The following is a 144,179-nucleotide window of genomic DNA, read 5'->3' on the forward strand; positions in this document are numbered from 1 at the left end:
CGCTTCTTCCTTTGCGGCTGTGTCGAGCTGCAGTGCGACATCGGTCGCCTTGTTGAGGAGGCGAAGGAAGTTATCTCTCCTTTCGTTTGCGTCCTTGTGCCATTCGTACTTTTCATGCTCCTTGGCGGACTCGAAAAACAGGGCCGTAGCCAGGGGTTTCAACCCCCCCCCCCCCCACGAAATTTTTCAGTTTTGCTTGCGTATATATACACGCGCACATACAAACGCACGCACGAACATACATAAAGTATGGTTGAAACTCCCACCCCCCCCCCCCCCCCCCCCCCCGAAAAAAATTTCTGGCTACGCCCCTGTCCAAAAACCTTTTGTACTTGGTGAAAGCATGCAGCGAGGATAAAAGCTCCACTGGCGGCAGAGCGCAATACGCCAGCCGCGGATAATGCGATAGCCACGCTGGTCGAAATGGCTTGCTTCAGCTTTGCAGCATCCGCTTTGAAATGGTATGTGTATCTGGAGGCGTCCAGGGCTAGTCAGAAGTTTCCATTTTAAGTCTTCGTCTGCAACAAGGAAAATGGGAACAATACGTGTTACATTAGCTGATCTCGGTATGTAATCGCCGTATCAATGCCCGATGGTCGCTGCCTGCATTTGTATTTGCCACGTTTTAGAGCGCAGCTCTTAGGCGCCCGTTCCTGCGTTGAGCGGCGTCGCCGTTGTCGTCGGCGTTAACGATAGAGCGAACGAGGACGAAAGAGAGACTGCTCCAAGGCGTTTTCCACCATGACAGCCAGCAATCGAGACGCTGTGTTAGCGCCTGCCTCGTGCCTGCTCGCGCTTCTTGTGACAGCACAACGCATGTCTCTCGCGCACGGGCACGAGAAAGTGGGTTGAACTGCGAGGCTTGGGAGAAGACGTGCGTTGGTCGAAGGGACGTTTTGTGCGTGGAATGCTCCATCGGCCTCTTAAGGGCATTTTATAGTCCGGCGCAGCGTTCGCATCAGCCTGCGGCGGCGGAAGCTGGCGACACCAGGTTCACCACGTTACGTTGAAGCGAAAACCGAGCATGCTGTACTCCCTCCCACTCGCGCCGCGTCGCCTTGACGCATGCGAATTTGCTCAACTTATCGCAAAATCGAAACACCTAAACAGCTGCGCTTAGAATTCGCATTAGGCAGTATCGTAATCGTCAGTGAATTTTTACTTAAAATTGTTACTGTATGGATAAACGCCTGACATCCGTACATGGCGCAGATATTAAAGCAGCGTTTGAATACATGCATTTGGTACATGTTTACTGCTAGGTTAGTGACGCTCGATATGTCGCAATTAATCCAGGACCATCCATAAATTTAGCGAACGTTATTCAACCCAAATTGGTGGAAATATTTTATCAACCTTTTCTATGTGGTTGTCACCACACAATTCAATGCTAGATATGCCTTGTTGAAATTAGGTCCGTCAACAGATTTACAAATATGTTAAAGATATGAAATGGTACGCTCCTCTTTAGTGAACTAGTACAACAACTTCCATCCATCTTTGCTTTCGGACGCGACCTTGGGTGTTTGACAGAGACCGGGCGGAGCTCGTTTGGCCTGCATGATTTGAGACCCTCCATGGGGTATATTTTTTACTAAAGAGACTGTCATGAAAATGGTCGGCAATTTCGACGTTACCGAAAAAAAAAAGTTCTTTGTCGACTGGTATAAAAAGCAGAGTCAATTGGAAAGTTCTTCGATTACGTCTAATTATGACAAACTACCCGCATATCTTCGAAACTGAATACAGCGGTACTTGTCGCACCCCTTTGAATTCCCCGGTTAACTTATCATCCAATGACGATGCAGTATTATATGCGATGTGACGAATGGGCCTTCCTATACACGAACAAGGCCGCTATACCCAGAACTGACATTTGGGCGAGTTGGATTCCGATACTCCTACGGAACTCTTATTTTAAACTAAGACGGTGCAACCTGCATTTCCTTGTGATGCATTCTTCGTGAGTTCAACATCTGGCTTCCCGGTATAGGCCTGACAGGCCCATCTACGCAATGTTAAAATTAAAAGGCTAGCTTTTTATGAAGCTAGCCTAAATCTGGTTTACCAACTAAAGGGCCAAAGAGTAAGGCAAAAAAAAAAACAAGAAATCGGCAATGAATCAATGTCGAATGGTTTTTTTTTTTCCCCCGAACGGTCAGTGTGCCCCAAAGTACTGGAGCCGTACTATGTGCTGCAGGGGCGTAGCCAGAAATTTTTTTCGGGGGGCGGGGGGGGGGGGGGTCAACCATACTTTATGTATGTTCGTGCGTGCGTTTGTATGTGTGCGTGTAATATACGCAAGCAAAACTGAAAAATTCGGGGGGCGGGAGGGTTGAACCCTCCAAATCTCCCCCCCCCCCCCTCCCTGGCTACGCCCCTGATCTGCTGTGATGAATTCTTACCTGCGAGGGATGATTTGAGGGCGCAGCCGATGTTGAGAGGGTCCCTCTATGTTCGACGCTGCTCCGGTTCGGAGAGGTGGTCTAATATCTTCGGATGCGGGATCGCGGTCCAGCTCGGAAAGAGTTGTCTCTTCTTTATCAAACAGGGCGCAACATCAGTATCGGCTTTTCTTTTAAAGAAGCTTCTGATGTCCATCTTTGCTTTGCGGTGGCACTGTACAACAGTTCCACGGTGGTGATGGACGCGCGCTCACTTTGGCGCAGGAAGGTTGCGAGATGCCCTAGCCGCACTTTTCTCTTTTCCGTTCCGTTGGGTACAAGCTATTTTTTCACCGTGGCGGGTACACATTAATTGTAGCCGCGACTGGCTTAAGTGAGAAGGTTACTAGGGTAGAGCTTTCGAGAACTGACGCTTTTGCAAAAATCTGTAAGTTGGCTTTCTGCAAGAATATTTTCCACACGAATCCTCTCATTCACAGACTACTTTTCTTGTTCTAAGCACGTCCACCCCTCAAAATATTCCAGCGAAGGTGCGCGCGCGAACCACGAAGGCCTTTCAAAAATTACTGCGTTACTGAATGCGACAAAATACGAGGGTAGCGCGCGCACCTTTCCGAGCGCATCACAAGTAATGCGATGCGTTTTCTCCCCCCGCAGCTGCCGTGTGGTGTCGGAGGGGTGTGCTCGAAGCTAAGACCTTACTCTGTTATAAAAAGGTTCATTAGCAATAATTCGATGACGCCGAGGTTTCTAAATACCACAGGAAGTTTATTTTACATATTTACAACTGGGTCAGGGAGCTGAAGATCTTTCATCCTTCGTTGTTCGAATGTCACTCGTCTCTGCTCGGCCGCCGAGTGCCCCTGCGCCGTCCACTTTCCATCCTCCCCTCTTGTTGGCGGTGACGTCCGGTTCAGCAAGGGGCAGTACGAACCTGGCCATCATCCCGTGCACAGAAACATCACGCAGGTGTCCCAATCACCTAACCTTTCCCGTGGGAAGGCAGGTCTCGGCCAGAGACGCCGCGATGATTCGGGCGAAAGGGAAGATCATTAACCGGCCGTGCATTAGCACACTCGAAGCAGCGACGACGGAGGGCCGTCGTTAAAGCTGTATTCACACGACGGACGAAGTCGCGACTCGAGCCTGCGGATTGCGTACTACGTCACCATACGTCAGCCGTTCCCGCGTCCCCGCTTCGTGTCCCCGCCGGGGACCCCTAGCCGTTGGGTCCCCTCATTCTTGCGTACTTTTGGTCTCTCCCCGCTTTTCTTCTGTGCAGCCGCATTCAAGCAGAGTACAAACACAAGAGCTTCTGTACGCAAGCCGATTGGGGCCCCGACAGCTCTCTACTAAACTCGATGGTGTACAAAGAGAAAGGATCGAAAGGCAGGGTCGAGCGATGGTAAAAAATAAAATAGTTCGTTCTTCTGGTCTGTGGTCGAGGCTGTTCGTTAGGCTGTCATAAAGTCCCTAGATTTTTCGTTTTCCAGCCCCTTCGTCGAAGGAAGGGTGCCGTGGTGTTAGCATAGAAACTTCCTGACTTTTGGGGAATGGCGCCTCTGGTTTTTCTCGAACCTGTGGCAAAAAGGCACTTGTTGGGGTGGTGCAACTCCGGTGGGGGTGCGTACGCCGCGAAAGAATTCGGCTGCTTCGGGAGTCGACGTTGAACCAGGAAAAACGCGGTCATCGGTGTCGTCGCGCGTAGGCGGCGAGCGCGGAGTGTCCCGCGCAACGAATCGAGTCGGCTGGAAGACCGGGCGCCCTCGTCGTCTACCGAAGCTGGCGAGACCATCAGCGGCACCACGTCGACTCTCCTACGAGCACCACGAGCTGGCATGGTCCGTACGGGACTTTCTTTTTCTTACCGTTTTTTTAAATTATAACCAGCTTTAAAATTTCACTGTATTATAATGTGCGCTGCCTCGCACAAGAAGCTCCGAAGCGGGGGCAGGATATTTCTGATAATTTTTCTTTGTGTTTCTTTTAGTGTCCATCTTGTGGGGTTATTTTATAACCACACCGCGTCGTCTACACACACACACACACACACACACACACACACACACACACACACACACACACACACACACACACACACACACACACACACACACACACACACACACACACACACACACACACACACACACACATATATATATATATTAGGGGTGTGCGAATATCAAAATTTTCGAATACGAATCGAATACGAATATCCACTTTCGAATATCGAATCGAATATCGAATATCAAAGGAAAAATGCCTCCACAGTAACGATATTTTATTTAACATGTAGCTATTTGAAAAAAAGACTAACAGCCTGACTGGCATCAAAACATACACTGCTATCTCCAGAACACAATGTCCAGGCTAACACAATGCACATCACAACACAAGCAAATATCACGGCACAATGAAAGTAGTGACTAGATGTTATCATGAAGAAATATGAGTTGCTCCACATGATCAGGCAGCAGGCGCTCCCTTCTAACAGAGACACCCCCCCCCCCCCCTGCCACTGAAAAGGCACGTTCGCTTGGAACAGAAGTGGCTGGTATAGGGAGGTACAGGGGTGGTCAAAAGTTCCCAGGCCGCAACGCCCGGCCGCGGAGCAGCAGCTCGCTACTATCGGGGCGCTGCTATCGCAATCACGCCTTGGCGCACGCTGGCGTCCAGCGTGTGCGTGGAGGGAGGGGGGGTGCATCCCTCTCTCTTTGTTGTTGTATGTCATAAGAAGCTAGGTATGAACTACTAGTGTGCAGCGCTGCTTATTCCACTAAGGTGTTCCAACTAGCCCAAACACAAGCTCTTCTGAATAGCTTCGACCATGCTCGTATGCAGCGAATTGGCCTGCGCAGACGGCTGATAGAACCACCGCAGTGCCAATGGAAAGTTAAACGCAAGATATTGTTTTCCAGGCAGCCTAAAACCACGGTAATGTATATGGTGCCTAGCTAAATGTGGCCGCAATGATGATGCGTCAGTTTTCCGGAAGACTGCCGCCTCGCTACACGCTGCACAATAGTGAAACACCGAAGAGCGGACAGTGAGGGAACATGACGCACCAAGTTTATACGTCGCTTTCTTATCAAGGAGAGCAAGAAAGGGAGAGCGATGCACTCCCTCCTCCTCCCCCCCCCCCCCCCCAATTCACGCACACGCTCGACGCCAGCGTGCGCCAAGGAGTGATTGCGGTGATAGCGTCCCGATAGTAGCGAGCTGCTGCTGCTCGGCCGGGCGTTGCGGCCTGGGAACTTTTGACCACCCCTGTACATGGGGCAAAGCTTTGCCAGACTGGGTTATCTGAAGGTGCCAGTCCGCCACCAGTCACATGGGTCACTGTCTTTCTTCAGAAGTGGTCCCGCACAGTGAACGAGTGGTAGTGCCGCACGTTACGGCCGCATAATATTGAAAATGTATGGTTACATGATCGCCAACAGCGCTGCACGTCGGAGATGCACCAGCAATAAATCATACGTATTGGGGCGCTCGTCGCAGACAGATATCGTGCCTCCGTGTACTTACGATGTTTATCGCTCCTCTCGGCAACGTTTTATTGCGATAGCAATTATGTGGACAGTCTCGGCTGAATTTTGCCGTCGCCGTCGCCGTCATGCACCGTATATGTATAAGTATGTATATATATAAAATATCCGCAAAGAAAAGTAATTCAGAAAAATGCTTCCGAAGCGCGGAATCGAACCAGGGACCTCTTGCTCCGCAACGAGCGGCGCTAACCGCTACGCCACGAAACGTAGACTTCCACGTAGCTAACGGCGAGCGTTATATACACACCCTTTACCGCTGGACGGACTCGGAGACGGCCGGCGCTTATAAGCGTTCCTTCATTACCAGCGAGATGGCGCTAGGAGCACGACGGGCGCATTTAAAAGTCGTCGGCGAGCTCGCTCGCTTTTTCTCATTGCGCAGGGAGAACCTTGCCCTTCCGCTGTCTGCTCGCGCGGTTTTCTGGCGGTGAGGGGAAGAGGGTTGTTTCAAGCTTTCACCGTGGTGTCCGCGCTCATGTTACGGAGCGTACGAAAGTCACTCGAGCTGAAGGGACGCCGCTAAACGAACAAACAGACGATGAGTGCGAACTATCAAGTGTCACAGCTCGACACTTGAAGCACGCTAGTTTGCTTCGCTGCTTCGGCCGCCTTTGCAACAGGAGCGCTGTTCAAACTGAGAGTATCCATTGGCGAGCCTCACTTCGTATAGCATTAGTTTCTTGCTATCGCATTCATTGCTTCGCCCTTGCGGCGAAACTGTGACTTTTTAGCTATACGAACGCAGCAGAAATGTGGAAGACGAGTTATTTTATGCATGATAATCGAATCGCATATTCGAATTTTTCGAATATTCGAATTTATCGAATATTCGAAACTTTTCGAATACACGATTTTCGAATCGAATACGAATATTGCAAATGTAATATTCGACGAATATTCGAAACTTTCGAATATTCGCACACCCCTAATATATATATATATATATATATATATATATATATATATATATATATATATATTGACCTTTCACCTTTTCACAGGCGAGAAAAAACGCCGCCAGGCTGGGCTGCGCGCGGGAGTACAAAGGCTGACGTCACAGCCTCGGCAGTGCATTTATTGGGGGGACACGCCTATTTAGCGCAGTCCAAAGAGGATTATGGCGGCGCCCAAGGAGCCGTCTGTGAAAATGTCTATATATATATTGTACCTGTAGTTATTTTTTGAGTGTATAGCTTCTTGTGTCGTTCTTTTTTCATCGCGCATATTTTTGCTTCCTCTTGGTTGATCTTGTGTATCTCTTGCCGTTGCCCTTGTTTGTAATTAAACGCCTGTTTGTTCCTTATTAAAAGTTCTGTGTCCGCTCAATGGGTCCGTCAGTCATCCTGAACATCACAACACGTGCAACCCCGCACGGGTCGACCGGCCATCAAAAATGAGAAACGTACGTACCACTTCGAGGCCTTTCAGGCGTCGCAGGCCTAAGCGTAAAGTGGAAGCCTGCGAGTCTGCCGAGACGCTGTAGAGCGGCGGGCCCTTACCGAAGTGTGTGACATATTCTGGCGTCCGCGACAGGACTGGTCGACCACGTAGTGATGTCTGGGAGAATGACGTAAATCTGAGCGTGAGCGCACAGTGTGTAGCAGCTCGGTGATTGCTTTGTTGTTCGGCAGCTGCTTGTAGCTATGGAAGGCACGGACTTGGATAAGCTTATTGAACAGGGCAAGACCTTTGGTTTTAAAGGCAAAGAGTTGTATAACTTAATTCGCAGCAGCAGAACGACGGAAAGAGGAACGCGATGCTGAACGAATGTGGTACAGGGAACATGTGCAACGCGAGATGGAACGAGGATTAGAATGCACGAAGAAAAACAGCTTTTGAACTTGGGACAGCTCACTGCGCGGTCCAAAGCTCAGTCTGTAGAATGCCCAGTCGTGTGGATGACCTTGGCCCGAGCAAGTTGGTTCAAAGGTACCTTGGACATCTTAAAAGATTGGGCCAGAAAACTGAAAGCAGGCGGCGCGAGATCCAGGCATTGGAAGTAATGCACGTTATGTGCAAAGTGCCTGAATGCGCCGAACCGTCGGGAACCGGACAAAAGGATAGTCATAGGCGTGCGCAGGGTTCCCCCCCTCCCTATTAAGCCAATGTATGGGGCAGACTTTGCGCCCCCCTCTTAGGTGACTAGGGGGGGGCACCCCTTCCCCCGCTCTCCCCTCTGCGCACGCCTATGAGGATAGTACGTGTGATGCGAACAATCAGTTCATGACAGAACTAAATCCCACGAAACATGAAAGCTCTATGAAACGTATTTGAAGCGTTTAAAACCTCTATAAAACATTGAGATTTTGTGTTTCATGTGATGTGTTAGCTGCCGAAAGTGACGTGGTGACAATAGAGTCCACTGAAGGTCGCAGTAAAGCCGACGAGAGGCTGTGCCGGCAGAGTCCTGTTAATACAGAAATGCCATCTGTAATTGACTTGGCACAGTCAGCCTGTATGTGCGTCGCAACGGCAGCTAACAGTGAAGTTCGCAGTACTACCGGCCCGACAGGCGAGAACCCCTGTAGTGACAGTGGGTCAGAGCCGTGTGCTAAAGTTCATTGTGAACAGAACAACGCAGTCGCAAATAGTTCGTTCAGGTTAACGGCGCAGCCCTGAGGAAGACATTTGCATTGTTCCAAAGTCGGGTAAGCTTTCCGCCAGTCGAGGTGTCAATGATTGCAGTACAAATCATCCCGACATTGCGGAAAGTAGAGCAGAGACCGACGAGACTATAGCTCTGCACAGCAGCGGTGAGCAGATGTCTTGAAAGAGAACACAAGAAAATGTGCCAAAAGAAAAAGACGCCGCGCAGACAAGGAGGTAGCAAAGGGTTTAATACTCCTGTCAATCAAGCAAATGAGAGGCGCCAAACGACAGCGCAACGAAATCCTCATCGCCCTGTTCTGTTCGCAGAACGGAATGCACGAAGAAGAAGCGCACGAAGAAGAAGGGCGACTTGTTGTTGGGAGACCCGTTTGCGTGAAACGAGGTGGACATGAAGACATGCCACCAGGATGCAAATCGGCGGGAAAGAGGCGTAGTTGTAGCTACCGTCAAGTGTTTTGTGCTCCCTGGCAGGTTCGAACGGCTCCAAGAGAGCGACCACCTCGAGCGCGGGTCAAAGTTACGAGTCCGTAGTAAAGCAAACGGAACTATAAGGGACATGAGAAGTTTGCGAGAAACAATGTTTATATTTTTGTCTTATTTATTTTGGTGCCTTTTATAAGTTTCGTGACCACTCTGTCATTGGGCTGGTCGCGACTTTTTTATTTGTTTGTTTTGTATGAAATGATCCGCCGTTCAAAACTGATGTTGCGCTTATACTTCATGAAGCTTTGTTTTAGGCAGTGGCGTACCAACTCGTTCGCGTTCGCGAGTGGGGGGGGGGGGGGGGGCTGGCCGTCGCTCTCTGGCCGCCGTATATATATATATATATATATATATATATATATATATATATATATATATATATATATATATATATATATATAGTTGAAAAAAATCAAGCACGTAGGAAAAATTGTTCAGTAAAGGACTGACGTTTCGGCCACGGGACCGGCCTTCGTCGGAGTCACTCCGACGAAGGCCGGTCCCGCGGCCGAAACGTCAGTCCTTTACTGAACAATTTTTCCTACGTGCTTGATTTTTTTCAACTTTTACTTCCGGGTCCTTTGTTAGCATTTTATTGTTTTTATATATATATATATATATATATATGATTCAAAAGAAAGTTCTGAAGGTCCGGTGCACATGTAGTTGAAGAAATGAAGGAGCACACTTACGAAAATTGCATATTTTTACTCATTTACGTTTCGGCCGTGCCACGGCCGAAACGTAAATGAGTAAAAATATGCAATTTTCGTAAGTGTGCTCCTTCATTTCTTCAACTATATATATATATATATATATATATATATATGTATATATATATATATATATATATATATATATATATAGAGAGAGAGAGAGAGAGAGAGAGGGAGGGAGGGAGGGAGGGAACTACATTTTCTCTGAATTTGACGTGTTTTTTTTTATATTCACAGAGATGATTAGATGATTTGCTTTTCAAAACTGTTTGTTTTCAATCAATGAAGAATCTTCATAAACAGATTGTGCAGGCTAGGTCGTCCTAAACTGCGACAACACAGCACTGTTTAATAACATTTTGGAAATATTACCGTGAAGTTTAAAAAGTACAGCCACGTTTAACCTGTACTTCATCTGAGCATTCCATCTGCAAACTTCACAGTCTCAGTTTGGCGTTGCAAATACGATGAGTATGAAGAATCTGCTATGACTGTAGTACCTTAAATTCTCACTTATTAAACAAAACATGTGGCTGACAAAGCAAGGTACTTCGCAGAAGTCTCCAGGATAAGCCGAGTGCCAATTTCTTTACTCTTAGAGCCCTCTAATATAAAGTCTTTCTAAAGAAGAAGATCAAGTTCAGTTGATTAATATTTATGGAAACCACATTGAGCTGGTTGTGTATAGTTATGAGATTATGAATGACTACGAATTTATATACTAGATGTCGTTCCTTGCCCTCCTACTTTTCCCTGCTTGGACGGGGGGTGGACGGGAAAGCGGTGAAGTGGCCCCTTTACTGCTCCCCTCCGGCCCCTCCAAGTAGATAGCCTACGCAAACTGTGTAAGCTCAAATTTTCTTTGAAAAAATGTGGGTGATTATAAGGTTAAACTACCCCGCATTGTCTACTTCCGTATAGGTCGTTAGCTGTTAATGATAGCTCGAAATTTTCTGGGTCACGCTCACAGCACCTGCTCGTAACACAACGCAACAAATGACGCGCAAGTGATCCACCATACGCATGACTGCGTAAAGAAAAAAAAAAAACTATTTTCAATACGGTGTATTATTAGTCATTGGTTCTTTGCTATTCGTCAAAAATTTTCGGTGTGCCATAAGATCGCCTCCTTGTTAGGCGGCGTCACGAGTATGCGAAAACTCGCGGCGTTAAAATGAAGTCTGCACAGTGGGTAGCGCATTACTGTGCTGAACAATATTTTTTTCCGGAATAGCCACACAGTGTCTCTTTCTCAACGTAATTCAAGAAGGCTACCCGCCAATCACATTGGCAGCGGCTACTTATAGCAGCGGGCAAGACGGATTCATATGTGTATAATAGATACATTCAGTGGTAGTATAACGATGTTGAGCTGTTCTTGCGCATATACAACTTTCTGTGAAGTCATCGTTGCTGACAGAGAGGTAGAGAGAGAAATAAACATTATTAGGAACAGAGACAATCCTATGCAGGTGCCTTCTTAGTCCAGAAAACCGTGGACGCTGATCATCTCTCTGGTGAGGTAGATCAAGTTACGGGGCAAACTTGAAAGCTGGGCTTCCCAATGTGCTCGACTCCACAGCCTTCTTAAAAGCCGCCGCGACCGCTGCAGGCTACCATATGATAAGCAAGGTGAAGCAGGTTAATCGGAGTCTAAAGTGAGAATCTTGTTTTAGCTCTCCAGGCTAGGCACAACTAAAATACTCGACACTTCTGCACACTCATCAACTCACAGCAGCTTGGATATGGAGCAGTGGCGATGCTAATCGTTTTCAAGGAAAGAAACTAAATATCCTGAAAAAAAGAGAGCGTTTGATCGGGCTATAAAACGTTCACTGGTTCCCGCCCGTATTTGCGTCGCCAAATACGTAAATTTCAGGCCAGGCAGAACAAAATAAAATCATGACAGATTGCTGTAATATTATAGAGCCTCAGCTGAGCGGTAGACTCCTCTGCGATGCTCGAACGCAAGACGCGAAAGCGTGGAATAGGCAGTCCGCACCGCAGAGAGCCTACAGTGCGTGGTCATGATACACGGAGGACAGTCGACACAGCAGAATCGGAGGACAAATTTTATAATATATTCACGTTATTGCTGAGTTCAAGTAAAATTTGGCCTGACTTGTTAGTTTCCCAGTCTGCAGCCGACAATGACCACTGTCGAAAGTGGGGGCGCTCCACCCCCCTAACATTTCTCAGTGGGGGGGCTAGCGCCCCCCTTGCCCCCCCGGTAGATACGCCTATGGTTTTAGGGACATTATATTTATAAGTACATAAGCGTCTTTGAAAGAGACTGGTCATACGACGTTCGAGGCTTATTATGGCGCGATGTTTTTCAAAGATTGCCTTTCACAATGAAGCCCATGAGATGTATGGGACAAGTTGAGGAACTGCGTACAAGCAGTCATTCAGATTTGCTTTTCATATATTTTTTTAAAGGCGTGTCAACACATGTGATCTTTGTATACCGCTTAACACGTGTATGTGTGAACATTTTTCGGTAAGAATTCCCACCAAATAATGATTGTATTACTCACAATTGAAGTGTTATAATTTGTTGTACGTGTGTACAGGAATTTTTTACGGGGGGTGTTTTTGTGTATAACGGCTAACTTTGGCAACTAGTGGTCGCTACGAAGGCGTGAAAGTATTTTAGTGCCACCCGAAAAGTTAAAGCATGAAAAAATTTTGGGGGTGTCAACACCCCCCCCCCCCCCTTTAGTTACGGTCCTGCGGGTGCAGCCGTGACCTGGTGCGCAAGATATGTGGAGTGATGTGACTCTTGTGTTCTGTGCGATGTCGTCCAAATCAGTGAAAAATAAAAGGCATTCGTGAACGACCGGACACTGAAAACTGTTTCGAACACTGCGCGTTTGTTATTTTCTTGAACATTACGCAGTAATATTATTCAGGTGAAGGCTGTGTCACCAACGTCTGGAATTCTCGCGCGCGCGCCCCTTCGTCGAAGGAAGGGCGCGCCGTGGTGTCAGGATAGAAACTTCCCACAACTGACTTTGGGGGGATGGCGCCTCCGATTTTTCTCGCACCTGTGGCAAAAAGGCACTTGTTGGTGTGGTGCAACTCCGGGGGGGGGGGGGGGGGGTTCGTACGCCGCGAGAGAATTTTGCTGCTTCGGGAGTCGACGTTGAACCAGCGAAAAACGCGGTCATCGGTGTCGTCGCGCGTAGGCGGCGAGCGCGGAGTGTCCCGCGCAACGAATCGAGTCGGCTGTAACACCGGGCACCCTCGTCGTCTACCGAAGCTGGCGAGACCATCAGCGGCACCACGTCGACTCTCCTACGAGCACCACGAGCTGGCATGGTCCGTACGGGACTTGTTATTGTGATTTTTTTGTTACCGTTTCTTTTTTTATTATAACCAGCTTTAAAATTTCACTATACTGTGTGCGCTGCGTCGCACAAAAAGCCCCGAAGCGCGAGCAGGATATTTCTCATAATTTTTCTTTGTTTCTTTTAGTGTCCAAAAAATTGTAGTGCTATTCGTTCTGACTTCCAAAAAGATTTCATGCAGGACACTAAGCTTCAATAGATACGACGGTCAGGATTTACCAACAGTTCCAGCCGCTGCAGTGGCCTGTGGGATTTTGCTGGGAAAGCACGGTGACACACATGTTGACTTCAGCAAAAGTTAAAGAACCTGTCTAAATAAAATGCAAAGCCTTTCATCCTCGCAAAATTCGTGTAGCACGGCGTTGGAATTCGGACACAATATACAAAATATTTATTAAACCTTCTATTTTATTAACCGCCAACGAGCCAAAAGCGTAATGAGTCTGTTCATAAAGTGCATGCACTATACCATGCAACCAGAATGCATATTGAAAGCACATTCGTCATCGCAGTACTAGGTCTTTTCGATAGTAAAACGAATATGAGTGGAGAATGTACGCAGCTTAAGGTTGGGTGAGACTTCCTTTGGTCCAAAAATTCACTTTTGGGATTTTGCATTCACTTGATAGAGAATTTCTTTATCTTTCATAAAATATATCACATTTGGGCACTCGCGGTTTGAAAAAGAACTTTTGGCCCTTTTCTTTGACACGTTGACAGGAAACGCGCGTACCCCACGTTATATCTGCGTTTTTCTCAAAACAACATTTTTGAAGTTTTTGTACCTTTTTCTCGGGAACTATCAGGCGCAAGCAAACAAAATTTTCACCACGTGTTAACTAGTGGCATTTACATAACTGGTGCTAGAATCAGTAGTTTAGGTGCATTTGTATTTTTTTAGTATAAAAAAAACATTCATAAGTGGAAATTTTCATACATCGACAAACATTAAAAAAAAATCGTGTTTTTGTTGAACGCTCACAATTTTAGTTTCACTTCTGTAAACCATTAGTTGCTACCTTTTTGCAAAATTGCAACGCTCCGCAGATAGCAAATCTTATTTAAAAAAGTACATATGTAGGAACCCCCCCCCCCAAAAAAAAAACAGAAATAAAAATACTAAATTCAATTTGAAATTAATTTTCAGCTGTAATGCAACCTGCGTCTACCTTTAAAATACCTTCAGGGGTGCAACAGCCGCAATAGGATTTGGAACAATTTTTGGAGCAGAAAAATGTTGCTTTTGGAGCACAAAAATCCAAATTTGGAGCAGTATAACAAAGAACGCTTACTTTTAGAAAAGGAAATAAAAATACGTATACAAACCATTCAACATCAGCTAACTCGTGCACAGTGCACGTGAACACTGCTATTTCAATAAAAGCAGTGTGTTGAGCCACCCCGCAGTGCGAGCAATGACTAAATCCACATTATCATTTGCAGGGCCTGTCAAATAATGCGACAGGCACTGCAAATGCTAATGTGGACCTGCGAACCTGGCAACCTCGAAATTCGGGAGTTTCGTAAAGCAGGAGCAAGTGGGGGTGGCGAAAAAGTAAAACTGGCGTACGTTTTTGTCTACTTGTTTCTCAAGGCCGCAGAAACGCCATACACAGCAGCTCCAAATGATTGCCAATAATTTTTTAGACATCAGCGATCATACTAGGACTGGTAATTACACGGCGCGTGCACGAATGAGTAATTAAGGAACAAAATTTCCGGACAGCTAGTACTAATAGCCCCTTCTAAATCTCAATACGCTTTTCCACAGGAAAAGAAAACCAGTGTACTGCGGCAAAAGTGGCTTAGAAAGCGTTCTGCACGCAATAAAACAAGCATCAGGAAATTTGAGAACCACTGTCCTTTTTTATTGCGATAACTATATGGACACTCTCGACGAGTTTTTGCCGTCATGTCCCGTATAAAGTCAAAATAGATAACATCGCCCCGCGCATAGCATGTTCTACCGCGGGAAAAAGCGCGCGAGTGCCGGTGACGAACGCGGCTGAAGCAGAGATCAAACGAGCCAGCCCATCTCCCTCGCTCGGAGGGCGCATGCGATAACACCACTCCGCTCGGGAGGCCTGCCGTCGAAGCAGAGAGGAAACGCCCTGCTCGTCTTGAACGAGCATGAAAAGACGCGAGGGGGGGGGGGGGGCTGTCGCTCGAGCAGCAACTTTGAACTTTGATTCTAAGGGCGCGGTCACGATCGCTGACGCGCGTGCTATCTCGGCAGCCATCAGCGGGTGGCTCGTATATCCTGCTACGTGCTGCGCTCTCAATGCGAAGACACTGTGCACAAAGAGCATCTTTCCCTGGAGCGGCCGTATTTTCTTACACCAACGTTTTGTAGAGTTACGCGAGATCGAATACAAAAGAGTTTGCTGCCAGCCTCACTTCGTATAACATTACAATTTGTTGGTATCGCATATATTGCTTCGTCCTTGCGGTGAAACGGACTTTTTTCCTTTCTTTCGCTGGGGGGTTAGGGTTAGGGTCTGCACGTCTGTACTGGATGATGATGATGATGCCCACGCTGCAGATGACCAACGCAGCCTCCATTTCTCGCTAAAATTTGCGCAACTGAGAAAATTTTGAAACTGGTCGGGCATTTTGGCGCAGCGTGGCGCAATTTCAACAAATTTCACGGTTTTGGCTCAGCTTGGCGCAATATGGAATTGTATCAAATTGGCGCAATTAGCGCAATTGGCGCAGCTGTTGCATAACTGTAAAGTCCTTGCAAATTTTATAGCCATAGCTTTTATTACCACTGCTGTACAGCCAAACATTGAAACTCACTTTCAACGTCTCAACCCACCTAACAAATGAGAAGTGTATCGCAAGGAAATTTCGGGCGGCCTGATGTGAAGGATATGGAAATTTAAGCCTGTCCGCAGCAAACTTGGGAACAATTATCTAATTTCACCTTTTGGGATATTATACTTAAATACACAAGTATGCCTGTACATATTTATTACATATTTATTTTGTTAAACATGGTAAAACTACTCCTGTTAGCGACTTAAAAAGTTGTGTTCTAAAATTTGTGACAAGCAACTGCTCCAAAAGGCTGATTTGCTGCTACAAAGTGAGGCTTTAGCTGCTCCAGACGCAGCGACAGAGTGGTTTCACTCGATCACATCACTGCGGGGGATATATGTGCAAGCTTCGACCAATCATGTTTGGCAGCAACGTTCATTTGTTCATAGAATGGGCCCAAGATTACGGCCCATGTGACTGTTGGATTAATTGTGGTCACCCCATCCAAATTTGCTTCTAATGTCCGGAGCTTAAATTTTATAAGTTGTGGGAATCGAGCGCGCCCTCCCCTTTGGCGCCTCGTTCCCCAGCTAGCGCGCGTGTTGACCCCGCGCGGCTCGAGCGCCGGGAACCGCCGTTAATCGGCAGACCACGGCGGCAGCGCCAGGCCTCTTTGTCTGGTGCGAGCCATGCGTCAGCTTCCCGGCGCGCGGGCACGCGTCCGGGCATGCCTCGACATGCTCACATGCTCACGCCACCAAGCTAGTTTACGTCACTGCGCAACGCCTGTCTTCATTGGCCGCCAGTGACAATCCCCTTCCCCCTTGAGCTCGCTTCTGTCTCGCGCAGGCGTGCCCGCGCGAGATGCTCCCAGGCTAGCACGAGAGGTTGACGCGCTGCTCTAGCAGGCGGCTTCTCGTTCGTGTGCTCGACTGCTGCCCTTTGTGTGATAGTCGTAGCGCCGCTGGCAAGCGTACTCGATCGGTCTTGCGGAGTTCCCTTTACGGCCTGCAAGCCCGTGACTGTCGTACTGTGCTGCATCTTGGGTTAATAAACCCGTGTTGTTTGTTGACCTCCTGCCTCGAGTGCCTTTTCTGCGCCGTGCCGGAGAATCGACGAACCCGGCCGTAGTGTCTTTGTTCGCTGCGGCAGTGGAGAACGTCGCGTCCCTTGCCGGTCGCCTCGTAGGGTAAGCGTCTCGCAAACCTATCTCTACATAACTGGCGCCCAACGTGGGGCCCGAACCCACGACCCTGAGATTAAGAGTCTCATGCTCTACCGACTGAGCTAGCCGGCGCAAACCTATCTCCACAAAGTCTATTTATTGCCAAATAAGTATTATTCTGCAGTTGACAAACTTAGCTGCACAACGGCGCTCGTAGAGCTCTCTTAGCAGAATCCTGGAGTAAGGATGGCAGTTGCCTTTGCTATGCAAACTGTTTGGGAGCAGGGGATGGTGTACAAGGGCTAAAGACGGCCCTTACTGAAAGCAGCATTAGAACACAAGCACTGCCTAGTCAGTCAAGCGCTGTGTATTATTATTATTATTATTTGGTTTGAATACATAGAAAACACGAAGACACAGAGGAAATAGGGAGGGAACAGGCTGACAACTGCCACCTAAAGGGGCACAACGCCTGCCTGCTCATTTGGGAAAGGGGAAACATTGGGGAAAGGAAGATAGGGGGGAAAGAAAAAGGAAAGAAAATAGGTAAGAAAAAAAAACAAATAACACAGACGTAAACACGAATAAGTGGTCACAAGGAAAATTGTCTATACGCGCGAGGCCAAATCGGTGTTTTTTAAGAAAGTAAGTAGTGCTCGATGGGCCTGGTCACGCCGAGCAGCACAACCCCTCGGGAACAGGCAATCATCAAGGTTCGTACACTTGAGACCAATAAGTCCATATTCCTTGATGAGCAGTGCTCGCTGCATAACAAATGCGGGACACTCAAAAATTATGTGTTCTAGTGTCTCACAGGAGTCACACGACGTACATGATGGACTGTCTACACGACCTTGTCGGTATAAGCGCTCACGCACTAATACAGAGCCAACTCTTAGCTTATATAAGAGGGCTCTGTCACAACGAGGCAATCCACGACCACGAATACGGGGAGGGAACAACCCGCGGCTTGCGACACGTTGGTCAGGGTGCTGCTTTAAAAGATGTCGGCGGATCAACAGACGAGCGTTGTCTATCAGGCATGAAATTTCTTGGCAGTCGCACTCGTTGTGGGCACAACTGTGTAAAGAAAAGATACTGGTAAATACTCGCTAGAAGATTTAAGAGATTTTACTTACCGGACACTTCTTGCTGGCTACATGTGCCAAAAGCGAGATCATACTGCTACTGCTGCGTCTAATGCAGACAGGCCCCTTTCTCATGTTTCTCTCTCAGAGACGGCCCCCTCGCCCCCAAAAAATTTCCTTCTGCTCCCACCCCCCAAGAGCAAGCATATTCAAAACATAACGCAAAAGTTCTCTCCGTCCCCGTGAAGGAACTGATCACTTGTCGTGAGTGCCCCCCCCCCCCTCATAAAAATATCCTGGCACCTACCCTGTTCCCTCTGGACACGATACACCATCTAGCACTGCGGCTGCAAAGTCTGCACATCGCACTTCTCTGAGTATATGCTCACACAGCATTGTCGAAAGTATATGGTGTGGGTCATGAGACGCACAGGAGTAGTAGAGTAAGAGCAATAGGCGCTGCGCCGTGCTCCCGACCGGGCTGCAGAAATTAGGCGCCTTTTCCTCTTCAAACCACTACCACCACCACAAGAACTATCCACGCCGAATGAAGTGTGAACAGCGCACCGAACGCGCGGCCAATTCAGGCCGTCTGCTGCCGACATCTAAGATAGGCAAGCGCATCCGGTTACCGATAGTTTTGCTTTTCTTTCCTTTGGCATTACATATTTTGCTTGGCACTGGAGCGCCACGTTCATGCTTTCCACTGATCGCAACTGCCGCAGCGCAGTGTGTCTGGCAGCAGCGTGCGTGAAGCGAGCGCTCAAAGCTACCTTAGAGTTTTCATCTTGTTTCCACCTCCGCCGTGTTAGCGCCTAGCTGCGATGCGAACAGACGGCGGATAGAATAGCAGCTCCAGTGCACGTGCGTTCAAGTCACCCGAGAGGTGTTGCTGTTTCGAACTCAATCGGTCTGAGGTCGGAAAAACGAGCTCTCACTGCCACGACCTAGAGGAGGTCGTGCTCACTGCGCGGTCTCTTACAACGAGCGTCTCGAGTGCGCGCGCGCCTGCTCGGTAGCCCCGCGCTTGTGGCTGCTACAGTGACCAAATAATTTCAAAATTAACGTCTTGAGTGCCGGCGACACCTTTTTCGGTACCTGCTGGCCTTTTAATAAAAGGAAAGTCAATCCTGCCTGCATTTTATACACTTGCTGGGCAAGAAGTCGGAATTGCCAATCCTTGCCTAAGGGTCTCATTGGAGGGGTCGTAACTATTAGTGCAACGACATTATGCAACATGTTTTCAAAGATTGTGAAAGCTGATGTGGAGGAGAATAAGTGGACAAAGTTTAAGAAATATAAAAAATTGGTTTTTTTTTTTTAATTGTCGTCAGAAGTTCCCATTGTTCGGTGTTTTCTTGAAGTTAGCCCGATCATATCTCTTTACTGAAACGTTATATGAATATAAGATTTGGCAGTTTGGTAGATAAACATGCGAAGAACGTAATCCGGAATTTTCGTCGCTCTGCTACAAGGCTTTTTTGAGATAAAGACCTTCAAAGTAAAGAAAATAATGTTTCCTGGGCCAATTTTGAGTTTTTTTATAAAAACATCTACACTACACATAAAAACTAAAAATACCTGAGCAGAAGCAAAAGCATGCATATATTTAGTTAAAGAAATTTCAGCTACCTAACTTTAATATATTTTGTGCAATACATAACGAAAGTTGGAAAAAACGGCAGAGCGGATGAGCGCTCCACTCCACCTCTTCGTCATTATTGATTTCTTGTGTTTCGAAAAAATTTTTGGCGGCAAAACAAATTGCGGATCTCTTCATTCCACTCATCAGGCAATGACATATAAAAATTTGAAATAAATTTAAGAGGTCGACCAGCCATCGTTTGTTTGATCTTACGTGGAATCACCCTGTACTTAAATACTTTACACAATAAAGGACATTCTGTGATTGAATGTGGAGGGCAAGTGCACAAACTCTGAGGGAGTGCTATGAATTCATATGTGCAAATACATGAGAGTCAAGACTACCATGAAGAATACGATGCCTTGTTGTTCATTTGAATATTCAACAATTTTTTTCGTATCATAGCTGCACTTCCTGACCTTTGGAATGTACCCAAAGCTGCATGAAAGGGGCACTAAATGCAGATTAAGCAGGACTGAAACTTGTGGGATATTCTTTTTGAAACTATCTTTGATGGAAAGAGAGAAAGAAAGGTTGATGAGCAGAAAAAATTGAAAATTATTGTTGAAGAATTTCTCATTTCAGGTTCTTTGATGTCCATACAAAAAGCACCAATGGTATTACAGTGCGACATCACAATAGGTTGAATGCCTTTATCAATGGGACGTTGTTCAATGGAATAAGACTACTTAAAAGTTTCCTGCTCAAGTGTTTACCATTCCCCATTTGACACACAAAGCCATATAGAATTCACACAGCTTTTCACAAATAAAGCTTTGTAGATGAGAAAAATTTGATCCACGAGCCGTATTTGGAGATGATCACTTTCAGCGACAGTGCTGCTTATGTGACAAAGGATCTTGCGTGTCCAATAACTGAAGCGACTGCTCGTCCGTCATCAAGGGCGTCCGTAGAACTTTTTCCAGGGGGGTGCATCAGCAGAGGGTGGGGGAGTGGGAGGGGGGCATACAGCATAGCTAGCTCTTGTTTCATTGCCGTGACATGACCGGCAAGATTAGTCCAGAGCAGTATGTAACGTGCAAAGTTGGCTGGTAATCCTGAATGATGCTTCACGCGGATATGCGGGACTGGAGTGTGCTAATCAAGCTGTGTAGCTTATTGCTACTGCATAGAAAATTATTATACAAAATTCCAAGGGGGGGCAGCTGCCCCCCCTTGCACCCCCCTCCGGACGCCCATGTCCGTCATTCCTCAATGAGCATGCACCCAGAGATATTATGGTGATATCTTCAACTTGGAATACAGTCCCTGGTCAGGGATTCATGCCCAGGACAAGTTTTGTGTGCAGTCAATTTTAGCAATACATATAAATATAAATGTTCTTGGTGTTTATTCATAAAACATTTACATAACGTTGGCCAACATCTTGGTTGCCATTGTATTTATTAGCTGATAATGTGGGTCGGTCCAATTCAGTACCTTGGAAATAAAGGCAAAAAGTTCATGGAACACTGTCTTGCTTTTCTAAAATATATATTTTAATTGCATGGACAAGTAAAAAATCAATTAGTGTTAAAAAAGTGTCTGCATAAATTAATACAAATGCGTGTTAATATACTGGCCATAAATGAAACCTGAAAACTGGGCATTTTACAGTGACATCATAAAAGTTGGCAGGTATACATTTGGCTATTTTCATTCTGAGCTTGACTGCTTTTTTTGTTTTCTATTTCAAAATTTTGTGCCCACTTTTGGCCAGATTCATAGCAGTATTCTTGCCCTTTGTAAATTAGGCGCTTTTACTAAAGCTGCTATTAACCTCTCCAAGTAACCCTTCTCTGCGCAGCAGCTCATTCTCTTCTTCTGCCATTGAAGGTGGGAAAGAGTGAGCTAGGCATAAAGAAAAATGCGTAAGTAAAAACTTAAGCGCGAATAAACGACGCAGGACCACGACCTGCGACGTTTATTCACACTCAAAGTTTTTACTTAATCATGAGATACCAACTAGCCCACCTAGCTATATTGTTATAGAAAAATGCTGTTTAGGCAGTTGCTGCCAAAACGAAGAAAGAGTCTCCTTGTGAGAAAAATGGCTCCAGCAACATTTCTTGTTTGAAAACTTATCACTACAGCTGTCCTCTTTTTGTGTCAACCAAGTATATTTCTTTAGCTATTCCATTCTACTGTCCTTGCTCATTAGCAATGTATGCCATTAAATTAATTTGAACACTTGGCTGCAGGGATTTTGCATTTGACAATTTGTGGGATCACTAGCAAAGGTGTGCCTTTGCAGTCCTGTCCTTCCTGTAGCGGCATTGTCAACATGCATAACCACCATGGTGGCATCCTTAAGACATAGTTAAGCATACTTGTCTGACCATATATGAACTGCAGCAGCTAAGTAACGGTGCATCTTGTATCCCTAGCAGGGAAGCTCTTTAATACAGACATCCTTAAAGGGACTGAGAACCGATTTTTGTCGACCCAGTTCTTTACGGCGCAACGAAAAGCTCCTTCTTGGTAGGGGTTAAACCTGCAGCGGTTGATTCCAAAAGCACGTGGATATTTTGTAGGCAGAATTTTTTTATCTGAGAAGCCATTAAAAAAGTTCAAGTCCCTCCTCCAGCAACGCTGAGAAGTGATAGCAATGCTGATAGCCCCCTCGCATTACGCTCAACATTCTGCTTTCACAGGAGTGAATGAAACTGTAGTTAACCCCCTTCACTTCGATATTTTCAACAGTTTTTGAATATGAAAAGCAGGTGGAATGAGTTTTCCGAACGCTCATAGCCACGTAAAGTCTCTCTACGCCTCGCAAGCCAGGCACTCCTGGTACTTCTGCAACTCGTCAACAGGCGGCACTAGTCCCTCAGCTAACAACTTTCATGCTAATGCTCATGAGTATCGGATCATACATCAAGCGAGGTGGTGTCACTGTTCTGCTCAGTACAAACCAAGGCATGCGCACATTTTAAGTTAGAAAACTAATAAAAAAGTGTGCTGCATTTCAACACTAATATAGAGACAATTAACCCCGTACACCAGTAAAAGGTTACGTGACGGGGATCACATGCACCTTCACTTTTCTGCTGCGTGGGGTGCCAAAAGTAATTTTTCGCGATCCTAATGAAGAAACAAAAACAGAAATCTGCATTTTACGAGAAAAACAAGTTCGTTCTGGCCAATACAATAGACAATTTTTCTTTTAGTACGGTAATCTCAATCCATTTTCTGAGTGGTTGTCTGTCCCTTTAACATACACCTAAATAAAATTGCACAAAATTCCTGCCCTAAATTTTTCACATATACAGTTCCAATTTTGGTGTACACTTCCCTGGCAATATTTGGTGAAGACCAGCGCAATAAATCACTTCTTTGAGTTGTGCTACCTTGTTAATATTCCGAGAAAATAAATCATCCGAAAATTCTCTTTTGTATCCTTAGCAATGAACTGACATTTCACACTATCCTTTCATTCAGAGGTTCAACTCTTTGGTATTTCCAGATGCATGTATGAGCGCTTCATCATCCACAATTTCATTAGATATTGCAAGTAATCACTCCCTGCAAAATTTCATTTTATTTAGGTAGCTACCAGCAGAATAAGCGACTGGTCCACTATTTCGGAACTGTTAGCTACCAATATAACATCACTTATTCTACTTAGGAGGTAGGGGTGGGCTAGTCAGTTGCTCACGATCAATAAAACAGCCACGTAAATTTACAAGACAGAAATCACACACAAATTAGACGCTGATATGTTGTTTCAGCACCTGTGTTGTGCGATTCTGCTTGTCCCTGCCCCGTAAATTTGTGCTGCTGTTTAAGCACTCATTTTAACTTCATGGTTCTTCAACTTCTGTGGCTTTTTAGCGATCGCATCTACAATACATAGCAGCAATAGCGTATGTTTAATAATATAAACATCGATGTAGATGCTACAATACGGAGCATGACCAAATGGACCACACAAAGCAGCTTGGAGAAGTCTGAAATTATGCTCTTAAGGCCATTTTTAAACCAGAATATGCTTTGCCTAGTTCTAGCTCCATAAAAAACATACCTGCATACTTAAATCAAGAATTATTCGCCGCTGAAGTCTGTCCACAGCCACTGCACAATATAAAGAAATGCCTACACGTACCACGTCACCAATTAAGCTATATGTGTATACATCAAACACAACCCATATTTTGTGATGGCAAGTGACCATCTTGACACACAGTAGGCACTTGCACACACTTTGTTAAATAATTTTACGTGTGTGTATATGCATAGTCGTCGATGACAACAGGTTTGTTTAAGGTACAAACAGGATTTACGCTGTCCTGAATGTGGACTTAAGTGCAGCGATGCTCAAAGCATCCACTGCTTTATGTGGCGGGCTCCTCACATGACGTAGACCTTCTCGGCTTCCCGCAAATCGAAGGAGTCGCGAGATCGCGGACAGGTGACACGTCCGCGACGGGCGACCGCACGCAGCGCCTGCTCGCCGTACACGAAGCCGTTGGGCAGCACCAGCGGTTGGTTGTGCTCGTTGAGCGGCTGGCCAGAGATGCGACAGACGAGGCGCGACTGCGAACAATGCGCGTACGGCAGGCCCCGCGCAAGACAATTGAGCGCGCGGCTACACACTGGGCAGTCCGGGTTGCGCTGGTTCTCGTCGTAGCACTGCGGCGTCTTGAGCGCCGAAAGGCCGGCCTGCAGGGTCACGGTCAGCACCGAACAGCTGCTCAGCTGATATAGGCGCAGCTGCTCCTGACGGAATTGCTGCACGAGTAGGTCCCAACGACTGTCGGCCAGCAGCTCCCAGCGGCTGTCGCCCAACAGTTCCCAGCGGCCGTTCGGTGGACGCGCACCGGGCAGCGCCAACAGGCTCATCACACGCTGCACCTCGGCCAGTTGGGCCTCGTCTTCGAGCGCGCCGAAATGACGCCGGGCGTGCCGCACGGCCTCGAGGCGTCGGTCTCGACGCACGAGCTCGACGAACTCCTGCTGCCGCAACTGGAACTCGAGTGTGCTGCGCAACTTGCGCAGCTTCGACTTGTTGTCGTGACACCACGCGAGGCACTTGCTAGTGTCGCGGCTTGCGAGCGAATCCTCGACTTCCTTGGAGACGAGGAACAGGTCCATATTTGTCTGATCGCGCAGTCCACTGCGCTCAGCAAGTTTGGCTGCCGTGCCGTAATAACCGGCGCGGAGCAAGTGCTCCACGAGCATGCGGTCGAGACGCTGTCGCTTCCACTGCTCGCCGCCTGCCTCGAAGCCCTTGAGATGTTCGACACGTCGCTTGCACGCCGCCGCGGCTTCCAACTCCTCTGCGATGCTCTCTGCGCTCTTGCGCCGCAACAACTCCAGCTTCTCCAGCAAGCTGCCGAGTTGACTGCGCAGCTGACCAGCGGGCGCCTTCTCTCGTAGGCTTTTCTCCAGCTCGGCCGCCCCGCTCTGCACGTGCGACACTTCTCGATCCATGATCTTTTGGGCCGCGCGAAACTTCTTGTTCAGGATCTCGTACGGCACCTACAAACAGTAGCATTCGCTTAGCCTGCCAAGCAGAAGGGTGTCAAATACCCACCTTGAGAGTCGGGTGCTCCAGCGCCTTGATGTCCGACATTTCAGCTGATTCACGCCGAACGCTCTACGTCAACACGGCAGCGCCTTCGGCGCCGACACCGCTCACATGAAGCGCTGCACCGCGAGCAACGACCCGGGAAACCAAGCGCCGTGTTGCGTCGGCCAAATGGAGCCGACAGCTGAGCGACGCGTATTAATGCTGTGTGGAGCAATATTCCACCCAACTGAGGCTTGTTAGCGGCTAAAAACGTTGAAGCCTATTTCGTTTCAGCGCCGTTGCTCGTACACAGATCCATTGATTACGCAAAATGAACACAACGTTGCGAACGATCGCGACAAAAAAATGATTTAAAGACAGCAGCCCATTACTTAACACTATCTACAAGCACAAGAACGTCCAGTCTCGCAAACAAACCCCTCAGAACGAGATTACACGAGATCGCTTATCCGCCTCTCCCGTTGAAGGTTTTTGGCGTTCTTTCGCTACGTCATAGGCTCGTATATTCGTTTATTTTGGCTCTAGCTCGCGAGACTTGTGGCGGGTGGTAATAATTTCACTACTATTTTGCTAGGAACGTACAAGTAACGCGATCTAACGGCCATCTCTTGGATTTTGTTTTAGGCTTTACGGGTAGCTCCACTCGCTGCAGCAACGCATTACCGGCCATAGTCGTCAGCCTTTGTTTGCTAAGTGAGCTCCTCGACCTAAAAGGTAAGACTTGTCACTGGAAAGCTGTTGTGTGTGGCTGTTTTGTGAAGCCGTTGAACGATTTTCCTTCGAGTGTGATCGTATGGTGTGCTCCTGCCTGGTCCATAATCTCCCATGTGTGCATTTGTCGAAATGATAATTGGGGCTGAAAGGCTTAGTCAGACATTACTTGTTGACCGCTCCCCGAGATGAACTTGCCTAGCAGGTAAATAAGTAGGCTTGGGCGACAGCCTTGCATGCGCCGTGACCGTGAGAGACCGGAATTATGGCCGGAGCGTCTCTCCGGAGCGCGTGCGCATGGACCACCGTGGCGTGAACAAAGCACGCGGTGTTGGCGTATGAAGCATGTTTTGTGACTCGATTGGGTTTTCGCAGCACGAGCGCACGAGATATGTCGTAAGCGCTCGTGCTGCTGTTCTGAGACCTTTGGGTTGTTTACTTTTTTTGCTGGGTTTAAGCGGGCTCGATCGTTGCATTTGGTGGAGCCTTTCGCTGACCTACATTAGCGTGATCTTGCCGTCCCGGAAGTTTCAAGCGCCGTACGAATGCGCACGCTCTCTTTGTCCAAATTCACATTCCATGGCGGCAACGAGCCCGCGGCAACATTGATTAGGCTTATATTTTGTGCCAGTTAAATGCCGCCGCGTCATTTGGCTGCACCTTTCGTGTGCCACATGCCGCGGCAGCCATTCGGGGAGGGGTCTGTCGGCGGCTTGCTCGCGGCTGCGAGCCGGGGAGGGAGCCCATCGAGGCCGGCCGGCCAGCCGCCTCGGCGACGCCGTCGTAGCCCTCGAGATTTGGTTGTTTATTTCGTGTGTTGCGGCGCTGGCCGAGGAGCGCGCAACGTGCCGACGTGCTGTAACTGGGGGCGCCTGCGGCGCTTGACCTGTCGCAAGAAAAACATGGAGTTTCGGCGGGCTTTTCCCCGTCGTCTGCAGCGGGGAGCCGTGACGTCAGTCAGCTTAAACGCCCCGATTGGCTCGCGCGCGTGTCGCTTCGATGGCGCCCGCGGTTGGGCCTCTTTGTTTTGGTCCTGCGTTGTTGCGGCACGTGCCCATCTCTCTTTGGCATTTGCAGATCCCGCGAGAAATGCAGCATGTGGGCTTCTGCCGGTCCTGATTTGCAGAAGCCAAGCGGGCAGTTTTGAACTGGAACAGAGTGAGTACGCCTTCTCGGTCTGCTGCTACTGCAGTGGCGCTGACCTGTTGCGCCGCGTTGTCACCTTTGCATTTTGCGGGCTCTGCGCCGGGCTGCTCACGCGCGGAAGGCCGCGCGAGCAGCCCGGTCTGGCCGTTCGTGCACTGCGGCCGCTTGCACCGCTGCTGCTCTTTGTGTGCGTGTGTGTGTGTGTGTGTGTGCGCGCGCGCCCGTCTGGATCGCTGACTGCGCACCTCGTCGCACGCTCCGAGCGAAGCTTTGTTGATGCCCGGCGCCGTTCATTGATTGCGCGTCGTGTCGCCCGGCTTTCGCTGCAGTGCGCGCTTTGTGCCCCTCCCCGGAGCGCGCTTCTCCCACATTGTCTTGCGATACTGAGAAGGGGCTCGCCTCGGCGGCCTGTTTTCTCGCGCTGGCCATGTTAGTGTCGCCGATGTACTGTACCCCTCATACTATGTAGTGTCAAGTGCGTTGTATGAAAGGTTGACCTGAGTCATGTGTTCGTAACATTTCGCGCTTTGGAGCCATACGATATCTTTGAAGCATTTCATGGTTAAAGTGTGTCGCCTGGCAGCTTATATTCGGAGCGCATATCGGCGATTTGATGTTTAGCCATTTGTAGCCTACTTGAAATTGATTACAGTGGCCCTCAATGCTGGTTCATAAGCTTTTTTTTATTGGCGCTGGACAATCGGAAGAATGGGAAAAAATAAATATATAGGACACGTGTTTTGCGGATTTCATAAAAAAAAAATGCCGCGAACTGTGGTTAAATGCTTCCGTAAGTTTTTCGGCATAAGAATGCCGCGTTTCCACCTGAAGCCGATCGTTCTGCCTGTTCCGGCGCTGATACAGTTTCGTAAGGGGTTTCAACATCACCAGGTGGGAGATAACTGGGGATCGTAATAGTTCATTCCGACTATCTGGCATCCTGCCCGTACCATTGCTAGCGACACCAGTGTGAGAAATGCTTTTTAGTGCTCACGTGCGTTGTGCCACTTTCAGGCTTTAAATTATAGGCGCGTTTTTCGCGGTACACGCCGTCTCCGTATGCTCGTGTTCTACCTCCTCGTGTATGCTGCTTCTCATTCTGAACGTTATAGACCACTTCGCATATATGTCGTACATTGAGTAAGTGGTCTGTTTCTTTTCCCCATAACCATGTCATTTGTGAAAATGTCTGCAAGTTTCTTGTGCCTTGGCTAATACATTCGCTGCATTCCAGTGTGGTATGCGCTTAAATTGTGCACCATTCTTCCTGACAGTTTCAATTCAGTTAAAAAAGTAAAGTGATAGACTCGTTTTAATAAGATAAGAGCAAACTGAACACCGATGGTACTGTCTGGCTTACGCCTACCTGTACTGCGGGTGCGAGATTGAAAAGTGATGCGTCTGTTCCAATGTATGTGTGGGACCCTTGGTACTTAGTCATAAGCCAGAAGTACCATGAGTGGATACTGCAGGTTTACGGAGTTGTTAATGAAGCTACCTTGTTCTCAACCATTGCTTGTAGTACATATAGTGTTTATGGGAAGTTGCTGCTTGGGTCTTTCCTTCTCAGCTGCATCCCTTATGAACTGTGACATCACGTGTGAAGCTCAAATGTTTCATAATATCACTGAGTCATTTCATGTTTCGTTTTATTAGGATTAGATTTGAATTTGTTTCTATTTGACGTACATTAACCTTTGAATATGTGCATTTACTCTTTACACTAGCGGTGCTGGGAAGGTCTGTATTGGCACTTTAACCCTTTAAAACCCAGTGATTTTTTTAGGTCAGTTGGCAACCTTGTCGTAAAGAAAAAAAATTGTTCTTCCACTACAACTCTTATTAGCATCTGCCCTAGATATGCTGGGAGTGTGGTAGACTCAAGGGAGGCCATGTGTGAACGAATAACAGAATTGCATGCACATTTCCCACAATTCGCTGAGGTAGCGTCTTTCACCATGCAAAGGCAAAGCAATAATTTTTGTTTTCTCTCGAAAATTCGAACTTCGGCTATTGGGTACTATGCTATCCCCTGGAAATAAATTTTTGTGATAAGTTATTGAATAATAATAAAAATATTAAATTAGTTCGGTTGCCAATAAATTTTGAATGAAAAGTGTTAGCACAGATTTTTTCATTTTTTGGACTACCATGATCATGTGCATCTCAAAATGCGAATACCAGTTGCTTACATTGATCATAATTAAGTTTGGCCATAAAGAGTTAATTGGTAAGGTAAATTAGTGTCATTAGAAGGGCATTGCAGAAATCATGCGAGTTCGAAGGTTTTGTGAAAAGCAGCATTCATTTTTGGTCTAAACATCTGCTTTTTGCATGTGTAGGACAGTTTTGGTGATGTTCACATTATTTTAAATATAAAAGCTATGCAGAAATCAGGCTTGCATTGTTCATTTCGTGTGTTGCCTTTTGTGACACATGTACTGAGAATGAAATATATTACATTCAAAGCATATCTAAACTATTTGCTTCTGTTTCATTCATGCCCTACGTTTGTCATATATCTCAGTAGGTACTGGTAGAGAATGCTAAACTTGAAGCATCATTTTTGCCAAAAGCTTGCTCTTGTGCTTTTTATGTTCAATGGCTCTATTGGTGTGAACTTTCTACTTTGATTATTGGTGCACGACTTTACTTATTTAAACTCTCCATTTCCAATGGGAGTTGTGGAAAAGTTTGAAGGATACAAAATAAATCGAATACACAAGCTTTAGAAAATGAGCTTATCTTTATAAAAATGTGTAGTTGACACAACTAATATGAAGAAACTTAACCAGATGGCTATTATGTCAAGCAAATTTAAATTGTAGGTTACAAGTACATGAGCCTGTAGTATTGCAACAGGTTCAGTAACAGTGCCTAATAGTAGTCTGGCCATGTATGTCAGGAGGTTAGAGAGGGTTGAATTTTTTTAATTAGCAGGTGTTGGTCACAAGCATCAAATTGTTGTCAAGTACTGGCATTATTTTTGTTGCATTTGCACACATGCCATTTATAAAATTGCTGGTTATGAATTGCAGTGCAAAATCTGCCAATATTCTGTACTTCGCTGCCACCCCCTCTTCCGCTCAATTTTCTTGATTAGTCATTATTAGCAGTCTGACTTGGCTAAAATGCTGGTCTGTACTTGGCAGTTATGCATTGTGCTGCATAACTAGCTTTTGCATTTTGCTTGGTTACAAACTTGAATGAGGAAAGAAACCATATTGAAACTCCTCAGTTATTTGCAAGTTTCACTAGTGTGTTGAATAAAATATGCGTAATTAGATTACCTGTAGCCATGAACATGTAACAAAAACCTGTTTTGTGCTAGCTTGCATGTTTTTCATTTATATGTTTTCTTGAGCCCCTGCAAGGCTGTACAAGAGCAAGAATGGTTGCGTCTTTCTCTACGCCCATTTATTATTTTTAGAACAATGCAAGAGCTAATATTGGAGGCGGGGGGTGGTGGAATTCAGACTCGCAAGGCTTTGTTTTAGTGCATGCATTGCTCTTTTTTTTTTTTCCTTTAATGCTGCACCAAAGAAAGCAATGATGTGCTATTCATATTGCATCTTATTTCATATTAGTTATCTAGTAAGCAGTTTTGTTTTCTTGGTGAATATATAAGTGGCATTGCATACTGTGGTGTTGAAAATTTCTTGCTAACTTTAGTTCTTTATTTTCTAAGTACTAGTGTAAGCTAATCATTATCCTTGATAATTTGAGGAGCATTAATGTTGGAATAACGTGTTCTTTGCGTATGTCTCATTGCATTTGGAGAGAACACAATGTGCAAATGCTGTTAGTTCACTTTCTGTACTTTGTACAGCTTAAACCCACTGTGGTGGCAGAGTGGCAAGCTATGATTGCCTGCTGTGGTGGCCTCGTTTCAAAGAAAGCAAAAGTGTTTCTGTAGTTATATTTATGTCCACATTAAGAAGCTCCGGGCAGTCAGAATTGACCTGCACTGTCAGCTACATCTCTTACCTCCAGTATTGTTTTAACATACTTCACCCCACGAATGCAATGAATTAACACTGTGCCCAGCATGTGTTTAAAAATTTTGGATCTAGGTGTTTGAGTTGTATGTATTTAAGTGCATGCTTTGTTTTTTGATTAAATGTGTATTTATATAGTGGGCTAAACTTGCACTCTTTAGGAACACTGTAAGTGCTTCTTTATTTTTTTTGAAATATACATCATTTGTGAGAAGCTGGCACTGTTAGGGTGACAGGTGCCGTTTTTTACTTAAAACTGGGACATTTGCATGTGATAAACTTCTTTGTTGCATATTCCATTAATTTTTAAGTAATTGGAATGCATTTCAGGAAGCCTTGAGTAACAAAGGCCTGCTGATCTATCTACCTGCTGCAGAAATCTGTGTGGCGAATGCAGACACAGGTGATGGTGACTTGAGTAACATTGTTATTGATTGCCAAGAAAAGATTAAGGACTGAGGTGTGCAGAAGAATTTGCTGTGAATATCATGGTTTCATGCGGTATATGGGTGGTGATCAAATACAGAAGTGCACTTTCCTCTGTCACCAAAGTTTTGACGTTGCTTGCTGGAGCACCTAGATATAGTTCCAAGTACTATATATAAGTTAAAGTACCTCTTAGTGGCAATGGCTTGTGCAAGCAGACATTTTGTTTTGTAAATATTGGTATAGCTTTGTGGTGACTTGTTCTTATAAAAGTATGTAATTTTTACAAGATGGCAATCTTGTCTGGATGCCCTCTTGATTTGTTTTCGGGCATCGTAGTTCGTAGTTCATAGAGTTCTAAATTTCATATTTCTTTTGTGTGTTTGGAATGACACAGAAAGATAGGCCTGAAGGGAAAGATGGTTAGCCATTTTATATATGCACATATGCTTCAACAAGCATGGTCTCCGATTTTATTAGGTAATTGGCTGGGCACAGCAGATTTGATCTATATAGCCTTATTTACAAAGCAGTCTGCAAATGTTGGAGCCAATGAATGTTGTGGTGAGCTCCTTTGGTGACTTCAGGTCCACTTTCTTTGGCCTCAGTTGAATGTGCCTTGCATTGGCCTGAAGTCCTTGAGTAATTGAGTCGTAGGTGGGGTTGGTGTGCAGGCAAGAGCCCTCGGGTGAGAGCGCCAGCCGGTCAGTGGTGTCACACCTGTCATGGACAAGAAGAAGCCCCTGAAGCGGCCGCGCATGGACAACCCGCCACTGGGTGCACGAGGCCCTGTAGCCAATGGGCCATTGCATGCTCGGCCCCTGGTGGCACTGCTTGATGGCCGTGATTGTTCGGTGGAGATGCCCATCCTCAAGGACGTAGCCACAGTGGCCTTCTGCGATGCCCAGTCAACGCAGGAGATTCATGAGAAGGTGCTCAATGAGGCAGTGGGTGCTCTCATGTGGCACACCATCACACTCACCAAGGAGGACTTGGAAAAGTTCAAGGCCTTGCGCATCATTGTACGCATCGGTTCTGGTGTCGACAACATTGACACAAAGGCGGCTGGGGAGCTGGGTAAGCATTGCATGTGTGGCTGGTGCCGGGGCGGCACTTGATACTGTCTTGATGCAGGCATTGCTGTGTGCAATGTGCCGGGCTATGGTGTTGAGGAAGTGGCCGACACAACACTCTGCCTGATTCTCAACCTCTACCGGCGCACCTACTGGCTGGCCAACATGGTGCGTGAAGGAAAGAAGTTTCAGGGCCCGGAGCAAGTACGCGAAGCTGCCCAAGGCTGTGCCAGAATTCGAGGCGACACATTGGGCATTGTGGGCTTGGGTAAGTGAGCCAGTGCTCTGGCCCCTTGCCTGGTGTCTAAGTGAAGTGTGGTGTTGCAGGGCGTGTTGGGACTGCTGTAGCACTGCGTGCCCGGGTCTTCGGTTTCAACGTCATCTTCTATGACCCTTACCTGCCCGATGGGATAGAGAAGTCACTGGGGCTCAGCCGGGTGTATACGCTGCAGGACCTGTTGTTTCAGAGCGACTGTGTGTCGCTTCACTGCACGCTCAATGAGCACAACCACCACCTGATCAACGAGTACACAATGAAGCAGATGCGGCCCGGAGCATTCCTGGTCAACACTGCCCGAGGAGGACTCGTTGACGAAGCAGCACTGGCTGCTGCCCTCAAGGATGGCCGCATTCGGGCAGCAGCATTGGATGTGCATGAAAACGAACCATACAACACCCTCGCGGGTAAGTTTTTTGTTGCTACTATGAAGGCTTAATTTTGCATTGATACACAATAAGTATTGCTATAACCGTAAAATCCGGAACACCCCACCTCACAGTGAAAAATAATAATCAATATTTGGATGGGGGGTCCTTGTTCAGTCACGGATCAAAATTCAAGATGGCGGCAGAAGAGCCGCTAAGAATAAAAAATGCATACCCGTGCTTCCAATGAACACGCATGCATTCACTGTTATTTGCCTTCGTCGGGTGAATAAACGCAGTGAATGAAACAATAAAAATGACAGGAGGGGGGGGGGGTCATTGGCGCATATTTCAAATCTCCCAGAAAAAGGGAGGGGGGTGCTTGCTTGGGACTTTACAGTAACATATCCAACATGATGTTCGATCTGAATGGTCACGACACTGCACGCAATGCTGCTCTCTTGTTTGCTTCATGCCCATAGCGACAATATGAAATGCATATTAGAAGCTTTAAATGTCACGAATGCAATCTGAAATACTTTATGATAAAGAATTCAACCACATTCAAACGCAGATAAGCACTTTGTAATGCATTCCATGCGAACAGCTTAATTTTTGCAAACACAAACCAGTACCATCTTGTTGGTTAGATGACTCTAACAAAAACAAAAGATTTACAGTTACATCGGCTTTAGTCCAGTGTATGCAAGCCCCACTGTGACAACTCTCCACAGTGTGGGCCTTGTTATGCAAACGTCAAAATGACAACTGTCAGTGTTTACTCATGCTAAAAATCTGTTATACAGTTGATCCCGGATATATCGAACTCGAAGGGGACCGCGAAATAGTTCCGATATATCGAGAATTCGAAATACAAAATGTGCGTATTTAAGGCTTAAATTAAAGCACTGCAGCCCTTGACACATTTTTTGGAAATCGTAAAAAGCGCGAACATGCTGATTCGCTCAAGAACACTGTGACAACTTCTTTTGCAAGTTACCGCACTTTATTTCGCATGAAAATAGTCGGCAAACTTGTCTTCCTTGTTGCGCGCCATGAATTCAAGTTATCGTCAATATCATTGAAGCTTTCCAAATAGGCAAATTCAGCACCTTCGGCCACAACAGCGGTGATCGACGCTGAACGTTGATGCAAGCTCTAGCGCGGTAAATGGTTTAGCAGATGCAGCGGCGGCATTGGCATTTTCAAACCGCACGGGTCCATTTCCGCGGAGCACCGGCAACGTCAGCTACGACCTCGGCATCGATGCAGTCAGAAACAGCTGCGTCGTTATCTGCACCGATGGAATCGCTCGCTGTGCTCTCGTCCGATATGTCGCAAAATTCACTGATGCACCGTACGCCGTAGTCAGCGGTCATGATGCACCCAAAGCCATCACCTGGCACCAAGGCCCGCAAGGAAACGGTGCACGGCTGTGCTTTACTTGACGTCACTCCAAGCACCGGTCATCATTTTTATCGCTACGAGCGGGACAATGTTTAGTTCGACTCCCGAATGACGATTTAACAAGAACGAAGCGAGAAGTACACAAGTTCACATGCCGCAAGAGACAACGACAACGCTGCACAAAGAAACATTTCTCCACCGTCGACATGTTGGCGATAGCGATGGCACTTCTGGCTATGTAGAAGGCAGCCGTTGCTTTGGCGAAAAATACGAAAAAAAGCGTAGCCTCTGAGATGTGCTTTTTAAAACCGAAAACACTAAAAATACGTCGCGAGGTTGCGGATCTCGAAGACCATGCTTTTTGGGCCCACATGCCATCGTGCGCGAACAAACAAGGAAGGGAATGCAAACATTACTACGAGGCTGCCGAGTCACTTCGCATTCTCATTTTGAAAAACACTATGCCCACACGTTAAAACCTGCGGATCGCGCATCAAATGTACCGGTGCAGTGACAAGCGCTGCGCAACGAACTAGATCAACACAATGGTATAATACCGCCTTTTCGTCACCTGCGCGCGACAAGGGATCGGAACTAGTTGGAACGCGGTCGAAAAATGATCAATATTTGTTTGGAAAAGTGCACTTTCTGGGCTTCGGCGCAGTGCAGCGTTCGATATATATGCGCACCAGCCCCATACTTCTGCATGGGAAATTCAAGGGGATTTCGCAACTGTTCGATATAGCCAATAATTCAATATATCCGGGATCGACTGTATTCGCATGCATACTGTTGACTTGCTGTTTTATTCAGTATACACGCATCTTGCCAAAACTGTTAATGTAAAGTTTTTCTATGTTCATGCGCTACTAATCTGTGGTACTAAAAAGGTTTCTTTCAAAGTGTGAGTTATTTCTGTAGCTGAATTAATCACACAAACTTTGGTTTTAACAGCTTCTGAATCCAGAGCTTAAAAAATTTATCTCCAAACTGGAAATGTGCAATACAGTGGAACCTCAGTTATCTTCATAGAAATAATTTATTTAAAAAGCTAGATTATACAACATTTTGCACCGACCCCGTATCGTACAACTCTCGGGTACCTCCAAAAAACGAAAAAAAATCTTTTGCTTTTGAAGCTAATGCGCACCAAATTTTTATTCGTTCGAAATTAAAATATACCAAAGTGTAATGATACCAGGTTTTTAATATTAAACTGACATGCTCATATGTTCACGATTTGCCTGCTTGGAATGGAAAACTTACTGTCCTGGCGGTTCATTTTCTTGGACAACTCTCAGCGGAGGTAAACGATGTTTTTCTATGCTGTAATAACGTGGCCATGCCGCACGGTATTGGCCCCTTTCTCGAGGCAGGGCTAGAATTAGCGTAGTTTAAGCAGAATTGCATGCGTGCTTGACAGTGGCTGAGCATTTATGGCACAATAACAGTCATACTTTAGCACCATCAGCATCCATTCTTTGTATACTGGGAGCAAATATGTACAAATGGAAACATGAAGATAAGGTTCCATGCGCACACAAGAGGTAAAGACAACAGGTTTTAGTGTCAGTGTCAAAGTGCCTGTGTCGTAGAAAAAGTGGTGTAGGTGTTGATGGCATTGGTTGCGAGCGAAAAAGCGGTGTTGTCCCTGACTGTATCCCCATGAATGCTGAAAAATAGAAAGTCGGGGTTCAAGCCGGAATTGAACCTGACCTGGGCTCCAGATGTGACCAGTGGCAGGTGTGATTCGTTACTGCCACCCACCACCTTGTTGGTTATCCTGTGCTCTTGGGCACGATTCTGGTGATAGCGCAGATTTTCAGGACGTTGCCGTAAAATTTCGAGCAAGCACGCCAACTCGAGCCAGTGCCCTCTCCACTTTCACTGCTAATTTCAAATTTCCATGCCATTCCGGGATAATTGGCAAGGAGCAAGAAGTGTAACTATGAGGCACTCTATAATGACAGCAGTTGAGGTTTATGGACGTTGTAGCAGCCCTCTTGAGCAATTGCAGCTGACTAGTGAGTTCGGCAGGTTCCAGAATGGTGTCCTGTACCTGTGCACTTGCATCGTCTACTAGTGAAAACCAGATGAGGTAAATTTTGCCAAGTTTGCAGTTATGTTCATTATGCGTCCAAGACATGTTTATCTCCCTTCCTCTTGAATTCCAGCCCCGTAAGCAGCGCGGGTGTTATTTTAAAATAGCTTTTATTTTATTCAATTTCTCATCTGTGATACTATAAAGAACAGTGGTGGGATGCAAATAACGATGGTGATAAAGGTTTCAGTGCGGCAGGCAAGGCACCAATACCGTGAGAACTTGGAGAAACGTTAAAAAGTAGCAAGAAAATGCTGAAAGAAAGAAGAAGAGTGCACTTGTTTTGGAGCTTGTAATGCTAGGAGAAAAAAAACATTGAACTTTGTCAGAAAATCTGATAGTTTTTGTGAAGATGCCGAACGGAAAAATGACACCACTATTAGCCAAGGTGAACAGCTTTTGTAGGACAGCCAAAGAAAAGGAGATTGAAGTAGTGGCTGTAGTATGACATTGCAGATGACAGTGAGACTTGAGAATTTATAAAACACCTTTAAAATGTACGAATGAAGTTTGTTTTGCCCCTTCTTGAATTTTGGCCTTCAGAATCCTCGAAATCCCTTATGCACTGGCAGACTTAATGCTTAATTTAGCATGCGAGGGTTTATTGGGCGGCTGCCATCTCGTGCAAAGATCACGTACTGCGTGATGCCCTCTGGCAAAAAGCGTGCGCCTTTGGCTACAGGTGACGCTGGCTGCCACTCCCAGGGATTGCACTTACAGAAATTGCTCAATTGGTAGAGACTCTAACGTGTAATTAAAGGGTTGTGCGTTTGGATCCTGTCGACGGCAAGGGTGATTTTTCGTCCACTTTAATTCATTTAAATTTGTGATAACTACTACACTACAGTTATAAGACAATGTCCCCTATGCTTTCTTTGGCCTAATTGTCTGTTAGATTCATTGGGTTGTGCCTAATAAAGAAACTAGCCCCTCGAAAAAATATTTCCTTTCTGATTCATTTGTTCTTGAACTGTTAGTCAAATATTCTGTATGAAGTCTTAGAGGAGACTGCTCCCATGGGGGAAATGTGGAATGTGAAATATGACTACACCGAGTGTTTAGATATGCGTTGCCTTTAATACCATTTATGCACGTCTTCCCACAACACATCTACCGAGTAGCAGCAAAAGAAAGCCAAACGATCATCTGACTAAGCATACTGGAGATAATTTTGGTTTGTGGAGGTTGTTGTGTGACTGCGAGAAAATTGTAGTTTGTAGAAAATTGTAGAAAATTGCGAGAAAATTGTAGTCTCGAAAAGAACATTTTTGCTAGAGCTGTGCGAGTAGCAAAATTTTGGGTGTGAAGCGAAGTCGAATATTAAAGTTTGAGTACGAATCGAATATTTCTCGAATATTTTTCGAATACTTCCAAGTGAAATTACAGGAAAAAGTTGCAGAGGATCCCTGAGCTCTCATTGCGAGGGATGGGATAGAGAGTGAGGCTGGAGTCTGAGGTGGGACTGCAAAGACTCTTTATCTTGAACAACGCGGCCAAACCTCACACAGAATTCACACACTCAAAAATACATATAAAGTTCATCGCAAGAATTCTTTAGCTAAGCACAATCTCTAGCCTCAGCAATAGTCTGGCCACACTGGCCTCTCGGTCACGTCCATACAGAAGCGTCCTTGCTTGTACGACGGTCGGTGCGGCGTCAAAGTCGATCCCTCGTCGTCCATGTTGTGTCGTGCTCGCCGTCGATGCTCTCGCTCCGGTCCTGCGGTTGCCGTTGCTCCTCAGCAACTCGGCGAACCACTTGTTGCCCTTTTCCCGGTCGTCATCGTGGCCATCAGTGGAAGCAGACGGGTTACGCCTAGCTGCCTCTTCAGTCCCTTGTTCCATGTGAGTTTGCGGCTTAAGTTACGACGTGGCACCCCGGAGACTGTCTTGTAGGACCGAGCCATTCTGCCAACGAAGGTGGAGCATTGCAGGCGCTATGGGATCTGCTGTGAAGAGGATGCTGCAAGTCCTATGTCAGGACCTATGTCGACCTCGGTCATCGCCGAGGTCGACATAGACTCGTGGTGCTGCACCTCCGGACCTGGCACCTGCTGCTCTCTTCACCCGTGAGACGCTGGCTTCTTGATGCTGCTTCGAACGGTTCCCCACAGACAATTGTTCTCTCTTCCTGGGTTTTCACCATGGTTTGGGTCGCGTGCCTCGAGCCCTCCTCTGACCAATCACGAGCGTGGATGTGGCAATGGTGCATACCATCGAGGAATTTTCCGCTCCTCGCACACCATCGAAACAATACATCATTGGGCGCGTGTGTCGTGCCCCTTTACTCATGACATGAGCATATTCTTATGAGGTGGGAACATGAAAGCGTTTCCTATCCCAGTTGGTGTTAGGAGGGGTGCTGCAAAGGGGTGTACCTGAGTTGTGTTATAAAGAGATAATGCAGAGGCTGAATTGTGTTTATTCACATGATTTGGTGACAGCAAATTAGTGTCAACAACTCTTTATACATCCTCTCGTATTTCCTCGTCGAGGTACTAAAATCGCAACACCGATGAGTTCTGACGATGTATTAGGCTTAATGTCGAAATTGGCATTGTACTTATTGCAGTTACGTGTTGCAATATCTGTGTAGGCAGTGTTGCAGGCTGCTGCAGCACTGCCTCCACAGAAGTTGAAGGCTTAACTGATGTTGCGGTCAAGGGCGCGCTCCCTTTGAGTCGGGATTGCTTTCTGCTGCGGTTGTTAGCGCCAGGATTGGTTCATGTGGAAGAGGTCACTTGTCTTTCGCACACTTGCCCAAGTGATGTTTTCGCGTTAAAATGTAGTGCACAACATGGCCATAAATCAAACAATTTTTTTGCACAGGAACCCGTATACCTGGCAGCAGCGCACTGTTCGCCGTGTGCAACCGAAAGTGTGCTGATAGCTCTTGCGTAGTATGCAGGTGTCGTAATGTGCTGTATTGGCACGAGCCTGGATAACTTGATATTTCAGTTTGTAGGACGGTACTAACGAATTTTATATCGCAGGCCGATGTCATGTTAGCCAAGACATCATTCAGAAAGCGTATTTCGCAAAAGAAGTCGATCGAGTAGGAAACAGAAACCATGTTTGTGGCATTAGCAGCAACAGGCCGTTAGTGGCAGTTGTAGTGACATCGCCATGGCGACAGAATGCATTTTACAGCTACTCCACGCTGGCTCACTTCGTCGGGGTGCGTACAGGTCCTTGAAAACCCTTGATTTTGAAGAATGCGTTTTCAAGGCCCTTGAAAGTACTGGAATTTTTTCCCCGTCCTTGAAAATCCTCGAATTTCCTGAGCAGTGCACTCCATATTGATATTGCGACCTCCTTAATATGGTAGATAGGCGCGTCGACCTGACAAACTCCCAATTTCAGAAGCAGTAAACGGCGCGAGCGCACATGGTTTCGTTATGCAGAACCACACCGGGAAAAAAAAACTGTTTCTTGCCGAGGGCGAAGCAGTAAATGTGATAGGAAGAAATCAGAATTGCTCACGAAGAATGGCAAGCAACTCTATACTTCCAGCATGCCGCTCAAGCACAAAGGACACACGAAAAGAACACACAAAGGACGAGCGCGAGCGAACAACTGTCACAGCTTGACACTTGCAGCGCGCTGCATTAAAGGGACACTAAAGGCAAATATTAAGTCGACGTTGATTGTTGAAATAACAGTCCAGAAACCTCGTAGTGCTACTTTTGTGCCAAGGAAGTGCTTATTTTGAAATAAAATGGCATTTTAGTGGTCCGCATCGCGTTAACGCACTTCAAATCACCCGCCTGAAAGCATTGTTTCTCACTCACTGCTGCCATGCCTAACTTTGCCCGTCTTTACTGCGCGGCGACGTGCACTGGCGGCGTGCGCCATTCGGGCATCCCGCAACATCACATGGATGCGGCACTTTGTCGAACTTTCTGTCGGAGCGACTTTCACGAGCGCGCAAAACACGCGGCAGTACGCGATACCGAAACTACCACTGAAGCGCGACCGTGTGAGCAAAGCAGGGTGCCGGGCAAAGCGCAGTTTGGCGAAAACGGAACCTTTGAACCACGCGCACCGTTCCCCATGGCAACGCCAAAGAGGTTCTTTTTTCCATGAATCAAACAGAAACGAACAAGCAGCATTTTATTATGTGTCCTGATGCACGGAAGTTTTTTTTTTTTTTTTTTTTATTGCAGCTAGTTTGATTACGAGTGATTAATTGTAGTCGAACTCTTGTCACGTCATCGGGATCATTTCCAAAATGGGCCGCTCGTGGCGCTCATCGTGTGGTACATTTAGCTTAATTTCTCGGTAAGTAGGGCACTGCTGTTGATAATATTGTCGTTTTAGACTTTGTCATACATTGAGCTTTCACTCAGATATAAATTATTTGCTTTTAGTGTCTCTTTAAACGCAAAGAAGGACGCTTGAAAAGAACGCACAGGTATACACTGGACGAGTGTGAACTAACAACTGCCACAGTTGTTGCTTCTTTGTGTTTGAGCAATGCGCTGCAAGTGCGTGATATACACTGATATATACAGTCAAAGTGGGTGATATACAGGTGTATCTATACATATATACAGTAAAACCTCGGTGATACGAATCTCGCGGGGTTACCGAAAACATTCGTATCATCCGAAATTCGTATCACCAGAAAACATGGAAAATTAGTGTGCGACAAAAGAAAGTTGGCATACGTTTTGATTTAGTGTTTCTCAGGGCTGCAGCGACGTCATTAGCAGCTATGAATGGCTGCCAGTAAAGTTTTTAGACGTCAACGATCATACTTGCACTCGTAAGTATAGGGTGCATGCGCGTGTGTAATTATTGAACCAGATGTGTTGTGCCTAGTGACCGCTAGTAGCCCCTTCCTAATCTTTCTATGCTTTTCTGCAAGACACCAGAGTACTGTGGCGAAAGTGACTTAAAGGGACACTAAAGTCAAATAACAATTTATGTCAGAGTGAAAGCCCAATGTATGACAACTTCTAAAACGGCAATATTATCAACAGCAGTGCCCTACTTACCGAGAAATTAAGCTAAATGTATCACATGATGAGCGCCACGAGTGGGACATTTTCGAAGTGATCCCGATGACGTAGGGAAGTCGGCCTACAATAAATCACTAGTAATCAAACTAGCAGCAGTAAAAAAAGAACATTCCGAGCATCAAAAGACGTAATAAAATGCTGTTTGTTCGTTTCCGCTTGATTCATGGAAAACAAAACCTCCATGGCGTTGCCATGGGGAACGGCGCGCGTGGCTCAAAGGTTCCGTTTTCGCCGAGCTGTGCCTCGCCCGTCTCAGTGGTAGTTTCGGGATCGCGTACTGCCGTGCGTGTTTTGCGCGCTCGTGGAAGTCGCTCTGACAGAAAGTTCGACAAAATGCCGCATGCGTATGATATTGCCGGATGCCCGAATGGTGCAAAACGCCAGTGCTGCAGCAAGGAAACCAGTGTGTCTTCTCACTGGGTGCCGCGGAATGAACCCTTACGCTCGAAGTGGCTTGGTGTCATGCAATTGCGCCAGTGTGCTAAACAGTCAAAACCTCTGCGTGTGTGCTCGCTGCACTTTCGTACTGAGGATTACGAGACCAACCGCACCTTGGTGACGGCTTTGAATGTGCCCATCCGAGCAAGTCTTTGCCGCAGCGCCGTGGTTGCTTGCTACTGTGGGTCCCGCTACTTCCGCTCGGCTGCTACTAGTGTCGGCGGCCGCGCAGTGAAAGCGGGCAACGTTGGGCACGGCAGCAGTGACGTATGAGAGTCGTATTTTCAGGCGGGAGATTTGAAGCGCGCTAACGCGATGCGGACCACTAAAAACGTGAATTTATTTCAAAATAAGCACTTCCTTGGCACAAAAGCAGCGCTACGAGGTTTCTGGACCGCTATTTCAACAATCAACGTCGACTTAATATTTGCCTTTAGTGTCCCTTTAAGAAGCGCTTCGCACGCGATAGAGGCCAAGCTCCTTCACCAAGACCGTCCGCTTTGTCTCTTGTGGTCTTCGTCCACGTTTCGTGGCACTTCATGATGGACCCGCAGCCCAAGTTTCAGTCTTGTTTCATAGAATGTCTGATTGCGGGGACGTGGCTTGCATCGACGTGGCAGGCATGTGTTAACACAGTACAATGACGCTGCTGCCTCGAGCACAGGAGCGCGACGTCAACGTCATCTGTAATCTAAACGCGAAGGCGCATAAAGGCCTCCAAGATTCGCGCGCACTATGTCTGAGGCAACGATGCACCGTTGATGGTCGTGCGCGCCCGCGTGACTGGCCGCGTCTTCCGCGACAGTGCGGGCAGCACCTCTTCAGTGGTTCGTACCTGTGCGCTACCGTACGTTCGTATCAAACGTCGCGGGGTGCAAATCTGTTCGCAACAACCATACTCCAATACATTGCAGGCTAATGGGCCTTGGTTGGGACCATAGAAAAATTCGTATCACCCCGAAATTCGTCTGAGCCGTGATCGTATCACCGAGGTTTTACTGTATAGCATGGCGCTGGCTTGGATGAGGCGAGGACAAAATAGCTCCGTGCTACTATATTCTCTTCCGCTGACTTGAAAATGACAGCTTATTGTGTACTGCATTAATAATCGTGTTAGAAATCACACAAGAACATAGATGTGCGTTTAACACGGTCTTTGTACAGCGGTGTCATCGAAATGTCCTCTCAGTTATGCAGAAAGCCAGCACTGCATCTACGCAGTGCTGGTGTCATTGCGTACAGACAGACCTGTGGTGAAGCCAAAATCTGTGCTCACATGCTTTCCAGCCTCTCTAGCACAATGCTTCGCACTCTCCTGATGGCTTCCTGCGTTTCACTTCCAAACCACATTTAAAAAAAATCTTTAAGCGCGTGCTGCGAGTGCGTGGACCTGCAGAAGAGCTACCCTGCATACCTCCTATATATTTATCTTTGTACAAGTGAGATAACATTATGCTGAATGTTGTATGTTTGGTGAACTTCACCAGGCTTATACTGGAGAAATCTCAACCGCTCTTGTAATAGTTCATTGTGTGTGTTGTGATCTTGAAAAGTTATCAAGACTAGACGTTTTTGTTATAATTGAGATATGCATTTGTTATTGTAAGTGCAATAAAATTAGTCATTTTTGAAGATTCTAGAGTAAAAAATTTCCAACTTTTTATGCCACTTTGAGTCCTTGAAAAACCTGCGGTACAGGTCTTGGAAAATCCATGAATATCCTTGAATTTTTGTTTTGGAAACCGGTACGAACCCTGTTTCGTGCTCCACTGCGTTCTGCCTGTGTCAAACTTGTTCCCAGCGAAATGGAAATGGTGACACGCCCCTTTCATTATGAAAGCTTATATCAAAGGAAGGTTATTTCGCACGCCGAGGACAGCTATGATGAGTCTATTGTGTGCCCGAGACCTGTGTCGGTCAGTGGTGCAAACTAAGAAAGGAGGTCATCAGCTGCGTGTCAACAAAATAAAGTTTCTACCGGCCAAAAATGGAGAAATATTCGGACCTCGATGACAAGCTTACATTCTAAACAGCTCCGTGTAGACCGAGCTCGTCAAGGCAACGCCCTTGAAGCGGCACGCAATCGAGGCGCATCCAGAAGTTATTTCAAATACAGCAAAACTGGATCACTCAAGGAAAGGAGCTGCTCGCAGAATAAATTTCACGTTCCATGATGGTGCATTGTGCTTGCCTTTTTATTTCATGTCGTCAATGTTGGTATAGTTTTAAATTTTCATTTAGAAGCGCTGTGGTTTGATTTTTAACGAATGAAGCCATGTTGTTTTCTGGAAGTTCGAATACTTCAAGTAGTAAAGTTCCAGTGCGAATTGAATCGAATAGCAAACACTATTAGAAAAAATATTCGAAAGTTTGAATAGTTGCACACCCCTAATTTTTTGCCACTGTAGATATATACCGTATATACTCGCATAATGATCGCACTTTTTTTTTCAAAAAAATTGACGCCAACTTCGGGGTGCGATCATTACGCGGGGTAAATTTTCCGTGAAACAATATTCTGAGCACCGAAAACGCAAAGAAGTCTCTAATCTGAATTCTTACGATAGCTATCATGAACATAACCAAAAATAAAAGTAGAGTAAGGCTTACCTTTGTAATAAAATGCACGCATTACGCAGGAGCTACATGCGTGGAACGCTGCCCTTTTATTTTTGAACTCTCTGACCCCCTAACGTTCATTCTGAGTCCGAAGCGTCACTGGCGTCAGTGTCGTCGCCACACGATTCCCTGTCGGAATCGGCAGTGTCTTCACTGTCCCACAGACGGTCATCTTCTGTCCCGTCGAGCGCGTTGGAAATGCCAGTCTTCTTAAAGCTCTTGACGACCACCTCGTCGGAAATTGTACTCCACGCTTCGAAAATCCATGAGCAGAAGGACTTCCACGGAGGGTCTCCTGATTTTGCCACTTGGCGTGAAATCGTGGTCGCCCGCCACCATCCACTCTGCGTACAGCCTCCGGACGTTGTCCTTGAACGGTTTGTTCAGTGACACGTCCAGAGGCTGTAGCAGCGAAGTTAGACCCCCAGGGATCACTGCGATTTGCGTGCGCCGCTCCTTCAGCTCGGTACGGACACTGTCAACGAGATGGCCTCGAAAGCTGTCCAGCACAAGAAGTGAAGGAAGCAGAAGCGCTCCTGCTCTTCGCCCCCAAACCGTCTTGATCCAATCGACCATGAGGTCTGCCGTCATCCACCCTTTTGCTTGAGCGCGGATGTGGATGCCACGGGGAAAGTTTCCCTTCGGAATTGTTTTCCACTTCAGAATCACATACGGCGGCAGCTTCCGCCTGTCTGCCGTCACTGCGAGCATCACGGTGCACCGCTGCTTCTTCGCACCACACGTTTTCACGAGCACACTTCGAGCACCTTTCTCGTTCACAGTAGTGCTTCGAGGCATGTCAAACGTCAATGGCATTTGGTCGGCGTTGCCTATCTGTGACAGCAGGAAACCGTTCTTCTGGCGTATCCTTGTGACGAACCTGTGAAAATCGATCACTTTGTCTTCGTACGCGGATGGAAGTCGCTGGCACAACGACGTCCGCCGCCTCAGCGACAGTCCATTCCGCCGCATGAAGCGTGTCGTCCAGCCGGAACTGGCGCGGAAGTCCTTTGTGGCTATTCCCAGCCTCCGGGAAACTGTGCGTGCCTGCGTCCGTACCATGTCTAACGACACGGCACAACCGTCTTTGCGCATGTCCCTCACGTATTCGAGGACTGCCTTTTCGATGTCAGGGAACTTGCCCGTTTTGGGTCCGCGGAAAGCCCGGCGCGTGCTGTTCGTAGCCATGAGCTTCTCGCGCTGTTTTTTCCAATATCGGATCCGGATTTCGTCGACGCCGAAATGTCTGCCGGCAGCGTGGTTTCCGTGCTCTAGCGCGTAATCAAGCGCCTTCAGCTTGAACGCGGCAGTAAAGCTCGCATACCGCCCCATGGTGAAACGGCGCTTCAACAGACGATCACAAAGCACAGCCAAAAAAACGTGGTGTCAGGTGACGCCGTGACGGGCGGCTGGGATGGCGGCGACACGGCTTTTTCAGGAATTATGGGAATGCGTCGGCAGCTTGTTGCTGCGGGATGACAACATGGCGGCCCACAGAGCGAAGCGACCGCATTTTTTTTTTTTTTTTTTCTTTTCGTCAGTCACGGTGGTTGTGAGTACGTCACGCGCGTCAAAACAGTCTCTTCTGTCTAAATAAGGAATGCTTTCATTTAAATCAGTAAATTTACGGCATTAGCGTAGTGATGCCTGCTTTCAGATCACAGAAACAAAGATGGGCGCGTTCAGCTGCCACATACATAAAACACATGGCGGGCATTCAGTGAAAACTGCGGCATTTGCCTTTACTGCAATCCTAAATGGCACGTTTCCGCCAACGGTGGGCAAAAATTACGAATATGTTTGGTGCGTGCAGTTCACTTGGTGAGTTTGGAAGAGTTATTAACGCAACATTCGACAGATGATAAACGCGATGATCATCGGCTAGACTTGGCACAGTACATATCGATGCGGCAAGTTCGGGGTGCGATCATTACGCGGGGAAAAAGAAAAATCGAATTTAGACGACAAAATTTAGGGGTGCGATCATTACACGAGTAAATACGGTATTATCCTAGCACACATTGCAGCACAACAAATTGTGGCAAATGAAAGGCTTCTACCAGAAACTTATAGCAAGAAGAACATTTTATCGCGTAACAAAATTCAAATTGCCATGTTTGTGGCCACTCGCAGAACCAAACTAAAATGCATATAGAAAAATTCGCATTCAGAATATAAATTTCAAGAGAGTGCAAGAATTGCATCCGAAAAATAAATGCTCTTTACACAGACTTTCTCGAGATACAGAAACTACAGACCAGGATTTGCTTCATCACTCGTGCCTCATGGTGAAGCATTTCTTTGCTTTTGGGAATCTCAAATATTAGCAGATAAATGTGTGAGAAGAAGGAAGTCTACCTTTTCGGGGAACTTACCTTGCGTAAACACAGGGATAGCAGAACTGACAGCATAATTTGATCTTTGACTTGTAGGGAGTCTTCTGAACTTGGTTACCAGTGGCATGCTCTTCTCTCGAATGCTGCAGATAGTGACAGAGACTTCTTTTGCCAGAATGTATCAGTCAAAAAGTTAAAAAAAATCACAACTTCAGTGGGGCAGTAAAATCTGAACTGATTCTAAAAGCCAATTCCTGGACTAATCGCCTGGTGGCGTTAGATGCTCAAGAAGCATACTCAACATGTTGACATCATTGATTGAAGTTGTTGATCAATGGCCATGGTAATGAAAAAAAAACTTTTTTTACTCCTAGTTTAAATCTTACCTATTCAGCATTTATGCAAGTTGTGTAGGCTGATTGTCATTGACTGTTAACAAATATCAGCACTGTGTCCCCCTTATGTTGCATTATAACTGCAATGAACATATTTCTTTTGTATCAAGTGAATTTCCTGCAAATTACGTGTTCCCTGTATAAATTGGTAATCATTCAGATAAGAATAGAACAGTTGCACAAGTAGTTTTGTTCATGACGTTAGCCTGTGCCTGACATGAGCCACTGTACTCGTGGTTGGAGTCAATTTAGTTGCCAAGTGATTTGCAGTGATGGAAATGCTGCTACATGCTACTCCAAACTGTGATATTTGTTAGCATCTGCTCCAAAACTGCACTGAGAAAATAAATGTGAGGAACTTTGTGTGACCAACTGGCAAACTAAAAAAATCACAGCATATCCACGGGGTGAATGATGATGAGTGGGGCGAAGCTACGGAGGGAATCATCTGTAAACCCTGAATTTCTTCCGTGAAATGCGCCCAGTACATAACGTAAAGAGTGTGAAACATCATGTATATATTAAACATCAAACTTTTATTGTACTGTTGGTTTACGTGGTCCCTTCATTATCACTTGTGATCGGTGAAATGCAAGGAAGAAGTGTGCTCCCGAGCGAAAGAGCGCCAAGAGCGACCGCATTCCCCGCTCGCCCTGTGCGAATTAAAGGCAAGGCTAGAGGGAAGACAGGACGCGCGTTCCACGACGCGAGGTCGGTAGCATGCCCAACGAAAGCCAACGGAACGCGATCGTGCAAGTGCTCCGGCTTCGCATCGCCTCATGGTTCCATTTAGCGTCCCAAAACCAAATATATTGCTCAAGGTGTGCCTTGCGTTTTTCGCAGAAATAATTTCTTTATCATGTACATTAAGACGAAAAGTTGAAAGCTCACTAGAGTGTATCGCCCGCAAAGTATGTCTTTTAGTGTGATTTAACTCTCGTACGGCAGGGCCCTCGCGCCGTTGCCGGCCCACCTCGCCCGTTGACGATCGGGCGAGGTGGCTACATACAACTACTACTACTACACTTTAAGAAAAACATCTGGCGTTCTTTCGTTCTGCTTTTACAAAACATCTGGCGTCTTTCGTTGGTTTATTTCATCAATCAACGGCGTTTTGAACAAAATTTTTATTGTTTAATCACGCACAGGAGAAATCTCACCAGGCACTACCTTGGAGGTAAACAATGGCTGCTAATGGGAATGAGAGACAGAAGAAGTCGGCTTTTAGCTAACACTTACACTTCTACTTCTACTAACGTTTCCTACTGGAACATGCCAATGGCTGCTAATGGGGAATGAGAGACAGAAGAATTCGGCTTTTAGTTAACGCACAGGCTGCGAATTTTTTATTGTTCAACAACGCACAGGAGAAATCTCCCACCGGCACCACCTTGGAGGTCAAAGCGTAAGACTTGTTACGGACTACTAGATGACGACGAGGGACGAACGGGTGCCGCCTTAAGGAGCTTCGCCCCTAAAACAATCTGCATACTGCCAATTCGCCCCGCCGTATTTCGCACATACATAGTGTGCTTCAACTTGTGTATAGTCAATCTGTGATTGCCGACCTGCATGTGGAACCGTAAATTGTCCAATGTATGTTGCTTTCTCATTATGTAGTCGTTGGATTCTAGTAGCATAGCTTGAAGGCAGTAGCCATTTTATCCTGCAGTTCGTCTATTACATTTGTAGGGACAGAATGAGAAATGTTTGCGGTGCTGCCAAATAGTTGACGTGGTATGAGTGAAGTTGTTCAGCAAAGATAGTTTTAGTAGAACGGAATGCTGGGCGAGTTTGTAATCCACTACGACGAAACTGTGCAAAAAAATGAGGTCAAGGAAGGTACAGTACGAGCACAGACCAAAACTGCAGGGTTAAAAAAGGAAAGGTTGAAGCATGGAAAAGAGCCCAAACAACTAGTAATGTAATTTAGAACTGAATGCTGGGCGAGTTGTCTGCGTTTTGGTCAGCGCTCGTACATGTGCCTTTCCCATTTTTTTCACACATTTTCGTCGCTGTGGATTACACTCAAACCTCAATATAACAAACACGGATATAACGAGTTACCGGTTATAACGAAGTAACTGAAAAATAGTCTTGTCTAGATACAGTTTTATGAATGCACATTTATAATGAATTGTCTGATATAAGTTATTTTCCTGTCAGATATGACTTTGTTACGAGTTATCGGATATAACGAAGTAAATGAAAAATAGTCTTGTGTAGATACAGTGTTATGAATGCACGTTTGTAACGAATTGTCGGTTTTTCTTGTCAGATGTGACTGTTATATTGAGGTTATAGTGTACCAACTTGCCCAGTGTTCAGTTCTTCTAAATTAAAATACTAGTTGTTCGGGCTCTTTCCCGCGTTTTAACCTTCCCTTTTCTCACCCTGTAGTTTTGGTCTGCACTCGTGCGTATGCCTTCCTTGTTCTCCATTTTTCGCGCGGTTTCATCGTAGCAGTTTTAGTTTAGGTTAACACTTCGTGACCATGGGAAAAATCTGTTGTTTTTGGGCAGTCCAGGACTTTTTTTTTTTTTTTTTTTTTTTCCCCTGCCACAGAAAATTATTGACGCTGAAGTATAGGGTGTCAAATGATGCAGGAAGAATTGGTCGTTCCAAAAGTAATTTTAAAGAGATATATTACAAATATTATCAAAAACTTACCAAAACAAGAAAAAATGTTACTAAAAGAAAAAAAAAAGATCAAAATATCAGTGCTAGTCTGCACAAGGTAAACATTAAAAAAAATCGAAATATACACTGAATACAAGGCCCCTATGGAATAATACTGCAAATATAAGCTCTGTAAGTACAAAAGTTATTTATGTACATATAGAAATATAAGCACTAGGGCCTGTGATGCTACCAAGCAAAGCAGTTTCTCAACGGAGTGAAACAAAGGTTGGCTGCACATGTTTTGCAGAAAACCTTTGTTTTCTGCTGAGCTTTCCTTTCTTCGTAGCATACCAGTTCTGGTATTTTTCCATTTTCTGTGGTTGGTGCCAGGGACCCTGAGGCGCCTTCCTGTGTATATGTTGAAATGAACAGTCTACCCCATTTCCGAGTCTGCCAAAACCCATAATTTTTATCCACATTTGACCACTTTGTCTCTCATGTACTGCCGAATACCAGACCGACATTTAGATTTCACCATCCTCTCATACGCGGAAAGGTTTGGACGAGGTTGAAAAAATAGTGCGGATGAATCGTTCATGTCTTGCAGTATAGATGACACGCGGTGAAGCGTCCCATGGGATGCGATGGTCGCTTTCTCAGGATCAGAGGCACTCAAGAAGGCAAGCAATGCCTTGAGCCTTTTTCGTCACATAACTGATTGTGGAAGAAGGCCGAAGAACAGAACACGAGCTTGGGTCCCCTACGGCACCATCTCATCCAGTGTAGACAGAGAGGCAAACACTAGGAGTGGAGAAAAAAAAAAAAGCAAAGCGTAAGCGACAAAGGGATCAAAAATTGCGTTCGCGTTAGAATCTTCAGAGGGTTCAGATGTCATTGCTGTCACACAATGGCAACCGAGCACATTTTGTGGTCAGTTCACGTTGGTTCGCTTAGGTCCTGTGCGCATCATATCTGCTCCCAGTGAAGTGCAAATTGTGATGTGCCATTTTCATCATGAAAGCACACTTCAAAGGAAGGTTATTTTTGCGCACTGAATTTAGCTGCTTTGTGTCTTTTTAGTCTGAAAAGATTGTAATTACCTTCACTGCCCTTATCTTCGTTGTAATCTGATGTAACTAATGTACAGAGCTTTTGTTCAATTTCAACATTTTGTTCTCTTAATTATAAGACTACACCTGATGTCTGTGGATGATTACGAGGGATCTCTGAGATTCCTGGTAAACCATCCACAAGCACAGCACCACTGGCATGAGGTCTTAGGTGACCTGTTTGTTTACTTGTGTATGTGTAGTACAGGTTCACGAGTATTGGCTGCTAGCAAAGTGTATATTCGAGAACGTTTGTCCTTTTGTTGCATGCAGTCCTGGAAGGATAAGTTATCGAATCATTTATATTGTGGGGATTGAAGTTCCTGTCCTTGTGCCTCATCCCCCAACTCGCACATTGCGCTGGCCCAGAAGTAGCTCAGCCATCGGGAACCATGACCCAGTGGCATCATGGCAGGCATGGCTAGCAGGCCGGACTTGCTTTCCTGTGCAAACTGTACTTCTTGGCAGACTCGTCGATTTAGAATGGTGATCGTCGCCCTTGCCCCATGGCTGCTGGAGCATATAGCTCACTATACTGATATTACAGTTGGCGAAGAGGCTGTCATTGCTTTGACAATGTCCGAGTTTATGGCCACATTCGTAAGTAAGTGATTACCAAATGGCCCTCTAAAGTTGCAACACGGACCGCATCTCTATGCAGGCATACTCTGTCATAAAGGGTCACATCTCTCCGACTTCACCTTCTCATCTGGGTCCCAGCTCATGAATTCCTTAGTGGAAATGTGCAGGCACACATTCACGCCCGAGATTTCAAGTGCCGTGTGGAGTCCCTTATGCCCCACACTTCCCCTTCTCTGCCTTCAGATCTCCCCGAGGAACTAGCCCCCTTGGCTACTTACACAGACATTCTACAGCACAGTCGCCGACCGATTTTTGGGACCTGGCAGGGACTGAAAAATGGTCAAATATTTGAAATTGCTTGCGTGTAGGCTGGCTTAAAAAAGTCCCTTATGCTGCCTTGCCTCATATTACACCTGGAGGCAATAAGGCGATGTCCACCGACTGCTGTGGGCGGTCATCGTTGTCATCCTCTAAGCCGCTCCCTGGCTGCAGGACAACCTGGCGTAGAATTTCGTCTGTGGGCTCCACACACAAAACGATGTCGTCGTCCACACGAGCGAAGTCATGAAATGTTATTGTGACAGGTACGTGTACTCCACCATTTTGCAGGTCACGCATTAAGTCCTCCCTGCCATTGGTGCCGTTCATTGTGCTGTCCGGGACGCGTACGTCCGGGTCCTCCGCCTCGGGCTCTTCAATTCGCCGCGAGATCGGGCCATAGGTGGCAACACCGTCACCGCGTTTGTGTGGATAGGCAGTCGGCGGCGCGTATACAAATGTTCGCAGCGACGCTTCGCCGTATGCGGTTTAAGTCGATTGTTGTTGGGTAAAGCACGTTGACTGCAGCCTAATGGTGATGTATGTGCCCTTCATTGCCACATCAGTGCACGCAACCGTCCTAACGTACCTATTAGAGAAGTGCAATCTGCCAATCAATGGGGTACTGGCCTTCAGTCACATTCGTGTTTTGCCCCGCGCTCGATGTTTTTTCTTTGCTTTATTTGCACGTGTTTAATTGTTTTGCCTATACCACAATATAAACTGTGTTGCGCGACTGAGCCATTGAAGTATTTACTTCTTGCTCTAGCGACTACTAAGAAAGAGAACCTGTATTTCTGCGTAATTAGATGAAGTAGAACTTTGTGCACTCTGCTTTTCTGTTTGCATGAATATGCGTATTGCTGTAGAAATGCGTGGCTTCAGGTCTTTTTTACCGCTTACCATCCTCTGCAGACGATAGTTCATGCTTTGCGGTATCACCAGGATTTCCAAATCGCCAACACATCACGAGATGGTGTCACTAAATTCTGCATTCACACCTCGACATTTGGTACTTCTTTTTTCGTTTAGGACGCCGCTGAATGAACTATGTGACATGCTTGAACAAGAAAGCGGTACCCACATTGAAATGATTTTGGCGAATGGACGGTACGATGGTTAGACCTAGCGCCATACCGGCACGGGAGTGTACTTACTTTAATTGTGCATACAAGTCTCGTGAGGCGAAATGCTTATTTATATTGTGTAGGCATACGTACAAGCATTTGATACTGTGCTAGCACAACGGAATAAGCTGTTATCTGAGGACGCGCATCACGTACGCACACAAGCGAACGCGGTGTGGCTAGCAGACGACGCAATGAGCCATCCACACCGCGGGGTTTTGTCCTCGCCGCTAGGTGCCGACTTTGCTCGATCTCGCTGCCAATAGCACCTGCGTGCTTAAAACAATGCGCGATGGTCTCTTGCTTCACTGCCTTCCAAGCATCGGCTAACATGTATGGCTGCCAGGATGGCGACATTCTAGTTCTTCGCGCTGTTAAGGCATAAGACGGTGTGGCTGAGTAGGTGGGCACGGTAGTGTGCCTTGATATTTCGGATCACGCCCCAGTCCATTGGCTGCAGCACACATGTGGTGTTTGGTGGTCAAAACTCCAGCCAAATGGCCTCCAGGTTTGACATGTTACCGTGCGCTAAAGCTCTACACGGGCCGTGATTCTCGGCCTGGCCCAAGCCCAGTACTCATTGAAGTTTACCCGCTCGAACACTGCCCGGTGACTTAAAGCGAGACCTGCGCCCAGCCCGACAAGGGCCTGAGCCAATAATGTTGGTGTTGTTGTCCGAACATGGAATCGACAGGCCAATATCTACGTTTTGTTGGCGCATGCTACGCTAACAACTATGCTTTAATCTACGGTAATTCCTTGTACAAAAGGGTCTCGCTGTGGTAACAGTTGACCGGACATACTGGGTACGATGAAAGGTTATTCGGCAGTGGTAGGCTGTACCTATTTTGTTCTGCAAATACAGTGGGAATCCTCAATAGCGTTTGCTAGCAGATATTGTAGCAAGAAAAGTGATTTGCAGCATGGGTTCAGTTTCAACAGGGAGCACAATAAGAACAGAGGAGACAGAACAGACCGCTATCCTCACTTTGTTTTTGTTGAGCTCTCTATTGAAATTTAAACCATGCTCTACCATCAAATCCAATTGTGCACCCTTCTAGATATGTAGCACCTTTCTTCAGCATTGTAGCATCTTGCCACATCAAGAGAAATATAGGAAAAAAGCCAAATTTATTACCTTTGTTGTAAATGCACTAACCTAGATAAAAATTCTAATGAACTCCATGCAACGCGTGTACTTTTCAAAATACATGTAAAGACCCAAAAGGATGAAAAAAAACTTTGTTATAGTATTATTTACATACATCGCACCACTACTAGTATATACAGTCAATAAGCTTTTTGTGGCATAGTTTGCAGTTCATTTCTTCACATGTTAATGTGCTAAAAGTCAAATTATCAAGAGATTCCGGCTGTAAGCACATCATGCGCTGTTGCATCAGATATCCTGCCGCGCTTAAGTTTCTTGAGCTGCTTGTGCAGAGGCCCACAAAATTTGCCTTGTGAATTGTGAAGGCATCACCAGTCGTAGTTCTTAGACTTCTACCACTGGAGCAAATTTCGGACGTCTCTTCTGACTTCTGCAGAATGAGCATAGCTTTTCAGTGCATCCCTTTATTTCTCTTGTTCCCGAATGTCGTGCCACTCTTCAATGTAATTTATAAAACTCCTTTTTGAGGGCCTCTCCTTGCAGGTTTCATCAGTGTATGTTATGCACGGTTTGTACTGTGTTCTTCTTCCCCCCCCCCCCCCCCCCCATATTATAGTGGTGAATGCCTTGCTAATGATGTAGTACCAGTAGGAGGTAGCGATTAGAGTACACGGGTAGGACTGGCAGGAGGTGGATGAAGAGATTTTGATCTATTTTTGGGGTTTGTTCCAGTTTGGTAATAAAGGCGCGAAGAAGCTTCTGGACTCTTACTCGTTGTGTGAATGAAGGAAAGAAGATTACTTTTAAGGGCTCGTTTTCTTTGTTAGGCACAATATTAATGAGAACTAACAGGCAATAATGCCTGTTAATCGTTGTGTGAATATGGTTTGAAGTCAGGGGACATCACTTGGCAAGGTTTTCGTAAGTTTTATTTCAAGTCAGATATACCAAGGGAATATACTTTGTCCCACACCTTGTTTAGTGGACTTGTGATATTCCTGCACATTTCAGCTCTGTTGCGGCAGTATCATGTAGCTCTCGCACCATATAGCGGAACACTGTGAAAGCTCAAACATTAAAAATGTGGGCACACAAGGCAGGCTGTCCATGTCTCATCACATGACCACTGGACGCCGTGACGGAGCCACGGAAAGAGAATGTCTTTATAGACCCTGTGCAGGCCTTTCATTTTAGTGGACTGTGGGAACTGTCAAGAATGTTACCCTGCTTTGGAGCTGTTGTGATTGCTCTTCCTATGATAAGTTAGATATAAATTTAATTTATTACATTTATTACTATGATTACAAAATAATATTTCAGATATAAAGTAATAGCGAATGCAATTAATAAAGCACAGAATAGTGAGATGTTAACTGTATAAGTGCCTAGCCTATCAAATAGCCCCATATGCAAGAAGCAAAAGAAGTTCAGTACTTGTCCCTGATAAAACTTTTCATAATAGCTTGCCCCCTCATAAAAAAAAAAGTGCTTTTTTGAACTAAAGTGTGTGCAACATATTTGTATGCACAACGTATGGGGAACAATCTTAACCCTGAGAGGGTCAATTTTTTTGCGTAATCCAATCCAAAAAACGCCCGCAGATTGGTGGGGGTATCGCGTGAATGTTTGCATAATTGGGTATGGTTTGAGAATGCTTATTTACACGATGCGCACACCAAGTACGACTTGAATGGCTCCAGCGTGCACGAAGTTCCGGGTCCGCAGCTCGCTTCAAACGCTTGCGTTCAGCGTCGTATGCTCGTCTCTTTGCAGCCTTGACTTCTGCATTGCTTGTTGTTGTTGATGCCGACGACTGTTAGTGTGGGGTAACGTTGCCTTCAACGAGTGGTGGGACGCTGTTTGAAGGTACTGTTGCTTGCATCGCATCTACTCGAGTCAAGCAAAGCGTCAAGTCATACGGAAGCGAAGTAAAGGCGCCCTTGACTGAATTCCGAACGCGCGCTCCGCTGCTTATATACACACCGCCCGCGTTCGAGGGAGAGGAGGGAGTAGGAGAGGCTTGCTGCCGGCACAAGACTAGCCGAGCATGCGCAGGGGGGGAGGGGGGGTGGACGGCGCCGCCGACGCCGCAGGTGCGACTAAGAAATGCTCCGCATTTAATATGGGTAATTTTTTATTGCTGAACTAAATTCTTCAGACGATTTTATTTCAGAAAAGAATTGTCTAAAAAAAAATTTTCGTGACCGTAAAGTGACAAAAAAGTCATTTTTGTTGTTACAACATACACATGGTTTATTCGTAGCAAAATGAAGCAGAATCCTAAAAAAACTTCCACAGTTTCTTATAAATAAAAATTATGCATTGTATTAAATGTAGCTCACAGACATACAAAAATAAGCGCACCAGAGTACTTTTCCGGTTAAAAATGTTCGTGCTCTAACACTAAAAGCTTTTCACCTTGTGATAGTCTTCGAAGCATGGCTGGCCGCGCATGCTTTTCAGATGTTGCTCCTTGATCGTCATCGGAGTCTGAACTCGTCTAAAAGTCCTCGTTTGACAAACTGAAATACAATAAATCTGATTCGGCACTTGCGGAATAGTCCGCATCGGAAGAATCGCTGCTCCACTCACCGGCAGCAGAGCAAACGGCGCGCCCTTCCAGAGCGAGAGCGAACAGAGTCAGTGAGTGCACGGAAGAAAACTATGGTTGTGCACCCGTCCAGAAAGCGAAGCAAGCGAAAAAGCTACAGTAATCCTTCATCTTATCGCCAACAAGACGGCGTCGCCAATCACGGCGGCGGCGTTTGCATAATTTAGCGCTGCACGGAAACATGTAATCGTGCCCCGGGGAGCAATAAATGAGAGAGTAACAAGCGGTCACACTTTGAGAGATCAGAAACCAAACAGCCACCAGCTTTGCGAGCGCAAGAAGCGAAAACCACCTGAAGGAAGAAACCGAAACCAGCCGGACCGCATGCGTGCGTTCTGATGCGCAACTGAAAGCCGCCGTGCCGCTTTGGAAAGCAAAAAGAAAAAAAAAAAAGACAGACATCGGCGCATTAAGGGGGGACGTGGCAATGGGAAAGTTTAATTTTTCAATTAATTTTTTTCTGCAATCCTCAGACCATGCTTTACGTCATGGTGAAATATTAGACAAAAATAAGCAATAGAAGTTGAACAAAAAAAAAAGCATTTTACTAGTGTGCTGTCATCAAAAACGATGAGAAAATTGGGCTTTAGAAAATGAAAATCTGCTGTTTTCCCTTGACACAATGCCACCCTATTGGTGTCATCATAAAGGGGACAGATAGAGCTCAAAGTAGCCACAAAGCTGCATTTCTACAATGAAAAATAAAACCAGCTTCCTTCAGAGTTAAATTTTCTCAGCTTCTAGCTCCATTTTCTCAGCTTTCTTTTTTTGAACAGTTGCTATCAGTCATCCCTGTGCCATTTCTCAACAAATAAAAATATAACCATTCCGTTTTCTGCGCCTAGATCCTGAGACATTGGTGAGTGCCGTAAAGCTGTCCGTATTTGTCTGCACGCCATACACATTTTTATAATTGGCTTTTTGTAAAAGTTGTTAGTAAAACAATGAATACAGGAAATTTCAAAAATATTTTTTTGTGTTCATATTTGAATACTAAGAAATAAACCAATAGCTTTACGCCACAGAACGGGCCCTTGTGAATATGCTTATGCAAAAATCGTGACGAACTTATGTCTAATTCATTACTTAATTTTGGGATGACAATGAGAGTCTATCAAGTGTTGTAACTCAAAAACTACAATAGATAGCTCAAAACCGATTTCAGTTATGATATCAGCACTACATATCACATCTGCATGCAAAATTTCATCACTCTATCTCCATAAATAATCAAGATAATTTTCATTGCCAAGTCCCCCCTTAAAAAAAATGCCAAATGATCGAAAAAGGCACGTACTTTAAACCAGCTGCACTGCGAACGCACTTGGATGAACAAGCGATAGCTTTTGGGAAGGAAAAAAAAAATTACAGCGGAGAGACATCAGTGTATGAAAAAAAATCCACGTATTCGAGAAGTGTGGCAGCACAAGTCAAGTAAGAGAAAGGATCGAAAAAGGCGCGCATTTTAAGAATAAACGCTATGCCATACATGTACGACGAAAACCCTTTGGTACCAGGAAGCTTATGCCGTACATGGCCAGCGCTAACCCTCAAGTGTTTAAGAACTGTACCACAGGTAGTGCTGTTTCCATAATCCTCCAGCTCACAAGAACTTCTGACGGGCTGCCGTCCTATGGCGTATACAGTAAAAGCTCGTTAATTCGGATTTCTAGGGACCGGAAAAAATGTCCGAACTATCGAATGGTCGAAATAAACACAATAAATGCAAGAGTTTTTTCAACATACCTTTACTTTACAAGGTAATCGCGGATGCGTCTCTGTTTTCGAGCAGAAATTCGCGTGGACACAATTTTTCTGAGCCCTTCAAGGTGCTCAGCAGCTATTATGCTGTCTGGAGTGCCAAAACAAAATTCTTTGAGGACGACGAGGGCCTCCGCAGCTTCCTTCACAGTACGAGGGGGCCTGTGTGGCTCATAGTGTGGCTGCTCCTCTTCAGGCTCTTCGTTCTCGGATTCGTCGCCATGCATCACTTCCTTGATGATTTGCTCATCAGTCAGAGAGCCGGCAGTGGCAACGCCATCAATGCCGATATAATCGTCGAGTGTCACTGCATCAGGCATAACACTTCCGAAATCCTGCCCGTCATCGGCACCGTCGTTCGGCGACACTTCGGCCACAGCGGCATCGCTGGAGTCGGGTACAACAAAGCCACTGTGCCTGAAACAGTTGGCAATGGCGTGCGCAGGCGTGCTCTGCCACACATACGCGAAGAATGCTAACTGCGCTCAGGAGACTCACGTCCTATTGTTTGCCGACGTCATGGCACAGGAACTACTACTTACCGGGAGAGCCCATTTTTCAGGGCACGCAAAATTTCTACTTTGGTGGTGAAGTCCTTGGCCTCGTACTTGGGCCGCTTCGCCGGCGTTGCCATCGGCGGAGAGTGCGTTCACACGAGAAGTCAGCACAAAAGCACCAGCAACGATCAAGCTAAAGGAGCCGTAATGAATTGTTCCTCGATAAAACGGCGTTCAACGATGCAGCACACCAACGGGAACAAAGCAACAAAAATGACACCGCGCCAAACCACACGCTATCATGCGCGAAGAAAAGGCGTTCAATCAGTCTCAAGTCAAGCCAAGCCGATAATTGATGTCCATGGCGATGCTGTGTTTGAGCTTCACTTTTGTTCCGAATGGTTCTTTTTTCGTTTTCGAGCCTCGCCAGCGGCCCGAAAGTCGTTTGTAGCTCATCATTCATGTAAACAGTGCTAATATACTAGAAAGGGGCCTCACACTAACGTGCTAGGCAGGGGCGGTTTTGCAAGCTCCAGTCGACTCGCGGGCCGTAAATTGCGAGGGACCCCCCCCCCCACCGTCGTGCGAGGTCCGAGTGCACCTCTTGCGATATAACCAGATACCAAATCACAGCTGCGAGGGGTAGGAAACGAGGGCCTCTTGTGCAGTGATGGAAGTGCTGCTCCAAACTGCTCCAAAAGAGAAACGCTGCTCCAAACTGTAATTTTTGTTAGTAACTGCTTCGAACCTGCTTCGAGAGAGAGAGAGAGAATGGCTTTATTCAGAATATCCTGAGGAGGCCGACCCGGAGCCGTTAGGCCCCTAAGTCAGCTTGGAGGGTCCGCCCAGGATGGCGCTGGCAGCCGAAGGCTTGTAGCGATGTCCCGGGCCCTCTGGACCGCCTGCAGTTGCTGTTTGTAGTCGTTGCTCGTGAGGGCTTCCTGCCAAGCCTCTTGGGTGCTGAGTTGTGCTGCACTGTGGGTAGGGCACAGCCAGAGCATGTGTTCGAAGTTACAATAGGGATGCTCGCAAAGCGAGCATTTGGGAGGTGTGTCGGGGTCAGCTCTGTGTAATGTGGATGGTGTTATGTATGTGCGCGTTTGCAGTCTTCTAAGTGTTAGTGCTTGTGCTTGTAAGTTTTGGATGCGGCGCTGGGAAGGTGCGTCTTTGTCCCCGGTAATGTGAAGTGATTTCGTGGTATGTAAGCGTTTGATCTTTGCTTCTAAGATGCTCGTAGCACACGCCCCTGGAGGGGTCGTTGTCCGCGGTGCAGCGTGTGAGTTCACGCGCCAGACGGTTGACCTCCTCGTTGGGGTTGCAGTGGTCGAGTCCAGGTATCCGGCCCATGTGCACTGGGAACCAGGATATGTAGATTTGCGCGTTTTCTTCTTCAATGAGCGTTTCGTTATTGTCGTATTGCATTGACGGTGAGTTTAGCGGCGCTTCTGGCTACAAGGCCAGCCGTGAATGTTCGTGTCGCCGTCTTGGAGTCTATGTGAATTTTGGAATGGGCTCGGCAGCTCTGCAGGGCTAGCGCGATCGCCATTTTCTCTGCTTCGTGGGCATGTCGTGTTTTGACAGTTGCCGCGTTTATCAACTTTTCGTCTGTCAACGACTGCTACGGCAAACGCCTGCCTGCCGTGGTAGCGGGCGACATCTACGAATAGTGCGTGCATGTTGTGCTTTTTTGCTACGTTTATGAGCGCCCTCACTCTGTCCTTCGTTCGTTGAGCATTGGGTGAACGTTGCGGGGGATTTGCTCAACTTTAATGTGCTTCCTCACATCATTGGTGAGTTTAGTCTTTTCGTCTGGTTGAAAAATGGGACGAATGCCCGCGTCTCGGAGAATGAGATGGCCTGCCTGCCTTGTTCATAGGCGCGTAATCTGTGCTGTTCTCTGAGCTTCAAAGATCTCTTCAGCCGTGTTGTGTAGCCCAAGTTTCTCGAGCTTCTCGTTGCTCAAGCTGTTGGCAATCAGAGTGCCGTTTTTAGTCCATTGTGTAGCATGGCGTTGACCTTTTTTATTTCGACCTTGGTTAGTTTCAGGAAGGGAAAAGCGTATGCTACGCGACTCACAAGGAAGGTGTGATACGCTTTCATGATGTTGTCTTCTAGAAGGCCTGCTCTCTTGTTGGCGATTCTAGCTATGCCTCTTGCAAAGTTGTTCGTGCTTTTTTCTAGGCGTTTGAGCGCCCCCGTGTTGTGGCCCGCCTTGGCGCTTAATACAAGCCCCAGTACCTTGACTGTGTATACTTGCGGTATCGTTTGGTGGTTCTTAGCTCTGAGCAGTACTTGCTGCTTCTCTGTGCTCGAATTTGGTCGTGGGTCGAAGAGCGTTAGTGTAGATTTGGTGGGGGAAAATGTGAGTCCATTTGGCTGAAGAAATTCTTCTGTTGTATTCAGAGCTTGTTGTAGTATTCTTTCCATCGTGCCGTATGAGAGGCCACCTCGGACCCATATGGTAATATCGTCCGCGTATACGGTATGGTGCACAAAGGGATTTGATCCAACTTTTCAGATAACCTGTGCATCGCCACGTTAGATCAGTGGCGAGAGCACTGACCCCTGCGGGGTGCCAACATTTACGAGTCGTTCGGGTTAACCGCATTGCTGTCCTATGTGGATGGTGGCGGTTCTCTGCGCCAGAAAGGTTTTGGTGTAGTAGAATTTCTCGCCCAAGTTCATGTGCGAGATTTCTGTCAGTATGTGTCGTGCTTTACAGTGTCAAAGGCCTTGGCCAGGTCCAGGGCTAATATGGCTTTGGGTGTGTGCTGTAGTCCGTAGCTTATGTGTTTCTCTTAACATCAACATGGCGTCCTGTGTGGACAGTGCCATTCGGAAGCCTATAGCGTTGTGTCGAAAGCGTTCATTGCTTTCAATGTGGTCCATGATGCGGTTCAGTATTGCGTGCTCGGCTACCTTTCCGATGCACAATGTGAGTGGTATGGGCCTTAGGTTGTCGATGCTTAGCGGCTTGCCAGGTTTCGGGATGAGCGAGACTTTGGCAGAACGCCATTCATGTGGCACGGTACCCGTTTCTTATGCGTCGTTTATCTTCTTAGTGATAATTACGATTGCTTTGTCGTCTTAGATTTCGTAGCAGTTTACTGTCGATGCCGTCTGGGCCTGGCGCCGATCTGCCGTGGAGTTGCTGTAGCGTGTACCGTATTTCAGCATTGCTGAAGGGTTCGTCTAGCTTCTCTTGCGGCTGACCTCCGAAATGGCACTGGGAAGCTGAAAACAATGAACTTTAACCGTGTGATCATCCAGCGAGCCTAAACAAAACCAAAAACAAGCTGTATACTATCATCCTAGTACGCCGCATGTATACTAGCTGCATACTAGCATTGTCAATATATTTCATTTAGCAATATATTTGTACCTGATAAGCAGACTATTTTGGTGAAATGTGTGCGAGATTAGTTCAATATCATACTGATTAATAACTGCCGCTGTTACAAATGTGATGTGTGACTTACATTTATCACTTTGTTAGCTTTGACTTCATTTATGCCACAAAAACAGGCATTTTAAGTGCATAGCTAGCTCCTTGAGTTGCTTTTTTTTTTTAATTTTCAGTGCAGGCTATTTTGTTGAAGTATGAAAATAACAGATTGCTTTGATCTCGTACCATTTACAAACCTCTTCTTTGGTGATGGTCATAAGTGATTGTGGTTACTTTTATAATTTGGTGTTCAGCTTTATTGCTTTTATATAACTTCTGCCACAAGTACTGGCATTTTAAATATATAGCTCATCTCCTTAGTGTTCAGTGACCATCCACCTACTTAATTATGTTTCTTGAAATTAGCATTGACTATTGTATGTGCAATACGTTTTATAATAAATATTAATGTTTATGGAATGCTTCAATGATGCTTTAAACTCCAGGAGTGCACAGAATATTTTGCCACAAGCTCCAGAATCTGCTCCAAAAAGCAAAATGTTGCTTCCATCACTGCTTGTGGGGTTAATGCGCTACATGTAAACAGTGTCCCATTGCCTTTCCAAAACGCACTTGCAAATGTGATGTGCTATTGTCGTATTCATATAAGCTAGACTGATGATGACGATTAGAAAAGATTATGATTGCTGCTACGTAGGCCTTGATTGCATGCGAGTTAAGGATCTCTATCTCAACAGGATAGAAAGTTGGGCTAGTTGGTACAAATGCATTCTTGATGCAGCGCTAAAAGACTGAGACTAAGAAGGAACATTCAGCGTTCGTCCTGTGTGAATGTTCCTTCTTAGCCTTCTTAGTTCCGAAAATAAAAATCTAAGTCGAGACTCAACTGGAAATGTGTTAAAATTGCATCTAAAAAGCACAAGGTGGCTATTAATCTTGACAGAAAGTTTGACGTCTTCTAGCGCCTTGCGGCTGATAACATGCGGCCGCTCGCCATTGGGGATCTCATGAGATCTTCAAATAACCACGGTTTGCCGCGCTTTCTGAGCGCTGCGACTGGCTTTTAAATCGCGTGGTACGGATCGGGGACCGCCATTGGCTGCTGCATACCTTGTGTGTTGTGAAGCTTGCTTGCAGGGTCCGTGTTTCATCAAGCTGCGCAGCTGAACGTTTCTCTCGCGCATTTATTTTCATCATGGACGAAGAGAACCGTAGTAAGCTCAGTCACCGGCCAGTGAAGTATCGCTCGGTGAACAAATTTTAAGGACGGCAAGTGCGTCTACTGCCGCGAGGCCTAGCGACGGCAACGGCGATGATTCCGACTAGTTTGCCACGGTGTTCGTGTATGTCGGTGCCTCTCAAAGAGAAGATCGGACTCTTCGACGACTAAAAAAGATCACGGTGGAAAGTCTTCCTCGTTCGCTGACCTAACAGCATTGAACATCCTCGTGATCGGTGCAGTGTGTCCAACGTGTCACCGTTCGGGAATACGTACGCGTCCGGGAACCAGCTTACAAGCGCAAAGGCGTCGTTTCTGGAACTGCAGTGCGAGAACAGCGAGTGCCCTGAAAGTATTCTTTTCATGACGTATGCGTTGCAGCGAGTTGCTTCGAGCGAGGAGGTCAGTGTAAGCGCGGCGAATACCTACGCAAGCAGTACCTACGGCAGAGGGAGCTCGCGCAATAGCTACTCTGCTCGAAAGAGCTGTGAAAGAGAAACTTATGGCGCTGGCTCATTTTAGTGGAAGTGGCTACTAGAAGAACAATTTGCCTCTTTTGTGAGCAATTTTGATCGGATTTCGTTACCTCTTTCATGAATAAACATCCAATTTTAACCTTAAACTTCGTTTTTCTCAAAACACACTTTTTGGCAACTTTTTCAACGGGCCCTGTTGTTTTTGGTACTTCTGGTGCTCAGATCTGCATGAAATTTTGCCCACATTTTCTCTAATGTGTGAGGAGTGCAGTTATCTTCTCCAAATCTCAATATTATGTTATGCACATTAGAAAATTTGCAAGTAAACATTTACTGGGGTCTGTGTAATATGGACTTCCCATGTTTGAATTTTTCACATCTAGTAAATATTTTATATGCACTTTCTGGATAGTTTTCGGCACTCCACAGTTCATTTGAAGCAATATGAGCCAGCAATTGTCAAAATGTATAGAAGTTTAAGGATCGATATAGGGGGGCTACAAGGCCTATGTTTTACATATTTGTCATGGTACCATACCTGCCAAGTCTCCCGGATTACCCGGGAGACTCCCGGATTTTGAACGTTTCTCCCGGTTGTACGGGTCATAGAGAAATCTCCCGGAAATCCAGTTTTGCCCCGCGCGTCCAGTGCTTTGTCTGGCCACATAAGCGGTTGTCTGGCCACGTAGTAGAAAGGATTCTTCTTCTTTTTTAACGATGGTAGAAAGGTTCAACTCAGTTTCATTGCGCATGAAGTAGCTGTGCACTTTGCGCCGCAGTCCAGCACTTAAAAGGGTAGCCGATGTCTGTCGAGATAGCGCGTTCGCCAGCGCTCGCCACCGTCCCCGTCTCAACGGCGCCCCTTAAGCGGGGGACAGACGGTCCGATTTTCCATGCGATCCGACGGCCGGCGCGGCGGTGGGGGAGAGGGAATGGTGGCTGTACGATGCTATGAAAGGTCACCATTCCGGTTTCCCCTCCGCCGTGTCGGACGTCGAATCGCATGAAAAATCGTACCGTCTGTCTCGCCCTTTATGGTCCCTTGCCCGACGAAATAACTGGTAAGCAAGCGACGACAGGCCTCGCACGCGGAGCGATGTTATCGCATGTGCCCTTCGCGCGATGGTGACGGCCGGGTCGTTTCATCTCTGCTTCAACAGCGTTCGTCCCTAGCGCTAGCGCGCATTTACTCGCACGTGAAACAGACGATGCGTAAGCGAGGTTATCGGTTTGGACTCTCTACAGATCAGCGGCGACCGCAAAATCCCGCTGACAGTAGGCAGTTTTAGAATTGCGTACGCTAAGTTAGCGTTAGCGTTTGCGCCCCGCTATTTCCGTCACTTACCGGAAGCCCGCAAGCGCTTAGCGTACGACGCACGCGCAGGCGCAGTTGCGCTAAAAGCCAGCGCAAAGCTTTGCATACGCTGTTCTAAAACTGCCTAATGTACATATAATTGCTATCGCAGTACACCAGAACGCAGAAAACGCAGAAAAAAAAACATTATGGAAGTCATGTAGATGACTAAAGCAAGCAGTGCTTTAACATTTATATAACTAAGTATTTACCTCACACATTAGGAATCACAGCAGCAGCTCCGGTGTACATGTTTAAATTCATTATAGTATTTTTTTTTTCTTTTAACTTTTCGAGCAGCAAAGAAAATCGAAACCAATGATTAATTCATTCAATCATTTCTGGAGGGATATCAAGGCTGATACAGTTCATCAGTCACTGTCCGATCTTTATCTTTAGCAGCGAGATTGGGAGACCATCGAACATTTCGTTTAGAAAGGCAGTTTTGGTTGAGATTGTCACTGAGAAAACTAGATTGGCCTCTGAGTTTGATCTAGGCAGGACAGCTTTATTGCTCCCTATTCAAGATGTGCCATAGGGTTTCTGTTGGACGCACCTTTATAGTTGTTTCTTTGTCCCGAATTTTATAACTACTTTACAACGCTGATCCCTTCCACTTGTAGACACTGCAGCTCCCATTCCAGCTGGTGCTGCCCACATCAAAACTTTTGGATTCTTCGGATGAAAAGAAAGTGCGCGCTTTGGATTGATGATGATGCACATCCTTGAAAAGGTTTTAAGGGCTGTGATCGTTCAGTTGCCTAAATATTTGTTAAAGTTGCTGCATAATGTGAGCTACACATTTTTATCCAATTTGATAGGTCAGGTATTCCAAAAGTAGCCAATACAAAATTTTCCTACCAACAACCTGAAAAAGTAGCCAAATCACCAAATCTGGCAACCCTGGCCACTTCAGTATGGTTGGGTAGGCCCCTTATTCTGCAGCTCCATGGTGCAGGCCACCCTCTCAGCTCATTGAACCAATCATAGCTTATCCTCTAGGACCAAGCTGGACAGTAGTCCAGTTTGGACCTAAGGGATCAGCTGCGTAGCTGATCTAGCCTGCCATTGCCTCACTGAGGTTTCTGTATGGACCTTAATAGATTCTTCGGCTCTCCCTTAATATTCTAGTGTGGTTGGATAATTTGGATTTGGGGTGTTGGCCCTTATACTTGAGTGGTCATGTCAGTTCGGTATTTCGCCAAATCTCGAACTGCTTCGTCTGCAAGAAGATTCCTGTGACCTCTTTGTGCCCAGATTTTTGTCTGGGTGTAATCATTGGCATATTCTTTTGTAACTTTCGTAAGGATTTGATAAGCAGTTCAACTGATTTTGCCTTTCTGAAGGTATTTGCATGCACTTTGCAAATCTGTTATCGTTAGTGGTGCAGCTATCGGACCTAGACCTGAAGAATCAGCGAAGCCTGGTTCAACGGGCACGAGACATGGTGAAGGCCCGCGGCTACCTGGAATAAGGAGGCCGCCCGCACACAGTGCGCTTGCTCAAAATAAACGTTTATTCTCTCTCTCTCTCTCTTGCAATGATTAAGCTACTTGTGCTTCGAAAGGTAGTCTCCACAATACACTCACTCATAGCTATACTTTCTCGCCATGAGACGCACAGGAGGAGTAAAGAGCAAGGCGCAAGCACTATCGGCGTCGAATGAAGTGTGAACAGCGCACCGAACGCGCGGCCAGTTCAGGCCGTCTGCTGCCGACATCTCAGATAGGCAAGCGCATCCGGTTACCAATAGTTTTGCTTTCCTTTCCTTTGACATTCCATATTTTGCTTTGCCACTGGAGCGCTACGTTCATGCTTTCCACTGATCGCAACTAGCACATGCTGCCGTTTCTCTGGAAGCAGCGTGCGTGAAGTGAGCGCTCATAGATCCCTTGTAGAGGTTTCATCTTGCTTTCATCTCCGCCGTGTTATCAGCGCCTAGCTGCGATGTGAACAGAGGGCGGGTAGAATAGCAAAGCTCCAGTGCACGTGGGTTCAAGTCGCCCAAGAGGTGTTGCTGTTTCGAACTCAATCAGTCTGAGAACGCGAAAACAAGCTCTCACTGCGCCGTCTCTTACAGCGAGCATCTCGGGTGCGCGCGCGCCTGCTTGGTAGCCCCGCGCTCGTGGCTGCTCTTGTGATCAAATAATTACAAAATTAACGTCTTCAGTGCCGCCGACACCGTTTTCGGTACTGCTGGCCTTTTAATAAAAAGAAATTCAATCCTGCCTGCATTTTATACACTTGCTGGGCAAGAAGTCGGAATTGCCAGTCCTTGCCTAAGGGTCTCATTGGAGGGGCCGTAACTTAGTGCAACGAAATTATGCAACATGTTTTCAATGATTATGAAAGCTGATGTGGAGGAGAATAAGTGGACAAAGTTTAAGAAATAAAAAAAAAAATTTTTTTTTAATTGTCAGAAGTTTCTACTGTTCGGTGTTTTCTTGAACCCGATCATATCTCTTTACTGAAAAGTTATATAAATATAAGATTCAGCAGTTTGGTAGATAAGTATGCGAAGAACGTAACGCGGAACTTTTGTCGCTCTGCTACAAGGCATTTTTGTGATAAAGACCTTCAAAGTAAAGAAAATAACGTTTCCTGGGCCAATTTTGAGGTTTTTTATAAAAACATCTACACTACACATAAAAACTAAAAATACCTTAGCACAAGCAAAAGCATGCACATATTTAGTTGGAGAAATTTCAGCTACCTAACTTTAATATATTTTGTGCAATTCATAATGAAAGTTGGCCAAAACAGCATTATTGATTTCCTGTGCTTCGAAAAAATTTTTTTCGGCAAAACAAATTGCAGATCTCTTCTTTCCACTCATCAGGCAATAATATATAAAATTTTGAAATAAATTTGAGAGGTCGACCAGCCATCGTTCATCGGTTCGTCTCTCCTCTTGGTCGAGTGCTTCTCCTCGCCGTGGAGGAAGGGCAGTGAGTGCGTGTACCTGCAAGCTTGCAAATAGGTTCTTTTTGTGGATGACATGACCAGATGCGAGTGTTGATGTCACGTCCAACTTTGGTGATTACCAAAAGACCCGGAGAGGAAAGGGGATTGTTTCTTGGAATTTGTGGCTTTCCTGCGGCTCTTAGCGTTGCCACGTTTGGCATTGTTCATTGTGGCAGCGTTCTGATCTCAATGCATGCCTTTAGTTGAAATGTTGAAAAATTATCGGTGGTGGTTTGGGGGCCTTTAAGTAGCGAAGGCATATTCATATGTAGGTGCCAGGTGGTACCGAGCCAACAGGCAATTAATCATCCCAAAAGAAGCCCGAAAAAGTGGCGCCTCTTTTACAAATGAGCTCAGAAGAAGCAGAAGTTCAATAAATTTTGTTCTTGAAAGTATTTTTTTATTATAATAAAGTCACTCTGTGGGCTATCGAGAGGGCCCACGATGCGGCGGTCGGGCTTGGCCTGACTGTCCCGACATGGGAGCGGCCCGCCACACACTGAGTCGTGCACCTCAGGATTTTCAATACTATTTGCATCCATCCATCCATCATATACAAAGGGGAGGTGAAAAAATAACTATTTTGCACAGTGATATGCGTAACTATGAAAGAAAGAACATATTTGCGTTTTAAGTCTCCAGGGTAGTGTCCACTTCGTTGAACGCACGTTTACCAGTGAATAACATTACTTGATTTGCCCCGCGTATGTTTGACTTAAAAGACTCAACTACACAATGTCATCGACAAACATGCTATTGGTGAATGCGATAAGCACTAATGTTAACCATATTTGCAGGCGAAACTCAAATAAGCCCAACAAAGCATGTTAAGTGACTTAAATCTGCATATTATAAGCTGAACTGGCAAGTCTGCTGCCTTCCAACTTTAAATTGTTATGACCATCCTATCTGTGACAGTTCAGATGAGGGACTTCAGTTCACTAAGGAAATGGCAGAGGGCAACACTATTCATTCTCTGGATTTGTTGGATGTACAGGGGCTATGGAAAGAAACTCCTTTCTTTTCAAGCTGTTGTAGCCTAAATGGCAATAAAAAAAGCTGGAAGAGTCATCCATGATACAATCAAAGACCACTCTGGCATCTTTTTATTGCCACCAAGGTCAGAGCGCGATGAAAACAGCGTGCTGCACTGGTCGCGTTTCCGCTGCCCCTGTACAATCCCAGAACAAAGATATGTTTGTTGCCTTGTGACAGTGCGCATAGATAACTTGTCAGAACAAAGGTTGCCATGATTTGTTTGAAAGGATCGCTAGAAGATTCTGCCACCATGAAGTGCCAGTTGAACTAAAAGCAGCAAACCCTCTTCGCTCATTTTCAGTTTGCGTGTCCTCTTTGCCAAATATTGAATGCAGAGAAAAAAATTCCACAACTACAGGCTATGCTAGCCCTTCCGTACGTTCTCTGGATTTCGCATAATTTGAAGTAGTTTTGTAATACAATTTTAATATTGTGTTTTCGGCACCATGTAAACTTTCACAAATGTGCTCCCCAATGTCTAGACGAAGCTGCAAGTGTGAAAAGAAGCACTATTCAATCGTTCTGTAGAAGGTGCCCCTTAGTTCAGAATTCAGAAAACTTGTACATACGACAGACGGGAAGATGTTTCAGTGAGTGGGCAGGAGCATGCGCTATTGATTAAAAACACTGGAGGGCATTTGTCCAAACGTTGCTTTGCTAAAGGTGCTGGTCTATATTGGAATCTACGCAAATAGCTTCAAAGATCACAAGACGGTACAGAAAGGAAAATTGTTGAAGCCTTTCACATTTTAAAGTGTGAGTAGTGCATTTGCATGGCTTCAATAGAACTTTGATAGGGTAATTGTCATCATAGAGCATGTATAATGTACCATGTTTATTGACTCAATACCTTGCTGTTTAAGGGGACACTAAACATAAAGACTGTTTTTCTTGTATTAGTAAATTGTCCTTTCGAAATACCAAAAGCAGGACTCTCGCCACGAGAAGACTTCTTAATTAAGCGAGAAAATGCGCAAAAGGAAAAATGCAGGGTCCACCGCCACCTTGATGTTCCTGCAGCAGCCCACTGCGACGTCTGTAGCTTACATAATTTTGAATCGGCTATTATGGAGTACTTTGTCCTCTAAGGTGGCCAGAGACCTAACATACCAAGTTTTCGGAAATGTTGAGCCGATGTGGCAAAAATGCAAAACAAACTTTTAAATCCATGATGTTGCATTTACATTCATGTGCTGAGATTATGGCACGAAATTTAAAAGTACTTTAACATTCATGTTCTTTTATACTAGTGAAGCTATAATTGTGGAATTCACGACACTAAAGTACTCAAATAATTTATCAGTCTAAACCGATTCATGGTTTCACTTTTGTGTCCCTGTTTACTTCAGTGTCCCTGTTTCACTCTAGTGTCCCAACAGCACAGGAAGTTCATTCCTGTGTTGTTTTTTTTTGCCAGATACAATGCATTGTGATTTAAGTATTGTTGTTCTTCCCTTTACAGTATAGGTAGAACCCTTGTTTTCTTTTGTGGGTAGGTGTTGTCATTTTTTTTTTTTTTTTGTTCGCTCTCATGTTGCACTTTTTTTTTTTTTCAATTAATGTCAGATCTTCTATTTCTAGTGGCAGAATCGCCGATGCGAGTTGTCCAAAAGCCCCAGTTAAAGTAAAAAAAAATCAAGGGGGTGGAATGGGTTGATGATCATATATGATAGTGGGTATTAAGGGGTGTCGTCAACTAAAATAGTCCTATAATTTGAAATTAGTGTAAGCAGCAATTACATCTCGGAAACCCATCGGATCGGGCTTGTTGCAGCCCTTCACGGATCAGATCTCAACCCCGCACTGCTTTCTCGCTGGCTTGGGCACATGCGAAACACAGTTCACCTGTGGAATACACTCGATCACATGAACCCAGCGGGGTAAGGAGCCCGTACGTGCACTGCTCCTACTTCTCCAACAGTGTCTGTTCGCCTGCTTACCTCACCAGTTGCTCTTCTTGTGAGCTGTGGTGCAGTGAACTAGAACAGGGTTAGTGGGCTCGTTAGCTTCGAACGCTTGATGCCACCAATATCTATTTAGGCACTAAGGCACACAAACGCCAACAGGCGAATGCCACTGCCAGGACACCTACGTCAGTTATAGAAGTCTCCTCCCATTTTCCTTTCTCTCTCTTTTTTAATTTTAAAGGACTAAAGTTGGACATCTAGAGCATGTGGATCTGTCCAAAGCCTAAAAAGGACCTACTAATGGCACTGTCTGCACTTGACTTCGTCCAAATTTGAACTTGATCATCGGATTGTGCTGCAGGGATCCTGGCTGATTGTGATCTAGATGGGCCTAATCGCAATCATAAGGGACCGTGTTACACCAACATTGCTCTACCACGATTGGCTTTCTTTTGATCAAGTTCACATTGCGAGCAAAGGTTCAGTCACCCATGAAAAGCTTCTGCTACACGATTCATGCTGTAGTCCAGATGTCTTCGCTGCTTGCATTTTTATTGCATCGGTGTGGAGCCTTGGGGAGAGTTTCAAAGCACAATAAAAATGATGGTTGTTTTGGTGCCCTATTCACAACTCCAGAAAATGCTGCATTTTCTGGTAACACTGCTTAACTAAAGGTGGCTACAATATCCAGGGTCACGGCAGCTCTTTCGCTATACTTTCGCTTAGCAATGTGCTAAGTTCTGTGGATTGTGGTGTTGGATCAGGGTGTTCCACTGAGGCAAAAAGAAGGCACTTGCTGCCTATCAGTGGCATAGCCGGAAATATTTCTCGCAGTGTGTTATATCCACTAATAAAAAAAATAGAATCGATGAACTTTGTCTCTCCGACAAAGTGAAGCCCACCTGATGCTAGTGAAGTCTCGGAAGCTGTTGTGAACATTCGTTTTGAGTAGCGAACTACTTTAGATGTAATCAAGGGTAGACATTTCTGCAGTATATCAAGGAGATATTTCATATTATGTTATAAATGCATTAAAATCAGCCCTAGTCAGAATGTTTAAATGCTTATGTAGTTTCAAAAATCCTCCTTTGGATATTGTTGTTGGTGTTTTTTTTTTTTAGTGCTTAAAAAACCAGAGACAGGGCCTTGAATATCCTTGAATTTCGTTTATTGAAACCTGTACAAACCCTAGAGATGCATGCATATGTCTCTGTGGTGGTGGTTACTTTTTATTTCGGAAGCGTGAACAGTGGGATCCTGTTGGTAGCAGTACTGAGGTACTGCCTCAGCATCACTGAGCTTTGCTGGCTGGTGCAGACAGTGTGTTGTACGGCACAGTGCCTTGACTCGTCACCACGTTTCACATCCGTCAGTGCAGTGCGTTAGGAGTGCAGCTTCGGTGCAGCAATACCGTCACCTGGGTCATTGCCATCATACTCTGCTTCTTGATGGTCGCAGTTAATCACGCAGGTTAACAGATGTGTCCAGGCTTCTGCGTGCCTGATCTTGAATCAGGCACGCAGGGGCTCTATCAAAGCATAGGCTCTATCAAAGCATAGTGAATTTATATGTATTGCTGGTTGAAGGCATGGTAGTTCTTGTTCTGAATGGAAACTTTTCCAGAAACAAATTATTGCTCCCAATTGATCTTTTTCCCTGGTTCGAAAGCTACTCCAAAATGCTACAAGCACTTTCCATACTGGAACTGCAAAGATTTTTCAGGGTTTCTAGTAATGTAATATGTGGTACTCAATAAGGCATATAAATGGTGTGCCCCCATTTTTATGGACAGAGTACTTCTTACAGTTTTCAAACACTGAAAACCAGTAGGGAAATGGAGAATGTGCAAATGGGCACTAAAGGGCATGTCATACTCCAACAGGCAGCTTGTGTGTTGCCGCAACAGCTGTCACAAGTGCATAGATAGCCACACAGGGTGGTGTGAACTCCCACTCACCATTATTTTACACTCTGGGTACGATCAGGTGTTTAGCCAGTGTAGCCAGACATAAAATAGAACAGGAGCTACCAGACCTCTGTTATGTTTAATTAGGCTGGATAATGTGTGCTTGTGCTAGCTGCAATGGCATTGCTGAGCTTGATTTGCATATTTCATGCTCAAGCAGAACTTGTTCTTGAAGGGTCAATAAACGGGCCCCGACAGTTTTTTTACTCTTCTTAACAAACTCGCTCATTCTTAAAGAAGGTGCAGCCGTAACATTTTGCAAAGATCGCAACGCTGCATGCTGCAGAAATGCTCGCTTTGAAAAAACAATTCGCGCGCGCCTCTCTGGTGCCTGACCAGTCCTCTTGTCCGCAAAGTGACTTAAGGCCCAACCGCATGCACGCGATTTTCGAGCCACGGCGACAAGCGACAGCGATAAACGGGCTCCGTCGCGCTGTCGCGTCGCGACGGGAGCACCCACATGTTCGCGACAGTGTCACGGTTGCTCGATTGAAAACTATTCCGTGCACACAGTAAATGGCGAAAAAGAATTACAATGTAGATGAATTACAACATGCCAAATTTATAATTGTCTTGTGTGAGACAAGGAAGGCATAAAAGCGTTTCGTGACTCTTTTTTTCGCAATCCTATGTTTAACCGCGACAGTAGTACCTGCTGTGATCTCGAGGGGGCGCCCGGAAGCGTACGCTACCTAGCGTAATACGTCGCACTTTGCAAACTGCGTTATGTTAGGGTTAGTCCACGAGGCGCATCTCTAAAACGTTTCCTCTTGCTGTCGTGCAACGTTTAAGAAAAGCAGCAGCGCCTCACATCGCTGCCTCGCAAGGAGAAGGGCCACCTAACACGACGACGCTGAGATTGCAGCAAGCTACCACTGAAACATCGAAATGAACCGTCGATCAAAATTAACGGCAAAATAGGGCCGCTGCCTCGCTCTCCGAGTGAGATGGGGCTGTAAAGAAGGTAGGCTATCACTTGCATTCCTTGAAATACGCGTCGATTTGAAGGATCAAGATCAAATTGCAACCGAAGCGAGGATCAGCGATGCTGCCATGTTGCCGGAAATCGTCACGCTCACTTCCGGGCGACAAGCGGTTCTTTTTAGTTTCCCAGAAAGCTGCGACGCGACAAGCGACGGCGATGGATGGCCCTCCGCGACAGCAAATCATGTCGCTTGTCGTCGTCGCTCGAAAATCGCGTGCATGCGGTTGGGCCTTTAACGTTGCCCATGGGGAACCTTGCGTAGCGCCGTGCAGTTGTCACGCTTATTGCGTATTTGTTCACCTCGTCAGTGCCTCATATTGCACTTCATTAACACGCTGCCTACGAGTAACTGACAAGAGCAACACATGGAGGGAGACTTGCTCAGTCGTTGGCCTTAATGATGTAAGTTGCTGATGTTGTGCTACATTCTGAAGGGGCCATAGTCATGGGGAGCTGTGCCTACCCCTGCTGCAGCCAGGAAGGGATTGTCCTATCCCCTATAACCTCCTTTAACAGCACCTATTCGAAAAATTCTTGCGGCAGCAAATTGACATTGTACAAGTGCACAGTTAGCCCTTCATTACAGATTTTGCACCTCAGGGTTGTTTTCTGGCCCTATAAAGGGGCGCAACAGTTTTTAAAGGGACGGACAACTGCCCAGAATATGAAATGAGTTGACTCCACTGATGTAAAGATTGTCCGTTGCACTGACTCATACCAACCCTGTTTTTTTTCGTGAGAGGTGGATTTATATTTTTATTTCTTAATTGAAAGTCTCGAAAAATGACCTGTGGCGCCTCTGGCAGCAAAAACATGAATGATCCGATGAAAATGGCCATGTGACCGTTGATTGCTGTACGCGGTCGACGATTTTTTTGTTAGTATTGAAGTATTGTTCGTTTCTTTATATTAAAAGGTATTACTCCATAATAATGTACATGTAGGCCTGCGTTAGTAATATGCATTAAAGTGACGCTGCCTTCGCGTGACGTAATGATCCCGTGCTCGTCAGCGCGTCTTGAGGAACTTTTCAGCGTGCTCATACAACCGTGCACGCAGTTTCCAGGTCTCCAAGATTTTGGAGCGACATAGTTTTGCTACCTACACTTCGTCTCAGAAATGACGCGCGCTGCTACTCGGTGCGGCCGTGCATATGCACAGTTACGTTTTCGATTACTTGGCTTGGCTCGTGTATCGAGAGAGTAACGACACCGGGACAAGCCATCCATGACACAGGCGCAGGCAACCTTGTGCACCGGCGCACACAACGCTGCACAAATACCGGAAAGGTGTATAAAGCCACACATCTCATTGTAACAGCTTGCTATTTTCAAAAATGGTTGGAAAGCTCAAAATAAAGGTGGTTAAGCATAGTTACCGTAACTCCTGCGAAAGCAGAACAATGACAGCTTTCACAAGGGCTAGCAGCATCGCTATCAATTCTCAGCGTTGCTGGAGCAAGCCTCCATGCGTGTTTGGAGCCTTTCAGATCGAAAAATACTGCTTATAAAATAACTATGTGCTTTTCGGATAAACCACTGCAGCTACAAACGCTACAAAGGGTGAGCTTCCTGTCGCGCCGTAAAAAACTGGGTCGAGAAAAATCAGTTGTTGGTCCCTTTAAGCATAGTCGGTAAATTTTGCTGATCAGTACTCAAGGCTCCTATGAACATGTGAGCCAAATATTATAGCACTGCACACAGCAGGGAATGTACAAAGATTGCCTAAAATCACATGCTGTCCATTCAACAATCTACCTAAAAGGAAAAAAGGACACGGCCATTGGCTGATTTCGTGACTGTAAAGACATTCTCAGTACTACTTCTATAGTTTGTTTCAAGTGAAATAAAAAAAAAAAATTGTCTCCAATTTTAAAAATGTGGGGGTGGAAGTGCTGTGCTAATTGTGCCAAACTACTATTGCTGCACCAAAAAGGCATTTTAGTGCAATTATTCTCTAAATTTTGGTGATTCTTTTCGGGCAGCACATGGCACATGTATGCCGCTCGTTTATGCAGCTCATACCGGGAAGCACGGGCATTGAATTAGCGCCTACTCAGCCATGTGCTGTGGTTTTGCCCGCGCACTGGGAGGAAAGCTTGATGTAAATGACATTGTGTAGCGGCCATGCTGACTGGGCACAACTGTGGTTGTGTTATGATTATGTGGTGGGCATATTGTGTAGCAGTGGCGTGTATGTTCAGTCGGTCTCAAACCATACCGCGCTGTATTGCAAGTCAACAATATCTATTCTTTCTGCCCCGCATTTAGCTAAGCAGCATTCGCCCGCTGGCTGTTGTTGCAGCCAGAGGGTCTGAAGTAAAGTGCATGGAATATCCGTGCCGTGCATTCACGTCATGCACATCAGCTTGTATTATTTCCACTGCAGGCCAAAGGCCTCTGCTAATGCACTGCAGCCCACCCTGTCCTGCGCGAGATGATTCTATTTTGTGCCTATAAATTTAATTTCATCACTCCACCTAACCCTTTTCCATACTCGGCTGCACTTTCTGTCTCTTGCTATCCATTCTGGTGTTCTAATTGACCATCTGTTATCTGTCCTTCTCATGGCGTGACCTTTCAAGGTCTATGTTTGCCTGTTAATATCTACTAGGATGTCAGTTACCCCTGTTTGTTCTATGATCCACTGTGCTGTCTTCCCGCCTCTTAAAATTACGCCTGTTATGTTTTATTCCATTGCATGCTGGGTGGTCTTTAGCTTCCTCTCGAGTTCTGCTCTAAACATTAGAACTGGCAAAATACAGTGGTTCTACACTTTCTGCTTTAGTGACAGTGGTAATTCACAAGTCATAAGTTCAGAATGTCTAGCTTACGCACACCAACTTATCCTTATTCCTCAGTGTATTTATGTGAGTAGGCTACCCTATTAATATTTGGCTTGATAGACCTGCTGTTCTACTGATTCAAGGGTACAGGTGTCTATCATGTGCAGCGAATAAAGGATTTACAGTGCTCCGCATAATTATCTTAAGGTCCCATCTCATAACAAAACCACTGGTGCTACCGAATCTGCTGACGACCCAGGTGATCTTTAAGGGAGTGGCAATAAAAGACTCGGACCAGGTTCAGAGCAGGAACATTCTGCTTGGCAACATGAACTCTAAGCTGCCAGGCATGCTAGACCGAATCGAAGAAATTCATTTTATTCTTAAATCAGTGAAGATGTGAAGTCTTATATTTTTAGAAGTGTCAGCTTATGCTACGTTACTCTTTAGTCACCAGTAGTGCAACTACTGGCTTTTGCTATGTATTTTATGCCTGTTTTGCGCAACACGCATATTTTTATTGCTATTGTTTTGTTCTTTCGTCCTGAGTGCAGTTTCTTTTGCTTGGCCAGATGAGTATAGGATCTTCCACAGAAATTTTACCTTGGCACGTAAACTTCTCTCTCAGCATTTGCATTTGTTGAAAGCAATAGTAAATCAAAATGTGCCAAAATATGCATGTTGCACCAACAGTCATACCTACAAAATGGTAGGTAGGATTCAAACAGGACTTGGCAGGTACATAAAAGAGGAAAATAACCTGTGCATCTAACCTACACAATCACCACATCTCTATAAGCTAAGGTGTGTTGTTATAAAAAACTGATAAATTTGATATCTGGCAGGTTAGTTTCTAACACAATTGGCCACAGTACAAAAAGTTACAGCTCAAGATTTGCAGCTCATTTTCAGTCGTTCTGCTTGAATGCACAGTTCCATATATAAAGAAATCGCATGCAAAATTTTGTGTGAAAATATTTATTACAAGGAAAGTTGCCACTGTTTGCAACTGTAGGATGCAAAAAATCACCTTTGAGAAAAAAAATGGCTTTAAAGATTTGAACCGACTGTACATGTAATAAAGAAACATTCAATATGTCCAAAATTTACCAGGCTCTTAGAATGGGCCCTCCTCCAAAGACGCACATGCTCCTTTTGAGCGAGCTGAAGCGTGCTTTTTTATTATTATTTATTTTTATATATTTTTTTTTATTGCTTGTTCTTGCGTCTCCGGCGGACTCACATCTGCGTGCTCCACAATGGATCGACGCTTCCTTTTTGTCCTATACTTTACCATACTTCATGGAATGCTATAGGTTTCTCCTTGAAAGGCCAGAACTAAATCCGTGAGCTAAAAATTGCACATGAAAAAGCACACACAGCCAAACGCGAAACATAAGAGTGCTGCAGCGCTGTATACGAAATTTTTAAATAAATCTAAAACATCATATCCCAGAAGCTTAGAACGTGCTTAAACAACTTTGCATTACACAAAACGTATACGAAGAGCCATTTATGATGCGATAACAGGTGCTGTGGAGTCTGATACCTTCAGTTTCAATTTGGGATGCATGTAGGAGGGGTTGGAAATCTTGTCATAACTTTTGAATGCCTTAGGCTAACAACATAATTCTTATTGTTGAATATTTTTGACTAGACAGGGAGCTTGAAAATGTTACTTATAAGAAAAATTTTTATTTTTTTAAAAAATGTGTTGAAGGTGGTGGCCTACCTTCAATGTTGTAAGGATGGCGACCGCTCCAAAGCAGACATTTTCCTGCTCCCAGTCCTGCTCCGAAACATCGGGCCTAGTTCCAAACCCGTTCAAAAACACAAAAAAAGTATTTCATGTCGTTACTTCTGGTCTTAATCAACAGTTGGGGTGCGCACAGGTCCTTGAAAGCCCTTGAATTTTTTGAAAATTTCGTTTTCAAGGCTTTGAAAGTCCTGGAATTTCGTTCCGGTCCTTGAAAACCCTTGAATGTTGGGGATTTTCTCAAGGTCGGATTGCACGACTTGCAATTCACGGCAGCTGAGCGTGGTGCCGGGCAAACTTCATTGCTTATCGCGTTCCGGGACACCGCGATTGCGAAGTCGAAGTCTGACACGGTCAAACTGCCTGTGTTAGATTGACGAGATCGAGGCATGCACACTCCCGCACTGCTATTTTTTTAAATCTGCCTTGCTTTGGCTTCGGTTGGCCAGAAGCTATAAGCTAATGGCCACAGTGAGGCTACAGCATCTTGAGCTCTCTGGAAAAAAAAAGTTGCGCGAATGCGCTTATTGCAGTAGACTTTTGAAATGTTTTCTTTTGGCTTCAATTTTAGTGGTATCCGTCAGCCACCTCAGCAGCATCTGTTGGCCACATTGTGCGCTGTGTAGCTTGTCAGTGCTTGCTCGTGCTCCGGTGGTGTCTTGTTTTGCATGTGTCGGTTGCGGCGCACGTTGAATTTCGCATGATCGTGCATGCAGGTGGCATAATTTGGAGTCATGCCTGGGAAATGTAAGTTCCAGAGCCCTTGGCTCAGCAACGATTATACGCGTTGGATTGCGCCAGATACATCTGACCCCCACCGTGCAAAATGCACATGGTGCAAGAAGACCTTCGACATCGCTTCTATGGGCGAATCTGCTCTCAAGAGCCACGCAAAAAGTACAAAGCACTGTGGAATTATGCAAATGGCAGCTGGAAACTCAATGCAGACCTACCTGACAGCAAGCACAAGGGAGCGGCCCACTAGGTCGGCTCCATCCCAAGTGACCGATCTAAGCAGCGCCTGCAAGTCGCACGAGGTGGTTACCGATGCAGAAATTCTGTGGACAATGAAAGATTACTTCCCACTACTTGTACAGATCATCGGCACAAACCTGCGACTTGTTCAAGCGGATGTTTTCTGACAGCGAGGTGGCCAAATCATTTTCTTGCGGCGAGAAAAAAGTGTGCGTATGTTGCGTGCCATTTTTCTTGTCGTGCTTGCACGAAGAGATACAGAAGTTTGAAAATTACGTTGTGCTTTTTGACGAGTGAATGAACGACTTTCTACAAGAAAAGCAAATGGACGTGTATGTGCGGTATTGAGACTCCTCACACATGGTGGTCACTAGGTACTACATCTCCGCTTTCATGGGGCACTCCACGGCAGACGATATGCAGGAGGTACTTCTGAAGGCTTTGGAGCCTTTGCCACTTGGCAAGATTCTTCAGATCTCAATGGACGGGCTGAATGTGAACCTAAAGTTTTTCAGGAACACGCAAGCTCATTTTCAGGAGAACCATCAAGTCCAATGTGTCGACTTTGGGGACGTGTGGCCCCCATACTGTCCATAATGCCTACAAAGCAGGCGTTGCAGCCTCTAAGTGGGGCATCGACGTTCTACTGTCAAGCATGAGTACACTCTTCCATGACTCACCTGCATGAAGGGACGATTTTTGAACCGTGACTAATCAGAACAAATTTCCTCTGCCGTTTGTGTCCCATCAATGGGTGTAAAACACGATTGAGAGAGCTTTGCTTCTTTGGAATGATATGAAGAAATATGTGGAGTCCGCAAGAAGCAAGCAGGTGAGCTTACCGAAGTGTGCATCTTTTGAAAATGTGAATAGCTGTTGTCGCAACTCCTTGACACTAGCAAAACTGAACTTCGCCCTCTGTGTCGCATCGATTATTCAGCCGTTCTTGAAAGACTTTCAGTCTGACAAACCCATGATCTTCTTTCTTGGGAAAGACTTTGAAAGTATTGTGCAGAAGCTCCTTTCAAAATTCATGAAAGCCTCAGTGTTGTCGTCATTAGGAGGAGTTGGTGGTCTGCTGAGGGTGGAGATTGATAACCCCGTTAACCACACTCCACTTGAAAAAGTGGATATTGGTCCCAAGTGTGAAGAAGCACTGAAGGATTCAATAGCTAGTGCAAAGGATGCATTTCAATTCAGAATGGAGTGCAAACAATTTTTGGCAGCTGTGACCAAGAAAATACTGGAACGAAGTGCCCTGAAGTCATTTTTGGTTAGAAACCTGTCCTCTCTAGACCCGCGGCTCATGTGCTCAAAGCCGGATCAGTGCCTGGTGGGCCTAAGGAAGGTGCTAGGCACCTTGACCATGGCAGGAAGACTGAACGACAGCCGGCGGGAATGTGTACTTGCAGAGTATACCGAAATGCTGGAAGAGTTCAAGCATGAGCTTTGCCTCTTTGAGAGGAGCATTAGCAGGCTGGGCGAGTTCTTTCACGAACTCTTGAGCTTCCATCCCTCCTACAAAGAGCTATGGAAAACACTCAAACTCCTTCTTGTTCTTAGCCATGGATAAGCAAGTGTTGAACGGAGGTTTAGTGTCAACCGCCAAATATCTGTAGAGAACTTGAAGGGCTTGTCGTATATTTATTTCACAGCGTGTCATATGTGACTCAGTGGAGAGGGCAGGTGACATTTTAAATGTCGCCTTAACAAAAGAGCTCAGATCGGCTGTGTCCGCAGTGAGGCAGCACTGTGGTGCGCGCTTAGAATCGGAGAAGAAAAAGAGCCAAGAAAGTGCTTATCAAACAAAAAGGCGCATGATTATTGAGGAACTTGAATGTTTGCAGCTGAAGAGGAAGAAACTGGAAGCGGTTGTTGCTGATTTGATAACCTCTGCTAATGGCTTTGCCAAGAAGGCAGAAGCGACCAGGGACATCAGACATGTAGTGAAATCCAACAGCCTGCGAAAGACTGCAAAAGTTAAGACCGATGAACTTGACAGCATTAAGACACAAATAGAAAAAAAAAACTGAAATACCTGTCCTGAGACTCAGAGCTTCTAATGTAGTCAAACTGTGCAATAAGTGAAGTGAACATCCTTTGTGTTGTGCAATAAAATTTACCGTTAACTACAATCGTGCTCCTTAAATTTTTTTAAAGGTTCTTGAAGAGTCCTTGAATTTTTCTCTTGGAAGCCTGTACGAACCCGGACAGTCTTCTGATTCATGTTCACTTTTCTCTTCCAAGCATTTTTTGCCTGAGTTGGCCACTCATCTCAAACTGAACCTGCTACGGCTGTACTTTCCTATGCATATTGTCATCTCCTAAACCATATGTACACTTGACAAAACTAGCTAGCTCTCTTTTACACATCTCGTGAATTATACACCTAGGCAGACATTACTTCCTATTTAACTAATTAAAAAGTGCTTGAAAATGCAAAGTACGAATTTAGCTGAGAAGCGTGCAAGCACAGCAGCTGCACATCACTTCTTTGTCAAGTAGGTACTGTAGCTAATTTGGGGAGCCACCGTATGCCGGCACTGCACATATGTGAATGTTTAGTAGTGGCCAAGATGTTCAAAGAAAAAAAAAATGTGGAAAATTGTGAGCACCATGGTGTGTGGCGACACAACTTCTTGGCAGTGCATTGCCTCCTTGCTATCCTCTCCCATGTACCTTCCACTCGTGGCAAAAAAAAGTGTTTGGATTGGGCATTCATTCCTGTAATCGCATTTATACTTAACAGGTTTGAAAACTTCTTGCGAGAGTAGATTGGGGAGCCATCGCAGTCTGAGGGTCATTCTACAATTATACCTAGATATTGCAAGGCCCTTTTAAAGGTTAATATAAAGTGAAGCAATTGTGAGTGTCTGCAGCCACTGTAAACATGTAACATTGCAAGAAAAGGTTGCAACATGATTGCATAATTTTTCAAATATAAACCTACACCTACAAAAAAAAAAAAAGCCGCACATGCTGCTTTTTTAGACCATTGTTTTAAGTACTTTATTCTCAGTGTGAAGTGAGACGGTGCACAGGGTGATTTTCCATGTACATTTTGCTATCACAGTGGAGACATAGCAGACTTCTGGTCAGCAAGCGAAAACGCCAATGTCATGTGTCTTAGCTCTGTTTTGACGTATTTTCTGGCCACATTTTTTCACACAATCATCTGGATCCATGAACTTTTAAGTGAACCTTAAGTGACTGCGGTAGTGAAACTGCTGTGTGCATGTCAGAAGGATCATGCGAGCGAGTGATCGCAACGAGCCGAAACGTTCGAGCGTGTCATGCATTGCTGTATCGTCCTGTCGTACGTTCATGCTGTCTAACCTCCATTTCGAGACGCTGTGCATTTAGTATCGTAGATAAAAAAACAGTGTGGAGCTGTTAATGCCTGTCGGCAGCTCAAGCGCATGCTCAGTAACCTTTAACGGCACTAAACAAGGCAAACATTCGCTGGTACAAAAGTAGCATTTTTCTTTCTACAAGAACTGCTCAAAGCAGCTACTGGACCTTTTTCCACACTCTCATACCCCCTAACAACAGCTGGCTGAATAGTCCAGATGAAAACACCCCGGTTTCGTTACTGCCTGCTACTGCGATGTATTTGAATGGCTGTCATTACAGACATCACCATGATGAAGCCTTTTCTGCCTGTATTGGGTCAGCAATTAGTCTGCAAGCTTTCTCATTCCTTCCAATGTGGTCTAATGTTCTATCATGCTTAGAGGCTCCAGACATCTAATAAGTCGGCAGCTTCTTACTTCATTTCTAACTGGGACTGGCATTTTTTTTTAAGATCAATATTGCGGTTGCCGCAGCTCCGTTTGTGCTCAAATGTTAAAGAAAGGGCCTGTATTATTGTCACAACCCTTAGAAGTGGCACTTGGCATCATTACTTGCCTAGTTTCTGAAGAAAAATCAGGAAATTGTTCTGCGTCATTGCTTCACGAACACCACCAACCAGTTCCTGAACTCCAATCTTGAAGGAGATACTTCGCCTCGATACAGATAAACAAATCAGCGGGAAAATGTGAAAATTCGCATCGCATATGCATATTCTGGTTCTAATCCATCGTCATAACACTTAATAGAGCGAACTGTTTTCTTTGTAAAGACAAGGGCTGCTCAGTTACCTTTGTCTGTGATCGGTTCGCAGAGTTTGAGCGCTATGCCGAATTTGACGTTTGCATGTCAGCCTTTGGCATAGCAAACTTGTCAGCCATCTTCCTTGTGCTCCTGCCACAGGCTGAGGACTAAAATCTTCGTGAAGTGCTTGCCAGAGGTTCAGCAGTGTGCACGTTTGGATGTCCCAACCAATCGCTGCGGAAGATAGGCAAAACTTGTGGACACAAACGCTATTCCGCATGATGCCTTCACATGCCTATTGACATGTGGTTCATTCGAGATGACATGTGGTTGACATGTGGTTCATACAATTCATAACGAATTTTTTTGGTCATTAACATGACTGTGCGCACAGGCCCGTGGTGGCAAGAAAGCAGGCTCAAGGAGCACAGGCCTGCCTGCCCGCCTCGCGCACACCTACATGCGCGACGTAGCCGCTTCGTGCTCTCTTCGACAGGGTAACCGCAGAAGATGCATGCTGCTCATGCCTAAATGGATAAAATTCTGGGCAAAATCTCTAGGTTGTTGGTGGTGAAAATTCGTTATATTAAGGTTGTCTCCCACTGCCACTTTGTTACATAGAGGTCGCAAATACATGTGCTTCTATGGAGTAACGGTGGGGAATAGAAAAACTTCGTAATATTGAGGTATTTCTTGTAAGGAGGTTCGTTATAGGCAGGTTTAACTGTAATTTTCTAAACGCGTTAACGATGCGAGCAAACAAAACTGTAATCAGCCGCAAGCTGTGCGGAAGCCCTGCCTTCATAGCCTTCGCTCCACTGTCAAGATAAGTTGTCGCTGAGTATAGAGGCACATATGCTTAGATTTTGGTGCACGTTAAAGAACCCTGGGTGGTGGAAATTTCCGAATCCTCAACTACGGCGTCTCTCATAAACATACCATGGTTTTGGGACATTAAACCCTAACAATTACTATTATGTATATAAATAACGAGGACCCGTGGTCTTAGACGTTTTTACTGTACAAGGGCTAGCTCCGAATCCTACTTCCTTCTCTTCCCTCTCGCGCCTCTCCCCAAGCCCATGCCCCACTTCTTTATTTTCAACATCCTCCGAGGGGACGAGACGAACGTGACGTAGGTTGTTTCGTGTCTGACAACATGCACAACCTATGTACAGGGCTTCAGAACGTGGTCCGGTTCAAGGCGAACGAAACAAGGTCTCTCCCATCCAAAGTCGGCAATGCATGGCAGTGTAGCGATGTCACTCGATGGCAGAAGCGTTCTCTTCTTGCACCACTGCCGCGCCTCTCATGTAAATCTGCGATGAACATCGGTCCGGGACGCAGCGTGTCGATCTGGCATGGAAATGGTGTGCGCGTTTCCATCTCCGACGTTTCCATCCCGGCAAGACACTGCTGTTGTGCTCCGCATTCGGGTTCTCCTGCAGACACTTTTCCGCAGCGTATTGCCGTGGTGTTCTCCACGAAGTTCCTGTATGTCTGCAGCGCCCTTCGCGTCTGTGGCATGAACTATGCGTGATCACGAACTTGGAGACGGATGTCGAGATGGACGCATGTCCTTCCGATAGGTTCAACATATCAGGGGCGAGTCTCAGTACGTGGCTGTTCCTCTGCTCCCAAGGATTAAGCTCGTTGAAGTGCTCGGGTGCATGGATCGCGCTGTTTTGCTTCGGCGCCGCTTGCAGTGCACTGCACTTCACTTCCGGAGGCAGAAGCAGTGCTTTCTCTTCTTTGCCTAGGTGATCAACTTGTTTGGTCACAACCTTTTCTAGTTCCACGAAGCTGAGCGGAACAAAATTCTGACGTCTAGGCTGCGCATCCAACGATGAGGACACCCCAGGAAGGACAGCGGGACTGTTAGCTTCACCGACCAGCAGATGGGAGGAGTCATCATTGCGGGTGGGCAAGCTATCGGCAGGGATACGAGGCTCCGGAATCATGAAATGCTCTTGGTAACATCCAGCTTGTCTGCTCAGACAAGGCTCAAACATATCGAGTTCTTGTGTTTTCTTTGGCATCCGGTTCTCAATACCAATCGTGTCGAGGCGCCACAGCCGATTCGTCGCACTCGACACCAGCTGACATGAGGAGGGCACAAGTCGTTGTAGCCTCGTGAGGTGAACTTGTTCCCTGTACGGTCCACCCAAAAGACGTTTCCACCGCAGTGAGTTCCTCATTGAGGCGATCGATGCTTCCGGTGGCAACCTTCCAGTAAGCGTCTGAGCCAATCAAGATGCTGATGTCATCTGGGTGCCAAGTCTCTGGATCGAACAGATCCGCAGCATCGTGTTTCCTGGCGCACAACAGCTCGAGCACTTCAGTGTCCAGCAGTGGACTTGTCGCGGAGCATACCTCAGGTACCTCTAGTGCTTCCAACGTAACAGTGCTGTCGTTAAATCGTCCACGCAGCGTGACGGAAACGCGTTGACAGCGCAATTGATGCCGCTGCTTTGCATTTCCGAACGTCACCAATGATAGCTCTTCGATGCCAAGGGCTCTGCACCGCAATCTCTTTGCAACATCGGTGCGGATAAACGAACACTGGCTGCCGCTGTCCAGCATCACACGCACCAGGAGTCGTCGTGGTCCGCTCTCCGCCCAAACACGACCTGTCTGAAGCAGCACTGACTTGGCTCCCTTTTCACCAGTTGAGGCCGTGGTTACTGTCGGTGGAGTAGTGCTAGACGTAACCAGCTGCTCAGTCGTTCTTGGAGAAGCGGTCATAGCAACAGCGCGTGACAATTCGCAGAGAACCGTTAGGTGTCGGCGTCGGCACTTGTTACACGTGAGATTCCGGGAAACTCGGCAAAATTGTGCGACATGATTGCGCGTTCCGCACCTGTAGCAGCAACGAGAGTTGCGCAACCTGGCTTTTTTCTCTTCGACAGACATGTCAGCTGTGCATTCTGCGAGGCTGTGAGCTCTGCTGTTGCACAGTACGCAAGACAGAGTGTGCTGCTGTAGGGACTCCGTCGCAACCAGCGCAGATGCTGATGGAATGGCATGTGCAGATCTCGTCGGCGAATTCATGTCATCATGTACCATGGTCGAGTGGCAAGGATGCGATGACGGCGCTGCTTGCTTTCCTTCTTCGCGCACTTCGACCTGGATTTTCAAAAAAGACAAAATGTCGGTTGTGTGCTCAGGGGTTGTGTGCTCAGCTGATGCGTCACCATCCTGGGTGCTCTCCTCTTTCTTCTTTTGTCGGTACAATATAGCCAAGTCTTCTGGCAAGCACCTCATCAGGACGCGATTAAGCACCACAGTGTACTGATCAGGTGGTACACCCAGGCCTTCGAGCGCACTTACGCGGATACGCACGGCGTCATGCAACATCTGAAGCTTCTCCACTTCCTTGGAACTCCTTACCGGGGACAGTGCAAGAAGCTGGTCGATGTGCTCGTTCACTAGAAGTTCTTGTCGACCGAAGCGCTCTTTCAATGTCTTCACAGCAGTCGTAGTTGTTGTCGGCCAGCCTGATGCCTTCGATCGCTCGCTTGGCTGCTCCCCTCAGGTATGTCAGTAAATATTTGAATTTCTCGATCGGTGGCAGCTCGATATTATTGTGAATGGTGGCGCTGTAGTGGTCCCAGAATGCTTGCCACTGACGTAAATCGCCGGCATACGTCGGGACTTGAAGCGTCGGAAGTGTGACAGACCGGTAACGTGGCGTACTGACTGGTCCTTGCGGCGCCTCAGCAGATGCGATGTTGCTCTGGGTGGCTGCTACCCGGTCGCCATTGGGTCGACTCCTAGACGGTTCGCTGAGATGAGTCGACTGTTCTCGCTGAGACAAGAACTGCGCGTCAGCTAGCGCGTACAGAATCTTATCGTGGTAGTCGGTTGCACCCTCGACTTCGGCTTCAGTAGCTTCATCTTCCGTGAGGTCGAGAACGTCCTTGTCTAGCTGGCGGAGTTCAGTTTCCTTAGCCTTCAAAACGGCGACTTGCCTGTTGACCTCGCGCGCCTCGGTGTCGGGGTCCTGCAGTAGTCCTGTCAGGAGCGTAATATTTCGTGAGACGCTGGCCCTGACAGTCCCACGCACCTTCCGAAGACGCTCGGCCGATGTCATGGCAGTCCCGGAATGACCACTCCCGGGTTTCACGGCACCAAAAATATAAATAACGAGGACCCGTGGTCTTAGACGTTTTTACTGTTCAAGGGCTAGCCTGAATCCTACTTCCTTTTCTTCCCTCTCGCGCCTCTCCCCGAGCCCATGCCCCACTTCTTTATTTTCAACAATGTATATTCTGCGCTGTCTAAAGCACTGCCCAATGCAGTGTGCAGGACAGCAGCCATGGGAAATTTCAAGCTTTACATCTCAAAAGATTGTATTCTGCACAACACGGCCTGGTCCTAAAAACTCAGAAGTGCATTGTCATAGTTGAAGTCGTAAATTTTCTTGGCCATTGCGTTTCACCCCACTGCACCAAGTCACTGCACTCACATGCGGGCACTCGAGGACTTCCCCTCTCCAACCTCCTTCCGGAAGTTGCAGAAGTTGGTCGGGCTTATAAATTTTCATTGACATTTCATACAATCCTGTGCACTAGTTCAACTCCTTGCTGGCCTGCTGGGTCACGGCTCCCAAGAAACTGCCTACCTTCAACTTCTCCTCTGAGCATGAGTACTCCTTCCAGGAAGCCAAAACGGTTGACAACTGCAGTGCTGCTGATCCATCTGCTGCCAACATGCCCACTCACCTTATGGTAGATGCATTGACTGTGGCAGTAGGTACAGTTCTGCAGCAGCACGATGACGCAAACTGGAGGCGACTGGGCTTCTCAAAGCGCCTGAAACCTACAGAGGCTCACTACAGCACCTCAGAGAGAGACAGATGTTGACCATCTAGTGTGCTGTCAAGTTTTTTTTTTTTTTCCTCCAATGTGATTGCAGCATTGGAGCGGCACAGAGGGTTATTGCGGATCGCTTCGTTAGGACTGTGTTGTTCGAAAGTGGTCAAGAAACTGAAACTGTGGTAGTGGCCTGGCATATGTGCACAGCACTGCATTGTTCCGGCCACCAGAGCAGTTTCGTCCATATGCATTTAGATTAGGTTGAAAATGAGGGAAGGGTCTTATTCTGCGGCCTTTGTAAGTATCATAGCTATATGGGCATGCAGATGGGGACGGAAAAGATGAAAAGTGGAGATAAGGAGATCAGGAAGAATATCCCTCGCCCAAAACGTGATGAGTGGCCTCTACAGCTGGATGTCCAGGCCACTGTCTCCAAGGTAGCGCAGGACTGCTTTCGTGACCTTGCTGTGGTAGTGGGTTGGGCACTGCAGATCCCTTTGTGTGGCTCGGTGGGGTTGAATTTCGGGGCAGACACACAAGAGATGCGCCAGTGTTTCATCTGCTACGGGAAGACGGACCACTTCTTTCTGGGGAGCACCAGAAGGATGGCTGGCTTCAATTTGGCCAGTCATTGGTCAGGGTGAGCCTCGCACAATTTCATGCGACTATTGCATGGCTGGCTGCTCTGGTGTGCCTCCTGTGCCAGTTCTTCCATCTGCTAATTTCCTGGGATTTCCACATGTGATGGGACCCAGTTCAGGGTCGTGGCAAGGAGGGTGTGCAGCTTGGTGTCCAGGAGAGCAGCTCTCTTGTCGCATGCAGACCACAACGGGGCATACTGGAAGGTCATTTGCCAGTAGCTCCACCATGAGCTGTACACCTAGCAGCTCTGCTTTGTTAGAGCTGGCCACAAACGGAAGACAGTGCCAAGTTCTTTAACAATGCAGGCCACTGTAACAGCGAGGACTGAGGTGTCAATGTAAACTATCAGCCTCCTGGCCAGTTCCTCCAGTTTGGAGACAGCTGTCTGCTGCAGAGCGCAGATTGATGTGTGGCGCTTTGATTGTCGTGCCAGGTCACTGCCAGGGGCCTGTCAAGCAGATGGGTTGGACAAATGGCAAATGAGGGGGAAAGAGAGACGCAGGCTGCCATTTAAACCAGGAGCAGCTCCATCATTCTTGAATTCGGCCTGCTTTCAGTAACTAGTGGACGGGCGAGCCGGTCGATGTGGCGCAGGCAATGCTGCTGGAGAAGTATGGACAGTGGCCATGTTCCTGCCTTTGCCACAGTTCCTTCCACTTCTGAGTACCAGGCTAGGCCGAGGAGGGACTGGACAAACTCTTCATTGAAAAGCTTGAGCTGCCTCAGGCGCCGTGGAGGGAGGCACCACTAGCAGGAGGGCACAGAGCAGCTTGGATGTTGTGGCTGCCATGTGGAATTGGAGAGCCCAGGACGGTGAGCATCTGCATGAAGATGCTCTTCACCACTCTATGGACTTTTCTAATATGCACCATGTTGCCTTTGATGGCAGGAGCCCAAGACAACTGGTAGTGTATAAGCAGCCGGTCACTGTCTTCCCCGATCACTGTTGTTTTCTAGAAGTCACTGTTGTTCTTGTGAACAGTGAGTGGGGCTGCCTGGTCGCAAGTCCTTGCCCCTGGACGAACTAGGAGGGCCTTCCTCTTGGGTGTTGAGGCAGCCAGACCCCAGAGGTGATATATCTGACAACTGCATCATCAAGTGTCCTCTAGAGACTGGATTAGACAGCATGCAGGATCTTGGTGTTGGCCATGTTCCACACGGCATTGTCAGTGTATATGGAGCAGTGGGCCAGCGGGTGTGGCAGGTTCATGTTAAAAGGAAGGGGAAGCCCTGTGGCATCCCTGCTGTGTTGGCTGTGACATGCCCTGTGCTTGACGCACTCTCGCACGGAAATAGCAACTTGACAGGAAGGCGTGGAGGAAGTGCAGCTGCAGCCTTCCATTTGCAAAGATGTTGTAGGAAGTCAAATGTCCAGGTACGCTGCTCTCTTCGAGCTCCGAGATGATTACAGATGATTGCCGAGATGATTACAGTGTCTTGTGACCACATGAAACCAGCCTATCATGAACATTCGTGCCTTTCTCCTTTTGTCCCTAAGGCTTGGACATTCCATGGGGGGCTAGCTCTTTGTAGCAACCATGTGTGATACCTTTCTCTCTTCCCAGAGTCAAGTGCCCATCACCTGCGTCATGGCAGACCTGCGTTCGTGTAGCAATTTGTGGTGACATTTCTTCCCACTTTTCCGTGAACTGGTTCTTCAGCATTTGGGGCCAATGTGTTTCAACGCTTGTCGAGCTGCCTTTGTGGCGAGGCAACGACCCTAACGCTTAAATGCCTTTCTCGTCGCCACACTTGGCGAGACCTGTTTTTACTTGTGATTAAACGTCCAGTCTACTCTGCTCTCGAGCTGTCCGCACATGTATTTCTCTCACCCGCCACGGTGGTCTACGGATTATGGTGCTTGACTGCTGACCCGAAGGTCGCGGGATCTAATCCCAACCGCCGCCGCCGCATTTTTTATGGAGGCAAAATGCTTGAAGCTTGTGTACTTGGATTTTGGTGCACGTTAAAGAACCCCAGGTGATCAAAATTTCCAGAGCGCTCTACTACAGCGTCCCTCATCACCATATGGTGGTTTTGGGACATTAAACCTCAATAATTCTTATAATTACCGTATAAACGCGTGTAAGGGCCGCACCCCGTTTTTTTTTTTGAAGTGCATATTCTTAAAAAAAAAAAATCCGCGTAAGAGCCGCACCCACACTTTCCTCAACCAATACGTATTCAAAATGCGCGCGCGCGTAAGCTTCTAGGCGTAGTCGATAGATGGCGCAAGGAAACGCAACCATCATCATCGTCACCAGAGTATATAGATATATATTTTTGGATTTTATTCGTGTTATGTTCGTGAAGTGGGCTAAAAATTTTAACTTTTTATTAGTATTCATAGACCCGCCAACTAAAGGTTAAAGCAGGATTTCATCTTCAGCTTCTCACATCTCTATACAAACGCGCTATCCATATCGGCATTAGCATCACCAACTTTGGCATGGCGTTCGCGTTGTTCAGTTTTTGCAGTTCAGCCAGCCGTTTGCTGTAGTTTTCTGCACTGTTCGATGACCTTCGTGCTAGCTTGTTTTCTACTCGGCGTTCACGTTTTGGCAAGATGGGCAAGTACCTGAATAGCTACACTGCTGGCTATAAGTTGAAGGTGATCGAGTATGCTCTCGAGCATGGGAAACGTGCCGCCGGCAGAAAATTCGACGTTGACGAGAAGTGTGTTCGACGTTGGTGTGCTCAAAAAGAAGCCTTGCGAAACACCAACAGCACTAAGCGCGCTTTCCGAGGAGAGCAGTGCAAGTTTCCCGATTTGGAAGAAGACTTGCTCCGCTATGTGACTGAAGTGCGGAATGATGGTCTTGCACTCACAACGGACATGCTGCGTGTGAAGGGACTAGCCTTGGCGACTGTACTTAGGTGGATCCCATCTGCGTGGAGCTCGGTGTCGACGGACATTGTGTCCCGAAGTTTTATAGTCGCCGGGATATCTAACAGCTTGGATGGCACGGAAGATGACTGCTTGTGGTGTGACGGCGCTTCGCAGCACACCATCTCATCTCTGACTCCAAGTCTGAGGACTCGCCGAGTGACTACGATTGAGCACGTATGTCGCAAGAAATGTCGTATACTGCAATAAACACTCTTCGTTCGCTAACTGGTGCGTTTTTACTTTAAAAAAAAATATCGCATGTATGGGCCGCACCCTGAAAATTGGCCCTCATTTCTTGAAAAAAAAGTGCGGCCCTTACACGCGTTTAGACGGTACATGTGTGTGTCACCTCCGGTAAATCAAGCTCCCAGAACATCTGTATGGCATGACGTGTGTGTGCACAACCAGGCTGTTTGTCCTGGACATGTCCTAGGCTGTTCACCCGTGGCTTGTTTTGTGCATTTTTAGCAGTGCATTGTTGCAGTATACACCGTTGCCACATGGACATGCAAAACTTTTTTGCCTACGTGCAGGACCCCTCAAGGAGGCACCTAATCTGATCTGTACTCCACATGCGGCCTGGTACAGTGATGCCAGTTGTACTGAGTTACGTGAGATGGCCGCCTCAGAGATTCGTCGTGCGATAGTGGGGCGCATCCCGGACTCTCTGCGCAACTGCGTCAACAAGGAGTACTTCACAGGCTATGGGGATGGCATCAATGGCGGTGCCTACAACTACAACCCAATGGGCGTGCCACACTCGACGACAGCCCTGGAGCCCCTGGCGCCCGGCGTGCCCCATTCGACTTCGCACCTGCAGGACTCGGCCAACCATCTGGCCCCCAAGCCTGAGAGCTCGGAGGTGCACTGACATATCATTCCAGGGGCCCCTCCTCCTTCATTCCTCCTGTCTCGCCGTCTCCTGTGTTGTGTGCTTCCGTTTGACTCCCCCTCTCTCTAGCTAGGCTCTTTTAGTTGGCTGCTTTAGGCTTCCCCCTTCTGCTCGTTCATGTGTGCATTAACATTTGATGGGTGGCAGTCCCAAATAAAACTCGGCACCTTTTAACGTCCTGCTGTGTCTCGGTTCCTTCTGTGCCGCCATAGCAGGTGCCGCTCGGCGTCCTCTCCCCGCTGGGTAGCTGCTTGCGTCTCTTCAGGGTAGCCTTCCTCTTGGGCTGGTTCTTGTGCAGGTCTCATGGTGCCTGGGGAAGCTTCCCCATTGGTGCAGAGGGAGAAGAATCAATAGTATACTGTAGGACCACACGTGGCGTTTTGCTTGGCTCTTGCTCCCCTCTCTCCACCCTTGTTTTTTTGTGCTGCATTTCATTCTCTTAGTTGCTGTAGTCATCCACGTGGATAAGTGCTCTGTCCCAGGAATGTGTGTGACATCTTCCTGGCTCGCCCTGTGGTTGGGGGTTTGCACGGTCCATAGTTGCTTTTTGTGTTGATTCCGATTGGGTTTGTCAAATTGCCAAAACTTCTGTGCATTTCATTATACAAGTTTGCTTGTGTGAGTGTAGCTGCATTAAATTAAAGGTGCATCCTCATTACCCGTTCCACTAGTGGGTTAATCAAAATTGCACTTTTATTGGCTGCTCTCAACAGTTGTGTAGGTAGTGTTCTTTATTACCCCCCCCCCTCCTTTTTTTTCTTTTTTTAATGCGTAGTACTGAGGTTGCCTGGGCGTTTCTGAATGTCCTGCACCATCAGAGGTTGCACTGGAAAACAAAACCTTGCTAGTTGGAAAAGTGCAATTGTTTTATGTTAAAACAGGTAATATGTGCATGTCATTCCTGCCAGACACAGGACAAGGCTGGAAAACCTCATGCTCATTACTTGGGCCATATGCAGGCAGCTTGTGCCAAGGCTTTTCTTGCATTTTAAGATATTGTTTAAGGGAGGGCAATCTGCTTTTAACAAGTGCCTGCTCCAAGGTGGTGGTGGACAAGCTTTCTGTCACCTTGAAGCTGAAGTTGCTTTCAAATGGGTGATACCCAGTGATAGTTCCATCACCTCATGGCATTCCCTCAAAGCTGCGTTTTCAACTCCTTGTGTGGGGGTAAGCATGCCCACGTGTTGGCTCCCGGTAGTCGTTGCTCCATTGTCGAGGGTGACCTAGCTTTGTGTACAGTGGAATTATGCCAACCATTTCCTCAATAAAATGAGCATTGTTAATGCATTATGAAATTGGGTCACTCTTCATGTGGTTTTTTTCAGCCTTGGCCTGTCTGTGTGGCATAGAGAATCCTGGCTTTATCCAATTTGCTTTTGAATGCGGAATTGTGAAATTTGCATGGTAACACACCACTGATGTACATACAATACTCCTCACAAAAAAAAAAGCATAGTTCTTGTGTCTGGGCAAAATTGGGGTTTGCCTTGATTAGAACACTGAATGAATGGAAGTGCATTTTACCCCAAAACCTTGAACATTATATACATTATTTTGTGGTGCTGCTTGTCTTTTTTTGTGTGTGCGCGCGTGCATGTGTTGTAATCAACAGTTGCAAATATATCACCTCAAGAAAGAAAAAAGCCTTGTTTGCTTTCCACTATCCTCATGTTGCCTCCCTTCAGGCAGTGAACAATTTTCATTTTTCTTTGGATTTGATGACCACCTGGCTCCAAGTGAAATAAATGGTTGGAAAGCAACAGACTATGACCTCTCCCAGCTCCATTGCATGCTCTGCATGCATCTTAGATTCAGTGATTCCACTCCTGCGCCAACTGCGCCAAAGTGCGCCAAATTGTATTTACTGCGCCACCCTGATAATATCGACGAAAACTGCGCCAAACTGCGCCAAAGTCTCCGGGTTTGGGGGCGTCTATCACCGGCAATCATACCACCGGCGTGTCAGAACATGTGCAGTTTGATCTTGGGGCTGCCAAAGTCGCAACCATAGACCAAGAATTATTGCGCTGAATAAAATGCGTCCCGAGTAAGCCACGATGCCATGCACGGTGCCGACGTAGCTTATGTTCTGCAAGTCGCCTCGACAGCAAAACGCGCTCTCCGCAGAGGTTCGTGACGTCTAGGCCTATCGGTAGCGAGAAAACGCGACGGCGATTCATCGGCGGACGTCGTCTGTTCCAGAAACGCTGCTAATAGCTCGTTTCAAGCGTCACACGGCACGCAATGAAAGCAATGTTCAGTAATAACTACTTGCGTACCGCTGAAATGTCTGTCACTTCTGTTTCTGGACATCGCGGAATGAAATCTGCAGAGGATCGCTAGCAGTAGATATATGGAACAATATCGAATTTTCCTTGCTGAGCGTTTACGGAAGAGCACGCGAACGGTGGGAACGCGTTGACACTTTTCCTCAGATATACTTTATCTATGGATCTTCATCCAGAAGAGCCTTTTCGTAATTCCTTCCACCAGCACATCCGAGTTTGTAATCACTCTGCGGTAAATATCCCCTAAAAGGCCCTGCCCTTTCGAGTCACGTGCTAGGGTTCCAGTTCGAATTTTTGCTTGCTTTTTTAAAAATGTAATCTCATTAATAAAAGCATATCTCCTGGTTGGAGCAGCCGCAAATGCGCAGCTGTCAGTAGCGGGCCCGTCGCTGACGGCCCACAGTGAAGCGGCTGCGCGCCATGTTACACGTCCGCCCCTCGCTTTCGAGGGTCTATAGCTGACGGTTAAAAAAACTCAGTTTCGCTTAAGGGCGAAGCAATGAATGCGATACCAACAAATTGTATTGTTAAACGAAGTAAGGCTAGCAGCTAACTCTTCTGGATCCGATCTCGCGTAACTCAACAAAACGCTGGTTTAAGGGAATATGGCAGCTCCAGGAACCGGAGCTTTCGTGCTCTGAGCTCTCTAAACGCGAAGTAAGCGTTGAGAGCACAGCAAGTTTACGAACCGTCTCCTGATGTCTCAAGATGGCGCAAGCGACTGCGCCCTTCGAACGATGCGGTCCCCTTCGCTCCCCTGGCGTCCCTTCGTGCTCCTTATGAAAGACGGGCAGGGCGTTCCCTCTCTGTTTGGTGAGCAATCGACGGCAGGCCCGCACGCGGGAAGATGTTATCTCATGCGCTCTCCGTGCGACGGAGACAGACGGCCGCTTCAGCCGCGTTCGTAGCCAGCTAGCGCTCGCGAGCTTTTACCCGTGGCTAGAATGCGCGTGGTGATGTTAATAATTTATACTTTATACGGAAAATTACGCCAACGGAGACGGCAAAAATCCGCCGAGAGTGTCCACATAATTGCTATCACAATAAAAATAAAAATAAAAATTGTGAAGCCATTTCACTCTGTGAAGTGGATGATAAGCGAAGCTGTTTCGCGCACGGCACAGATGTGACGTGGTGGAGGACAGTTTGGTATGTAAGGCCAGGTTGTTAGCGGCCAGGCTGTTAACGTTCAATACGCAATATTAATGCGAAAGCATTAGATGCTTTATGAAATACGAAAATTGACCGTCGGCGGCGTCAATCGATGGATGCAAAAAATAATAATCATGTGATGGCGTCATCGCCACGTCATGGAGCGTCAAAACTTGTGACGTCATCATGGCGTCATATATCGTGATGTCACGTGATGACGTCCTCACATGACACCGTCGCTTACACTGCTTCCGTGATCGGTGCGTCGATCATGGAGGTAGCGCAAAACAAGGTGAGGTTCAGCAAGCTTGCAGAGAGGGAGGGGGAGGATCAGCTCGTCGATCGAGAACAAAAAGAACCTGGCTTTCGCCTTGGAGTTTTCTTTGGGGAATGCATTAGGGACAGTGCGGCTCTTTGGCATTGAGGCACTGCTGTACATAATGGCGTTTGTCTACCACGTCTGCTGATAACCACGTAGATGTATTTAGAGTGTTATTTCATAAAATGCAATTTTATTGATCTGGCATTCTGTTTATTTGTTAGTGTCGAAAATAGTATTACGGGGCTCGAATGTTAATGCGATATGCTTCTGTATTGCACTCCAGGATGTAAAATTTGCTGCTCCAGAGTGCTCCCAGATCCAAAATTATCTGCTCCAAAGTGCTCCAAGATGAAAACTTTGCTGCTCCAAAGTGCTCCAAAACGGAAATTTTGCTGCTCCAAAAATTGCTCCAAATCAGAAGTCCTCTGTAGCATCACTGATCTTAGATTGAATCAGCTGGAGCACTGGATCCTTTGTATGTACTCTTACATAAAATTTTCATGCAGTTCTGAAATAAAGCGTTGTAAAACAGGTAGAAGCTTGGCTTTTAAAAAGAGCTCAGTTAAATACCTCCCAAACATTTTTGTTCAGGGCTGGGCAGTATCTCGATAGTATCCCACAGATACTTTTGGATGTCTGTATTTCTCTATTGAAATACATTTGAAAAATGTATTTACCTCAATAGTTGAGTACTTTCACAATGTATCTTATATCGCAGTACTGTGCAGGGCACGGATATCTCATTACTTTTCTTGATCGGATATAAGATGCCAGATTTCCAAGGGGGAAAGGAAGACTTTTTTGTGCTTATCCGAGCAAAGGCGCTCCCGGCAACACGGGAAGGCTGGCGAAAGGTTCCCCACACGCACAGAATTGCTCAGGTGGTACAGCGCCCAACGCCACTTGCGGCAGAATCGCGGAAGCACTATTGTCTGCGCCTTCCTTTGGCAGTCTATGTCCCTCAAGGCCTCTGTGGCACCTCTTAATTTTTTATCGAATGGCCAGCCATTTCTCCCTCGCGAGTCCTGTGTTGAGGACTGTACAGCCTTACCGTATTTCCGTAATTTGTAGACTCTGATATCCCATTACGTTCTAGCCAAACGTATCTTGGTACCTGTATTTTAGGCTTCCAGCTCATTTGTTTAAATATCTGTATTCTGGAATACTTTTCTCAGTATCTCTGCCCAGCCCTGTTTTTGTTAGTTTGCTTTAAAATTTCATGTAGACATCTAGTGGTGTCTGAATAGTGAATTTTAGAACTGAATATGAATACAGATCAAATAGTTTTCAAAGTGGCACTAGAATTCCACAATGTTCTTTGAGACAATTGTACATAAAAAGGAACATTACAATCACTTTTGAATGACATAAATAAGCACAATTATGTAAACTTGGGTAAGCTCATATGCAGCAGTGACTAGAGCTTTCAAATAGATTTTGTAATTGTGGATTGAAATACAGTAGTGACTACAGTATTCAAGGCAGTACTTTGTCACCACCTTATAAATAAAATGGACAAAAATTAATGTTCAACCGAACACCACACATGGAGCTAAATATGTAATAAACAGTTGCTGCAGCATGGGCCTTGGCACTGAAAGCAGGTAAACATCAGTGTTGAGTACAGTATCTGGAAGCACAATTTGCACAGACTGCTGGTTATTCATGTAAACGTTTCTGAAGCCAAATGCAGCCATAATCCCAAACTTTTGGTTATTACAAGAAAGACTGGAACTGGCTGATGCAGTGCAGCTGCAGCGTAGTAAAAACTTTACACAACGAAGCCTAATGTAGTATCAAGAACACATAAATAAAATACGGGAATTACATGCAACTGCCTATTTTCAATCAACTTGCAAAGCAGAATAAGTTGAAGTATACCACCTACGTACAGATGCAGCGTCAAGAGGCTATTCAACAAAACCACCAATTTAAGGAGTTGCGACACAAAAATTTTACATCTTGTGTTTTTTTTTTTTTTTTTCCAATAAGTAGCTAGTAACCAGTTTATCATTGTTGGAAACTTCGTGTGCTCGAGCGGGTGATGGCTAATTTTTTGGAGATGATTTTATAGTGCCAAGCCGCAGTTATGGTTTCAAAGAGCACCTGGTAAGGCAGCACCCAGAATGGTTTTCATGTAAACATAGCTGGCTACGTGAACACTCAAAACTGCGTTCACATGAGCATCGCGTGGACAACTCTTTTTCAGGAAAGGCTCTTTAAGTGTTGCTGTAATCCACTCTGGGATGTTAATATACGTGAACCCCCAAAAATGCACTGCCAAGGCAAGGACTTCAGCCTCTCTAAGCCAGTGCAAGTCTGCCCCCTCTTTACGTTGAAAAGGTCTGCTAGCAGAGAGCACTTGCAAGGATCATGGCAGCCAACACAAACTTGTGATGCAGGTGGTGGATGGTTGTTTACACAAAAACCAAAGGTGCGTGCAGTGACGTGACATGCACTTTAAAGTTAATTTTAAATATGTTCTAGGCTATATTAACCGTTGATATTTCGTAGATGATGTATGTGTGTGCCCACGCAAATCTATTCCACAAGTTATCTTCAAAATTTTGTGTCAGTACTCCTTTAAAGGAGTACTGACACGATTTTGATACATCGCAAAAGGGACATTTTACGTTTTCGTGGTATGTAGTGTTAACGCTCACGCCTTGCCGGAGTCGGACAACACATATAAAGTATTTTACTTTGATTTTAAAGCTTTCGCCGATTAGCATCTTTAAGCCAACCACACCACAGTGGACATTATCCCGACGAGTCAGCACAGTTCCACTGAGTTTGTGAATTCTGCATCCTGCATTCAGCCTAAATCGCAGAAACGGTGGCCTAGGCAGGGGGTGGCACACCATGCTCGTGCCCCCCCCCTCCCCCACAAATTTTTTTGTCTCATGGGATACAGAGTACAGAATAACACTCAATTGCATTTACCTGCCCAAACACCATGCAGGATCAAGGGCATGCACCCCCCCCCCTTCCACCCGAAAAAAATTTCTGCCTACGCCACTGCACAGAAATCACTGTCTGGATAGGTAGACGACCATTTACTAATGGTTGTTTACGTGCACCACGAGCAGATCACAGTTCTGCCACTTGTACGTCGCGAGTTGCTGTCTCCCCGTGACGTCGCACTGCAGTGACATGTCACTGAAAAGCCGCCCTTTTAATATTGAAAACGAAAGCGTTTTTCTAAGGTGGTGGTATTAAAAATATATTCGATGCATTCCCAGGAACCACAACACTCTTTTTAGAGTTCTCGATACCAGTGTTTTTATTTAGCGCAACAATCCGAAAATATTTAAAATTCATCTCAGTGCTCTTAAGGTCTTAGTGGATTGATGACGCTTTGGCGACAGTAGAGTTTTAAGCAAAAACACCTTCATGCGGTGACCTATGTATCTTGGTCATTAAGTGATTCAAACAAAAATGACATCCCTTCCTGCTGCTGCAACATTTCATTCTTTTGAGGCTTTTCTGTCTGTGCTTATGCGAAAAATATTCTAAACATGTGCAGTATTTTGAAGATGTACTTATTAAACTCAAATACCGAATCTGTGAATTTCTTTCCCTAGATGATAAAACCTGAAAACATTACGCATTAATTTGGCCTCGTGAATTATGTACAAGGCCTCTTTCCAGTTTCATTTGTACTGCCTTCACTGTGAATATTTGAATTTCTGCTCTGTGCATCTTTGTGCATTGAGCAGTCTGGCGCCTTTGTACATCGGTTCAGTTCAAGTTCTGAGGGAACATTTTGGCATGTTCTTTTCCTCTTGTGGCTACATTATGCAACGTTTTATTCTTACTTGAATGAAATGCAAGTTGCACTTTGAATGTGTCGCTTATTGCGTGCTTAGTACAAAATTTGCCAAATGGCTCTGATACTTGCAGTGAGAGCTTTACATTGATAGTGATGACAATTGTTCCATGGAATGACTGCGAAACTTGGAAAGGATGTGCATATTCACACTGAAGCTGCACAATGAATTGTCACACAAAAGCACTTGACAACGCATTATAGAAATACCATTGTCAGACTTGCACTTTAAGATAATTTCTAGGAAAAGAAAACACTGCTCCTGGTAATGTCAAAATTCTCTTGTGGTTTCCAGCTTACAGAAATTAGCTACAAAGCGAACAAGATTTGCCTTTCAATAAGTAGCCAAAGTGGCACAGTCCAAAAGCAGTGTTTTGAGTTATGTGGCCTCCCATTAAAACAAAGCTGGATTTTTTAAATATAAGGACCATTTGCAATATTTTTGTGATTTTTTATAAATCAAGTGCAAAATTTTTTATGCAAGATTCTTAAACTTGGTTAAGCCACACTTGCGCTGTTGCTAGTGAAGCATGCTTCTTTTTCAGCCCTCCTAGAAAAGGTTGGTGTGTCACCTACGAGTGACGTACATTATATTTTGTGGACATAGCTATCTTAGTGTCAACAACATGCGAACCTGAAAGGCTTGCACTTAACAAAAAAAAAAAAATGTGGACATCACCTCTACAGACTTTTAATCGGGCATAATGCAGGAGGTCAAAAACGAGCGCTGTTTTACACATGATGGCAATGGCATTTTGCTGCATACGTGGTGTAGTTGTGTTTTCAACATTACTGTACTAAAGGATTTTTGAGGAAGCTTGACGAAGAGCCTGCCTTTGCAAACGAGCACATCATGACTAAGCAAAACTTGCGTTAATTAGACAAGGTATTATGCACATCTGTGCATTTTTCTTTACTTCTGCCTTTATTTTTTCGTGTTGAGTATTTGGTGCACAAGAAAAGGATTTTGAATTGTGTAGATAATATCTGTAGACAAGCAGATTTTCAGTTTTCACTTTATTACATGTCGCTAAATACTTCCTTGTTTTCAATGAGCAATGCTAGTGGTGGCACTCTGTGGTGACACCTGCATTGCTAAAGACCCCTACATTGTGTAGTGGTGGTCTTGAGGAAAACTAAGTAGGGCTCCTCTACACCAAACCTGGTTTTCAGGATAGGGACACTTGTGTTTGCCAGTGTCATACGTGTTTACACCTCCACCCCACTTCCATAGAATGTGAATGAATAGTATTAAGATTTTTCTGAATTATACACATTTTCTTGATAGAAGTGAGTTGGATGCCAGAATTTGGTTAAAATAATTGTTGTGTGTTAGAATAAATTTGCATGAATGCTTGAAGCGTAAAAATTCTGCAATTAAGAAAAAAAAATCAAGAGCTATTGTAAAAGTGCATGAGAACAGAAAATGTGTTTTCTCGTCAACCATTGCAAAAGTTTTAAAGAAGTTTTTTTGCATACACAAGTAAATGTTACTGTACCAACTGTATAGAATTATATGTACATGCACACACTCGTACAACCTCACGCAGACAATTTTACACACGTATGCATGCAGATATGAGCCGACGCCCCCAACATTGCAACACGCTGAAAAGTGGCGTCCGATTAGCAGCAACAGCAAACCACGAGTGTACCAGAGAGAAAAGAAGCATCATCGCATTAGCACTTTTGAAGGAGCATACTAGGTCAAATAGTGCCTAAACCCTGCTACTGAGGCACCCTGAAGCTGAATGGAATGCTGTTTCACAATGCACTTGCTGGAGAAAATTGTAGTGGGGTGCAACTTTTCGACTTGAAAGTTGATATTTTAGGCAAATATCGCCCTTGTCAGGTCTGAAAATCCTAAAGGAGTTGCTGAATAATACCTTGACTTGGGCAAGTTGTTTCATACTTGGAGAAATGCAGCACAACTTAGACAATTGTCAAAACAAAAAAAATTTTTGGATTGAGAACATCCTGGGCAGAAACGCCAAAACACTCTTTGGGTACTACAACAGCCAGTGGGGCAATATAGCTTGTTTTGGAAGGCTTGCTTTGTCTGTCAAGCTTTTTAACCCTCTCAAGCATGAATAAATATCAAGTGGTAGAAAAATTTTGGGGGGTTCAGATATTCATAAACATACTCAAAATTAGGTGAAACAAGTTTTTCTGCATTTGTAAAACCAATATTAACGGTAATCTGATGTGTCCTCATATGAGGTCAACATGCAGTTACACTATAAACTTGCTTAAAGCAGTCATATACCCTTCAAGAAATTGATCGTAAAACAATAAATCAAGTATAAACGCAAGGAGGCAATCACTGCAGCGCTCCTTCTTGCAGACAGGCAAAATGTCCTTTGCATGTAATTATAGTGAAAGAAAGAAACAGATAAGCACTACACATCACACGCAAAGAATTAGTGGCTCACTTGTGTATTTCAGATGACTTGCTCTTTTTCCTGACAAGATTCTGCTGCAGCGTTCCTTAATTCAAATTTCATGACTTCTTCGTTGCCAGAAGTTCCGGTCTGATGTAACAGAGCCTTGCATGCATGCACTATGCACATGGTTTCAATATTCGAACCTTGAATCAATGATTAATACCTCAAATTACATGCTTTTAGATCTCAAATTAATCAGTGTACCATGTATTGTGACACCCTTCAAGTTCAAATTCAAAAGTCAATTAACAGATTGCTGTTGAGGAGTCTTTTCAAAGTAGTTTCAGCAGTGGCACTGTATTTCCACCTCAGCATACTAGAACTTGTGTGCGAAGACGACAGGTGCCTCACTGTCATAGCATTTTTATTAAAAAAAAAAAAAAAAATCTGTATTGTCTGAAAACCACCCTGTAGAAGCCAGGCAAACCGCAAGTTTTGCCACTGAGAGTGTAAGCAGTCTGTCCCTCTCTTTGTCGTGCTTTTTTATATTTTTTTAGTGACGTGGACATCACAAACACAAAGTGAATCGGCAGCTTGTGTGCCTTGAGCCATCATTGAGAGTCACATAATTTTTGTGACAATTTTGAGCCGACGCCGGTTTTTCGCTCAAGGCCACCTTCACACGAGGTGCAAGGCTTTCGTCTTAGTAATTGTCATTTTGGAAATGGGAAGCCCCTTGATCTGGCCCGGTAAGTCGCTACAGCCAGTGGGCCCCTGGACGAGGGGCACCACCCACCATAGCCATAAACAACCTCAATATCAATAAACGTTTCTTCTCTCACTCTCTCTTTGTCATTTTGTATGTGGAACTCAATGAGTAGCTGTGCATATTGACACTCTAGCTGTGCACAACTCCTTTGACGATGCTCTGCAGGTTTTGTGGAAAAAAAAATGTTCTAAAACAACAAAATTTGTTTCACTTCAGTCTTTCTGAACATCACAATGAAGGAATGGGCTATTTAATTATGGCCATAATTCAGGGGTGGCGCCGGGATTTTTTTTACTGGGTGGGGGGGGCACCCACGACGAGTGTGTTCCTTCAGGGAGGGAGGCAGGGGTGATGGGAACTTATGCGCTATGTTTGAATATGTTTGCTCTTGAGGGGGCAAGGGGGGGGGGGGGGGCAGTCTGAAATTTTAGGGGGGCAGCTACCCCTGCCCTAATTACCTTTTTACCATACTATATACACAGGCAGGTCAACAATGAATACAAACAAGATCCTCTCTTTGTTCCTGTTATACTGCTTTCCACTCTGGCAGCCCTATGAACAATCGATGTACTTGCTTTACATTGAAAATAGATCTGGATAGGCAGGCAAAAGAATGTTTCGTTTTTTATCTTCCTTTCATTAGCTGTACAGTTATATTTGTGCCATCAGTGCTCTTGACCTTGCCTTTAAAGGGACACTAAAGAGAAAAGTGATTTCACTTTCATCAGTAAATGACCCCTCTACAATACCAAAGCACATCTCTTGCACAAGAGGATGGATGCTTGGTAGGACAAAAAGCATGCCAAAAGAAAATACAGGTGCCACGAATTTGCCATGACTTCATAGATTTTGATGGAGTCTGCTAGGGCCTACATAATTTTTTTATTGGTAAAAATGAATTGCAATGTGTTCTAAGTGAGCCATAGGAAATATTTCTAAGCAAACATGGCCCCCCAAAAAAATAAAAGATAAAGTCCATAATGTCACTCTGTCTTTCGGGTGCTGGGGTTTTGGTGTGAAATTCAGAAGTCTTACTTTGACCTCCATTGTCTCTTCCAAAAATAGAACCTATGACCAGGAAATTAATAGGTTTGTCTGAATCAGGCTAAGCTGGCTTGATTCTTTACTAATTTTCCTTTAGAAAAGATGCTGGACCTTTTACAGTACCATAATCTTAAAAAAGGTAATTCTTTTAACCTTATTTGCAATAACAAATCTAATTTAAACTTTATGGCTGTAGTTTTTTAAACTTTAATTAAAATAAAAAACCAAAGCCTGTAGCTATCCCTCATCACACTGCCTAACTCCTCTTAAGGACAGAGCAAAGATACTTCTCGTTTGAAGAGCCGTTGATTATATTTAAGAGCACAGTGGCATAACACCCTCCAGAAAGCAGGTTTTGAAGATATTTGTTCATCCATACATCTCAACTGCTTTGTCTTCATAGTAGTGATAACAAAACTGCCACTTACTGACTTTTTGCTGTTGGAAAGCAATTTCTGGCTCACCTACTTTTCTCATCACTTCCATCTTGTCTCTTCTTCTCTCTCTTTTTTAAGCGATGGCTCACGAGTTCCCCATTTGTTCTTCTCATGTCTCATGCACCTCGCATGTTGCCGAGTTGACAGGGGCCATGCGGGCAAGCTTTACCCACATTTCTGTTCCTCTGTTTTGCATGTACGCCACAAACAAATAAAGGTTATAGATTTCAAAACAGATAAAGGGGCATAGGAAAGGGCTAGCATGTATAGTTTGACAGTAGCTAGAAAGCGCATTTCTGGCATCTACGACGCACATATAAAACAGAAGTAAGGGCGTTTGCGTTCTAGCGCTGGCACTGGAGTTGGCGATCCCTGAAACCACAAGGCCACCTGTTCAGACTCCTTTTTACATAGCCAGGTGGCCGTTGGCGGGGCTTGCTGGCGCTGCATGCGCACAGTTGCTTATTGGTTCCTCAGGAACGCACTTCAAGAGGATTAATTGAGTCGGTGGGCGGCATTTCCACCATCGCCCACCATGAGGAGAACGCTGATTAACAGGCATCTTTTTCTTTCGGCACACCTCTCAGCCTTCCGGATACTTAATTATGAAAAAAATAAATATATATATAGCACGCATTCCAAATCACCGTGTACTCACACAGGCTGGAAGTCTGCGACATTATTTTCAGCCTCCATCCTTGTGTTGTAGGTAAAGCATGTTCTTACTTTGGAAGTATAAGTTTTGAGAAGCGCAGAATGTGTTGTTCTTAATTACCATAGCAGAAGTAATCACTTATTTGCAGATACCAAACGAGCTGCTATTGAGTAAAAATTTAGAAGTGTAATAGATTTATTGGCCCAAGTCTAGTTTAGTCTATAGCAAATTTACTGGTTTTGTAGCCTTAACGCTTTGGGAGGCACTATATTCAAGTGAAAAAATTTTTCTTAAAATCTGCAGTTAAAATGTTTGGCACCATTTTTAAGAAAGTCTGCAGAATAGATTCCGAGAAAAAAGTGGTACATATATGTACCACTGTCTTTATAGCGTGGGATAAAAAGTGGTACCGCTGTCCTCAGGCGGTACCAAACGAAAAAAAATTTTGAACAAGAACATTAGTTTCAAATTTAATGGAGCTGTTTACTTTTCGAATATTTTTAAGCATTAAATACACAGCGGAAGTTGGTATTTGCTGCACAGATAGCTACTGTGCATTTATGCCGAGCACACGTGAAGGCGAACTGCGACAGGAATACATCAGCCAACGTGATTTCGTGACTACAGTAATCAGCTGCACCTAAAGGGGACTGCAATTGATGCCACCTGTGCAAAAATGGAAATACTGCATGCAAGCAACAGTACCGGTGCTATATCTGCCATATTAGGGCTAAAACCATCAGCCAAAATCAAGCCCTAAAATGGTTCATTCAAGAAAACTGAATAATAAGGGCAGGTAAAAAAAATATCTTTCTGTGTTCCAAAAGAATCACTAGGTTCTGTTTAGCAAATGGGTAAAATGGGAAACTTGACAGGCATGTTGAAGCGATGTTTTGAAGGCGCTCATTTAGGCCACTGCAGTGGATAGCGAGCAATAATCAAGGCACGTGCAAAATCCACTTTGCTCTCCGCGCCACATGCCGTAGTGAAGTAAAAACTTAAAATAGCCTTCTTCTGTACTTTGGTAGGTGGTACCACCAGTTAGAGTGGCGCCAATTTTGACCATTTTTTTATTATGGGTGGTTGAAACGCAGTGAAAAAGTGGTACACATTTGTACCACTGTCCTACAAAGGGTTAATATCAGCGTTTAGTGCATCAAAACTATGTGTCCATTCCACTCCAACTCCATTCCAGAACACAAGCTTTCATTCCAACTCTCTGTCTCCCTGCCTCTCTTACTTTTTTTTTTTTTGACGCAATTTAAGCTGCCAGTCTTTTGGTGAAAGTTTCACTGGAATTTCCATGATAACACTATTAGTGAAAGTTTTTGGGCTGCCAAAACTCTCACATGTTTGTCGAAAAATATGGCTGCCCAAAGAAAAAGTTATGCAGGCCTTTTTTTTTTCTTTAGTGCGTAAGCATTAATATGCAGACTCAACAAGAAACTGTCTGTCAGTCTGTCCCCCTTCCACGTAAGATGATCATCGCTGCAAAGAAATATATGTATAAAACAAAATAAATTTTCTTGGCAGCACTTAGTTTGAATTTAGGTCCCCTCGCTCTAAAAGCAAGTGTCGTAAGCACTGACCTACACACCCATGCTTGCATGACATGAACCTTATGAATGTGTTGTACCTGCCGTGCAAAACAAATGTAAAAGGAGAACACTTTCTATGAAGGCTTCGCTAAAGTTCGTGGTAGTCGAATAAAGGCCCTCTCAACGACAACATGTAAAGCAACAACATGTATAATGTTTAGGTGGGTGTGTCATAATGAAACATCCATCACTACCTCCTCCAAGCCTGTATGGTCCTCCGTCCCTTGGAAGAAATTACATTAGCACTATTCAGTGTTATCTAGTTATCCTTCTGAAGGGCCTCATTCTCCAGTAGATTCAAAGTTCATTTCTTAACTGTACTTGTTAGCGATCTGCAGTGTCACCTCATCCACTCCAAAATCACAAAGTGCAAAAAGTTTATAGCTGAAGTAAGCAAATTTTTAATTACATTCAGTGTTTAATTGCATTCATTTCACTCTGATATATCACATCCGAAGAGTACAACATAGTTTGATACGTTGGTAATTCATTATCAGATAATTAAGGCACAGGTAGCAGTGCACTGCACTGCACGACTGCTGTTTGTACATTTTGGAAACCTTGGTATCGTAAAGACTTGCTACATGGGATGCTACTGTGCAACCTTGAAAAATCTCGGACAGGGTCTTGAAACTCTTAGAATACCCTTGAATTTTCGTCTCTGAAACCTGCACGAACCCTGTGTTGTCATCTTGGTGTGCCAAGTTACAGTCAAATTTAGAGTGTTCCACGGTGTTCCATGGTTTAGAGTGTTCTGCGCACCATGTTCCCTGCTCTCTTGTGGTTGACAGATACACGGGGGGGGAGACACGTGCGTCGTGTTCACACCTTGTCTGCTGAAACGTGGCATTGCCCCATAAATTTTCGAAGTTAGGAAGAACATGGCAGCAGACGATAGCTGCACATGAGAGGAGCTCGGGAGAGGAGGCACACATCGCCACTTAAACGAAAGGGAAAAATCTAGGGACCAAGATGAGCAAGGTCATCGTCGGTCTCCACAGCGATTAACATAATGCTGCTTGGTGTCAAAGTAGTGCAGTTGCCTGAAATGCTTAACACCATGGACTGTGGGTCATGGTCATGTGAATCAGTTGCTAGTTTGCAGGAAAAGGTCGCAAGCAACTCAAAGGTATTTGATAGCCTCGTGCTCCTGAAGGAAGTCCATGCTGAGTTTGATCTGCGTGAACACTCGGCTGATAAAGTAAATGAACCAACAAATGTGACCTCATAAATTTGCACTCAGTGGATTTGCTGATCAGTGTGAGAATTGCCACCTGCTTTACTGAGCTCAGGCCCTGGCCACAGAGGCATCTCCTTGTGAAGTGCAAAAGGCACATCTCCGCTCATAACTGAATAATCAGCACGAGTATTGAAAAGAGCGGTGGCTGTAACAGAAATGAGTATGTCGTCTGAAACATTATCATTGCTTTCAGAGGAATGTGTTGAAGGTAAGATGTCATAGTGCTCATCATCATCAAGTTGTAGCAGTGGAGGGTATTTCAAAGTGTGATGGACAGCGGCTACTCCGCTGGAGGTCGCCCCGCCACGGTGGTCTAGTGGTTATGGCGCTCGACTGCTGACCCGAAGGTCGCGGGATCGAATCCCGGCCGCGGCGGCTGCATTTTCGATGGAGGCGAAAATGTCGGAGGCCCGTGTACTTAGATTTAGGTGCACGTTAAAGAACCCCAGGTGGTCGAAATTTCCGGAGCCCTCCACTACGGCGTCTCTCATAATCATATCTTGGTTTTGGGACGTTAAACCCCAGATATTATTATTATAATCCGCTGGAGGTCGCTCTTATTAAGATTCCTCAACTTAATTTCGTGGACCGTTGCCAACGGAAGCGGAAAAGATAGGGTAGCAACTAAGTGACGTTGATTGGTCGAGAAGGTGGCGATCATGACTGCCACCACTGTGGAGATGGAGATCGGCTTGTTGGCTGGGGCTGTTCAAATGGTGAGAACTGTGCATATGGCAATGAATGCTGACTGGCCAGATATAGCTAGATTTCTCTCGGACATTCTCCCTGATGGATGAGCGCCGGGTTGAAATCTCTGGAATCCCATCTTTTGGTAATTGCAGTCACTGATGTGTTTAAATAGTCACTGATGTGTTTAAATATTCTTTTTTTCCGGTTGCCATTCGCGAATGGAACATGTTGGCCCCTCACATCACTAACACTGAGTCACTGTCTCAGTTTGAGTTAGAAATTGAAGCCAATTCTTAGCTTCTTTAAATACCCAATGACAATGGTAATGAAACCAGTATGTACTACTTGTATATTCTGTAAACAGCCATGTAAGCGGCCTTATTGTTAAACTTGCCATTTTGTATGCACTTGTATTTTGTTTGTTATGTTGTGTAAATATTGCTTATGTACAAAGTGCCAGGTTGATGTTACTTTTATGTTCTGTATTACAGTTTTTTTTTTTACTATGATGAGCAATCATAGCATCTGTACAGAGTGCCCACCTGCTATGGTCTTAGTAGAGACTGGCAGTATTGCAAATAAATAAATAAATAAATAAATATGGTACAGGTGACTCACTTCGCCACAGTAGAAGCAGACTGGCTGATTGTCATGTGTGTGCCGCACACTCAACTTTATTCATTTGGGGGCTGGTGGACCCCTATGTATTTGTACATGCAGCTTGTCCCTGGAATTGATGCTTCGGTTCTTCAGAGGAAGGACAGTGGTTCACAAGTAATCGCACTGCTTGCATGTAAGTCAGCAGAGGGACTTCAGGTCTTGTTTGCATGAAAGGCTTGCAGATAGAGTTCTTTGTGGACAGTGTCTGCAATGGATGTCACGGGTAGTTGAAATCGCACTCCTTGAAGTTGATTGAGCACCTCATGCACCACACTGTGCATAAGTCCTCAAAGTGCATCAATGCCACATGGCAATGCGAGAGAAAGTGCTGATCTTAGAGGGATTTGGCAATCCTACACCGAGGAGCATTGCTCGTTCCATTGTTGTCACCTCCCTGATGAACTCGGCTACTGTAGTTGGCAGCCTTTGCATCATTGCAGCAAACTATTGCTTCTTCACGCATCAGTAGGCAGATCTTCACCTGTCATACTGGGGTCAGCATGCTCAAAAAGTCATGACATGTACTCGATGAGCATGGTTGTGCTTCCGTTAGGTTTCTGAAACCTACTCAGAAGTAATTGCTCGGCTCACTCCTTTCTTTCAGCCCTGCTGTAGGTATCGTGTATCTGCTGCTAAATTCCTGCCGGGTGGTGATCAATGACTCATGGTTAGTGGGCCATGCTTGGACAAAGGGCGAAATGCATGTTCCTTTAACTTTTCTTTTTCATCCAAACAACTGAAATTGGCTACACGATTGAAGTCACCAAGCCATTCATCCACGTCTTCAAAATGACTGCCACGGAAGAACCGTGGTAAGCACAACGTGTGGAGAACCAGAGAGGCAGGAGCCTGTTCCATGCCGTATGTCTCCTTTGTCTAACTTGTTGTGGTAGACGACCTCGGCAGATCTTGCATGCCTATATTCCGGAATCAGCCCCTGGAGCTGTTGGCTTTTGTTTAGGCAGTCTGTGTCTGATAAACTTGCACCAGCGTCTTACAGTTCCTGGGAGTCGGAGAACACAGACACGTACTCACCACGCCCACCAGTTTATTATGGACAAATCGACAAGAGACTTCAGGTCAACACTACAGATCTTTATTTGATGCTGTTCTGACAGCTCCATCATCTTCTTCATCAAGTAACCAAATGCATAGCATACTTCTCCCAAGTTGCTGTCAGCTGTGTCAGGTTCATGGCAATATCATTTTTCAATGGCGGCCAGGGCACTGTGGCATCAGTGGTAGCGACATTGCTAATGATGCCACTTGGTAGACCCATGAGAGAACCCAGACAGGTCCCCTTATTACCTTATTAGTGAACCCTTATTAGTGAACATATTCCACAAGAGGCCTTTGTTTGCTTGCTCACACCAAGACACTTGTGGTCGTGGGAGGTGCGGCTCTTCAAACTGGACTGCGGAAGCAAAGTGGTGACCCTTAAGTCTTGACCAGGTCCGGCGAGCCACAATAGCCACTGGGGCTCCACTCACAGTAACCAGGGAGCCTTACTTTATTAAAGTTGTTTCTCTCTCACCCATGGCGCAATCTGGTTGTCTCAAGCTGTCATCTCCATAGACTGAATTAATCAATGGAGCTGCAAATTCCATTGCACCTCTTTCACTGTGACAACTTTACTGTGCCGCCTTTCGCTAGGAGTGGCTTTCACAAAAGCATACTCTTATTGGAATGTCAGACACTCACATCTGCGACTCATGCAAGTGTAAATAAATGATAGAACATGCATTGCATTTTTGTGATCATTTTAAAATTGAATGTAATGTGTTTTGGACCATGTTAAATGGACTAGGTCATAACCACATTTAGAGCAAGAAGTCCTTGGACCATGGCCTTACACATCACAAACTTGGAAAGCATAGCTGATACTGAAACATAATGAAATTGTAGACATAATGGACAGCCACATGTTTCGCACTGATAGCACCTCCCTCCCTCCTCCTTTTTTTTTTTCAATCCCTGAACTCTCTTCTCCTGTTTAGGGTAGCAACTGAACTCGCATCTAGCTAACCTACCCACATTTCCTTCCTTTCCCCCTCCTTGTGCCTTTCTTCAAAATTACAAACTGTATGAATGTTGCTGACAACCTCCAAAGGACGGATGTGCCGGCAATTTTTTTTTTTATCTCGGTGCACGGCACCTTTACCTAATACATTTGAGTGGTTGACCCTGCCAAGGCTTGAAATCTGACCTAAAAGACTGTGTGGGTCGCACAAGTCGAATCTGACACGCATCTAGGCCACACCAGAGCAAGCACACCAGAGCCATCTCTGAGCAGATGCAAGGAGTGGGCACAGAAGAAGCTTCTTGGCCTGACACTATGGCAGCAGTGGTACGATGAAAAGGTGGCAAAGGATGGTCACATGACTGTAACTTTGTCACATCTTAGAGGCATTGCTGCAGAAAATTCAGACCAGAGCAGAGCACTCCAAGACTGAGAAAGGCATTCGAAATAAAAGCTATTTGAATGTAACTGGGCCACCCAATCTTAGTCAATCAAATTTAGGGCACTCTAGTGCTCTTGAAAGTGACCAGTCAACTGTACTATAACTTGTACACATATTATCATAATATGTGTAAATTTTTCTACCACAGTACTGCATCAGCTGGCACAATATGGGGTGCATTCAAGTGACAACCAGAAGGTGCACAATCTAAAATCATTAATAGCACAGACTTCAGTACAGTTACCATAGTGTCAAAGCCATGAAGAAAGGAAAGAAACTGGTAGGGAGTGTCACAGGAAAACATTAAGGCTATTCAGAAAAAAATTAAGGCTCATGGGAAAAGAATGTCCTTTCCACATGACAGCCAAGCCAAGTTCTAGCCCCCTTGTGTACATGAGACATAAGTTTGGTCGAAAGCATAGCACAAACTAATTAATATGATGTGGGCTTTGCCAAGGGCTGCTACTAACCAAGCACTGCCTTGTAAGGTCCACCAACTCAGCAGGTCCTTTTCCCAGGAGCCAGCACACCAATTGGCCGCAAAAGAAGAGGGAATGGGAGCTGCGTAACTACATGACACTTTCTCCAAGTTTTTTTTATTTTTATTTTTGTTCACCGTATACAAAACATATGCACAATATGGCCCATTTTACCAGGTGCGATTACTCAAGGCAGTGAAAAATTCTTGCAGCATGACACCAATGCAATGGTAATTATTACTACTTTTTAAATATTTGCATTTGCTTTGGTTCTCGTAGTTATGAAGAATTGTGGCACTTGAATGCACCGCTTATTGTTCAGACTTCTGTAATAGAGCAGTAGAAAACCTTAAAAAGCTTATGTAGTTATTTATGCACACAAGTTGGCTTTTTCCTGTTGACGACAGTGCCCATTAACCGACGCCATAACAGATAATAGTGATGCTGAGCAGCGTAGTAAGCTGTAGCAGAGTCATATTGCAAGCAAAAAAAGATTATCAAAGGGCTCCATATCAGGTTTGAGGTCAAGGCTGCTTCAACAGCCCGTTAGTAACATTGAATTTTGGGGCTACACATGATCTGCAATTAGCAATAAGATGTGTCCCAAGTTTTCTGTGTGTTTCAATCAGATATAGTAGCATGTTGGTGCTTCATAGTTTTGTACTGCAGGCATTTCTAGTGCCACCTGATGAGTGTAACTTAAGACCTTTCATGTTCCTTCATACTGAAAGAATTGCTTTGTTGCTTCCTTTATAACTACACCCGGTTATCAACCTATTGATGAATACAAACAGCAATGTAATCAGTGCCTGCTCTGCATTACACTTCAATACAGCAGAGGCATATTTATGAAAAGGGGCTATAAAAATGCAAGAGTCGGTGCCTGGGTTTTATTGGTAAATCTTCCATCAATTTCAATATGGCCAATGCAACAGAAAAACTTTATTTCATTGCTAGAGAGTGATTAATTGGGCTAGTTGGTGGCTCCTTAATCTCATGATTTCTACTGTGCTCCCGTCTTTTTAAAGGGGTACTGACATTAATTTTTGAAACTGACTTTACTCTGCCATACAACCCTCCTGTATACAGAGACAGCTCTGAGCAAATGTGAGGCTCAGGAAATGCTTATAAAGTATTTTTTGACATTAAAGGGAATTTTCACATGGCACACCTGCTCATATCGACATTAACATGATCCGAGGTTCAGTTCTGGTGACTTCACGAACCAGTATGGCTAGTTGTGGAGACATCAGAAACCAAAAAATACAAAATGGCTGCTTGTGTGTCATGAACGGAGCCACAGAGCGGAGTGGCCATGGAAACATCATGGTATCTAGCACGAGCACGTGACAAGAAGCTCGTACTGTGCTGTGACGTCAGGGTACAGTAGGAACTGAAACTAACTTTTAAAAGCAGGTTGTAATTAATTTTTCAGGGCGCACTCACACTTACCAGTACATTTTCTAAGCTCTTGAGTGCTTGACTTTTCAATTGACGCAAAAAAAAATGACAAGTGAAAATTTTCGTGTCAGTACTCCTTTAAGTACACAGTGCAAGAAGAAAATATGATTCGTTCCTGTCTGTAATGGGCAGTGTAAACAAATTTTGGACAAAAAGCCAGGTTATACAGGCAAAGGGCAAAAATATTTTGTCTGTTAAGTTGTCTGTTAAGTCTTAACTCATACCCGTGCCACACGGGCACAGAAAATGGCATTTACCTCCTAATGCCTTCAGATTTAATGCCATTCGCGCGCTGCCACACGGACGAACGAAATGGCATTCGCCCAAATGCCATTCGTCACCTAATGCCGTCGCCAGAACTCATTCGACTGAGAAATGCATACTCTCGACGGCACAGCTGACCAAGTGCGATATACCTAAATTATATAAAACGACATCCTATTCAGCTGAAGATAAAGTTTTCACGTGTTTTATTTACACTAATCATTAAACAAGCTTGGAGACGCTGTATTTAGGATGAGACAGGCGCAAGTTTCTTTTCACGCTGTGGATCTGAGTAGCGTTGTCTTAGGTTGCCACGGTCGGCTGCAACGTCGTGAAACAAAGCAATGAACTAAAGCTTACGGCACCGTAATATGCTTATTTCTACATTTAATTATATCTCGGAGGTATTTGAAGCTTGTAAATGCATGTTTATTTTTTTATTACTACTCAACAACTGCTCACTACAGAAGATGCTGCGATCGACATCATCAAGTCAAATGTCATTTAGTATGGACGTGTAGCAGCTCCGCTGAAAAAAATGTCATTTGGGAACTGAATGCCTTCACTATCGAATGTCATTTTCTGTGCTCATGTGGCACGAGTATTATCACACTTGTATGGGTCTGTGAGCTGTTCGTCAGACAATCTTCACCAACTAGTTCATTGCTGTGGTCTGCCGCTTTTTTGCCAGTGTTTCCACACACTTAGAGGGACACTAAAGGCAAATAACATTTCATATCATAATGAAAGGTCAATGCTTAAGAATGGCCAAAACAATACTGTACACAGCATTGCTTTAGCAAACGAGAAATTAAGGTAAATGTAGGACACGACTTGCACCACCAGTGGGGCATTGTGGAATTAGTAAAATTTATCACAAGTACTCAAACTACCCTTGACAAAAAAATGAATACTTCAGAGCATTATAAGATGGAAACAAAATCTAACTTGTGCATTTCAGTCTGATTAATTAAAAAAAAGAACTACTTCACACCACCCTTGAGAGCGATGCAAGCTCCGGTTTGTCCGGGCTGTGCTCCACTGCGTCGGCTGTCGGGCAACAGAGGGTGGGCATGGCAAATGCTACGTCAGAAGGCTGTTCTCGGAGGCGAGCAGTTTGAATTCTGCTAACAGTATGCGGACCACTAAAATATGATTTTCTTTTAAACTAAACATTCCCTTGACACGAAACAAGCACGAGGTTTTTGGAACCTTATTTCAACAAAGCATGTCAACTTAATGTTTGCCTTTAGTGTCCCTTTAAGACATGAAGGATGGTGCAAAAGAAGGAGTAAACCGAAAGAAATGACTGCTAGATTTGACACCTAAAATACTGCACTCTTTCATAAGTTGAAATACAATGTCAGCTTTCTTGACTAGTTCTCAGAAGCCTTTGCTTCTGAACTGAAGCAAAGATTTTGTGGCAATAATCAACTAGTTTAGCACACATAAAAGTGATGCAAAATAGCTTCTTACTACATGGTCTGGAATACACAAACCGAAACTGGATACTGCAATATCCAGAATGCACTTCTTGCTACACCACTTCGCAAATGCATATAACAAAAAAATCAAAGATTGCTTTTACATGCATGTTTTCACAAAACCATATGGTTTTGTGAAATCTGGCTTTACCTGGTGAGCTGGCGAAAAGGAGATGTGCAGCCAGCTCACCAGGTAAAGTTCACCATTAAAATTGCTACTTTTAAATGCGTGACGACACAAGTCTCGCAAAATATTGACTTAAGTACAGCTCTTGTGGAATATGGAATATCAATAAAAATCATTTCTAGCTGACATAATTTTCACATTGACCTTGAAAATGGTAAGAAATGTGCACTTCTCTATGAGCACACAAGCTCTTAGTGCTTTTCAGCTTTTTCATTGAAAAAATTCATACAACACTGAAAGAACATCAGCATCCAAGAGAGCATACAAGACGAAATATGAAGGCTGCAGCAAACCACACTTTGTTCTGCTAAATGAATGATAATGTTAACAGTAGGAAAGGATGCAGCTACGAAATGTTGCGTAGGTGCAGTGAGAAGACAGTTAAGGCACGATCCACACAGCTGGGAGTGTAACTCCACACGATCCACGCAGCTGGAGTGTTACAGTAACCAATTAAATGTAAACATTGGAGCCATATCAACCTCCTAAGTAACCAATTTTAACAGCAGCCAGTGCAAAAAACAAGCTGCTAAATTTTGATCAGAACTAGGACATTATGAACACAAAGTCATGTGTGTCCTGTACAAAGCAACTTTGCTTACATTTTCATTGTACATGCATTGAAACTAGATGTTAAACCATACTAGAAGTACTTTTTACATATAACCACTGTGTATCACATATTTTATTTCAAGCATCCGCAAGTTAAATTCACGTTATCGGAATTATTTTGTGGCACAACACTAATATTTTTTTTTCCTCCATAAAAAACATGAATCCTGCTGAACCAGAGCACAACTTATTTTTGTAGCACACAGAAGTAGCTATCCTTGCAAAGTATGTGCAGCAGTTATCACCCCAAAGAACACCAAGTCGATTGAAATCTGCCCTTTAGCGGAGCACAAATGAAGGTTTCCGTGAAGAACGATGGTGTCGAGAATGAGAAGCAAACCGACCGCTACCCAAGTGGCTTTAAAATATCCAAAGCTACAAATCCCTGTGTTGCACGCGCAGACCTAGGGTGGCGGAGTCTGCTGCTGTTGCTCGTAGTTGAGCACGCGGCGGCGGCACTGGCGTAGGTACTGGTGCCGCTTGAGGTAGATCTTTGCGGCACCCTTGAGGGCGACAAAGGCTAGGCCGCCGAGCAGGCTACGCTGCGAGGGCGCCAGGCGGCCGAAAAAGAGCCGGCCTACAAGACTGGCCACTGTGGGCAGCAGCAAGGCGCCGCACAGCAGCCTGGTGGCTGACAACGGATCCTGCGGCGGTACCACAAGCAGCAACCTTTTGGCCAGCGGCGCCGATCGCCGCCACCACAGTCGCAGCAGGTAGTCCTCCCAGCGCACCATGCGCGCCAGCACCAGCACTACGGGGATGCTTGGCAGGCCGACGAGCAGGAAAAGCGGGTCAGCCTGCTCCATGACACTCAGGCCTTGCTTGTGGCCCAGCACTTGCATCACTGTCACGGCGCCGTACGTGACGGCCGTCCAGTACACCGATCCCATGAGGAGTCCCGCCGCCACAAAGGGGCACGCGCGGTACACGCTCCGATCCACCAGGTCCAACAGATAAACGGGACCCCCTGCGAGACAACAACAAGCTGAAAGATTATGTCGGCCGCGCACGATCGCGCATTCTCACCGAGACTGGGCAGCACCACCACGTATTCGCTGCTGCACTGCGGGCACGCCACTTTCGCCGCACTGTTACCCCCCTGCTTCTCGTCGATCCAGCGCTGCAGGCACGCCTGGTGCACCCATTTCGTAGTTCCACGGCATTTGCACGGCTGCACCCAAGCTGCGTCGCGCTCTTCGTCTTCCGATGCGAAGCACACCCAGCAGTAGCGCCTGTGGGACAAAGAGCATCATCACCTCCACCCAATGCGCTTGTGGCGGCACACTCACCGTTCGCAGGGGCCATCGGTACTTGCAGTGCTCATGTTAGCGGATGGCACCTACATAGCCACCTGGAAACTTCCAAGTGGGTCACGTCGTCACGTTGCTAACGGGTGCTGCTGCTCGTACCCTAACACTGTCACTCGACCTATGCTGCCCGAGGCGCACCACCGAAATATGTCAACTATGTCCGACCGAAACTTTCTGCCTCATCGACCTCGCAGATGTTCGCTATGCTACGAGCCACGCTTAACGACATCAAAACAACGCCACAATACGCACATTAATTCGCCTTGCTGGCCTTGACGTCGCGTCGCTGCGTTACAGCTTCCGAGTCGGGCACGGCAGGCACAGGCCAAGCTTGTACATTCTTGCGACATATGCATGCTAGGCTAAGTTCAAGAAAAACTTCAATGTTTTTAAAATAAAATTTTAATCTATATTTCATATATTTGCAGAATTTAGTATTGACAACGCAGTATATTGATTTTTTTGCATTTTGCTGCGGGGCAGTTGCGCGTTGCAGTGCCAACTGTAGCAGACGAATGTCGCTGATGTTTTTTTTCCTTTACACTGCATAATCGGGCTTTCTCACTCCTCAGTAATCTTGCATAAACCTTAAAAGTCGTAAGCAGTTTGGTGACACCTCACTTTATAGAGTAAACCTCCCGCCAAAGTAGGAAACGGTGACCTCGACGGCTATATACGGCATCAAAGTGTGCGTAGAGACCATAATTTAATGACCGAAGCGTGAGCCGCCATCTTTACAGCGAAACATTCTCCTTGGAAGGACAGTACGGCAGCTTCTTGACGAAACTGTCGTCTTAGTAAAGGGATAAATCGCTCATGTAATCTTGTTTTCGATGGCGCAAATGGTCGTCAGCAATGTTTACTCGCTAATGTGCGATTCCATATATGTCTACACCTGAATGCGCTAACAGTCCATCTAGCAGACGATGTTTTCATGTGATGGAAACAAGACGATGATTTGAGAAAATGATAAAGTTGTAATTGGAATCTGCTCACTATATTAATACAAAATTGTTTTATTGTGTTGTACATTATTTTGATTACACAGCGAGTCGGAAACACCATCGGCAACAGATGTCGCAGTAGTAGCAGAAACGGAACGCAGACGGCGTTTTCTGCTGCAGTGCGTCTGCGGTGTCGACGGTCGAGGAGACTTGGCCTGCACTGGCTGTAAAGACTCGGTGTTTTCGAACAGCCTTATGGGGGATTATACTTTCAGTGTATCCGCCAATGTGAGGGCCTTGTCTCCAGTCGAGTTCCAGCCCAATCAAGGTAACAGCGCCCTATTTTTTAGTCCCGATCAAATTGGCCACACGATGCAAGAGGACCTGCTGCTTGAGAAGAGCGCCGGCAAACAGGCCTCATCCCAGCTGTCGACTGCAAGTGTCGAGACTACATCCAACGGGGAACAAGCCCTGGAAGAGTATTCGTCGCGCAAGGGCAAAGGAGAAGACCCGGCAGTGAACTCGCTGCCCGAGAAGACGGAGAGCCCTGACGTAGTGCCTTCTCCGCTGCAAATGGGCTTCTCTTCGGAGGTGATCGCCACTTCGGGAGCCAACTTTTGGTCAGCTGTGGCGGCGGACGAAGCCTTTATCCAAGGCATCCCGACGGTTAACGGTACGCTGGCTTTTCCCAGCTTCCCGAGCCCCATGCTTGGTGCAGGCCATCCGCAGCGGCGGGCCATCACGGGCGCACACAATTTCGCTGCGCCGACTCGGGGCCCGCCGCCTCAGGGACCTCCCCTGTTCAAGGCCTACTCCAGCTGGAGCAGCCCGCAGCAGCCGAGCTGGTCGAGCCCGCCGTGGAGCGGTTTGACCCAGAAGCGCTCGGTTCCCAGCCTTGGGCCGCTCTCGCCTGCCGGCAAAGAGAGCCCCAAGTTCCGTCGGAGCACTTCGCTGCCCAAGCCGGACGAGGACGGCTTCCAGGTGAGCGGCCCCCGAGGGATGCTACTCCTGTTCGGGGGTGCTGCCCACCTCGCAGGGCGCGCATGCGCCAACATGGCGGCGCTCCGCGGAAGCGCCCGATCGTTGCCTGAGCGGTGGCGCACGCGGCCCCCCAGGTCGCCCAGGGTCCGCTGGACACGCTGCGGTTCCCGCTCGAGCAGCAACTGCTCGACATGGTGCGCCAGGATCCTCCTGAGGCGGCCCACTACTGCAAGCCTTGGGGTGGCGGCCTCGGTGCTGCGTCGACGCTCGGCGGATCGGCCTACCCGGCCACCACGGCCGAGTTCAGGCCCGACGAGGCTCGGCTTCAGGCGCGCGGAGGTAAGCCGGACGGCCAAGCGCGCGACCCGAACACGAGCGCGCGCGTGCACTACGCAGGACGTGGCGGCTTCTCGCGGAGGAAAGGGCGCGCGGGCGGCGGTGGCGGCGGCGGCGGGCCGTGGCTCTTGGCTGGCGCCAAGTCGCCGTTCTTCCTGGACGGCGACCTGGTGCTCGAGGAGCAGCGCTGCTCGCCCAAGGGCGGCGAGCCGGCGGCCGAGCGCTACTCGCGCAAGGTGTTCGTGGGCGGACTTCCGCCGGACATCGACGAGGAAGAGATCACCGCCAGCTTCCGGCGGTTCGGCCCACTGGTGGTGGACTGGCCGCACAAGGCGGAGAGCAAGTCGTACTTTCCGCCCAAGGGCTACGCGTTCCTGCTCTTCCAAGACGAGTGCTCGGTGCAGGCGCTGATGGACGCTTGCATCCAGGAGGAGGACAAGCTGTACCTGTGCGTGAGCAGCCCCACCATCAAGGACAAGCCGGTGCAGATCCGGCCCTGGCGGCTCGGCGACGCCGACTTCGTACTGGACGCGTCGCTGCCGTTGGACCCGCGCAAGACGGTCTTCGTGGGCGGCGTTCCGCGGCCGCTGAAGGCCGTCGAGCTGGCCATGATCATGGACCGGCTGTACGGCGGCGTCTGCTACGCGGGCATCGACACAGACCCCGAGCTCAAGTACCCCAAGGGCGCCGGCCGCGTGGCCTTCTCCAACCAGCAGAGCTACATCGCTGCTATCAGCGCGCGCTTCGTGCAGCTGCAGCATGGGGACATCGAGAAACGGGTAAGTGGCGACTATTGCCGTCGCGTAGGATGCCCTGATATCGTGTTATATGCGCAGGTCGAGGTCAAGCCGTACGTGCTCGACGACCAGATGTGCGACGAGTGCCAGGGCGCCCGGTGCGGCGGCAAGTTCGCGCCCTTCTTCTGCGCCAACGTGACCTGCCTGCAGTACTACTGCGAGCACTGCTGGGCCACCATCCACTCGCGGCCGGGTCGCGAGTTCCACAAGCCCCTGGTCAAGGAGGGCGCCGACCGGCCGCGGGCTGTGCCCTTCCGCTGGTGCTAGGCGCGTGTGATATAGCCTCTGCTTGAGTTCCCCTAGGGACAATCAGACGCCCGTAGACGGTCGACACGCATATATATATTTATCGACATATCCTTTCTAGTCAGGCAGCCGTAGCAAGCTCACAGACAGGGTTGTTGTGCCAAACTTGGTTGGCTTGGGTTGCCCCAGGGCGTCAGTGGGGGATTCGAGCCTGTAGTCAGCGCTGCTGAGTGTGTCGTTTGCCTCTCCCCGTTGATCTCAGGCGGCGGACGCCAGTGTGTTACTGTTAGGCGAGCAGTTCGTTGTTGCCGGGCCACTTCTTAGAGCAGCCCGGTGGCTCCGTCAAGCTAGCATGGTTCCAGCTGTTTTCTCTTCTGCATCGACGTGTCTTTTATATGCTACTCCATGTGATCAAAATTTTAGCCTCTGCTCGTTTCACTTTTGGACGTTTTTCGTTACTTTTTTTATGAGGTGTTGACTTTTTTAGGACAAGTGCAAAGAAGCACTTACTTTAGAAGTGCGCGAAAAGTGGAGCGCCAAGCGTGGGGTACTTTTTGCCGTCCGCTTCCACACTTTGCAACAATTGTGTGAACCGAGTGCAGGAGTTTTAAAGTTGCACTTTTTTTTACCTTCAACGAGTTTCGAAGCAATTGTTTGTGACATACTAGTCAGGCAGTGCCAGCAGATGTTTTTTGTACAGTACTGCACGGTCAGTTTACTACACACACTCGTGTCGAGCCCTGTGTACACGCTCACCCGAGCCCGTTTTGTTTTCCTAGAATCAGTCGTGCGCTTTACATTAGCGGCTTTACTTGGGTTATGTTGACCAGTTGAAGCTGTTTTATATACTGGCTCAGGGTTATGTGCAAATAAGAGGACCGCAGAAATGTTGTCATATGTTAGTGACCTTGCAATCACTTTGCATTAAATCTTTTTTTAGATGATACTGTGCCGCATCTACAATTCTGGCCACTGCCACATGCTGTGGGCACCAAACAGCATTCTTCTGAATGCACTCCAAGCAGGGGCTCCGGAACTGTAGCTTCAGTGTGGGGGCCAGAGCTCATTTCACCTTTTATTCTGTAACTGTGCTTAGTTTACTATATAATGGAGGACGTCAGCTTCCAGGGCTAGGAGTCCCCAGCAATAAAACTTGTGGAAGCATTTGTGCCCTCCCCCACCAAGTTCCAGGGCCCCTAATTTCAAGACACTTTCTTCTGGCATTATGGGATTGCACGATTACTTCCTACTAGATTATTTCTTTTCCAGTCCCGTTGCACAAACATGCACGTCATGCCATTCGTACATGACTAAGGGGAAAAGAAAAAGCCTGCCCTCATATCTTTTCTCACTTTGGCAGCATGGAACAGAAATCACACTGCTGAAATTTGCAGCCAACATGTTATAATCCTTTTCTGATATGCATGCTTGCGTACACATGTGTGCTAAAATATTTTATACATACTTGGAATTAATTCAATTCCTTGCCTTAGGAGGTGATTTCGATGGCATCCAACTTTGCCCTTGGATACCTTGCTTTACATTTTGCGGACGATATGTATATGATACAAGAATAGGTTTTTTGTACTAATAGTATTTAAATATTTCACCACTGCAAGGTGTTTCCACGTGCACCATCAACACACTAGTCATAGCCAGAAGATTTTGGTTTTCTTCAAGCTTCTATCGACAAAGCCAAATGATCAACATCTGCTGAACAGTGCTTGAAAATGGCAGTTACTATGTGCTTGTTGAAATGTCCTAGCCATAGCAGCTGTTATGCACCATTTGTTAGATTAGATGAATGTATAGATGAAGACCATGTCATTGTCGCAAGAGTGGATTATAAATGCTCAAATTTTTAGTTGCCTTTGTAGATAGATGGTACCAAAGTGCCATAAGACCTTATGCTTGCATTAGACCATGTTTAATACTTAGAGCAGTGAATGGCATTACTACATTCCTTTAGTAATGACATAATCCAAAGAAACAGTGCCATGCCTCTGTTTTTATGCTTTTATATTTCTCAGTATGTGGTAATGAACATTGCTATATTTGTTGCAAGGCTCCACATCATTTGTGCAATGGACTGTTCCTAATGGCTTAATGTAGCTTGTGCCTTTTCTTCCATTTCTAAGACATAGTTTAATTGACGGTACGATTGCAATACTAATAAACATTGTGACAGCTACAAGCTCATTTATGAGCTGTAGTGAAACCATTAGACTTACGTTAAACACTGTGACACCACTGACATTGTCAAGCCACTGTTGTTGCACAAAGGGCTTTGAGAAACGAGGAAAAAAGAAACAAATAAAAGAAAGTCTTGGCAGGTTAAACTCGATGAAGCCTGTCAATTCAATTTTGTTGTTTACAGACTGAGTAGCTGCAAAGTGATTGACAAACTAATTGCACTAGCTCCTTTTTATTTCTTTATGGTAGTCTAAGGGGAGAAAGAAAGGACAGAGCAGCAGTGGATAGACATAAATTTAGCCGTTTTTACCATGGGTCTTAGTACTGCTAATCACACACTGTGAGATGTATAGTATTGTATTATAACCACATATTTTTAAAAGTAGTTAATACTTTTAAATGTCTTATTATTCATTTAGTTTTTTAAAATATGTAATTATACATGCACAAAGAGCGGCTAAAAAAAACAGGTGGAAAACACATCTTGAATGGTCTATAATATTTCATATTGTAGTCAAGGAGAAAAAAAGGGACACTACAAATAAGCTTTATTTCCACCTAGCTGTGAGTATGCCTGTGCATAAATATTGAAAGTCATACCACACAACTACCCACCTTCCCCTATTCTAGAGATGAAAGCCAACTTGACTTCTGACCTTGAGAAATGCATGTTATTGGCTGGCACCACTAAGTGCACATGATTACTTGATTAACAGCAAAGCAAAATGTACTGGTCAGTTTCACTGAATCTGTTTCACTTATTGTTTTTCTTGAAGATTACCATATGGGCATATTCATAAGTTAGCATTTTACCTATGTTATGTCTTCTTTCGAGTTTGTTAGGTCATGTACTGTAACTAATTTAATTTAAAAGGTTCTGTTTTCCATGTTCAGTACTGAGACACGATGTGAACAAGATAGATATTCGTGTAAAGCCATAAAAAAATATCACATATGCTTTAGATGCATCTTAATTACAAACAACATAGTTTGGTGTGCATAACTAATTGCATTCTGTGTTGTGCTTAATTAATGCAGGGCAACTGCTTTTGCAGTGCATGTAGCTTTGTCTCTGCTAGGCTAGACTGGCTGAAAGGCACATAAGCTAGGGACTGTAACCATACTGCTGTTATTGCACTATTTTGTGCAATGTAACGTAATATCACAGTGCTTGAATAGCCCCTTCAGTCACGGCGTACAAAATTGTGTACGCGAACTTTGGAGGCGCGTCACACACTGCGCCTTTCTTCAAATTGCCTGAAACTCAGTGTGCATATTCGTGCAGGCTTCCTGAGTGGACAACTAGCGGTCACTTAACTTCATTATGCTGTGTATTGCTGGAGAGGGTCACTTTGCTGGACACACTACCATGTTAGACGATCGTTCGACGAGCCGCGTTTCACGACCAACATCAAGAGGATTTCTTTTCTCCGCTCGAAATTAATACAACCAAAAAACAAGCTGTGCATGCATTTTGAGCCTAATAATTGATTCTTTTTATGCAGTTATCGAAGCTGACTGATGGCAGAATAATGGGATAATTAGTTACATGCAAATTAGCAATAATTACTGAAACTCACACAAAACAACACATTCCTTCATTTTCTTTCTTGGAATGTAATACCGTGTGCCTTCAAATTATGCCATGCGAATTTGACGCATTTGCAGACAGTGCATCATAATTCGTGACTGAAGGGGATAGCTTGAAATCAACTAATCCAGTTCCACGGTTCTGAACAATATATATGGGCACTCTGCTGAATGACATGCAGTTCTTTTTCTGAGAATATGACTGTTGAATGTGAGGTAAATTGTAAGCCAGAAATGCAACACTGCACATCAGTTAAGCAATGTGTATCTTGTTTTCACGTGTTCATGAGATTAGCTTCATTTCATTGTGTCTCTTTACTGTGATAAGTTAACTCGTCAAAAGAAATCGCCCGCCAGGCTGCTTTTGACAAGTTCACTTGTCAGTAATATTGCTTCTGTGTGATGCTCTTTGTGAGATATGCCTGATAGCTTACTGCTACTGGTTCATTTCAGATAAGTTGTAATGAGGCTATAATTGCCTGAAAAATATAGTCTGCATGTTGTGCTGATAGTTTTTACAGGTACTTGGCCAGTTGCCTGGTGTGAGTGGCTTTTCTCAAGGTTAGAGTTGTTGGACTGTTCAGTAAGCTTTTACAGCACTATGCTGCCCTGCGAAATGTTCTTAGTATGCAAAAAGCCCCGTAAGCTTTAATTTTTGTATTCGATGGCCATTATGAGAGACATGATAAGCTTAACTGAAAACCAGCAAATCCATAATGTGTACTAGATTAAAGATCCCACGTCAAGGCAAAACCACGTTGTAGGCATGGATCATAGATAAGAAAACCACTGAAAGTTGCTCTTTTATTCTGGTGCAGTGGCGTCAATTGCTTCCCTGTAGCATTTAACACCAATGCATCCTGTGTACCTGTTTGTTCAGAAAGCATTCTGAAAAGCATCAATACAGCATAAAAAAAAAGAAAGAAAAACATGGACCAGAAGCACATATAACATGCAAACAACCTGATAGTTGCATAATATGCTTCTTCTAGAGTCTTTCACTGCTGATGTAGCTGCTTCATAATGAGTGTTGACAAAGTATGTGTTAAAAGTCAAAATGATTTAGTGCAAACATATAGCCTATACATGCAGGTACTTTGCATCACTCCTTGCTTGCTTTTGGCATCGAGGCATGGTTTTTATTAGTGCTTCTGTGAGACTCACTGCCCTGATAGATCTAACCCAGAGCCATCAGTGCAGAGTGGTTTGGTTCAGTGCACGGGCATCATATGCATGTGGTTTTTCAGACAGACACAATTTCGTAAAAATGTGCAGCTAAATTTGATGTCTTAGGCAGGTCTACATGCTGTGCTAGCTTTTGAATGCACTTTGTTTTTAAGGAATACACTGTCTGCATGCACAGTGCATTGCTTTCACTGGTTACAAATAACAAACTAGTCAGTAGTACATGTTGAAACACTGAGCTTATGTGAGAACATGCTCTTGTGTTGCTTATCACTTTGTCCACAATGTATTTTAATGCTACTTTTCAGCAAAGGACAAAACAACAGGGACACAAATCTTATGCAATATTGTCATCATTTGTTGGATTATTTGTACTATGTCGTTTTAGATAAATTTGCCTGTGAAGATGATGAATATTGCAGGTTTTTTTTTTTTTGTGGTAGAATTGTTGTGACACATCATTTCACAAGTGAATACACAGATTTTTAAAATCAACAAGAAAAGTTGTAGGCTTCAAATATGAACAGTAAATGTAAGACTCTGATTTAACTGGGTGATCACATGTTTCTTAAGAAAAACAAATGTGGCACTTCAGTTGGCAAGTAGGGAAGAAAATGAGAAGAGCACTGTGATGTCAAGCAAGGAAATGAGGCAGGCAAAAAGACTACAGCAGTGCACAACCAAACACAGACTGATGCCTCCCATGGCTCTCACTTTTTGCACATAAAAAGAAAACGACTTTGGTTGTTGTGAACAACAAAAAAACGTTGGATGCAAACTCTTATTTCTTGCTAACAGATCATAGTTCCCTAAAATGAAAGTGCACAATAGTCAGTGCCATTTTGTATATTATGCAGATAATAAGTTAAGAGGTAATTAATCTGTAGACGTACACTTTGATTCACAAGATTAAGTTATGTACCACCAAGACAGTTAGGATATGTGTGCTTGTTTCTGGTGCAAAATACATATGAGAAGAGACAGACAGTGAAGCACCAGACTACCAAGTGCTTGATGACAGTGTTAGAAACAAATGGAAGACTTCCACGTGTGCACAGCAGAGCCAAAGTAAGATGCAGATTGACATTGTCAGCATTCTTTCAAGAAAACATGTTCCTGTCACAGTACGATGGATGCGTGAGCAATGCATCCATCGCACTGTGTTCTGTTTGTTTCTAATGCTTTCATTAAAAAGTTGGTAGTCTGCTGCTTCACTGTCTGTCTCTTCTCTGTCCCTTTTCACGGTATGCATCTTGCGCCCGAAACAAGCATACACAGTAAATCAAAGCACCAACTTGCCCAAAAAGTTAATTTGGAAAGACTGATAAGGTTTGCTTGAACTGTGAACAAAAGTAAAAAGACCTGAAATTTATTCATGACTGAGTGATGTGCATGTACCCAAGATCAAGTGGCAAATATTGCAATCCAATGGCGCATGTCGCTTGCCTTCATAATTTGCACTTTTTTGTTGATTTCAATATGGCCAAGCTATTAAAAGTGCATTTCACAGCAGAATGCTTAGCAGCATTATTATCTGCTGCAGTTAATCAGGATGCTGCACATGTCCTGTGCTCTGCGACAAGCTGCAAGGAATGAATGAAGAGCAGCCATAGATGAGCCTGATAATTAATGTGGAAAGATGTTGTGTCACTACCCTAATGAGAAAGAGCTGTTGGCCTGTTATGTTCAGATAAAATATAACCACCATTTTCATATAGTCTCAAATTATATAGACTGCAGCTCATATTCCTATGCAAAAGTGCTAAGCTCCTCATATTCCTATAACAACCTCAATGTGCATACCTTGTCATGGAATCCCAGGTAGAACTACTAAAAGTAGTTTCCTGGTGTATGAGTTATCCACTCATTGCCATTTCTCATAACCAGTTTCTTATATTGCAAACTAAAAGCTTGGTTATACTTAAGCATGTAGCACGTCTGGTGCCTGTGGCACAAGTCAGTCAAGCTACTACAAGGAAAAAGTCACATTTTTCACGCTGTTAGGATTGATGCAGTCTGTACATATGTGCTTCAAAACTGTTCAGTGATAGAACATGTTCTACATTTTGCTGACAGTACAAAATGTGATGTATTACACTGTGTCAGCATGACTAAGGAATCCATTATGTAGTTGTTCCTATACTTACAGGCGTCTCCAACAAGAGCTCCCTGAGCATCAACACAATGCGCTAATGACTACTGCCAGTGCATGTGAGCACATGCGTGTAAAAGGAAGCTTTGGCTTTGAGCAAACTCCAGTGCCGCCTGTTCCAAATACACGTAAAATTGAAAAGTGCTTTTGTGAGACAACTGCTGTACACAGTTTAATAACATTTACTGCCTTTGAGAGAGAACATTAAGTTCTAGTGGCTGTAGGAAGCATAATCTTGATTCAGAGCCTAAAACGTTTAAACAGAAGCACAAATTTTAGAAATTTGTAACTGCCCCAAAAAACAGATATTGCTGTTCTGCACTGTAAACTGCACCCATTGGAGCATGTGAAGTGGACAAGTTTGAGATATGCATTGACTGCTTACGTGAATTCATATACTAGTTTTGCAAGTGCCCTAAATACATACCAGTGATATATTCCAGAGCATTGTGTAACAGATCAATTTCGCTGCTTAAAGGACCCCTAAACCACCCAGAGGTCGAAATTTAGTTGTGCTGTTGCAGTTGTGCACGAGTCTACAACGAACACATAGCTGTGAGAATTTTTCAAAATGGTCTCGTGATAGCAGAGTTGCACACGTTTAATGCTACAAAAGAGGCCCTCACTCGTTTTGCTCTTTCCTTCGCTATGCTCCGTTCGTTGGCTCGTCTCTCCTCCTGGCCGAGTGCTTCTCACCGAGTGAGGAGGAAGAGTGGCGAGCATGCGTACCTGCGTGCAGACAAACATGTTCTTTTTGTGGATGACATGAGCAGACAACACTGCTGGCATCGCGGCGAACACTGAGAGGCTGAAGGTTGCCGAAAAGCCTGGAGAGGAGAAGGGATTGTTTGAATATGTGGGACACCTGCGGCTCGTAGTGCTGCCACATTTGGCATTGTTGATCGTGGCGGAATTTTGAACTCAATGAGCGCATTCACTTGAAAAGTTAAAAAACAATCGAGGTGGTTTAGAAGCCCTTTAAGATGTATTACTAGGTGCAGTTAACAAAATAGTGATATCATTTTCATTGTTGAACTTAAAGTTGTAATCTTCATAGTTTTGTTTTTGAAATTTTCCCGATTTTGTAATTGTCATAAAAAAGCCATGGCTGCACCACGAACAAGCTTTCAATTGGCGTGTTCCTAAAATTGCTATTGCAATAAAATTGACAGCCTAAATAAAAAAGTATGCTTTCTATAGTAAATAGATTTTAACATCGCTAAAAGGTAACAAACTACATCATATTTGACGAAATGGCAGCCCCAGAGCTAAAGCTCTTTTTAATGCAACATTCTAGAGAGGAGTGTTCTCACACCTCAATGGAAAGGTCTTCACAGCCAGCACGAAGCATGCCAAATATGGGGGCATAAGTGAGTGTCAGATGATATATGGGTGGAACATAAAACAAATTAATAATTAGCTAGCCTCCCGTCATTGACTCCTAGAAGTCTGCAAGAACCGAGCGCTATGTACCAGCTTGATGTGCCTGCTAGATATATTTTGCTGTCTTTCTTTTTGCTCGTATCATGCATATGAGAGGTGAGAAATTCTTCTTACTCTATTGCAGAACCTATAGCAAGTATGTGCTTCATTCTTCAAATGTAACTGCAAGCTACCATAGTGCTCCTGCAAAATTTTTATTCAAGCATTCATGGACAGACTTCAGTTTTTAGATACAGACTACATTATTGGTCAAGTTTTCCTTCTCTTTGTCACTTTTGTTCAGTCGTCAAACACAGTTGGCCCTGGCACAGTGTAGCTGCTTTATACATAGGGCTGTATTATGTGATTTGTAGGGACCAAATGCCTATTTGTTCCCCCATGCCAGGGCCCCCACCATTTTGCTGTATGAGCACAAATTAGGGGCTAATTTAGAAGTACTAGTTTGGCGCTCACATTATTGCGCCTTTTTCTGTCATCTGTGCTTATATTTGCCTATTTTGCATTTAGAACCCGAAGATGCTTTTTAATGCCAAAGCAAGAGCTAGCAATAAAAGTCGTCCTCTCCTGCTGTAAGCATGCAACTTTCATATATGCATGGCAGGCAAGTGTTTGAGGCAGCACGTTGCTAAATTTCAAGAAGAGTGTACTATACTGACAATGGCGTAGCCACAAATTTACTTTTCTTGAAGGGGGTGGATGGAGGGAGGGGAATGTCTTCTTGTGTATTACCAGGGGCTTTGAAAGGTTGGGCAGGCAGGTATTGTTGCCCGACATTTTATGCCGGGTACCGTGGTATACAATATTTCAGAAGCAGGGCATGTTTGGGGGAAGGCGGGGGGGGCGGGGGGGGGATATAGGATAGGCCTGGTGTGTCCCCGACTGGCTATGCTCCTGGTATACCCATGCTTGGACATACTATTGACGAGGTTGTGCTTCACATGTTAGGCAGAAATGTACAAACTTTGCTGGAAGCTGTGTTGGTTCCTCGATATGACCATGGGCTATGTTCAATACATCAAACAGGATTGTGGTTTCAGCAGGTTATGATGCCTACATCAGCCCCTATCATGCCTAAAATTCCAGTGCCTGTTTAGGCACCTAAAATACACATTCTTAGTGCCTAGAAATTCTACCTTTAGCCAAGTGCATCTCCTCTGAAGTGTCTCCTGTCACTGCTTGCTGTCTGTGTCTTGTGTCATTTTAACAGGAGCAACTGTCCTTTCAGTGCTAAAGAAACTTAGTTATTTGTGGTAACCTTAAATGATGCCACCGAATTATATCAGATGCATCATGCACAGAGTTCTGCAGTGTTTGAAACACTTACAATCTGTGCATGATGATATAGATTTTTATTTGAACGAACTGCTGTATTAAAGGGGTACTGACACAAAAATTTTGGCCTCGCGTTCTTTTGCTGCAATGTATTGCTGGGGGCCTGTTAGTCATAACACGGCGCATCGTCTGCTGCAGTGCGTGACAGATAATTAATTACAGGCTCTTCATTACCGACCAGTGTCAGTTTTGTTTTCAAAAACGACAAGCCTCCGGGTGCAACTATCACCACGTAGCAGGTGCAGCGCTCGATCACATCAGCGCACAGAACTGTGACACACTTCTGCACGGTTCGCGAGCAGCCGCCGAGAAGTAGGCTGCTGGAGCAAACGCGGCAAAAAAACATGGCGGCTATGACGTCATCATACCTTGTTGCAGTGTGGTCACGTGAGGGAAGTAGGTGGTCCCCAAGGGTCCCCTCTGAGGGTGTTAATAGTGTGAGGATGTCGATCACTCAAGCAAACTTCAAAATTCATTTAAAATACCTTCCAAGCTATATTCGCTGTTGATATTTTTTGCAGATGATATACGCATGTTCACAGGAATTGATCCCGCAAGCTATCTCGGCCGCGAAATTTTGTATCAGTACCCCTTTAAGAAGGACACTTTTGCACAAAAAGAAAGAAAAAAAAAATTGGCAGATCCCAAGCCTTGTGGGAATCAGTATCATGCAAAGTTGTCAGCGAGTAGTTCTATGCTGCATTTTTTGGCTTTGAGCCAAGCATTACAAGGTGGATCGACATGTTTTTTTAAGTGTAGTAGTTGTGTGCACATCGTGGGCTTTCCAGTCACGTCGACAACACTGACGTTTACATAACGTCAGCATTCACGTAGAGCACATACGTCAGTATTATCGAAATGAAATGCACTTTACAGTGCGATGATGTGAATATCATACATAACTTTTCGCTACCGTATTCATCTGGGTTCAAGCGACGCTTGAACTTAGCTTGCTGAATCATAGGAATACAAATGTAAGGTTTATTAGACTGCTGTAAAAGCAGAGCCAACACTCGAAATGCAGTCGTTAACCTGACATCACGCCTGTATCGTAGGAGTACATATGTAGCGTTTATTGCTTCATTATGAAAATGCATGGCCAGCACCACAACCACAATTGATGTTTCGCTGACATTACGCCTACATTGGGTATTTTTCCAAAGCAGTTTCTAGACCCGGCGTGGCTCTGTGGTAGAATAACTGACTGCCACACAGAATGCTTGGGTTCAGTTCCTGCCGGGATCCTAATTCTTAATCTTTGCATTCTTCGGGTCATCGCTGCCGATGCTGGTTTTTCATAACGCTCTCACAATTAAATTGCCAATGTCTGTACCCGCCGTTCCTGCATAGATATAAGCTTTCAATCACCTGCGGCGCATACCCCTACACCGTGGCCCGCGGTAAATGAGTATGTGCCACACGTGTCTGAAGGAAAAGGTTTGACACCGTACACGACAGGATTTTCAAGTTATTCATGTCATGACCAGACAGTCATATTTCTCAAGTCCTCTTACCCTCCCATGCCAATTTTGGTCCTCACCAAGTAAAGGAGGTGATCATGAGAGCACCCAGGCGTAGGTAGCTAGACGGACAGAGACAGACAGACAGACAGGCACAGACAGACAGACAGAAAGAAAAAGAAAGAAGGAAGGAAAGGAATGCTCGAAGTGCCTAGGGTACGCTACGAAATGCTTCGCATTTAATATCTAACCAGGTATGACACCAAAGCGCTTTTAAGACTATTTCTTGACCTTACACAGGGAACGCAGATTTCATAGTGAACTCTGCAGCCACTTATTTGATAGCACTTTGTTGTTTGAGTGAGTGACCTCAATTCAATTACAATGATGTGAACCTGCAGAAATGTGCTTATGCCATGGTGCTATTCCACTGTTATGCGAGTACATTGTTTGTTTAGTAATGAAAAAAAAAAAAAGTCTGAAATAATTATACCTCTTTCTATATATACATGTATATACACATGCAGGGTGTTTCACGAAATAAAAACCAAAAATAAAAAAAAGATGTGGTTAACCGCATCTGAATGAGACTAATGACATATGGTATGGCGCCGTGTGGCACACATTAGGTGTTTTTTATATTGTGCTTAATAATTTAAGGTGTGGTGAGACTTTGAAGGTGCGTTTCAAAATTTGGCTGTACAGCAGTGGTAATAAAAGCTATGGCTATAAAATTTGCAAGGTATTTTAAAGGCGGACACAGGTTTCATTAGTGCTCAAAATTAGTTTCAAATTCTGTTTATTTTTGTATTTTTGTATTTTTATATGAATATACTGTTTTGTAAAGATTTGCTATTTGCAGAGCATTGCAGTTTTTCACAAAGGTAAGCTACCAACGCTTTACAGAAGTGGAACTAAAATTGTGAGCGTACAGCAAAAACTAGATTTGTTATGTTTTTTTACGTTTGTTGATGTATGAAAATTGCCACTTAAGAATGGTTTTTTTAATACTGAAAAAACACTAATGCACCTAGGCTACTGATTCTAGCTCCAGTTATGTAAATGCCACTGATTAACACATGCGAGAAATTTTGTTTGTTTGTGTCTGATAGTTCCAGAGAAAAAGGTACACAAACTCCAAAATTTTGTTTTAAGAAAAACGCAGAAGTTACGTAGGGGTACACGAACATTTCCTGTCAACATGTCAAAGAAAAAGGACCAAAAATTATTTTTGAAACCGCGAGTGCCCAAGTGTGATATATTTTCTGAAAGATAAAGAAATTCTCTATCAGGTGATTTCAAAATTCCAAAATTGAATTGTTTTCCCAAAGCAAGTCTCACCCCACCTTAATCAACTGCATTCAATTATGCAAAATTTTATTATTCACTTTAGGGCCAAGTGCATTTCGTTACATTGCAGAGGGAATTCCAAAACAGCCAATCCAATTTATTGCGGCAAAGTAGATGCTGAGTGGTGATATTTTTTGGGGTGTTTGAAGAAAGCCTGCTATATATGAAATAAAACCATGTGACTGGACTCATGCACTACCGTATTGCAGCGCTCTCAACCATACTTTCAGCAAACCAACCGTGCACGCAGGCCATGGATAAATGAGCGGCCGCAGCTCTGGGCATCAGCTTCACAGCATGTCAGCACTTTTGACGGCTGCATATGGCAAGGAAGCGCCATCGTACCTGATAAGTGATAGGCTGCTCACACAGTTGTTTCGCTCAAAGCATGGTTGAGAGCACTGCAATAAAGTAGCGCATGAGTGCAATCATGTGATTTTATTTAATATTTTGCGGGCTTTCTTTAAACACCAGAAAATATCACCACGCGGTATGTACGTTGCCACAAAAAATTGGATCGGTCATTTTGGAATGCCCTCAAGAATGTAAAGAAACGCACTTGGCCCTAAAGTGAATATTAAGAATTTTGCATCATTGATTGTGATTGATTAACTAATTAACTGCAATATAAAGAAAACATAACAAGTGCCACATGAAGGCAAACCATATGCCGTTGGTTTCAGTCAGTTGTGCTTAACCACTCTTTACAGCAAAAGCTGTTATGACATCACAACAATGGCCGATTTTGGTGGCGTAATCACTATCACGCACAGTGAGAAAGCAATATCCGGGGTAGAGTGGGATTTGAACCCAGGCCCTCTGCGTGGCAGTCAAGTGTTCTACCACAGAGCCACACCGGTGCTTGAAATTCTTTCACAAAAAGACCCTATACAGGCGTCATGTCGGGCAAGGAATCACGTTAAAAGATGTTATATAGCGTGGTAGAAGAGCAATATAACAACCAGGCATCACACAATGTCAATTGCATAACGAGTTGGTGGTTTAAAGCTTCCCACCCATTATGAAGGGCTTGGGCATAATTCTTCATCATCAGCCACAGTATCAACAAAGTACACATAATGCCCTACAGATGTGTCGTGGGTACTTTGGTACTCCACAGAATGATGAATGAATAATGATGATTTATGGCATAGTGGGTACCTTGCAACTGTATTTTCAGTAGTGCCCCAAGAGTTTATAACGGGCTGTAGAAAGGCCGCTCCTCCAGCTTTCACTGTGATAGTGTTGCGTGCTCTGCGCAGGCCTGGCATTTTTTAAAATCCTTGGTTCTTGTTACGTGAAACACCCTGTATAAATACATATGATATGGTCTTTTTGTTCATGGTGGTAAAGTGCTGCTAAGAATGGAGACTTTGGAAGAACACAGGACAAGGCACTTCCTGTGTTCTTCTGAATTCTCCGTTCTGAGTAGCGCTTTACCATCACGAACATATACCAACACGCAAAACTGGTTGTCAATAGCTTTTTGTACTAAGAAAATCCTATCATCAGGGTACAGGTGTGTAATGAGGCCGCATGGTCAGTACATATTCAAAATAAATTACCATGAAGGGGGTAACGGGTAAAGAGGAAGGGGAAAAAATAAGCATGTGCATCCATTCTGAAATTTTTGTGTACCATTGAATACATAGCATAGATTACCGGAAGAGATCATGACGTTAACAACCACTTGCAATTAAATGCCAGGTGCAGTGGAATTTTCCTATGGCTATAATTAAGTATTATATACTAACTGAACATGGGCATCGGCACGATTTTGCCTTGGGGGGTGCAAACACGTGTTACATCGCGGCTGGGGGAGGGGTGGGGGGAGAGAGAGAGAGCTGGCATAGCATGGGTGGGGGGCAAGTGCCGGTGTGGCTTGAGGGGGGCAAGTGCCCCTTTTGCACCCTCCTGCCTACGCCCATGCTACTGAAGCAATATTGGCAAAGCTGGAGGGCTCGTATTTCTATAGTTTTCTTGTTCGCAACCTTCAAAAACCACCTAAGCAGGCGATGATGCACCTGGAGTCGTCACTACATGAGTACCAGCATGTTGGCTCTGACATTCTTCAGTGGACAGCGTGCAGCTGTGGGTGCCAGCTTATCTTGGAACGCATGCCAAGTCACATCCTTGGTCATGCATCACTCCTGGTGAGCAGTAATGGCAATGCTTTCTTCAATGTTGGTATCAGCTGCTTTTGCAAGCTGTCCATGATGTTTCTCTTCATATTTCAAACGAATTTTGCATCTTCTATGTATCTGCAATTTCTTAAGCTACGTTTTTTTTTGGTCCATAGTATTGTTGCAGTTGGCCTATAACTCATGTGACAAACTTACCTATACAAACCCTCATCGGCAGGCATTAATAAACAAAACAATATGAACTTGCCTGGTAACCCTTTGTATACTTTGTCCTCTGCACTCTAACAAAGGTAAAGAAAATGCACAAAATGTGGTGCTTAAGGGCATCCTTTGCGGGGGGTGTGATGATTACAAGCCCTTCTTCAAGTGCATAATCATCAGCTTTTTCAGCATTTAAGTGCCAATCGTAAACTTGTTGTGCCACAACATACCTTAGTTGGCAAAACGTACTAGGAGTACCTGAAATAGACATAGGTACCCTCTCCAACATCCACATAAACTCCACAGATACCTTGCTTCTTCTCAAACAAACCAATAAAACTTCAATAAAAAAATGGGCCTGACAAGGAGATAAAATCTCCCCAATGTTGTATACTGCATGCTTAGAAGTAGTATTTAAACAACTGGAATGGGCTGAAACGGGAATAAAAATTAATGGAGAATATCTCAGCAACCTATAATTTGCAGATTATGTATTGCGCTCTTTAGCAATGATGGCAATGAATTGCAAAAAAGTGATTGAAGACTTAAACCGAGAAAATATTAAGGTAGGACCGAAGTGAGTATGCTGAAGACAAAGATAATATTCAATAGCCTGGCAAAAGAGAAAGAGTTCACAACTGGAAACCAACCATTGGAGTCTGTACAAGAATAAGTACACCTAGGTCAATTGCCAACCAGGGAGCCTACTCACGAAATGGAAATTCACCGAAGAATAAGGATGGGCTGGAGCGTATATGGTAGGCACTCCAAAATAATGACAAGCAGTCTGCTGCTGTCATAAAAGTTAAAAGTATGCAATCACTGCATAGTGCATGGAGGATAATAAGGAAGCTAGAGAAAAATTTAAAGGGGTGGTGCCACCAAATTTGTGGCTTGCGCGTTCTTTGATGTAAGCGTTTCCTATAGCTCCAGGAAGCATGATGCACGCACCAAGATTCATGTATTCTCGCTTAATAATTTAATATCGCCTTTTGATTTGGACAACTTTCGGTTTCGGTTTCTGGGCGCCGAGGTTGGTCAGTGACGTAGAAGTGTAGGAGGCGTGGTCACGTGACCACACAAGGCTGTGACGCACATAGCCAGGAAGCGATCGAAACTCGGTGAGTGATGTAGCAACCGATGCTTTGCCGGTACTATAGTGAACTAGAATATATTCTAGTTCACTACAGCCGGTACGTACGTTGCGGAAGTGGCGGAGGTCCGGAGGTCACTCACGTTGCTATAGCAGATTTGGTGTGACGTCACTACAACTTTCGTTGCCCATCCTACAGATCTACGTCAGTGTTGGCGCGCTAGCGATGGGTTTCAATCGGGAGAATGAGCATTTAGGTACACTTTGGAAGTGAATTAAAATATATTCTAAACGTTTGCTTTGTCCGACCCTTCGTGTGGAATGTCTTTGCATACAGAGGAAACCCACAACAGGCTTGTTATAGCCTTGAAATTTGATGGCACCACCCCTTTAAGGACCACACAGTGTGCCACTGGCGTAGCCAGGGGGAGCCCCCCCACAAAATTTTTCAATTTTGCCTGTGTATATATACACGCACACGTACAAACACACACACAAACATACATAAAGTGTGGTTGAACTCCCACCCCCGAAAGTAATTCTGGCTACGCTACTGCAGCGTGCAGTGGAACAGAAAATAGTAGGCAAAGCATTGAGAGATCGGAGGATGGCAGAATGGGTTATGGAACAGACGGGGGTAGCGGATATTCTAGTTGACATTAAGCTAAAGAAAAGGACCTGGCCGGCCACATAATGCGCAGGATAGACAACCAGTGGTCGGTTAGAGAAACAAAATGGCAACCAGTGGACCGAAAATGTAGTCGAGGAAGGCAGTGAATTAGATGGAGCGACGAGATTAAGAAGTTCTCATGGATAAAATGGAATCAGCTCGCACAAGATTTGGTACACTGGAGATCATAGTGAGAGGCCTTCATCCTGTAGTGGATCTAAATAGGCTGTAAATGATGATGATGATGATCATGACTCCCAGCTTTCCCAGCTACTATTCGCAGTGCAGAGCTACATCAGCATTTCGCTTGTTTGATTTAGGGTAGCGGGCAGTCGCGTGCTGCTAATTAGCCAGCAAATGAATACTGTTTTCAGAGCTTCATTCTCGCAAACATTGTTCAAGCTCATCCTTTACAGACTGTGCATTAGTGTATATCCTGAGCTCAGCGAAGGGACGTGCTCAATGAATTACTGACCAAGATGTCTTTCCCGCCTGACATTCAAGCCCCTTTGTAAAAGGAGTGACCACTGAACTAGTCAGTATGAATTCATTGTTTTCAGTGTATCTGAGCCAAGGCTATACATTGTCCTGATTGTCATTCTTTTCATCGACATTTGACTGCAATGTTCTGGCCTTCATGCTGATTTTGTGTAGATATTATCTGCGAGTTAATATATCCCCCTTCAGGTGTGAATTATGACAAACTGTCTGTAAATGCATCAAATTGACACAACTGTATCCAAGGCACTCTATATTGTGTTGTAACAAAGTGCAGGTGGTAATACCTTAACTGATTTGCATTCTTCTGTCATTAAACTTAATGAGAGTGTAATTATGCGTAGTTAAACTTTATGAGAGTGTTGATAAAAAGGATCAAATCTCAGGCTAGAAATAGATGGGCAATTTGCTATCGGTTCTATTCATTCCGAACAAACAAAAACTATACTTTTGATGTGGCACCCAGAGCACGGCGCATCAAGTGATTCATTCACCATGGTAGTGTCGTCAGGAAAGTGATCCACTGCGACAATGCACAGCGCAATGAAGTTAAATGAGTGCTATTTGTCCACTCAGGAAGCAAACAAATGTGCACGTCGTGTTTCATGTCATTTGAAGTAACATGCGGTATGTGATGCACCTGTATATTTGATGTGTACAAATGTACACGCCACCACTGAAGGGGATATTGTCACATGATGTATGTATGTCTACTTGCTCGAACGAGGCAGGCAGTGTTCACTGCTTGTGCAAAGCTTGCATTTATCCTTATCCATCACTCTAGGGTGAAAATTTAAGGACAAATAGGTTTAACTAATTTTTATAAAACTTGTTTGGGGTGCAAGGATCTAAATTATTGGGTTTCACACACACAAAAAAATAAAGACCCTGTAGTCAAAATGTATCCACTGTGCATGCAATGCAGCCTTTGCCATATCAGATATTTTCCTTCTGGAAGATCCTCCAAAACTCCAATTTCGCCTGTTGTCACGGACAACATAATGATCAAAGGCGGTGCCATGCATCCATGGAAGATTACAATGTCCTTATGGTTAAAGCAGCGCAAACAACACAGACGAAGAAGGAGGCACAACGAGCGCTTACCCGCAACTGAATGGTTTATTAGAAGAAACATAAAAAGAAGTGAACTCAAATGAACTGCGCAGTTGCCGCCATGTAGAAAACTTGCCAATTTGCACAAAGGCAAGAAGAGCAAAGAAGTTGACTAAACAAATCTAACATCTTAACATGATAAAGGTAGTGCATAAGTATATATGACAACATATCTTCAAAAACCTTCGAAATCCCAAACAACCAAAAAGGTATCTATCTAAAGCGCCAATGAGGCAAGTTTTTATTATGATTTACCTTAGACGCTCTGCTTTTTCAAGCTAATGTGAAAATGTTAATACTTCAATATACGGACAACTGTTTTTTTTTTCAAGAATGCACGAACAGTTACGACTTCCAGGCTCACTCCATATGCAGTGTCCAATGGAACATTCCATGAGTGGAAGAGGTCAAATTTGGGTAAGGTCAGATGTGATAAATATTTGCTGCGACATCTTGAATTTTCAATCATGAGGGAAGTGTCCGTATCGTCTGAAAGCGTCTTGTATGCGATGAACTATGAAATTAAGCCTGTGTGCCTGTCGTTTTTAGTGTGTCATTTTTTTCATGCCCCTAGCAGCTGATGTTAGCAACATATCGTCATTAAATGAGTTACATGGCAGCCACTGGTCAGTGCATGGTGCCAATAAACTTTGACAACTCAATCCTGAAGCCTCAAAGCTGGTTACTGCAATTTAAGTCAAACCTAAAAACTCGGAATGTAGGGGCCGTACAAATACTTCAGAACAGCGCCATGCATTGAATACTGTCATACTGAGGGTAATGATGCGCTGCAGAGATGCACAAGAGACGCAAAACTAGAGGATACAGGAAACCGACACGGGCAACCTTTATTCATTTGCTTTTGCTCACAGCAGTAAAAGATAACGTGTGCAATGACGCCAGAAAGTGTGATGCAACAAGAGGATGTGATGTAACAAGTTCAAAAGTCCAGGCATATATTAAAAAGTAAGGGGCGTGTCAGGACATCCGGACCCACCCCTTTCGATCCACCCATGAATATAAGTATATTACAAATGGCCACCAATCTCTCGCTGCACAAAGAAACCATCGAGGGCAAGCAATGAGTTTCAGGAACAAAGCGCAGTTCTAGCTTTTTATGAGATTCAGTTGCCTCCCTTTTGCACTCGCCTATGATACAACCATGGATACAACTACAGTGAACTGTATACATACAACTATTCCGACTAATCAACTGGATGGATGGATGGATGGATAAGGCTGTACCCTTTAGATCGAGTGGCGGCTCATGCCACCTAGCCGTAATACCTAGTGAAGTTAAGTACTAGCACCCCCGTTGCCTGGAACATTTTTTTTTTTTGGGGGGGGGGGGGCACTTGCTGAAAGCCTTGACTATTCGAGAAAAACGCCTATTTGCATTATTTATTTTCAGTAAAACACCATGTATCATAAAAATTTCGGGGGAGGGGCGCCCCCCCCTCCTGGCTACGGGCCTGACTAGCACTATGTTGTGAAGGATTTAATTTTCACTCATGCCTTAATTGCAGCCACCAATCAGATAACCTCCTCCTGACGTTATTTCTAGCCGCATAAAGTATATCCTCCGCCAGCCCTTTGCAGAACAGTATCAAGTGTTCCGTAATACTCCTGTCCTGGCCTCAAATAGTAGAGAACTACCCCGAGAATTATCGTAGGTCTTTTCCTTGGCAATTTCGTGATTGAAAGTTCGGTACGTCTCCAGTGCTGATTTCGTAATCATCCCTATTTTCCACATGCCCCTCTCCGTTTCTTTCACCTTGTCCTTAACCGATAGTTCCTTTTGGCTTGGTCTCCTGCTGTTTTCTAAGTATTTACTTCTCAATTTTCTGGTATGCTTCTTCTATTTTGTACTGACATTGCTCATGTACAAGTAGCTGAAAACTTTCCTAGCCCAACGCTCCTCCCCCATTTCTCTCAATCACTCCTCAAGTTTTATCTTGCTGCTAGCTTCCCTGCCCTCGAATGACGTCCATCCCATGTCACCTTGTACCTCCTGCTTTGGTGTATTCCCGTGTGCTCCCAAAGCAAGCGTATCTATGCCACGTTGCTTAGTTTCTAATCTTGCTTGAACCTCTGATCTCATGCACAGGCAAGGCCCGAGTACGAGTCGGTATTACATTTCGAATTATGATTACAGCGCAAGCGAAGACACGAGACAGAGACCAACGAAGACGAGCGCGGTTTTTATCGCATGTATCGTTTTTCATAAACTGCTTGCTCTTCACAATAAAATTTTAGTTGGAAGTCAGCGCTCGTCTTCGTTGGTCTTTGTCTCGTGTCTTCCCTTGCGCTGTAATCACAACTCATGCACAAGACCACACTGCCGACCGCGTTGCCGATCTGATAACGCCGCGAACGGCTACGGCCTTCTGCAGAAGATGTGACTGATGTGACTTCGTGATGCCGTAGCCGACCGCTAACCGGAAAACGTCACGAGCGTTTCTTTTCTCACAGACTCCATCCGGGTAACTTGAGATCTGGAGACTTTTCGTCCGCTTGCTCCTTGAAAATCCCTGTACGTCTGGGTACTACCTAGGCAACTGTTTATCCCTAAGAAACCCAGCCACTCAGCTGCTTGTTAAGCGCGCGCGGATGGTGATCTGCGGCCGAGGTGTGTTTACTTTCCGTCCGTTCCAGTTGTTACACCCATCGAACGCTTCGAGATTGCCCCTTGCTTTAGTTAAAGGGCCTCGCAATTTCTGAAGATGCCGATCTTGTAGACGACGAACTTTTTGCATGTGGGTACGCATTTGTACTTATAGTAGCGTAGCTGAAAGAGGCGGAGCGCACGTGTTGCGTCCGGGACGCGTGTTCACAGTGAATGCGCTGCGGGCTCAGCTCCCCGAGTGACAATCCACGTATGCTGGCGAAGTGAGAGTCAAGTGCGCTCCGTGAGCGACACCCTGGACGTTAATTTAGCAACTGTTAATCGTTACGTCTGGGCGTAACGCTAGACACCGCCTTTACATCGCGTTTGAGCCCTATGGGTATTAAATTTATGAACAGCGATGGCCGCCTTCTTCAGCTTGAGTAAAAGACCCAATCATGATCAAGAAATTCGATGTGGATCAGGCCCGATTGTGATCGAAAGAGGTTGTGTGACACCGGTATTATGTTTTTCACCGCTTGTCTGAAAAGGCTGAGTGAGGAAATCGGTGTCATATTCTCAAAACGCTGCCTAATGCATCCAGCAAAGCTGCTGTTGTCGTGGCAGTGAAATCATGCCAGCTAGACATGTATTCAAATGTGCATGGTCATTCTTTTAGAACTGATCTGTTTCATTGGGCTGTAGTTTTCCTGCAAATTATTCGATTTTAATGCAGCTTACGGTCAAAGATTCAGGAAGGATGAAAATTTACTGTCTCGTCCCATTTTTTTATGCACAGTGCAAAAAAAAGAAAGAATAAATAAGAAATAAGGAAAAGTGCGAAAAAAAACTCTGAATGTCATGCGGCATGCCACACACGACTCGTAAAGGTTTCTAAAACTTATAAATCACTTGCCCTACCGCAGGTGTTGAAATGACCACCCTGCATGATCACACACTTTTTAATGCATTTATTAGCATGCACAAAT

The 144,179-nt window shown here is 45.4% G+C and overlaps 4 protein-coding genes and 1 non-coding gene across 11 annotated transcripts; 2 read left to right on the forward strand and 3 right to left on the reverse strand.

Annotated features, from left to right (window-relative positions):
• Nucleotides 1-17,099: 17,099 nt before the first annotated feature.
• On the reverse strand, nt 17,100-17,173 carry Trnak-cuu (transfer RNA lysine (anticodon CUU)). The gene has a single exon. It is a non-coding gene; the product is annotated as a tRNA-Lys (tRNA).
• A 6,096-nt stretch (nt 17,174-23,269) lies between these two features.
• Nucleotides 23,270-25,627, reverse strand: LOC119379052 (E3 ubiquitin-protein transferase MAEA). Its single transcript, XM_037648198.2, has 2 exons — nt 25,310-25,627; nt 23,270-25,254 (listed from the first exon to the last, which is right to left on the reverse strand). Exons 1-2 carry the CDS (start codon nt 25,346-25,348, stop codon nt 24,124-24,126), a joined length of 1,170 nt encoding a protein of 389 aa, XP_037504126.1. The 5' UTR covers nt 25,349-25,627; the 3' UTR covers nt 23,270-24,123.
• Nucleotides 25,628-25,756: 129 nt separating this feature from the next.
• LOC119379051 (C-terminal-binding protein) lies at nt 25,757-95,292 on the forward strand. 6 transcript variants are annotated; one of them, XM_037648197.2, is made up of 8 exons: nt 25,757-25,853; nt 25,931-26,020; nt 27,095-27,175; nt 31,492-31,564; nt 32,262-32,664; nt 32,722-32,928; nt 32,988-33,344; nt 93,172-95,292. In XM_037648197.2, the coding sequence occupies exons 5-8, from the start codon at nt 32,313-32,315 to the stop codon at nt 93,507-93,509; spliced, it is 1,254 nt and encodes a 417-aa protein (XP_037504125.1). In that variant the 5' UTR covers nt 25,757-25,853; nt 25,931-26,020; nt 27,095-27,175; nt 31,492-31,564; nt 32,262-32,312; the 3' UTR covers nt 93,510-95,292. The 6 variants fall into 6 exon arrangements, with proteins under 6 accessions (XP_037504125.1, XP_037504121.1, XP_037504123.1 ...); XM_037648193.2 differs by lacking the exon at nt 31,492-31,564; XM_037648195.2 differs by having other exon boundaries at nt 25,764-26,020.
• A 16,412-nt stretch (nt 95,293-111,704) lies between these two features.
• On the reverse strand, nt 111,705-119,151 carry LOC119379055 (E3 ubiquitin-protein ligase MARCHF5). Its single transcript, XM_037648201.2, has 3 exons — nt 118,837-119,151; nt 118,574-118,779; nt 111,705-118,514 (listed from the first exon to the last, which is right to left on the reverse strand). The coding sequence occupies exons 1-3, from the start codon at nt 118,869-118,871 to the stop codon at nt 117,952-117,954; spliced, it is 804 nt and encodes a 267-aa protein (XP_037504129.1). The 5' UTR covers nt 118,872-119,151; the 3' UTR covers nt 111,705-117,951.
• A 749-nt stretch (nt 119,152-119,900) lies between these two features.
• Nucleotides 119,901-127,537, forward strand: LOC119379054 (cytoplasmic polyadenylation element-binding protein 3). Of its 2 annotated transcripts, XM_037648200.2 has the most exons (4): nt 119,903-120,782; nt 120,917-121,121; nt 121,179-121,897; nt 121,955-127,537. In XM_037648200.2, exons 1-4 carry the CDS (start codon nt 120,057-120,059, stop codon nt 122,180-122,182), a joined length of 1,878 nt encoding a protein of 625 aa, XP_037504128.1. In that variant the 5' UTR covers nt 119,903-120,056; the 3' UTR covers nt 122,183-127,537. The 2 variants fall into 2 exon arrangements, with proteins under 2 accessions (XP_037504127.1, XP_037504128.1); XM_037648199.2 differs by having other exon boundaries at nt 119,901-120,782; nt 120,917-121,897.
• Nucleotides 127,538-144,179: the final 16,642 nt, after the last annotated feature.

Source organism: Rhipicephalus sanguineus, chromosome 1 (genome assembly GCF_013339695.2).
Source record: "Rhipicephalus sanguineus isolate Rsan-2018 chromosome 1, BIME_Rsan_1.4, whole genome shotgun sequence".
Lineage (NCBI taxonomy): Eukaryota > Metazoa > Arthropoda > Arachnida > Ixodida > Ixodidae > Rhipicephalus > Rhipicephalus sanguineus.

Excerpts from the sequence above, each read along its gene's own strand:
- LOC119379052 (XM_037648198.2), bottom strand. The coding sequence starts at position 25,348 with ATGTCGGACATCAAGGCGCTGGAGCACCCGACTCTCAAG. Across the intron at positions 25,255-25,309 it reads TGGAGCACCCGACTCTCAAG|GTGCCGTACGAGATCCTGAA; the intron begins GTGGGTATTTGA and ends TACTGTTTGTAG.
- LOC119379051 (XM_037648197.2), top strand. The coding sequence starts at position 32,313 with ATGGACAAGAAGAAGCCCCTGAAGCGGCCGCGCATGGACAACCCGCCA. Across the intron at positions 32,929-32,987 it reads ATTGGGCATTGTGGGCTTGG|GGCGTGTTGGGACTGCTGTA; the intron begins GTAAGTGAGCCA and ends GTGGTGTTGCAG. Across the intron at positions 33,345-93,171 it reads ACCATACAACACCCTCGCGG|GACCCCTCAAGGAGGCACCT; the intron begins GTAAGTTTTTTG and ends GCCTACGTGCAG.
- LOC119379055 (XM_037648201.2), bottom strand. The coding sequence starts at position 118,871 with ATGAGCACTGCAAGTACCGATGGCCCCTGCGAACG. Across the intron at positions 118,780-118,836 it reads ACCGATGGCCCCTGCGAACG|GCGCTACTGCTGGGTGTGCT; the intron begins GTGAGTGTGCCG and ends TTTGTCCCACAG. Across the intron at positions 118,515-118,573 it reads GGTGGTGCTGCCCAGTCTCG|GGGGTCCCGTTTATCTGTTG; the intron begins GTGAGAATGCGC and ends GTTGTCTCGCAG.
- LOC119379054 (XM_037648199.2), top strand. The coding sequence starts at position 120,057 with ATGGGGGATTATACTTTCAGTGTATCCGCCAATGTGAGGGCCTTGTCT. Across the intron at positions 120,783-120,916 it reads CGGACGAGGACGGCTTCCAG|GTCGCCCAGGGTCCGCTGGA; the intron begins GTGAGCGGCCCC and ends GCGGCCCCCCAG. Across the intron at positions 121,898-121,954 it reads ATGGGGACATCGAGAAACGG|GTCGAGGTCAAGCCGTACGT; the intron begins GTAAGTGGCGAC and ends TTATATGCGCAG.